Source organism: Drosophila albomicans, chromosome 4 (assembly GCF_009650485.2).
Source record: "Drosophila albomicans strain 15112-1751.03 chromosome 4, ASM965048v2, whole genome shotgun sequence".
Taxonomy (NCBI): Eukaryota; Metazoa; Arthropoda; class Insecta; order Diptera; family Drosophilidae; genus Drosophila; species Drosophila albomicans.
In genome coordinates, this window is record NC_047630.2 from 1,642,776 (window position 1) to 1,779,283 (window position 136,508).

Sequence of the window (136,508 nt, forward strand, 5' to 3'; positions counted from 1 at the left end):
GTTAGTGCGTCTTCCGGGTATAACGACGTAAAATTGTCGGTCCCTTGAAAGTCGCTATAACCGGAATCTACTGTATTTGGTTTTAATATTTGTATAAGGTCTTGTTTGCAACTGGTGTTTCTTGTTTTATTATATTTGCAATGCATTCATTTCATTTCTTTGAAATAGTATTTGAAACAAAGTTATTAAAAAATGTCCCTTCAATATTTTCACTAATCTGTCATTTCCGTCTGCATATAGAATTATTTGGAAAGTTTTAACTTCGAGATTGCTAAGTGGTATATGAGACATCAGAAAATTTTCATTTGTAATTGGATTGAACCATGCTGAAGTTTTTATATCAATTAATTTTTCATGATTGAAATGAGCTATTTGATCATGTTTAAATAGTTTCGGATTAAAGATACCTAAGCGGGTTAATTGTAGTATTTGCTTTTGTTAATTGCTTTCTTCTGTTAAAATTTTGATTTATAATGGGTGACTTTTCTTCCTTTGTTTGTTTCTTCAAAATGTTTATCATGTTTTATGCTTTCTTTTATGATTAAAGGTGTATAAAATTGTTTCAAATTTTGTTAATTTGTTTTCTACATCATCGTGTTTTATGGAACCTTTCTATGTCGGATATTCCAGATTTGCTTGTGGTAATGTTAATTTTTATATTTTCTTCTTGTTACCAAATTTGCAAAGCTGCACTTATAAATGCTGAATCATTATCTCCTTTTATATCTAAGGGTTTTCAAATTTCATTGAAGTAAAGCTCTTTTGGCTTCTAACCAATCTCTGCTTTGAACGTCTATTAATGTTACGAATTTCGTATATATGTTACATCTATACAAGAAATAAATTGTATTTTATCGATCATATAGAAATCTATTACATATTTATCTCTAACGTTAAGAACTTCAGGTGTTATTTCGAAAGTGAGTTTTGTGAGTCTATGTTCATTTTTAGCTATATCACAAACTTCATTTCTGATAATCAGGGTAATAGTATTTTACTTTGAACCAATTAATTGTTTTTCAATTCCTGGATGTAAAAGTTTTTTATGTGTTTTCAATATCAATTCTTCCACTTCCGCCCCCGCAAATCAAAAAAATCGAATAACAAGCGTACCTTTAAAGCTAGAGTTGCGAATTTCAGTATATACAATAATAACTGTAGTAGTTATGATTCCTGATTTGGTTGCGATCAGATAAAAATTGTCGAAGTTATTAAATAAATACTTTTGTATGGGCAAAAACGCCTACTTACTAGGGGTCTTAGTATCTTGGCTGACAATCTGGTATATTGTGCCGTCAATGATATATTTTGAATGCGGTACTATATCGATATATCAAATATACCATTTGGTATATTTTCAGGATTTTTGCAGTATTATCGGTATATTTTGTGAAAAATACCGAAAAATATATTTCTTTTATTCAAAATGGGTAGCGGGTATCTCACTTTCGAGTACACTCGACTGTAGCTTTCTTTCTTGTTTCAATTTAATTTGCGGTAAAATCCGCATAAACCTAGAAATGACTTGATTTTTTTGACGTTTACGGTATTGGAAAATGAACAATAGCTTTGATTTTGATTGGGTTTGGTGCCTTCCGTGGTAATTAATTCATTTATTCATTAATTCATAAATTCATATTTGTCCAGTTATAGTTTCAAGTTGACTTCTCGAAGCTTTGAGAAGACTTTAGAAAGGGATGATATGTATATGTTTCTCCAATAAAGTGGAGTAGATAATGATTTCATCTAGATATACAAGACAATCTTTGAAGATCAAGTCTTCAAGAAAGTTATTCATACAGCGTTGAAAAGTCGCTGGACCATTTTTGAGCCCAAAGGGCATACGAGTGAATCCCTTAGCAAGATCGATTCTAGTAAAATGTTGTCTTTGCCAAATAATTAATTAATTTATCTAGAATCTCCATGTTAGGTATGGGAAATTTATCATCAAGGGTTATTTCGTTGTAGTCAATGACTAACCGGAATTTTTGTTTGCCTGAAACGTCTATTTTTTTAGGAACAATCCAGAGTGGAGAACAATAAGGGGATTTAAGCTTTCTAATAATACCCTGTTCCATCATCTCATTGACAAAGTGACAAAGTCTACTACAAAGACCGAAAAATATACATATGTATTTTCCGATAGTTCGGTGATGCCATTTATTGTTTGGACTTTTATTGAATTTTTATTTACTTTAAAACCGAAAAAATTTTTTTAATGAGATTTATGGAAGAACCTGTATCAATGATACACTTTAGGTTTTCCGAATTCATTTTTATTTTTATCTAAGGAGTATTCTGCATTTGGGTCCGAGGCACTTTGATGAACATTTTCACCTGCCTCTATTTTAAATTGACCACTTTGGCTCTTTCTTTGTCTTTTTACAGGTAGGTTAGACCCAAGACTATTTGAAGTGTTTCCTGGATAATTATTAGGATTCTGGCTTTGAGCTTCTTTTAGCTTCTGTTCGAATTCCTGATGAAGGTTTTGATTACTTGAGCTTTGATTCAAATAATTATTTTGAGGTTTAGAATTTGACTGATCATTCGAATAAGAATTGTTGGGTGTATAGTTTGCATAAGATCTGTTATTATTTCTTTTATTATTGTTTTCACTTTTCATAAGATTCATAAACTCCCTCTTGTTGCGCAATTAATTTACTTATTGTAGTAATGTCAAAAGGTGGACTTGGGCTGTCCTCAGAGCCTCTCCCTCCAGCTTTCTCTCAATGGCTCCGAATATTACGATATTCTGTATAACGCATCTCGTTGGGTACAATGATCGAATGAAATCTATCCTTTTGATGAATGCTGATAGGTTCTCAGCTCAATTATTCAAGTGCGCTTCGGAAAGTTTAACGGTTTATAATTATGTTTTTTGCTTGCACACGTGGGTTTTAGTACGGGTTTTTTTTTGGTTACTTTCTACGCGTTAACCTTTGGGCAATGTTAGAAGCCTTTAACGGTCACGAAAGTTTGTTGATTCAGTACTTTTGAAACATATCCTACCGGTTTTTCGCGTTACACCAATGGTAAAAAAATAAAACAAACGATTTTATTTTAATTTACTTATAGATGAACTTTATTGGGGTCTCAAGAAAGCGGGCTTCGCGTCTTGTTTGAGAAAAGTGTCCTTAAAAACTGACTTTACAATATGTTGAGTTTGAACAAGAAACTTCTTATTACGACTTAGAGCTAACATATGTGTAATATTTTGTGTAAGTGTTCGTGTTTTAATGCTGAGTCCTCAAATTGCAATGGAAATTTTTAATTGATCTTTGGGCTTCGAAAGTGGCGTTAAATGGATCTTTTTGTTTGTGACGATTGGTCTTTGTCGCGACAGGTTTATGTTTAGAATATGATCTAGATAGGAATCTTTTGGAAGATAGGGGAATAATTACGAAAATTTGTCACGTACGAGAAATGAGATGTGGTAGTGGATATGTCACTATATATGTATATGTAAAAAGAATATTAAAATTGAATATAAATGTTACGTTTTTAGATATCGTTTGTGCCAGCAATGTTGGGGGTTATCGAAATATCGCGAGGCGATAATATCGGGTAAGAAATGGTAAATCCAGGGGAGGGAAGTTTAAAAACTGCTCCTCCTGTTAAAGATGAGAGTAAAGGAGAAAGCCAACTTTTTTCACGGGAGGTTAGCATGTGGACTTTTCTGAGTCGAGGAGTGGAATTTCGAGCGAGGTTGGAGACTATCGGCCTGAATATCGTACTAGACGATCTTGACTGGGTTTTTTGTGTTCCGTCATCGAGAAGAGTTGAATCGAGTTCGAGTTGTACCGTTTACCGCCGTAAATAGAAATCAAATTTCAATTTAAATAAACCAACGCGCGCAACCAACGACAACAATCCCCACTGAACAGAAGTCCAAGCGAAGATAACCATAACGGCGAAAAGACACACGGCGCATTGACGACAAGCCACGAGGGACAAAAAAATGTAGAAATAAATATTTTATATCTATATGAAATACGACAACACACAACACTGAAGATAAAAGAATCGTATTTAAGTGTAAAAAAAATAATATAGAAAAGAGAACAAAATTTGAAAACTCACTTAAAAACTAAACTTTAAAGACTAGAGTAAAATTTAATTTAAATAAAAATAAAGTCTTTAAAAAATTATATCAAATTAACAAATTAAAATTAATTTTTTGTAAAAATGACAGAGTAGGGACGACAAAACACCTTCATACATACATACCTAGAAATTTACTTGCGGCGGGATTCATATATTTATATTTACTAATTTATACATATGCATATATTTGCCATCACCTCACCCGTATCGCCCCTTCACCGACCACCAAGAGCTCTTAGGTAGGTTCAGGTTGACAATGAAAAGTTGTCCTTTACGTCGTTGTGGCCGTTGTTGTTTCGCTCCGTTCCTATTTCGTTATTTGGTATTTTGTTTGTTATCTGTAAATAAATTAAATGTTAGTTAAAAAAGAAAATTCTTGAATAACATATTTGTAATTACGATGAACACGGTTGTGTGAGTTTTCTCATCATGGAGGGGAGGGGAATTCCACAGCGCTACGCCGGATGAGGAGCAACCACTGATGTAGTGGCCAACGCAAGGGAGATGGCGCCGATGTGGCCATCTCAGGCAGGATGGGTACGCCGGGGTCCAACTGGGCCCTATTCAAACATAAAAATGGATCAGTAAGTGTATTTATTGTTTTTTTCTTTGTACTCACCGTCGTCAATAGTTTGTTTTTACATTTCCTTTTGTTTTAGCTATTTTGTTTTGTTAGTGATGCGTTTCTTCTGTTTTAAAGCAGCTGTTTCGTATGCGGGCCAGGGATGGAACTCCACCTGAGTACCGATGAGCCAGCCGGCGCGGCCCCAGGGAGGACAAACAGTCCGTAACATAAATTAAAAATAAATAGCTTACTTGTTTCATTTGGTTATTTTCTGCAAGTACTTAGAGTCCCGCCAAAATCTAAAGTGTGTTATTTAACACTATTGTGTTCCGTCGTGAGTCGACTGATGCCCGATTGGTTTCGCACTGGTTCCAGCTACTCCAAGCACCTACGCAATGAACGTATTTTGGTGGGTTGACGAAAGGTTAATTTTCTTAAAATCCGCGACTAGGGCTTCCACAAAATTGCTCCTCCTTATATACATATGTACATATGTATCTAAAAACGAATAATGCGCGTCTTGGCTAACATGACGTGACGTTTTGAAAACGAAAAAGTTGGTGCTCCCGTTTTCACTTTCACAAGATTCTTTCGAATTGTAAAACGAGAAATTTTTGTCTTGCCGAAATGAAAAGTAAATGCATTTTTCTATATTAAATCGGATCTTATTTGCAAAAGGAAAAAAAAAAACAAGTAAGAAAGCTACAGTCGAGTGTGCTCGACTGTGAGATACCCTCTACCCATTTTGAATAAAAACAATATATTTTGCGGTATTATTTAGGGTTGTCGAAAATTTTAAAAAATATCGTATCGATGATATTGTTTTTATCAAATAATATGATAATAATATTTCTAAATATCACCGAAAAATATTGATATATTTGATTTTTTTTAATAAAAATGTTTTTTCCTGGATAATGAAAAGAAAATAAGTTTTATAAACTTACATTTTTTAATTATATTTTTAATCAATATATATATATATATATACATGTCTTATGTCTTATATGTATCTAAATGTAACATCAAGCCCAATTGGCAGAATTTAAAGATTTTAAAAACACTCTTTACTTTACGTGTATGTCCGTCAAAAATTGCAAAAATTTCGCTATGCTTATTGCGCAAGTGCGACGACAGATTCGATGAATTACCGCTGGTTTTAATTGTTTTCTCACAATGAATGTACTTCGCGGTGCCGCCTGTTATGTTTGTGTAATTTGATTTAACATTCATTGTTCCCTTTATTCTTCTGTCAAATTTCAAATTTAATTTAAGTTTAAATTGAAAGTTTCAATCGACGCTTTGAATTTAGAGTGACCAAGGAAAAAATTTCAAAAAATATCAAAAAAAATATCGTGATTTCGATATTTGGGCAAAAAAAATACCACGATATAAATATATCATTTTTAGAAAAAAATATCGATATATTGATATTTTGACATATTATCAACAACCCTAGTATTATTCTCAAAACATACCAAAAATACTACAAAAATACTAAAAATATATATTTTGGGGTATTATTCTTAAAATATACCAAATATACTAAAATACTAAAAATATACCATAGGCGGCTCAATATACCAGATCGTCGGCCAAAGTAAATTAGACCCCTAGTAAGTAGGCGTTTTTGCCTATACAAAAGTATTTCTTTAATAACTTCGACAATTTTTATCTGACGCAGCCAAATTTTCATAAATACTATATGTAGTTATTATTGTATATACCAAAATTCGCAATTCTAGCTTTACAATTACGCTTGTTAATCAATTTTGATTTGCGGGGCGGAAGTGGGCTTGCCAAAAATTTGAAACAAACTTGCTCTGCGTGCAAACATAACAAATGCTGTCGAAAAACAATTATAGCTCTATCTCTTATAGTCTCTGAGATCTATGTGTTCATAAGGACAGACACACAGACGGACAGACGACAGAAGAATATATATACTTTATGTGGTCGGAGATGCTTCCTTCTACCTGTTACATACATTTTCTGCCGGCACAAAGTTATAATACCCTTCTACCCTATGGGTAGACCACCAGAAGATCAATTAGGCTTGTATATATTTTTAAAACGACTAATTTCTGACCCCACCTCAAATTTGCAAATAAAATTTTGCCGCGGGCAAGAACAATTTTCGTTTTGGTGAGCGTCCGATAAGTCCGACACCATGATTTATCGCCTAAGCTCCATAATTTTGGTGGAATGAAAAAGCAAGTTAAAAATACTTGTATAATGAAACGGATGACATTAAATTTGTTGAAGTTGGGTAAAAAAAAAAAAAACGTTGAAATCACCGGAATGAAATCCATTAAAAAGGTGGCATCCCCTTTTTTTGTGGGAAACAGCTGAGTCCCGTTCAACTGATTTCTTTTAAAGAAAGTTTCAAATTTTTCTTTGCAAAAAAGACAAAAGGAAAATATATTTCATTCACGGGAAGCATAAATCAACTATGCAGGATAAAAATATTCTTATGTGAGTTCTATCAACGCACGATATACGGAAGGCATTTTTTCGCGTTATTTACTTTTGACCAAAACACAAGTCAGCTGTTTCAGCAGTCAAAAATGAAACGTTCCGATATCAAAACGATGACCCAAAAACGAATGTCTCGGTTTTGGTCCCAAAACGAAAACGAAAAGTGAATACCGGAGCATGCCTGATAGTCATTAATCGGCAACTTTGATATATTGGGCACATTTTGGATGGGGCTGGAACTGAGGTTATTGATCCTTTCCCCAAATACCTCTAAAACGCCACTAAAGAAATTTATGATTTTTTGAGGATATATTCTCACTCAGTTTTTTTACGTTTCGAACCGAATTTTTTTCTTATGGGTTTTTACATTGGGCGAACGTAAAATTCGACCTGATCGGAAAAAAACCGAGGTTTTTTGATGGAGTGGGAATAGGCTATAATTAGTTAATATCTATCGATGTTGCGTTTTTTCGATAAACAACCAAAATATTAGCCAAAATAAGAATATGTTTTTGTACATATACATACATATTACAAACATATGTTTTTTTTTTAACTTTAGATGGTGTCGCGACATTTTTGTTTATGTTCATATATTGCTATGTTCTTTAATTGATTTACCACATATTTGTGTTTTGCATCATATTAACGAACTCGTTTTGAAACAATAAGATTCCTATAAAAGGTGGTAAATTTGATTAACAATATTCTTCATGCTTTTTGTGTTGTTGTATTAATTTTTTGGTTTCATTTTTTTTTTTGATATTTAATTTTTATATATTTTTTTTTTCATTAACCAAAATTTAACTCCAAAATTATATATATGTATAATAAATACATAATTATTTTTTTTGTGTATATCTACATATTCATCTGCATAAAAACATATATAATAATGATTTTATTTTGCCTATTAAATCTCTTACACGGAATTCCCCAGAAAAACATTAGACCCATGCATGTGTGTATTTCCCCGAAATTGTGAACCCTTGGCACAATTTCGACGAAATACACACATGTCACTTTTTATGATTTAATTACCTTTGTACACTTTAGATATGCGTCCCGATGCCTGTTTTTAAGGTGAGACAGCAAGTTCGACGAGTTGCCGTTCGTTTTTAGAATTTTACTGCAAATGTTGCAGGTTGCAGAATGATTTTTAACTTCCCGAAAAAAAACTATTTGCCGCGACCAATTAGGAAATATCAAAAATATATAAAAAAAAATCGCGATATTCGATATATCAGGGGAAAAAATATCATGATATAAATATTTATTTTTATAAAAAAAAATATCGATATATTATCAACAACACTAATTGCCATAGACAGATCCAAAGAATGAACAACGGTAAATTTCATAGTGTGATCGCTCCAGCTGTTCAAGTGTAAATAACATTTGGAGACCATTTAAAAAACTGTACGAAAATTTGTAAAATGGAAAACTTTTTAAATTTCAATACTTTGACGAAGATTAGGACAAAGTGGAGGAATTTCTCATATAAGATAGACCATTGCCAATAGCATTGAAATCGCCATCAGTTTGGGCCTTTGTATGAAGAATTGCTGACGACAATGTAATAAATAAATTACATATGTAAATACTTTTGCTTGTTGCTACTCGCACCTCAATGTCGTCAAATTTTCCTTCCACAACTCAAACAACATTTCTTCGTGAATGTCACTCGTTGAAATTGCTGGAATACGTATTTTTGGCTCACCTAAAAACTAAAAAATTTGTTTAAAAAAGCAAAATGAGTTTGTTCGACATTCATACATATGTACATACATACATACGTACATACTGATTTGCATGCTGTTACAGCGCGCACAAGTACTTCTGCGAGTGAAGTAATAGATTGGCAGGGCAGCGGTAGTCGCACTCAACATACCCTATCCTTTTCATTTTTTTCAAAGTGATATATTCTGTGTGTGCACTATAAGAGCAACTCTCAGCTCGATTGTCTGTGTATGGGTTTTACTCTAGCCAGTATTCAAACATACACAGACATACACACACACATACATACATACACACATAATATTCTTATATTATTTTTTTTCTGATCCAACAGCAATTAAAAAACAATTGAAACTATTGTCTTTTCTTTCAAATACCAATATATATATTTTTCTTTTTTCATCTTTGTGCTCTCTGGTATTTTTTGTACGATTGTTTTTTTTGTTGTTTTTTCAACGAACGTTTTTTTCCTATTTTTCTTTGTGACGGGAAATTTCCCCCACCCCCTTCCTTTTGTGTTCTTCGTCTGTGTCCACTACTCCCGTTCCCACTTGGGCGTAAAATACCACAGCGCTGCGTTTAGTATTTTTTCTAGTATTTTTGGTATTGTTATTTTTTGTTTGCTACGCTCTTTCCGTATCGTTTTTACTATCTGGGTCGATTTCAGGAAAAAAAAAAAACAATTTCCAATTGGAATTTTTTGGTATATGTAATAACCCGTGAATAACACTGAATATTGTTTTTATTTTATGTATATTATTTATTATTACTTTTAGTAAATGACACAAGTATTATATGCACTCTCGTCGATAGCTTGCGAACTTCTGCCCTGCATTTGAGCGCGAACCATCGTCCCTCTCTGCAGGGTCATCGTTGGCGCTCTCCGTTTCTACTCGCACCGGTTCCCACATCCCTCCTTTGTTTAACAGTTTGAGTTTTAAACCAGATCCAGATGATGTGTCGTATTGTTCGAGAGTATCCACCGACGATTGTTGGCGTGTCATCCCTAAATCCACCGCAGTCGATGCTAAATCCGTAAAGTCCTTTCTTGTACTCGAAACTGGAATTTTCTTTAGGTGACTAGCATCCCCTATAAGTGTTTTCCCTTCCCCTGTCAATTTAACAATGTCACCTTCACGCTCTAAGACTTCATATGTTGTGGTATCAAAATTTGGTGTCAACTTATTAGGGAACACTACATTCTTCATCAGCACCTGAATACTAATCTCTTTCGCTCCTCTCTTCTTATCTGCATATACTTTTCCTTTATGTTTTTGTATATAATCATTGTCTTTTTCTTCCGAGTCATGAGCTTCACCCAATGCGTCTTGTATGTTTGGAATTTTGTCCCTAAAAATTCTATTAATCATGAGTTCTGAAGAAGAGGTTGTACTGTGCGGGGTAACATTATGCATTAAAATGAACTGCTGAATGTCCTCTAGAAAGTTGGGTTTGTTGAGATGAGCTATTTTTAGCTTTTCACTAAAGATCGATTCATGTTTTCGACCTCGCCATTCGTCTAAGGCCAATATGGTGGGGTCCTTATTAGTTCGATGCCATTTGTGCTGCAGTATTGTTCGAGCAACGAACTAATATATTGTCTACCGTTATCCGTTCGCAGATATCTCGGAAACCCAATCGACAAAATATTTCTTTCATGGCTTCTATAATTGATTCCGATGATATAGATTGTAAAAATTTTAGTTCCATATTCCTGGAAATATAGTCGATAAATACGAGGACGTATTTACCGTTTGGAAGTGGGCCTAGTAAATCACTAGCTATAGAGTTCCATGGGCTTGTTGGTAAAGCAGTTTTTTGCATAGGAGCCGGTCTTGATGGCTGAGATACTAACATGCAATCTTTGCATGATTTCACAAAATTTTCCACATCTCGATCGATGCGTGGCCACCATACCTTTACTCTTAATCGACGCTTTATGGCTGATTCACCAGGGTGTCCTTCATGAGCTAGTTCTAGAACTCTTTCCCGCAGACTTTTTGGGATAATTAGTCGTGTTCCCCTCAATAGGATCTTTCCTAGCATCAAAATTTCGAAACGAAATGGGTAATAACTGTTTGATGTACTGCTTTCCCACGAGTTGGCATCCAAACAGGTCATCGCGCCAACAATTTCCTCATCAGAACTACTCTTTAGTGCTATTTCCGAAATGTCCAATGATGTAGGGACAGTGCATTCAACAACTCGAAATATGTTGTGTTTCGTTTTACGCCAATCCGAATTTGTTGATGGCAATTCACATAATCGAGATAGGCTATCTGAAATGTTTTCTTTACCAGCTTTATATATCACATTGAACTTAAAAGCTTGCAAGCGTAAAAGCCATCGCTCAATTCGTGCCGGCGGTTTTGAGGTTGGCTTAAAAATGGTTTCCAACGGCCTGTGGTCTGTCACCAATTCGAATTCCAAGCCTGTTAAATAAAAGTAGAACTTTTCAACAGCCCATACTAGAGCGAGACTTTCTTTTTCAGTCTGAGAGTAACGTTTTTCTACGTCGGATAGACTGCGACTTGCAAATGAAATAATTTTAGTATCTCCAGATGTGTCAAATTGAACTAGTACTGCTCTCAGAGCAACTGGGCTGGCATCCGCTATTAGACGTTTTTTTTTGTTTGGGTCAAAATATGTTAAGCTTGGTATTTTTGCTAAATGGAACTTTAGGTCTTCAAAGACTATTTTTCTATTTCGCCCCAATTGAATTTGCTTTCCTTTTTCGTCTTAAAGGCTCTGTGCAATTTGCCAGGTTGGGGATAAATTTACCAACGTAAGTAACAAGTCCTAAAAAACTTCGAGTCTCCTCCTTGTTTTTGGGATCTCTAAAAGAAAGGATTGTTTGGACTTTTTCACGATCCACGTCAATACCTTTACTCGACAGGATATGTCCCAGAAATTTCACTTCTTGCGTTTTCCAAACCCATTTTCCTCATTCAACACAACGTTATTTCCCTTCAAAACATCTTTGACTTTCTGAATTGCATCGTCATGGTCCTTCTCGCTGATTCCGAAAATAATTATATCGTCGATGTAGTTCATCACGTTCTTGCTAAAAGATAAGATAAAGTTCTTCGAGTCTTCTCTGGAAAATCTCTGGAGCAGAGTTAACGCCAAACATAAGCCTTTTATACCTAAATAGCCTACGTGGGGTAATAAATGAGGTTATGCTCCGGCTGGACTCATCTAACTTCAGCTGATGATATGCACTTTTTAGATCCAGTCGTGTGAAATATTTTGCGCCCTTTAACTTAGTCATAAAAGTGTCGAATATTGGTAATGGATAATTCTCTCTCAAGATTGCCTTATTTGCCAGCCTCATGTCGATGCATATTCTGATGTCACCGTTTTCTTTAAATGCTATGACCATGGGCGATATCCAGGGAGAATGGCCTACTACTGGTTCGATGATATCAAGGGCAAGTGCTTGTTCCCATTTTGCAGTTATTTTGTCTTCCAGGACAATTGGTTGTTGAACCGGCTTAATGACTGACTTTATTGATAACTTTACTGGTGCCCCCTTCCACTTTGGGAACGGTGTTAATTTTTCTATTTTCTTGACACAGAGCCCGAGACATAAGACATTTAGTTTGAGTGCTGTGTCCTTTCCGAGTAGTGATTGTGTTCCGATTTTTATTACGAAAAACGTAGCAAACACATCAGGATTCTGGCCAATAGATATAGGAGCTTCGAAAACGCAAATTACTTGCAGCAATTCGCGCGAAACATATCCTCTGAACTGATTCGTTGAATTCGGTCTAACGTTAAATACAGTTGATTTATCTATCTGCAGACAGGCCCAGTCCTTTGGGCTTATTAGATTATAACGGAATCCAGAGTCAATCATCAGCGAGAGTTTGCGACTCCCAACTCGACATTTAATTACCTCATCCTCATCATCGCTTTGGATCTTAAAACAATTTGATTTGGCCTTTCAGTCATCCTCTTCTTCCACCAAACGGACGTTGCTGCGTTGACGTTTAGCGGTGTCATGATAGTCATGGGATCGCTGTCGTTTCAGATTTGTTTTACATTTAACTGCAAAATGGCCAATCCGTGCGCATTTATTACACTTCTGGTTTATGGCTGTACATGACGGGCTGTTGCTATTGTGAAATTCAAATTCAAATGGTTTATTTAGGTTAACGTGTCCTCCTGAAATTTTTTTAACGTCTCAGGTTCTGGCTTTGAACGCATCATTTCCGATTGTTTATTAATCTCTTCATCGACTTGGCAGGCATCAATTACCTGAGACAATGTGTACTCTTTTTCTAAAAGTTTCTTTTTTAAATTAACACCGGCCCAGCTGTCGATTATCTTGTCCTTTAGGGAAATCTACTCAACTTCTGCTTTAGTGGCCCCAAAGTCACATTTCTGAATCTGATTTCGCAATCTCAGCACAAATTTGCCAAAACACTCTCCTTCCGTGGGACAAATATTTCTGAATAGGTGCCTCTCAAAACTTGAATTCTGCTTTGGTGAGAAATATGCGTTTAGCTTGTCGACCAGAACCTTGTATATGTCTATATCTTTATCTACAACATTTTCTACAATAGCATCAGGTAAAGAGAATGCTACAGTTTGAAGCTGTGGTCCCCCAAAATGCAGCCATTTGCTGCTCTTACGAACAGAGGTATCAATTTCTTCCGCTAAAAGGTAAATTTCGAAGGCTCGCAGCCATTTCTCCCACTCAGCCATAGCATGTTATCGTGCAAACCCGATAAAAGTAAAGATCGACTATCCGTGCCCGCTACTAGAGTCGCTAGAACCTCTATCAGCCCCCCTTTACCTAAATCCAGGAAGGAGTCGGCTCTTCGTGCATCCAGCACTTCGCCGATTCATTCGCAATCGAAAAGGGAAGTCCCCGCATGGTCAGCTAGCGTTTCGCCCGCTTCTGGCACCAGGCTTGCAGTCAAATCCAAGCCGCTGATCTTGGTCACACAGCCTCCGTCCGATCCTAAGACCAAGGTTCCTTCCGTCCCGATCCCTCGCCTCCCAATTATCCCTCGCTCTCAGGGAATGATAGCACAAAACATAGTAGACACAGCGTTGAAATTCATCGCCGCGACTGATCGTATCAGTTACTTTGCGACGAAAGTCAATAATCCTTCGGCTGATAGCCCGTCCCTATACACGTGCCAAGTTTGAAGGGACCAGATGCGTGCCTTATGGGAAAAGGTCGAGAAGGAGTATGAGGCTTGCTCTTGCGTCATGGTTGGGATGACGACAGAAGAGGTCCCTACTATTCAGGCCAAGTATGACTACTGTTATGCTGCCTAAGAGCAGTGTGCAGCTCAGTTAGGTGAGCAAATAGCAAACGCATCCCAGGCGCTCACCCCCCGTACACCCGTACAACCACAAGCCGTGCAATTCATGCCCATAGGGTGTCGATTACCTCCGTGCGACACAGAAGTTTTCGGAGGCGATTGCACTCGCTGGCCCACCTTCCGGGATTTATTCAGGGCTATCTACATCCAGAACCTGTGACTGTCGGAAGTTGAGAAATTATTCCATCTCACCTCAAAGACCAACGGTGAAGTCCATGCAATTATTTCAAAGTCTCCTTTGAGCGTTTCGAGAACAAACGGTTGCTCATAAACAGTCAGCTGAGAATTATGTTTAATTTGCCCGCCATTGGGCAAGTGTCGGGTTCCGCTATTCAGGAGCTGCAGAGCACTATTCAAAGGTGTTTGACAGCCTTAGTGCACTCGAAGATCAACATAGAGAATTGAGATTGCATACTGGTTTTCTTGTGTTCTTCGAGGCTCCCCAAGTTGACCCTTTCTCTCTGTGAACAATGGATCCAAAACAAGACCGATATTCCAACGTGGGTTGACATTAACGCTTTTCTTTTAGAGCGACATCGCACCTTATAACCGATAGCGGAAGTGTCATCCAGCACGAACGCTCCGACGGTTTCACGAGCCTCACGCAAGGAGGCCCCGTCTCCAGGCAGGTCAACTCTTTTGAGAGTAGGGTGACCATTAAGACCCAGTCCTGCAAATTCTGTTCCCTGGAGAATCATCCGATTCGATTGTGCCCTCGCTTTCTTCAGATGGGTGTCAATGAAAGGGTCAACCATATCAAGCAGCAGAAGCTGTGCTTAAATTGTTTCGAACGAGGCCATGTACTGGCCGAGTGCGCACAGCTGTTTTACGTGCAAGGGTCGTCATCATACTCTCTTGCATCGAGTCAACCCAACCCCGACAGTCAGCCAGGGGCCGAAGCGAGCACCCGGGACCCTACCGAGAAGAACCACCAAGGACGTCCCATGTCAACTTTTCCCAGGCCGGGGTGGTTCCACCCTGGGGTGGTTTCCGTCGGGCACTTGCACCTGATATTCTTTGCAATCCCAATATTGCAAGGGGGGATAATGTTGATGCGAGCGCATTGTAGGTGAGTGGCACACTTTCCGTTCCGCCGACCAAAAAGCACTCGATGTTTTTTGCTCACCCGTAATGCGCTCACGCGTAAGAAAGCACTCAAGATCCAGTGCTCTCAACTTCTCTCTCTCTCCCACAACTCTCCACCGCAGAGCTTTGCAAGGGCTCGGCGCTTGATCTGCAAAATGCCGTCGGCATTTTGCATCTCCAGTGTCGACTTAAACTTATTCCAAAGCGGTCACCCCCAATAACACCCTCTTTGTGAGTTTTTGTAACTAACAACCCGAAATTTCAAATATATATGTATAGAAAAGAAAACGCGAGTGTTTTTAATTATTTTACGGGAAAAGGGAAACATCTTGGAATTATCTGCGCCACCACAACAATTTCTATTTTCATACCTTGGCGCACTTAATTATTAGCTGTTTTTTGAGGGGTGAGCTCTTTTTCGGTTTCACTTCGATAAAATATCGCGCGACTACCCAAAAAGTGTGTTTGATATTTCTATGTTCGTTTTCGATATTTTCATGGAGCTGACGAACGTACAAAACGCCAAAACGGGACTTGGAACTGAGTGGCAGTGGAAACGGGGCATAAGATATAGAGGTTGATGTAACGTGCAACGAAGTTGGTTCGCAGAATGAAGCTGGTCTTAATTTTTGTAAGATCGCAGGAATTGGCCTCTCGCTTGTAGCACACGGCTGTCAGCTGATCCGCTGAAGCTTTCGAAGTGGTCGTGCAAAAGCTTTCAAAGCTTTATTGCACACTTTTTGTTTGGTGCCGGGTGACGATGCGGAGTGGATGTAATTCGTTTGGCGGCTTAACTTCGTATGAAGCGCCTACACCAACAACATCCAAAAGAAAAATTTATCACTGCGTGCCGTCTGACTGAGCGTCTGATGACCAGAGCTTCTTCGGCTCATTTCGAAATTCTAACGCTGCCCGCGCAGCGTACGTCACACACTCAGTTCAGTCGCAGATCAAATGCGGAGAGATGAGCACGAGCGTATTTCGTTGCGCTGTGCTTTCGTTTGTATGTATGCGTGTATGTGTCTACATGCCCGCCTATATTAGTATGTGTATGCATAAGAAGTTTTGTAACAAGCAGTTGCCTCGCTAACAAGTAGCTAGCGCTCGTCAATTTTGTTTTGTCACGACGGAAGTCTCGAAGAAGAAGACAACAACAATTGCTCGTGTCTTAGTTGTTTTCAGGAATGCGTTGGCTCTGCTGATGGTTTGCAAGCCCAACATGTTGTGGGTCCGGGTTCAACTCCCGATCGAGATTATATGTATATTTTGTTTTTTTTTCCTTTCAAGCTTACTGACAGAAGTAAGAACTAATCGCGCACTGATTTTTGATGACTTACAATTTTGTACTATTTAAAGCTGTTTTGAATTATGTCTTACAGACGAGACTACCTTCTATAATTGTATCATGGCTCGGCTCTTCTGGGGTCGCAATAATAATGTTCTTAAAGATAGGTTTTGCTTGTATGAATTGACGTATCTATGTATTGTATGGTTAGTGCTACAAGTTTATACTAACATACATCTAACATTTAATTAACAAAAATTGTATTTCTAACATATATAAACATAACTTTAATAAATATATTACATTCAGGCATGCTCCGGTTTTCACTTTCGGTTTTCGTTTTGGGACCAAAACCGAGATTTTCGTTTTTAGGTGCTCCGGTTTTCACACGTTTTTGGTCATCGTTTTGCTATCGGAACGTTTCATTTTTTACTGCTAAAACAGCTGACTTGTGTTTTGGTTAAACGTAAACAACGCGAAAAAATTTCTTTTGTATGTATAATTTCGTGCGTGGATTGAACTCACATAAGGATATTTTTATCCTGCATTGTATATTTAGGTTTCCCCTGAATAAAATATATATGCCTTTTGTCTTTTTTGCAAAGAAAGATTTGATACTTTCTTTAAAAAAATCAGTTTTACGGCAATCAGCTGTTTCCCACAAAAAAATGGGGATGCCACCTTTTTAATGCATTTCATTCCGGTTATTCCAACAATTTTTTTTATAAAATTTAAACACATAAGTAATTAAATTAATTAATTGTTTTAATTCATTTAATTAGTTATGTGCTAAAAGTGTATAAAAAAAATTGTTGAAAACACCGGAATGAAATACATTGAAAAGGTGGCATCCCCATTTTTTGTGGGAAACAGCTGATTGCCGTTCAACTGATTTTTTTAAAGAAAGTTTCAAATCTTTCTTTGCAAAAAAGACAACAAGCAAATATATTTCATTCAGGGGAAGCATAAATAAACAATGCAGGATCAAAATATCCTTATGTGAGTTCAATCCACGCACGAAATTGGACATGCAAAAGACATTTTTTCGCGTTGTTTACTTTTAACCAAAACACAAGTCAGCTGTTTTAGCAGTAAAAAATGAAACGTTCCGATAGCAAAACGATGACCAAAAACGTGTGAAAACCGGAGCACCTAAAAACGAAAATCTCGGTTTTGGTCCCAAAACGAAAACGAAAACCGAAAGTGAAAACCGGAGCATGCCTGATAATTTAATTTTTAATAGTTTGGAATTGGATAGTAATCGTTGTTTTTGTTTTTGATTACTAATTATTTAGTTCAGGTTCTTAATTCTATCATAAAGTTCATATATATATATAATATAATTGCAATCTGACATTTTTGTCTTGCACAAGGGTTAATATTTAGGGAAAAAATCGTCCGCACTTGATACAATTATACAAGGTAGTGCCGTCGGAAAAAAACTTTCGTCAGTGTACATTCGTATTTCGACGCAAAAGGTTGTCTGCGGACGAATTTTTTCTGCAATTAATCCTTGTGCAAAATGACATTTTGCAATGTATGCCGTAGATACGGATAGAATTAAAACATTTCGAGAATTAGAGAATTCTCATATATATTATTAATATTGTTCATAAACAACTTAGATTTTAGAAATATGTCAAAGAGACATTAATTTTAGCTTCAAAATATGTAAATATTAATATCATCGTCTAAGGGTTAACGCGCATTTCATTGCCGTCTCGTTCACACTACCACGCTGTGCCTCTTTCACTCGCACTCATTGCTAACATAGACAGGGTACCAGCTTTTTTCCGACGGCACTACCTTGTATAATTGTATCATGCTACCTTGTATAATTGTATCATGTTCGGTACAATCATTTCCGATCATCAAACCGGCATGCAACAATCAGTTTGAATCAGTAAGCAGAGCAATCAAATCAATTGTACGAACTGTTCGTTTTGTGCACGAAGATCGATCGAACAATTTTGTTGCGATCAACTTTTTGAGTTGTGACGGGTTTTGAGCGAGGCTGATCGAACCGATTCGATCATACTCAATGCAGGTCTCTGCTGCATATGTTATATATTCTGCGACCACAAATAGTAGAGTGTTACCTACCCTGTGTCCCTACGCTGTGGAGCATGATCGACCATCTACTTCGCATGCAGTGCATGTGACCGTGCTCTATAAAGAATACTGGTCGTTTTATAGTATGACTGTTGTTTAAATCAGATCTTTACCAGCTTTTTGTAGCTCTTTTGGAGTTGTCAAACTTCGGTTTTTGTCGTTTGAAAAATGCCTAACTCGAAAAAACTCATACCTTTGAGCGAAGAGAGACCTGTTCAAAGGGACCTGGGAACCACGGTCCTCATTTGAAAATGTCCCACAAAAATAACATAAAGTGATCTTTTCGGAACCCTCTGCTTCTTTTTTTTTAGCCACCAGGCATACTTTAATCAATTCGTAAAAGTCTCCTTTTATTCATATTTTAACCACTGGACATAATTTGTTATAAGACCATTTAATTAATTGGTTATCATTTTGCGAGCATAAAATAGTTGAACAACAAAATTCAGTAGACAGGTTTGGATTCACGCTTTTGTCTGTCTGCCTGTCTGTTGTTGTTTTGGTACATAAACAAATAACTAAAGTTCTTATGATTTCTGAAAATTTGTTACAAGTTATTTAATAAATTATTTTGTATAGAGAAAACGCCTACTTACTACGGGTCGTAAATGCTTTGGCTGACAATCTGATATATTTTGTGGTAAATTCTCTCAGTTCCCTATAAATATGCAAATTGCAGTCTTTGGTATATTTGTAGTATTTTGTGGTACTGCATTGCCTATTTTTTATTCAGAATGAGTATCGGGTATCTCACAGCTGAGCACACTTGACTGTAGCTTTCTTACTTGCTTACTGTTTACTTTGCGCGAATTATATTAGAATGAATTGCTAACAGTAGAATAATGCTTATTTTTGCGTTTTGTCTCGCTTGGGGCACGCGAATGTGCATATTATTGTACATCAGCGTCCAAGAATAATCCTCATCGACTTTTCGACAAATTGCCAATAAATGAATGGATCATTTGCAACAATTTCAATGAACGTTCATAGCTGTTGTATGACACGTGACTCATACTATTTTTAATGACCAATTAAAAATGCAGTACACCTTTACTTCTATGCCTTTTTATATACTTATATGTCTATACAACTGAATTACCTACCCCCAAATATTAAAAAAAGCGATAAGAAAAGAATTTTCGGTAAATGTGCATCAGCATACCACCTATTAAATCTTTCTCACGTATCCAAATGTCTTATCAAAGAACTTACTAAACAGAAAATTTTCAATTTTTCTTTATTTATTTTGCGAATTCAGTTGTGATAACATTCTTCATAAAATAATTGATTTTTTTTAATGTGTTGTGGAATAGTAAAATTATTCTCATTAAAATAAATAGTTCTTCCCGCTAGCCATAAAGTAGGATATTAGAACTTTGTAACAATAATAATAATATGTAAGTACACATATGGAAATGAGTAACATGCAGGAGGAGGCATATCTTCCGCAAAACATAGATGTCTTCTAGGTCCCACGAAAATAAAAACAAGTAAGAAAGTTACAGTCGAGTGTGCTCGACTGTGAGATACCCGCTACCCATTTTGAATAAAAGCAAAATATTGCGGAATTTTTTAAAAAAATTTACCAAAAAAAAATTAAAAATACCAAATTGTATTTTTGTTATACCGATATATAAAATATACCAGATTGTCGGCCAAAGCAACTAAAACCCCTAGTAAGTAGGCGTTTTTGCCCATGCAAAAGTATTTCTTTAATAGCTTTCACAATTTTTATCTGATCGCAACCAAATTTTCACAATTACTATAAATATTATTGTACATACCAAAATTCGCAGCTCTAGCTCTAAAGTCACGCTTGTTATTCGATTTTTTTGATTTGCGGGCGGAAGTGGGCATGGCAAATATTTGAAAAAACTTGATCTGCGTGCAAGCATAACAAATGCAGTCGAAAAAAATTATAGCTCTATCTCTTATAGTCTCTGAGATCCAGTGTTTCACACGGACAGACGGAGAGACGGACATACGGACTTAGCTAGATGGTCTAACGATGATGCTAATCAAGAATATATATACTTTATAGGGTTGGAGATGCCTCCTTCTACCTGTTACATACATTTCTTGCATGACAAAAACTGTCTTCACCTGTCGGGCTGAATTGCTTTGGTTGGTATATGGCAATTTCCAGACAAAGGCCAAACCAAAACAAATTGAATCACATATTTTTACTTGTTTGACTTTTTACACTCGCTACCCATAGGGTGTATTATAACTTTGTGCCGGCAGGAAATGTATGTAACAGCAGAAGGAGTTTCGATCCTATAATATATTTATAAATATGTATATGTACATATACTCGTGATAATGGTCAACAGGCGAGACGATATAGTTCAAGTTTGTTTTAATTTTTGCGGCGCGCAGTTCTGCCCTCGCAAATCCAAAAAAATTATAAATATTATATAGGGCGTAGTTTTGAAGTCTGAGATTGAAGCTGCAATTTTATTTTGCCTAAAATAAGAACTACAGTATTTAAGAAATTTTTGTATTTAACAAAAACCGCCTACTGCAATCGGGACTTTCTTTGCCTGACAATATTTTGTATTTTTTCAATTTAGTACAATACAATTGTATATATATGTATATATTGTACATATGTATGTATGTATGTAAGTATATTGTATATTACTACTATTGAAAACAGGCAATAAAAGCAGCCTTTCAGAAGCTTTAAAAAAATGCATATTGTTATGTTTTCAAAAATCTAAAGAATGTAGAAACATATACTGAAATTTATAATGGCAAGATGAAAAATTTCCATTATCAAAAAAATTGTAATTTGTTTTGGCCATATTAATGTAACATCCAATTCAAGACTTTTGGTTTACGTATATACATGCCCAGTAGAGGTGGAGAACTATCGATAGTCTGCGCCATCGATAGTGATTGATAGTTTTCATAAACTATCGACGATATCAAGGAAAATCGATCGTCGATAGTGCAGTAAAAGGAAAAAAATTTAATTAGTTTTTATAATAATCCATATTTGTTGAAAGTATGAGAGTGTGAAATTGGTTTTCCAATCTCTATCTGAAAATAATAAATAATTTTATTCAAATAATATGAATTTTTATTTTTTAGGTTTACGTTAACTGCTATTTATATATTTATTTCAACCAATAATTTTGTACGCCTATTTGAAATGATTTGTCCTGCTTTGCTGATGACCTTCTCCGACTCTACGGAGGATGCGGGTATACAAAGAAATTTGAAAAAATATCGACCACTATCGACGATAGCGATTGACCACGATTGACAGAGAAGGAGATCGAACTCGAGAACTCCCCTCTGTAGTTTTCTTACTTCATTGAATAAAAAAAAAAACTCATATACTAAATCGATTGTTTATAAATTTATTTAGTTAATAAATTCCCATAATTTCGAATGTTTTCTGCTTGGTAGTATTTTAGCTTATGTTTTTTTCAGAATATAGCTTTTTCGGGCTCTCATCGCTAACGTTGGTGCCCTGTTAAAATTGTAATAGCCCTTTTGGGCGTGTCTAAAAATTTGCTTACTAAGATGGTAATATTTATACATATGTATATTATGAAGTCAACGTGCTTCTTCATATTACTCATTTTTAGAGTAGGGATTACAAAAATTTTGCTGAACTGACAATGTAAATTACGTATCACACATCAATCAAATTATGTATTGAGCTGCAGCTATGCGATCTGCTATAATATTAATAAGTTTATTTATGTTGGTGAATCGAAAGTTTATTATATGCAATCATAATAAAACTTTCCAAAAATATTCGGAAGAATTCGAAATTTTTAAGGTTATACGAAAATGGCTTTTCTAATAATTTAAATAATTCAAAATATTCAATCGTCAACATATTTTTTTCAGCGACTTTATAACAAAAGTTATAAACGCATATATGATGAATTTCGAAGTTATGAAGCGTATAAAATCAATAAAAAAATAATCGCTGAACACAATAAGGATTACGAAAATGGAAAAACTAGTTTTCGATTAGCGACAAATACAATGGCAGATATGGTATTTGATATCAGTATAACTGAAAGAATCTAATTATGAAATAAACTATTTTATTTACAGAATACTAAATTATATCTGAAAAGCTACTTGCGATTATTGCGCAATCATCCGAATGAGACGCTAGATATTATGGCTGATGTAGTCGGATTGACATTAATGAGCAATGTTCCAGATTCTTATGATTGGCGAAAGCATGGATTTGTCACATCGTCAAGCAATCAAGAAACATGTGGATCTTGCTATGCCTTCAGCATTGCTCAAAGTATTGAAGGACAGATCTTCAAGCGTACAGGCAGATTGCTAAGTTTAAGTGAACAGCAAATAATCGATTGCAGTATACCCTATGGCAATCGAGGATGTATTGGCGGATCACTTCGAAATACCTTAAAATATCTACAAGCAACCGGTGGTATTATGAGATCTCTAGATTATAGATATACGGCGAAGGTAAAATTAAACAGCAATCAAATATGTTACATATGTAACATAAGAAAACCATATCTTTTGATCCTGTAATCTCAACATAAAACACATTAAATTAAATAATATTCGACTTCTTACAGAAAAAAAATTGTCAATTTGCATCAGAGCTGTCTATTGTTAATATAACCTCTTGGGCCATTTTGCCTGCTAATGACGAAAATGCAATTCAAGCTGCTGTTGCACATATTGGCCCAATTGCAGTATCCATAAATGCAACTCCCAAAACCTTTCAATTATATAGGTAAGAAAAAACATAATATATACAGGCTTTTTCCCGAAAATATTTTGATTCGGAATAATGGGCAATGGTGTTAGACCGGCAAAAAAAATTAATAAAATTCCTGCCCAGCGTGCCTATAATATAATAGTACAAAATGTAGCTACATATGTATGTACGTACATATGTGTCTATAATGTCTGATACCCTATTTAGACGAAGGGCATTTGCTTCAATGATGCAGTTCTATAATACAAGTGCTTACATCAAAACTGCAGGCAGAAATAAAAAGAATACAAAGTCAAACAAATCTTCCGAAAATTAGAAATTTAATAAATTATGCTACACTGAGAACATTCTAAAAGTATTAGTATATATAAATTGAATTTATTATTCAACAAATGACTTGGTTATTTAAGTTTTACATCTTAATAAGCAACTTGTTCACTAACTATCCTCAAGTGAATTTTAAGTTGTAAAATCTACTATGTCACAACTCAGTGCAGTGTGCATGAGATACAGTTTTCGGTATTCGAAATTATCTCATCGCGCAGTGTGCGTGGAATACATTTTTAGGATGTTATCTTTCTTGTCCAATGTTATTATGAAATATAAATCGACCTATATTTATTTAGTCTTATGCTAGCTCGGTGCATTTATTAGTAATTTAGAGGCATAAAGAATGTGTGGAAAAAATGTAAAACAAACTGTTCCCAGATGAGCAAAATTTTGAACGTGCGGTAAAGCAATATATTTTGCAAGTTCTTCAAATTTTAGAGTCACCTTTATGACCCTAAATTTGTCACGGATTTATGGCAACACCACTTAAATATTTGTCTATTAAATAAATGCAATTATTAAAAAAAAAAAAAAAACAGATGAAATTAGATTCATTGCCTATCTCTATAGCGATAATATCTCAAGTACAAATTATTGCAACTTGGTTGCGACACCACAACATTAAGTAATGCTATTTCACTTCACGGGAAGCTTCTCACACTGGGGAATTCTGATTTGACATCCACATTCATTCCGGTATCGGAGTATCGATACGCGTAAAAACTGTTTCTGCTGGGAACTGCGGAACGAAAAGAAACCGAAAAAATTTTGCACGGCCTTTTTTTTATATAGAGTTGCGCGGTAAAAACACGATTTTGCGCTTCTGGGTACAGCGCTTAAATATAAAACAAGAAAGCTAAAGCTCCATTTGCGATTACTAAAATATACTGAAGTCTATATTTGGTTATCGATATCCCATTCAAAATATTCCAAGAGCACAAGTATGCCAAATTGTCAACCAAATCATCTAGACCCGACGGTAGTTGCCGCTTGTTCCCATATACAATGTTTTCTTTTAAATAACTCCTAAAACTTCAGTGGTTTTGACTGTATGTACCAAACCGTCGCTGTAGTTTACAAATTACTCCTGCTATTCGAATTATTTTCAATTTGCGAGGGTGAATGAATGTTTGGAACTGATCTGTCGGAAATGACTCGTTCTGCCTATGGGGTATAATGAACCACTGATTTTTATTCCTGATTGATAGAATACAAGTTAGTTAAAATATGATGGTATATGACAATGCGCGGCTGATCTTCAGTTGTGGACCTGCGGAGATTCTCCAAGAGGCGGTGATCAACGCTTGAATTGAATCCTCTGCACCCTGAAATATAGTCACTTGTAATCTGATTAGATCTACATATGCGCACCAACATGTAAAACATTCAATTAAAATGGCTTTATTACTTTGGCTAACAATCTGGTAAAATTTGTTTCCTATAATAATTTATTTTGGATTAGAGATAATGCAGCGATTGCACTGTTTCTTACCAAGAGGAAAATAGCGAATCTCAAGTCCATCCCTTTAAAGCAATCAATAAATCAACAAGGAATTTAAGATCTCTTCTGAAAAATGCCGCTTTGAAAAGTGTGTGTGTGTCGAGGCAACAAGTTCACCTAATTACTTTGAAAATGCTGCTCAAGCAAAGTTTGGGATAATAGGCTGTTTAGACTGAACTGCATCATTGACATTTTTGTTAAATAGAACCTTGTACCAAATCATTTTAAGAGGGGGACAGCTAATGGAGCTGCATCATTGATCAATGATTCTGAAAATGTGGCCAACATGGCTAATATTTTTGTATATGTATTTATCAAAAAATAGGAATAAGAAAGTGTTTAAAGAAATATGATCGTTGCAAAACAAGTTGCTCATGTTAAGATGTGAAACGGAAATAAGTCAAGTAAATTGCTAAATAATAAATAAAACTTATGTATACTTATATTTTTTGAATGCGCTCAGTATCGCATAATTTATTAAATTGCCAATTTTCGGTTGATTTGTTTCTATTGCCTTTGTCATTCTTCTACCTGCCTGAGTTTGTTCGAGTGATGCAGTTTTGGTGTAACCATTTGCATCATAGAACTGCATCATTGAAGCAAATGCACTTGGTTTAAATAGAATATAAGCTGGTATTTGATATAAAAGGTTCTCAGATTTGTTGTCTTACTAATTCATAAACGTTTGCTTTTTTACATTCAGCAATGGTATTTACAATGATGTGTCCTGTTTGTCAACTTCCGTAAATCACGCCATGTTAGTGATTGGTTATGAAAAAGACTATTGGATACTCAAGAACTGGTGGGGCGAACAATGGGGAGAAGCTGGATATATGAGAATGCGGAAAGGTGTTAACTTATGCGGTATTGCAAATTATGCTGCATATGCTATAGTTTAAACTAATTTTAATAAATATATCAAATAAAATAAAATCGATTTTGTTCTCAATATTATTTGAAAGAAAAAGCACGATATATAAAAACAAGTAAGAAGAATATAGAGCTACAATTTTTATTAGACAACACTTGTTATTTTTGCACGCAGATCAAGTTTGTTTTAGATTTTACCCTCGCCCAATTCGCCCCGCAAATAGGAAAATTCGATCAACAAGCGTAATTTTGATTTTTGCTACCTACAATAAAAATACAGTATTTCTGATTCTGGGAAATCTTGTTGCGATCAGAATCAAAATTGAATAAGTAATTTCAGAATTGTGGCAAAAACGGAAAAACTGCAAACCTAATGGCTCTAGCTGATAATCGATATATTTAGTACTCTATAAAAATAAAAAATAGTAAAAATCAAACCAAATTTGAAAACATCAACAGCAATTTGTTTTTGTTGTTGTTGTCCATCTTGTAAAAGCTCAAGTTATATACATATATAGATGTTTTACAGACAAATATGTTTTATGAAAGTTATTTATGTATGTATGTATTTAAGCCTGATTCCTATGCACGTACGAACACAACATTTTTTATTCCAATCTTACAAATTCAATAATTCACTTAACTTTTTATGTAGATATTCTATTAAGACAAGTTAATTAAATTAAAAGCAATATTCACAGTTCGTTGATTTCCAAATACCAAAATACGTGTTATGTGCAAATTATGTCCATAATTGGAGAATGAGAAATTAAGGGTGGGTGAATTCGGCAAAAAAGTATCGTGGGTGAATTAAGCTAAAGAAGCGCATGCGCATACATAGATAGAATCACGCCCCAATTGCGTCGCGCTATTCTCATTGGCGTGCCAGTGATGTACTCTAAGATAACTTGTTTCATTGGTTGGATTTGAACATTTGCTGTTTACTTATTGGGCATTCCAGTAGTGTCAATTAGGATGGTAACTTTCAGGACTAGCGGATATTAAATCGATGTTCTTATTTAGTCTTAGTGGATATTCCGTGACGCGAGATTTCGTCAATACACAGCGCTTACTTATCAAAATGTTCTGATAATTAATTTCTTTGTTTAAAAAAATGCAATAATACGGTGTAAAAGTGTGAATCTACGAACACTTACAATGATATGTATGATTAATAAACTTTCAATTAATGATAATCAAGGTGAACTATAAATATATTCATATAGAATATTTTGGTTTAAATATGACAAACGATTTAGGTACGTCTGTCTGACCGCCTGTCTATGAAAGTAAGTCTAAAGTTTTAAATATTAATATTGGTATTAACACGTTCCATAATTTGGGAATGCTAAACCAGCACGACCATTTAATGTCGAAGTATAGACCTTGTGAAATCTGTAGCATTCAAAATAGACAATTCTTGTGAAAGCTGATTTTAGCGCTGCTTTATGTGCACGCCATATGCAGTAAATGTTGCGCATCGCCTTGGCGGTTTCAATAAAGTGGAAAAATTTGATAAAAATTAATTTAAAAAAAAAAATGATTTGCATTGCATGTACTCCAAGTAATGTATTGTAAATATAGAACAACGTATTCTGAAATAATTCTAGATATATACGAAAGATATCTAAAAGATCCCTCCACCCTTTTTCAGTTTCCATAAATGCAATGGGGAATGCAGTAGATACCTGAAATGTTCACCCAAGAATTTAACCTATTAAAAATTGATCTTAATTAAGCTGGCGTTACGTTACGTTCGCACTATAAAATATTAAACAAAAATTAAAATTAGTTTTGAGGTTTTCTCAAAAATCATACTACTCTAAAAAATTGATCAATACTTTTTATACTCGCTAAGCTATAGGATAAAACGGTATTATTACTTTGTGCTTTCGTCAAATGTATATAACTGGCTGAAAGAGTCATCTCCGAACCCATAAAGTATAAATATTCTTCATCAGCGCCAACAGCCGAGACTCTACGGCCATGTTCCTTTTTATATCTGTCCGTCAGGCTTTTTAAACATCTACATAGATCTCAAAGTCTATTTCATATGGAGCAATATTTTTTTTTGACAACATGCAAATCAAGTTTTTCACTTAGATTAGATTAATATTTATAATTAAAAAAACCACAAAGCAAGCGTAGTGTCAATGCTATAGTCGATTCTTGAAACATACAATCATAATTATAGTATTTATGATTCCTGAAAACGGTACCATGTTTGCAATTGGATATAAATTTTAAAATTTATTTAAAAAATAATTGTATATGGCAAAAAACGGCAAATGCAATTGTTGTGTTCATTGCTTGAGTTGACAATCTGACTTATTTTGTACTCTAGGTATATTTTGAATGTTATAATACATATATTGATATTCCAAAAATTTATTTTTGTATTTATTCAGGGTATCAAGCTGGTATATTTTAAAAATATATTTTATATGAAAAGCCCTAAATGCAACAAGTAAGAAAGTTACAGTCGAGTGTGCTCGACTGTGAGATACCCGCTGCCCACTTTGAATAAAAGCAAAATGTTGCGGTATTTTTCTCAAAATATACCAAAAACAAAAATACACCAAATGGTATATTTGGTATGTCGATATAGTACCACGTTCAAAATATGCCATAGAGGGTACAATTTACCAGATTGTCAGCCAAGACTATTAAGAACCCCAGTAAGTAGGCGTTTTTGCTCATACAGAAATATTTCTTTAATAACTTACTCAATTTTTATCTTATCGCAACCAAATTTTCAGGAATCATAAATACTATTGTTATTATTGTACACACGAACAATCTCTAGCTTTAAAATTACGCTTGCTATTCGATTTTATTCATTTGCGGAGGCGCAAGTGGGCGCTATAAAAATTTGAAATAAACTTGATCTGCGTAGAAACGTAACCAATGCTGACAAAAAAAAATTATAGCTCTATCTCTTATAGTCTCTGAGATCCAGTGTTTCATAGTTATAATACCCTTCTACTTTATGGGTAGCGGGTATAAAAATTGGCATTGGCAAGCCCAAAACTTGTTGCTGCTGTTTGCAATTGTTGCATAAAAAATTATATTAATAGTAAGTTTCAAAAAATTTGTCATTCGACATTCGCAACAATATAAAATAAAATAAATAAATAAAATCTATAAATTAAATACAACCTTTGTTCTGTTAAATTCAGTATCCTAACTGAAGCACAACATCGCCAGCATTTCATTTGGATACAACTGAATATTTTTTAATTTTATGTTTTTATACCCGCTACCCACAGGGTAGAAGGGTAGTATAACTTTGTGCCGGCAGGAAATGTATGTAACAGGTAGAAGGAGGCATCTCCGACCCTATAAAGTATATATATTCTTGATCAGCGTCAACAGCCGAGACGATCTAGCCATGTCCGTCTGACCGTCTGTGTGTCTGTCCGTCCATCCGTATGAAACACTGGATCTCAGAGACTATAAGAGATAGAGCTCTAATTTTGTTCGACAACATTTATTATGTTTGCACGCAGATCAAGTTTGTTTCAAATTTTTGCCACGCCCCCTTAGGCCCCCGCAAATTAAAAACCGAATAACAAGCGTAATATTAAAGCTACAGCGAATTTTGGAGTATACAATAATAACAATAGTAGTTGTAATTTCTGAAAATTTGGTTGCGATCAAATAAAAACTGTGGAAGTTATTAAAGAAATACTTTTGCGTGGGCAAAAACGCCTTCTTACTAGTTGCTTTGGCCGACAATCTGGTATATTATGCCGTCTATGGTATATTTTGAATCTGGTACTATATCGACATAACAAATATACCATTTGGTATATTTTTAGTATTTTCGGTATATTTAAAAAAAATACCGCAATATTTTGCTTTTATTCAAAATGGGTAGCGGGTATCTCACAGTCGAGCACTCGACTGTAACTTTCTTACTTGTTTAACTGTTTGTATTGTATTGTATTAATACTGCATACTTTGTGTTAATATTTTTGTTGTGGCTGACAATGCTGGTAAAGCGCTGTTCCCAGATGAGCAAAATTTTGAATATGCTGAAAAGCAATATATTTCACAAGTTATACAAATTTGAGAGAAACCCTTTTTGGCAACCTTAATAAGCCAAAATTTTGGCACGAAAATGGTAAAAAAAAAAATTATAGCCACTCCGCTCAAATTTAGCCTTTTAAATAAATGTACAATATAAAAAAACAGATGATGACGACAATATCCCAAGCACATATTATTTCAATTTGGTTGCAGCAATTTTTTTTATTTTAAATTTCATATATAGTCTTGCGACTCGCATTATTAATCAATGCTATTTCTCTTCATGAGAAAATGCCTCAGAAGCTTACTTTTTTTTTTTAATTATCCATCTTGATGCTTCCTTTTCTTTGCCGATATGAGTGTTAGCCCTCTACACTTAATAGACGGTATTAATAGCCAAATTAGCGCCCCTTAGTGCTCCTCCTCATTTAAGACATCATTAGTCGAGCATCTGACTGCTTAAATCATTTTTTAGCGATCTGCGACTCTTTTCAACAAGATGGGGGATCTTAAAAACTCGGCGAAAATTGTTAAGGAACTGATTGGAAAGCAAAATTTTAAATTCATGGAGTAGCCAGCACAAAGTCCCGACCTCAATCCGATTGAAAATCTTTGGTCAATCGTGAATTTATTAAGAATTAAATAATCAAAATAAAACAAAAAAATTTGGATTTTCTGGTGTGACTATGATTTTGTGGGTGACGAAAGTCTGTGTCGTGAACATACACTCAATTTTGGCCGCCACTGTATGTACACAAATCGCTCAAATGATCAATTGGTGCAATGGCAGCAAGCTGTACAACGAACATAGCCAAAGCAAGCTTTTTATACCAGCTACCCAAAGGGTAGAAGGGTATTATAACTTTATGCCGGCAGGAAATGTATTATGTAACAGGTAGAACGAGGCATCTCCAACCCTATAAAGTATATATATTCTTGATCAGCGTCAACAGCCGAGACGATCTAGCCATGTCCGTCTGTCTGCCTGTGTGTCTGTCCGTATGAAACACTGGATCTCAGAGGCTATAAGAGATAGAGCTATAATTTTTTTCGACAGCATTTGTTATATTTGCACGCAGATGAAATTTGATTTAAATTTTTGCCACGCCTTCTTCCGCCTCCGCAAATCAATTAAATAGAATAACAAGCGTAATTTTCAAGCTACATCTTGTGTATACAATAATAACTATAGTATTTATGATTTCTGAATTAATTGCGATTAGATATAAATTGTTTAAGTTATTAAAGAAATAGTTTTGTATGAGCAAAAACGCCTTCTATGTATGTGTTGTATGTATGCGTATACGCATATATGTACATATATGCTCGCCTCTATATTTGTATCTGTATGCAAGAGGCACTGCGATAGTTCTGGTGTTAGAGTGCAAGCCGAACATGTTGTGGTGCTCGGGTTCGAAGCCCGCTCAGGGTTCAAACTTTTATTTTTTAATGGTATATACAATAATTACTATAGTAATTGTGGTGTGCGAGTTCGAATCGCGGTCTGTGGTGCTCGAGTTTAAATCCCGATCGAGAATATTTGCATATTTTTTTTTAATATTTTGAGATTACTACCGCAATATTTTGCTTTTATTCAAAATGGGTAGCGGGTATCTCACAGTCGACTGTAGCTTTCTCACTTGTTTTTTTTTTAATCTTTTACTATTATCTTTTCTGTATCGACTGGTGTAGCTTTTGAAAAAGTCTTCTCATTAGACAAAGTAAACTCAATTATCCGCGCATTTCATTTCATTTCAAAATGTTAATCGCCAAGCAATTTAACCCAATTAAATATTCATGGTGTTTTACATGTAAACAAAAGACCATCGAAGGTCTCTGTTCACAATGTAATAACATCGTTCCGCCCTCAAATAGTCACACATACTCTGATAGAATTATTTGCCTGTTGGCAGTAACCACTCAACCGAATTATTGCCAACTCATCAGTGGGTATTTTAGTACATTTATCTGTCCTCAACCTATCGCTATCGTGTTCCGGTTTTCGTTTCTCTCTTTGTTTGTATTTATATTTGAATTGGTATTCGTCAAAAGGCATATGTTTTCAAATTTCAACAACCCTCCGTGGAGTTATTTTGAAATTCAATAGCCCATATTACACAAACAATATATTCACCTTTCATACCCTGTATTTATCCAATGTAGTTAAATATAGAATAAATACAGCTACATTTATTTGGTTATTATTTATGCATTCTAAAGACACATTTTAATATTAACTTTAAGATAGCGACGATTTCTTTGAAAACTGTTTTTTAATTAGATAATTTACAAATTTCTAAGGTATCATATGGGCCATTATTGCTTAAGTGCCATTTTTTGTTTGCTGTTGAAGGGAAACTTGAGAGTAATCAACATGGTGTGAACACAGTGCCCACCATACACTGGCACTGGCAAGTATATATAAACAAAACACTTAAACTAATTGAAGTTAATTGACGTGATATATGAATTGTTACATAATCGTATGCACATATTAGGCTCCCACCTACATAGGTACCACATACAATCGTCACCACCGTTTATAAACTCATAATTATTTAAGCTTATTTTATATATTAATTATTTTACAACAAGTTGGCCACGGTTGCAAACTTGAAAATTATTTGATTAAAAAAAATCGTTATCCAAAGGATAAAATAATACCATATATGTATTGATTAGAATCAGATAGGGACGATATAGCCATGTCTGTCAGTATGAGCATTAAACCTCTAATGCTAAAAAAATCAAAACAGTGCTGTATTATTATTATAATATACCAAATCAATATGCCAAAAAATACAAAAATACACAATATTTGGTATATTGAAAAATTAAAAAATCCATACAAAATTTGTTGCGATCGGATAAAAATTGCATAAGAAATAATTGTATATGACAAAAAAGGCCGCTGCAGTCAGCTAGGAGCTGTGTTATTTGACAATCTGTCATCTTTTTAAGTCTTTGGTTTATTTTTAATGTAATAATATATAGATATACCAAATATTACGTTCGGCATATTTGAAAATTCCTCAGTATATTAATTTCCCATATCTTTAGAGTATTCCTGAACAGTTTTCATTTCACTAAAAATGGGTAACGGGTAATATTACAGTCAAGCTCCCTCGACTGGTAGCTTTCTTACTTTTTTTGTTTTGCGTGCAACAATAACAAAAGCGGGTTCAAAAATTATAGCTTTACGCATATAGTCTCTGGGATCTAATATTTATACGAACACGTATATATCTTTCCTGTAGTCACACACAAAGCTCTTTCGTCTGCTCTTTGGGTACCGATTATAAAAACTATTCGAATACCTAACGTTTGGTGAAAACACTTGCCAGCTCAGTGCTTAACATTACGAAAACGGTTTCAACGCATAGTCGGTTGAAATAAATACATATTTTAATATATGTAAGTATATAATAGGTAAATACATTGTAAAAATTCATTTATAGTGATGAAAAAACCGATTTTTGATTTTGAATACTCTCTGATCTATCTTCTGAGATCGCTCCTTTTTCAGGTTTTAAACATTTCTCTTTGGTAGAATGATATAATACCAATTTACCACTGAAAAATCAGGTTTTCATAATTCCATCATCAATTACTTTTAATGTAAATGAAATGTCGCACATACTTGCTCTGTTTAATCCCCAGCAACATTGATATGGGTGTTGTTATCAACACGGCAACAGCTACCCATAGGGTAGAAGGGTATTATAACTTTGTGCCGGCAAGAAATGTATGTAACGTGTAGAAGAAGGCATCTCCGACCCTATGAAGTATATATATTCTTGATCAGCATCAACAGCCGAGACGATCTAGCCATGTCCGTCTGTCCGTACGTCCGTATGAAACACTGGATCTCAGAGACTATAAGAGGTTGAGCTATAATTTTTTTCAACAGCATTTGTTATGTTTGCGCGCAGATCAAGTTTGTTTCAAATTTTAGCCACGCCCACTTCCGCCCCCGCAAATCAAAAAATGGAATAACAAGCGTAATTTTAAAGCTAGAGTTGCGAATTTTGGTATATACAATAAATACTAGTATTTATGAGTCCTGAAAATTTGATTGCCTTCAGATAAAAATTGTGAAAGTTATTTAAGAAATACTTTTGTATGGGCAAAAACGCCTACTTACTAGGGGTCTGAGTTGCTTTGGCCGACAATCTGCTACATTGTGCCGTCTATGGTTTATTTTGAATGGTGAACTATATCGATATACCAAACATACCATTTGGTATATTTTTAGTATTTTTAGTATTTTCGGTATATTTTGAAAATGATAACGCAATATTTTGCTTTCATTAAAAATGGGTAGCGGGTATCTCACAGTCGAGCACACTCGACGTAACTTTCTTACTTTTTTATTTTAATTTGAGTTTAAAGATCTAATCAGCATTGTTAGTAGTTTTTAAATTTTAAAAAAATGTTTTATTTTTTTAAGAAAATCTAATAAATTTTCTATCAGTGTATAGTTCTCTCTATTGTCATATTAAACTCACAAATAGTTTTAAGAACTAATTTTAATGAAACTTGTTCTCAAAACTATTTTAATGAAATTTCTTTTGAAAGGAGGACACTCACAATTTTTGTCGATCGAAATGGAGTGCCCTTCCCAAGAGAGTAAATAAATATATAATAATATAAAGAAAATAAACAATTGAATTGCTATTTAAAATGTTCTACACTTCTAGTTTATAAAACATAGAAATATACACATTGCCGTTTTGTTGAACCACCCTTGATACTAACCTCAGACAATCATCCCCGAATATTTTGATTATTTTTACCGACTAAATAAGTACATCTGTCAGACTTGTTAACAATCTGCTATTTTTATAAATACCAAGCAAAATTTTGTCATTATTTACCTCACTGGTTTGTAATTCGTTCAACCCTCTGTCTTCCTCCCTTTTACACAAGTTAGGAAATCCCATAATCATTTGTTTCACTTTTGGATTTGGATTGCGAGTAAGCTCAGTAATTTGTACAACAACATTTACCAAAAAAATGTACGTAACCTTATTATCTCTATCGAATTGTCTCTAGGGACAATCTCCTTTTCAATTATGCTATTCACACGCGTAATATAATTGAATGTGGGTGGCATCTCATATATAGGGGCGGATACCAACTCTGATTTTGAAACCGATAAATTTTGAATACATTTGTTATACACAAAAAAACTGAGGGCGTAAAATATTTCTTAAAATATGTTCAAATTTATGTAAACTAGTTTGGTAGCCTTCGGTACCTAATTAGATGTCTAACCTATTAAATTTCTTTGTCGTACTATATAACATAATTCGTATTTGGAATAATAATAACGTTTATTTCTTAGTTTTCTTTGATTATTACCGCAGCTCATAACTTTGTACCTGCAGAAAAATATATATTCTTGAATAGTGTTAACAGCCTAGACGTCACCCATGTAACCCAAATCAAGTTTGTTTCAAGCTTTTCCGCCCACGTAAATAAAAAAGTAGAGTAACAAGTGCGATTTTGAAGCTAGTAAGTATGAGACACTTGCTACTCATTTTCAAAAAGCAAAACAGCGCGGTTTTATTCTTAATATATTCCAAATCAATATTAAAAAAATCGAAGGCTTATAATACTTTAAAAATATATGGTATACGCAACCAAACAATTATTATGACATAAGTAACTTTGATTTATATAAGATTAAACCAAATTTTCTGGACGCATTAATAATTATAACTTTAGCGGGTATAAAAATCTTTTATGCACCCCTACTTACCAATATCTCTTTTGCAAATGTAATATTGCCCTTTTTAACGATGTTGCAATGCTCCCCGCGAAGCCGGTCTAGCCCAATCTAACCTTTTCATATAATAATTTTATATTATTCATCTGCACGTGTTAATAAGGTATTAAAACAACATAAAACATGCTAATAGATCGAAAAATAATTAGTAATACCAAATGCTGGAATGCAATAATAAAATTATATTTTTTAATATTTCAGAACTATCGTAAATGGCGTTTCCTGAGCCCATTGGGAGATCTCCACGATCTCCACGATCTCCAACTCACTTAAATGGAATGGAAAATAACCCAATAGCCGTAAACCAAAAATTAAATAACGTGCGTCGGTTAAAAAAAATCATTTCTCGAAGAATCGAACTTTTTTATCTTTTAAGTTCTTAATTTTATAATAATATCACATTTTGGGTGATTTCGGTATTTTCCTTTATATACATACATATACATATAACAAAACCACATATTAATTAAAAGAGCTTATTCTTGACTCTATATATTTACAATTCAATCTTTTCACTTTGTACAAAACCACCCACAACGAATATTTCAAGAAGGAACTAAAGAGTAAAAATAAAATAGACTTACCATACATTGATAAAAAAAATTTTAACAAAAAACAGTTAAGCAATTGCACTAAACGGATATTACATTTAATCCATACTTATCCAAAAGGCCCAATCAGTAAACATTACTATGCTTTCTGAAATAATTTATATTTTTTAAACATTTAAACGCGAACAATATTTTTATATAAAATAATCTAAATTGATTGTCATAATTACATATCTATATTACATATTTAAATTGTGCATGTACATGTACATGTACATGTGTAGCCTTATTAAATATATCCGACATCCCTTAACTGAACAACTCTTTGTGCAGATAGAATTTTTTAGAGTTAATAGAGAGAAATACATGAATCAATCCATAAAAAGTAAAAACAATCGTTTGAGCGTTTGACTCCAACCCAACCCATGAGACAAGACAAATGTTTCCCTTGAGCGTTTACACTTTACGTGATCTGATTATTTATTTCAAAGACAGACAATTGGCAATGCCGTTACCATTAAATTAGTTATCTCACAAAAGAGTCGTAAATATTGTTTTATCCTGTGCACATTAAAAAAGAGTAGCGAAGTTTATTTTAGCTTTAGCCAAATAAAAAATCATAGTATTCAATAATTATATGATTTTAAATGCAATAAAAGATACAATAATAGTTCAAAACTCAAAATTTGATGTACATACATATGTATTATGTATACACAAGAGTTGAGCTTAAACACTATAGAAAATACATGTGTTGGAAAAAAAACTAATATAAACATTTATTATACCAGCTACTCATAGGGTAGAAGGGTATTATAACTTTATATTATAACTAAGGAGGCATCTCCGACCCTATAAAGTATATATATTCTTGATCAGCATCAACAGCCGAGACGATCTAGCCATGTTCGTCTGTCCGTTTGTCTGCTGTGTGTCTCTCCGTCTGTCAGTATGAAACACTGAATCTCAGAGACTATAAGACGCAGATCAAGTTTGTTTCAAATTTTTGCCACGCCCACTTCCGCCGCCGCAAATCAATAAAATCGATAAGAACAATAGTAATTATGATTCCTGAAAATTTGGCTGCCGATCAGATAAAAATTGTGGAAGTTATTAAAGAAATACTTTTGTATGAGCAAAAACGCCTACTTGCTGGGGGCCTTAGTTGCTTTGACTGACAATCTGGTATATTGTGCCGTCTTTGGTATATTTTTAATGTGGTATTATACCAAATATACCATTTGGTATATTTTTAGTATGTTGTAATATTTTGAAAAAATACCGCAATATTTTGCTTTTATTCAAAATGGGAAGCGGCTATCTCACAGTCGAGCACACTCGACTGTAGCTTTCTTACTTGTTTTATTTGTATAAGAATCTTTCAAACAATTCAATTATTTTTAAGATTCTATTCCCTGAATATATTTTTTTTTCTGCTTAAGTTCATTTATTTTGCACACCTGTTGGAATAGGAGTCTTTTAAGATAGCTCAAACGATGTGATAAAAAAAACTTGTAAATACCGTATTACATTGTTTTGTTTTATTTTTTTACGGAATGTATATATAATAATAACTTTTTTTTTTTTTCTTCTTAATAGGTAAGTTCAGTATTACTTTATGGCATACCTATTGTATCACTATACATTGAGGGTCAAGAACGATTGTGTTTGGCGCAAATCTCAAATACTCTCCTAAAGCAATTCAGTTACAATGAAATCCACAATCGCCGCGTAGCTCTGGGTATAACGTGTGTGCAGTGCACTCCCGTTCAATTGGAGATTCTGCGAAGAGCAGGCGCAATGCCAGTGAGTTCGCGCCGATGTGGAATGATAACACGCCGCGAGGCTGAACGCTTATGTAAAAGTTTCTTGGGCGATAATACGCCACCACGGCTTCCCGACGATTTTGCGTTCAACGTGCAGCACAAATGCGCCTGGGGATGTCGAGGATCTTTTTTGCCATCACGCTACAACTCATCACGTGCCAAATGCATCAAGTGTACCTTCTGTGGCATGTTTTTTTCACCAAACAAATTCATATTTCACTCCCATCGGCTAACCAGTAACGATCGATATATCCAGCCAGATGCGGCGAACTTCAATTCTTGGCGTCGACACATGACACTTTGTGGACATGGGCAGGATGAAAAAATTGTGCATGCGTGGGAGGACGTGAAAGCCATGTTTAATGGTGGCACAAGAAAACGACTTGTAGGCTGCAGCAACAGTAGCCGAAATTCACCAAATTCCCAAGAAGGGTCGGCTCTAAAGTTACGAGCATCAGCAGCAACCACCAGACTGGAGGCTACAACTGAATGTGAGATGGATGCTAAAAGAGAAGAAATAGAATATGCAAAAAAATCAATAGACCATCAATACAATTATAATACTGTAGCTGCCGCTGCTGCTGCCGCCGTTGTTGGGGTGACAGCAACAGTAGCCACCACAGTTGGGGTGCCGTTCAATCTACACCATCGATCACTGCGCAACGAGCACGATCTATCGATAATGCCACTGTCACGAAATTTCGTTGTCGATTACACAATGTGGCAACAGCACCAGCAACAGCACCATGGAAAACGCAACGAGTCTTGCCCAATGCCTTGGATAAGGCCGGAAATTAACTTCGTTGCCCCTTTAAATGCAACCATTGTGAAAAATGAATCACAGCATGCCACTCATTGCAACAACGCTATAGATAAGAATGTAAATAATAATAGCACGGAATATTTGGATTTCAATGTACCATCGATATTAAACTCATCCGCCTTTAAGCCTGTTGTGGCTTCCACTGCAATTGTATCGGCGTCTTTATATGCAACGCGCTCAAATGATTCGAACAGTACCATTTATAAAGGATCTGCTCAATCGCCAAAAACATCAACCGTTTTTTCTCATAATATTAGTACTACTGTTGCGAATGGCCGCGAATTCCACAAACCTATATCTAGCGCTTTTTCGCCAATTTTAGATTCCATTAACATGTGCACTGAAATCGATCGACAAGACTCTAATAACACAATTTCCACCGCATCCAATGATCTAAATAATCAATGTTTAAGCCCAACATACGATAGAAATATGACAAGCAATGCGGCCGACAATGAGGACGATGAAGTAGTCGATATTGAAACAACAGAAGATGAAAATCAAATAGTATCTGTGTCTTTAAAGGATGATGGTGCTTTCAATGTTGTTTGCTCTTCTCATTCATTAGACTATGTATCATCATCACTCAGTGCCGACCATTCGCCTTCTGGGAGTCCAACCGTCGATATCGATGTCGATGGATCCACTACTGATCCTGAAGACCAAATTGAGTTCAAATCAAATACTATACACTCACAAGACATAAACACGTCATTAAGTCGATCAAATATTAAAATGAATTACCATCATAATCACGAAAACGATAAAATTATTGTAAATGATGTTGAAGAAATTCGCCCAAGTTATATTAAATATAGTAATGAGGTAAGAATTGCAATTAATAAATTACAAAGAAATATTTTTGCAAAGTTTCATACATATATAATAGTCTGATTTTTCATAGCCCATAATTACATATATTCAAATAAATACAGTTTTGTATTTTTAATACAACTCGAAGAATATTATAAGGTCATTTGAACAAATACTATTATGGGGAAAAAATTAAAGTGAATTTGTTTGTTAAATGAAAAATGTTTATTTATTCTTCTAAATCAAATTCATCCCCTTCAAACGCCAACGTAAATAGTAAATTTTTGGTATAACCATCAGCGCCTTTTTCGGTTTAGGTTTTTCTCTTTAATAGACTCGAAACGTACCCAGGGTGGTCTGTTGAGTTTTGGGTATAGCCAGAAGTCACACGGAGCTAAATCAGGTGAATGCGATGCTTGCAGTGTGTTTTCGATATCAAACGTCCGGAACTCTCATCAACACGTTCTCGACCTTCTTTGACGTCGTTGTACCACTTATAAATATTTTTCTGCGACATGGCAATATCCAAAAGACCTTCCGCAACATTATCAACGTTTTCGCAGCCTAAATTTCACTGCGCAAACAAAATTTAATAGCACTTCTCTGCTCAATTAAATTAGACATTGAAAAAAAAATGCAATTTTGTTCGTTTGGTAAACACAAGCATTAATATATTATCATAATGTTAAGGTTGTGTAGTTTAAATTGTACTTTACTCTTTACTAGGTTTCAAAATATATATTTCTACATACACATAGATCGCAGAAACTATAAGAGCATTTAAAAAGCAGATTAATGCATATTCCAAAGCATTAATAATGATTTATTTGGACGTTGACGTACTAACTGCAGTACCATCATCAAAATAAATTTGTGAACAGCATGCATTAATCAAAAACTTCGAATAAATATTAAAAAGACGCTGGACAGCTTATTAAATACACTAGTAAACTATACTAGGAAAGCAAAATATGTTAGGATATATGTATAAGAAGATAAAAAACAATTAAAAAACTCGATAAATATGCTAATAATAAGGTTTTACGCAGAGGAATAGATTTACTGGAGCAAACTACGTTATTGAGATTCTTATAAATCACACACAGAATACAGATGAAATTATGGCAAGCAAAGCTAGTAGTTCTACGTCGAATGAGAAGGGGAAGAAAATTCCGAGTGATCCTGACCGGAACCGCAAAACTAATTTGACTTAACAACTCCAAAGAGTCTATTTCACAATTAATTAGTCTCTGAATGAAAAAAGCAGATTGCATGATTCAGTAAGAGATGGAAATTCCAGACAAGAGATCCATACTCAAGGATAGGGCGAACCAGTGAGACGCACAAAGCTTTAGTTATGTAGGGATCGTTGAATTCTTTCGACCACCGTTTTATGAATCCCAGTTTACCCATGGCCCTAGTTACAATAGGCAGAATGTGTTTACCAAAATATAGTTTTGCATCAAGCAAAACCCCTTAGTCATTCACAGACTCTATTCGCTCTATAGGAGTATCATATAAAACAAGTTATTTACTTGGAGAGAACCCCTATAGAAGGTCATAAGCTTATATATATATAAACTTATATAATAATTTGTTATGATCGTATAATAACTATGATAATTAACATACAATAGTAGAGTCCGGTTATAACGACTCCGCTTATAGTGTCCGACCGGTTATTGCGAGGAAAACTCGATGGCTTAGTTGGTCCCCATACAAACTTATATGAAAGGGCCTCGCTTAGAAAGTCTCCGCTTTTAGCGACAAACCGCTTATACCGACGACATTTTTCACAATTCAACCGGATATTGCGACGAAAAAAAAAAACAGAAAAATAATGCCAACAAAATTAAGCATCAAACGACGCTGTTAGAAATATATGCAGTTATCAGTGATCGGCACTCTTGCTTGTGTGACCAGCAGCGACACGAAGGTTCTTACATTCTCACTACTCTCGGTTAATTTTAGCTATGCTAAGGAACATGCAGGTATACATAACAAGTTCTGTCAAAAATTATAACTAAGATCTGTGTGTTATATGGCTATGTATATCGTCTTTGACTCCTCTGCAAATATTTCCTGCAGGTTGTGCAGGGTAGAAAAGTATTACATCACAAAGTTATAATATTTTTCTACCCCATGGGTAGTGGTCTGATAGGTATAAAAACAACTGATAGTGAGCTTGCAAAGAAACGGATTAACGATAAACCAAAGAAAGAAAACGGATTCGGTTACTATCAATTTTTTAGGGTTCTCAGATTCTTGGTTGTTTTGTTATTTGTTGTGTGTTTTGCGAGCTGTGATTTCATATACTATACTAAATGTTAGTACTTATTAATGTGTATTATTATTTGTGAATGATTTTAGGATACAAAAGGAGTTAACGGAATGTCGAAAACATTATCTCGGAAAAAATGCGTAAATCCTCAAAAAAAAAATGGAAAACTATTGTCGAAACTAGATGCGGACACCATTTTTGGTAATCAGTCCAGTTTACATATTCCCTTTCCAGTACTTTTTAAGTCGCATTTAAATTGTATTCGCCAACGTCACCAATTCCACGGACAATCCAGTCCCAACACGCCAGGTCTATTATATTGTTGTGATACCACTGGCAACGCGAATGATAGTAACTCGGATATACTAAATGCGTAATCTTCGAAACAAAATATAATAATTTTTAAATTTCATTTGTAAATTGATTATAACTAATATGTATGTATATTGCTTAAGACTCGACTGTAATAAATAAAGATAAAGAAACGATTTTTAAATTATTTCTTATCATATCCCATACAGGATAAATTATACAAATGAAATTGAGGAAATTGGAAAAAGTAAAAATAAGGGCAGTGTTACTTAGTCGTGTTTATTATATTTTGAAAATATTGAATAAATACGAAATGGGTTAAAGACAAGTGATGCAACCGTAGTTTGACATAAATGATATACATATGTATGTATGTACATACATACATATATAACGCGCTGCTCACAGATGACCAAAATCGTGTTTATTCCTGCGGCGCCATTTTGTTCCACAGTAATAGGTAAGTTCAGTATTACTTTATGGCATACCTATTGTATCACTATACATTGAGGGTCAAGAACGATTGTGTTTGGCGCAAATCTCAAATACTCTCCTAAAGCAATTCAGTTACAATGAAATCCACAATCGCCGCGTAGCTCTGGGTATAACGTGTGTGCAGTGCACTCCCGTTCAATTGGAGATTCTGCGAAAAGAGCAGGCGCAATGCCAGTGAGTTCGCGCCGATGTGGAATGATAACACGCCGCGAGGCTGAACGCTTATGTAAAAGTTTCTTGGGCGATAATACGCCACCACGGCTTCCCGACGATTTTGCGTTCAACGTGCAGCACAAATGCGCCTGGGGATGTCGAGGATCTTTTTTGCCATCACGCTACAACTCATCACGTGCCAAATGCATCAAGTGTACCTTCTGTGGCATGTTTTTTTCACCAAACAAATTCATATTTCACTCCCATCGGCTAACCAGTAACGATCGATATATCCAGCCAGATGCGGCGAACTTCAATTCTTGGCGTCGACACATGACACTTTGTGGACATGGGCAGGATGAAAAAATTGTGCATGCGTGGGAGGACGTGAAAGCCATGTTTAATGGTGGCACAAGAAAACGACTTGTAGGCTGCAGCAACAGTAGCCGAAATTCACCAAATTCCCAAGAAGGGTCGGCTCTAAAGTTACGAGCATCAGCAGCAACCACCAGACTGGAGGCTACAACTGAATGTGAGATGGATGCTAAAAGAGAAGAAATAGAATATGCAAAAAAATCAATAGACCATCAATACAATTATAATACTGTAGCTGCCGCTGCTGCCGCCGTTGTTGGGGTGACAGCAACAGTAGCCACCACAGTTGGGGTGCCGTTCAATCTACACCATCGATCACTGCGCAACGAGCACGATCTATCGATAATGCCACTGTCACGAAATTTCGTTGTCGATTACACAATGTGGCAACAGCACCAGCAACAGCACCATGGAAAACGCAACGAGTCTTGCCCAATGCCTTGGATAAGGCCGGAAATTAACTTCGTTGCCCCTTTAAATGCAACCATTGTGAAAAATGAATCACAGCATGCCACTCATTGCAACAACGCTATAGATAAGAATGTAAATAATAATAGCACGGAATATTTGGATTTCAATGTACCATCGATATTAAACTCATCCGCCTTTAAGCCTGTTGTGGCTTCCACTGCAATTGTATCGGCGTCTTTATATGCAACGCGCTCAAATGATTCGAACAGTACCATTTATAAAGGATCTGCTCAATCGCCAAAAACATCAACCGTTTTTTCTCATAATATTAGTACTACTGTTGCGAATGGCCGCGAATTCCACAAACCTATATCTAGCGCTTTTTCGCCAATTTTAGATTCCATTAACATGTGCACTGAAATCGATCGACAAGACTCTAATAACACAATTTCCACCGCATCCAATGATCTAAATAATCAATGTTTAAGCCCAACATACGATAGAAATATGACAAGCAATGCGGCCGACAATGAGGACGATGAAGTAGTCGATATTGAAACAACAGAAGATGAAAATCAAATAGTATCTGTGTCTTTAAAGGATGATGGTGCTTTCAATGTTGTTTGCTCTTCTCATTCATTAGACTATGTATCATCATCACTCAGTGCCGACCATTCGCCTTCTGGGAGTCCAACCGTCGATATCGATGTCGATGGATCCACTACTGATCCTGAAGACCAAATTGAGTTCAAATCAAAATACTATACACTCACAAGACATAAACACGTCATTAAGTCGATCAAATATTAAAATGAATTACCATCATAATCACGAAAACGATAAAATTATTGTAAATGATGTTGAAGAAATTCGCCCAAGTTATATTAAATATAGTAATGAGGTAAGAATTGCAATTAATAAATTACAAAGAAATATTTTTGCAAAGTTTCATACATATATAATAGTCTGATTTTTCATAGCCCATAATTACATATATTCAAATAAATACAGTTTTGTATTTTTAATACAACTCGAAGAATATTATAAGGTCATTTGAACAAATACTATTATGGGGAAAAAATTAAAGTGAATTTGTTTGTTAAATGAAAAATGTTTATTTATTCTTCTAAATCAATTTCATCCCCTTCAAACGCCAACGTAAATAGTAAATTTTTGGTATAACCATCAGCGCCTTTTTCGGTTTAGGTTTTTCTCTTTAATAGACTCGAAACGTACCCAGGGTGGTCTGTTGAGTTTTGGGTATAGCCAGAAGTCACACGGAGCTAAATCAGGTGAATGCGATGCTTGCAGTGTGTTTTCGATATCAAACGTCCGGAACTCTCATCAACACGTTCTCGACCTTCTTTGACGTCGTTGTACCACTTATAAATATTTTTCTGCGACATGGCAATATCCAAAAGACCTTCCGCAACATTATCAACGTTTTCGCAGCCTAAATTTCACTGCGCAAACAAAATTTAATAGCACTTCTCTGCTCAATTAAATTAGACATTGAAAAAAAAATGCAATTTTGTTCGTTTGGTAAACACAAGCATTAATATATTATCATAATGTTAAGGTTGTGTAGTTTAAATTGTACTTTACTCTTTACTAGGTTTCAAAATATATATTTCTACATACACATAGATCGCAGAAACTATAAGAGCATTTAAAAAGCAGATTAATGCATATTCCAAAGCATTAATAATGATTTATTTGGACGTTGACGTACTAACTGCAGTACCATCATCAAAATAAATTTGTGAACAGCATGCATTAATCAAAAACTTCGAATAAATATTAAAAAGACGCTGGACAGCTTATTAAATACACTAGTAAACTATACTAGGAAAGCAAAATATGTTAGGATATATGTATAAGAAGATAAAAAACAATTAAAAACTCGATAAATATGCTAATAATAAGGTTTTACGCAGAGGAATAGATTTACTGGAGCAAACTACGTTATTGAGATTCTTATAAATCACACACAGAATACAGATGAGATTATGGCAAGCAAAGCTAGTAGTTCTACGTCGAATGAGAAGGGGAAGAAAATTCCGAGTGATCCTGACCGGAACCGCAAAACTAATTTGACTTAACAACTCCAAAGAGTCTATTTCACAATTAATTAGTCTCTGAATGAAAAAAGCAGATTGCATGATTCAGTAAGAGATGGAAGGTTTAGTAATAAAAGTATACTGTAGTAAGGTGGCAATCTAATATTAGGGTTCAAATTTAAACTAAATATCAAAAATTGTTTCTGCACCGACTCAATCCTATCCTGATAAACCCTATACTGGAAATTCCAGACAAGAGATCCATACTCAAGGATAGGGCGAACCAGTGAGACGCACAAAGCTTTAGTTATGTAGGGATCGTTGAATTCTTTCGACCACCGTTTTATGAATCCCAGTTTACCCATGGCCCTAGTTACAATAGGCAGAATGTGTTTACCAAAATATAGTTTTGCATCAAGCAAAACCCCTTAGTCATTCACAGACTCTATTCGCTCTATAGGAGTATCATATAAAACAAGTTATTTACTTGGAGAGAACCCCTATAGAAGGTCATAAGCTTATATATATAAACTTATATAATAATTTGTTATGATCGTATAATAACTATGATAATTAACATACAATAGTAGAGTCCGGTTATAACGACTCCGCTTATAGTGTCCGACCGGTTATTGCGAGGAAAACTCGATGGCTTAGTTGGTCCCCATACAAACTTATATGAAAGGGCCTCCGCTTAGAAAGTCTCCGCTTTTAGCGACAAACCGCTTATACCGACGACATTTTTCACAATTCAACCGGATATTGCGACGAAAAAAAAAACAGAAAAATAATGCCAACAAAATTAAGCATCAAACGACGCTGTTAGAAATATATGCAGTTATCAGTGATCGGCACTCTTGCTTGTGTGACCAGCAGCGACACGAAGGTTCTTACATTCTCACTACTCTCGGTTAATTTTAGCTGACGCCTTATTTTATGCTAAGGAACATGCAGGTATACATAACAAGTTCTGTCAAAAATTATAACTAAAATCTGGGTGTTATATGGCTATGTATATCGTCTTTGACTCCTCTGCAAATATTTCCTGCAGGTTGTGCAGGGTAGAAAAGTATTACATCACAAAGTTATAATATTTTTCTACCCCATGGGTAGTGGTCTGATAGGTATAAAAACAACTGATAGTGAGCTTGCAAAGAAACGGATTAACGATAAACCAAAGAAAGAAAACGGATTCGGTTACTATCAATTTTTTAGGGTTCTCAGATTCTTGGTTGTTTTGTTATTTGTTGTGTTTTGCGAGCTGTGATTTCATATACTATACTAAATGTTAGTACTTATTAATGTGTATTATTATTTGTGAATGATTTTAGGATACAAAAGGAGTTAACGGAATGTCGAAAACATTATCTCGGAAAAAATGCGTAAATCCTCAAAAAAAAAATGGAAAACTATTGTCGAAACTAGATGCGGACACCATTTTTGGTAATCAGTCCAGTTTACATATTCCCTTTCCAGTACTTTTTAAGTCGCATTTAAATTGTATTCGCCAACGTCACCAATTCCACGGACAATCCAGTCCCAACACGCCAGGTCTATTATATTGTTGTGATACCACTGGCAACGCGAATGATAGTAACTCGGATATACTAAATGCGTAATCTTCGAAACAAAATATAATAATTTTTAAATTTCATTTGTAAATTGATTATAACTAATATGTATGTATATTGCTTAAGACTCGACTGTAATAAATAAAGATAAAGAAACGATTTTTAAATTATTTCTTATCATATCCCATACAGGATAAATTATACAAATGAAATTGAGGAAATTGGAAAAAGTAAAAATAAGGGCAGTGTTACTTAGTCGTGTTTATTATATTTTGAAAATATTGAATAAATACGAAATGGGTTAAAGACAAGTGATGCAACCGTAGTTTGACATAAATGATATACATATGTATGTATGTACATACATACATACATATATAACGCGCTGCTCACAGATGACCAAAATCGTGTTTATTCCTGCGGCGCCATTTTGTTCCACAGTTCCCAGCGCAAAAAAAAAATTTAAAGGGAATTGACACTCCGGTACTGGAATGTATGTGGATGTCAAATTAGCTATTCCACAGACGAAAAAGTAGACCAGCTATTATTCCGCACTCATAATAAAAAATAAAAAGAAAGCGTGTGAGGCCTCTCCACAAGAGAAATGGCAATAATTAAAATTATGCAGTCTCAAGACTGCATATGAAATTTAAAATAAAACAAGAAAGTTACAGTCGAGTGTGCTCGACTGTGAGATACCCGCTACCCATTATGAATAAAAGCAAAATATTGCGGTATTATTTTCAAAATATACCAAATGGTATATTTGGTATATCGATATAGTACACCATTCAAAATATCCCATAGGCGGCACAATGAACCAGATTGTCGGCCAAAACAACTAAAACCCCTAGTAATTAGGCTTTTTGCCCATACAAAAGTATTTCTTTAATAACTTGCACAATTTTTATCTGATCTGATCGCAGTTATTCAGGAATCATAACTACTATAGTAATTATTGTATATACCAAAATTCGCAACTCTTGCTTTAAAATTACGCTTGTTATTCGATTTTTTTTATTTGCGAGGGCGGGAGTGGGTGTGGCTAAAATCTGAAACAAACTTGATCTGCGTGTAAACAAAAAATGCTGTTGAAAAAAAATTATATCTTTCTCTTACAGTCTCTGAGATCCAGTGTTTCATACGGACAGACGGACATTGCTAGATCGTCTCAGCTGTTGACGCTGATCAAGAATATATATACTTTATAGGGTCGGAGATACCTCGTTCTACCTGTTACATACATTTCCTGCCGGCACAAAGTTATACCCTATGGGTAGCGGGTATAAAATATTGCAACCAAGTTTCTATAATACATATAATATAATAATATACATATATGTATGTGCTTGGGATATTGACATCATATTATATAAATAGGGAATGAATCTGTTTAAAATAATTCCACATATTTATTAAGCAAATGTTTTAGTTGTGTGGCCATTAATTTTTATTTTTACCATTTCCGGATGACTAAAATTTGTGGAATTTGCGAAAAATATTGCTTTTCCGCACGTCAAAAATTTTAATCATATCGGAACAGCGCTTTACATAAATTAAATTATTGAAAGAAGCAGATGATCTCACATTTATTACATATTTCAATTGCGACAATATCCCAACCAAATTTTTCATTGACTTTAAATATCATATGTACTCCTGCGAGTCCGCACTTTTAAATAATGCTATTTCACTTCAAAGAAAATGGCTCCAAACGCTTTCTTTTCACTGATTATAAACTTGACATATTTTCGCATGTGATCGCATTGTCGACACCAGTGTGTAAAAATAAGTTGTCTCTTTTTTTTCAACTGTGAAACAGTGGGCTTGACATCTATATACGTTACAGTGTCGGAGTATCGATACCTTTTATTTTTTATTTTGTGCTGGGAATTGCGGGACGAAATGCAGTAAACATTTTTGTCAGGCGTAAATTTTATATGAAGTTGCCCGGAAAAAATCCATTTCGCTCATCTGAGAAAACCGTTTTAGTCACAACAAAAAAAGTAGACTATCATCATTTAATTAAACAAATAAAATGTTTCTTGATTAACACGATAAATTGTTAGCATAACTATATGCTGACAGTGAAAACAGTCGATGTACAAAATGTTTTGTAAACAAAAGAAGAAATTTTCATTTAGAAATAAAAAAATGTATTCTACGTTCTCTTAAATAAATTTGTAACTTATTGCATAGTTGTTTATATTAACATTTCAAATTTCAATTAAAGCGCTTCTCCCAGAAATTTTTTTGACGTGCGGTAAGGCAATATTTTTTGCAAGTTCCACGGAAATAGTAAAAAAAAATCGTTTTTTTTCGCATGCGGAACAGCTGATTTGATATCAGTATCGGAGTGTCGATACGCTTTAAAAATGTAGTGAGCTGGGAACTGCAAATCGAAAGGACGCCGCAAAAATTTTGCTCAGCCGTTTTTTTTTATAGGGAGTTGCGCAGAAACAACGCGATATCGCTCATCTGGAAACAGCAATTAAAAATAATGAATGTTATAGACTATTTCCACCTCACTCAGTTTTTCTACGTTTTTTAAAGTCCCGTTTCGGGGTTTCCATTTGCACGAACCGAGATATATGGGCAACGGTAAAATTCTCAATATGGCCGCTCTGAAATGTCAGCTGTTCAAATGTAAACACGAGTTGGCAAACAATTCAAAAAACAGCACGCGCATTTTAAAATGGAAAATTTTTATTAAATTGCAGGATTTTTATGAGGATTTTGACGAAGTGGAGGGAAAATTAGCGGAGTATAGAGTATAGGCCATTGCCAATAGTAAAGAAATCGCCATCAGTTTGGGGCTATGTACATAAGTAGATTTGCTGGCAGCAATGTAATATTTACATAAATACATTTACTTTTTAGCAACAGCATGGGTGTTTTTGGGAGCGCGATGTTCCTGGAAACAACGAATCATTTTTTGAAGATAATTTTCGAATTAATAGGGAGAAGTTTGGCACCCTTGTGGAGCGCCTTTGTGGATTGGCCAAAAAAGGCACATTTCTCCTCCCATAACTCGAACAACATAGCCTCGTGGATGCCACTCCACGATATTGACGGCTTTCGAGTTAATTGGCTCATCTAAAATATAAAAAATTTGATTTAAAAAGCAAAATAAAATTTTAATTTTTCTATTTTCATACCTTGGCGCACTTAAATGTCAGCTGTTTGTTTAGTGGTGACCTCTTTTTCGTTGTCATATCGATCAAAATATCGCGTAATTACCCAAAAAGTGCGTTCGCTATTTCTACGTAGCTCGCGAACGTAGAAAACCGACTTTTTTTCTTATGGGTTTTTACACGGGGCGAACGTAACATTCGGCCTGAACGTGAAAAAACCAAAGAAAACCGAGGTTTTGGGTGCGGTGGAAATAGGCTATTATTAAGTGAACGACAAAGTTATCTGAAAGTTGAACTAGTTCATTGAGTGTTATCGAATTTGTATTTCGAATGATTCGATAGCATAATATAATAAAGTGGCAATTTTATGAAAATCTCAATGCTGGCACAAATGTAAAATACATACATACAAATGGTTACTATTATATAAAGTATAGATATTAGAGTTCAGCAAGTAAAATCTAAAAATACCTAATAGAATCAAAATTGCTTAAGTTTTTTATTTATATGCAGAAATATATGTACATACATATGTTAATACTAGTTTTTAGAGTAAATATGTATTTGTATGTATATTGTGTGTGTATGCATTTAGTTCTGTTGAAGAGAACAGTATCAAATGTAAATTTACACAAAAAATATCAAACCTCTTATCCCAACTAAATAAAATTCGGTAAACATTGTTTCTGTGTAATTTACTCCAATAATTAAAAGTTTTTAATATTTTATACATATGGATATTTAGATATCAGAGTTTAAAAAAAAGTACGACTCGTATTTGTGAAGCGCAAAATGGAATATGTTAAAAATAAAGCCAGGTAAGATATTTTATGAATATATACAAATATTTCTTCAGAGAATACCAATTTTTTTTTACATTAATTACATCGTTCTTAAATTTTATACTTTTACAAATAAAATGTCTCATGCAGGTATTCACGGGCTGATCTTTTAGCACTGCGATATGAAGCAAGTGCACAACAGCGCCCAAATTGTGCAAATAAATTGGAGCTGCAAACATTAAATTTTTGGAAAATAATTGGACTTCCCACATCGGCGAATGTAAATAGCAGCAGTAACAATACCTGCTACGTGAATAAATCTGGAATTTCGCCGGATAGGGATAGAGAAAGTATCAATCTAACCAGTTCCACAAATGTCCTGAGTTCCAGACGAGCGCTGCGTAATAGAGAACGAGCTCACAACTACTATCAACGTTTTAGCTCGAGCGAACAACAAATTGAAGACAGTCAGGGTCAGTCTCAGATATCATTAATCCCGGGTAGTGTCAGTAGTAATATATCATCGTATAAAACAACGGCGCATATAGATCAACGTAGCATTTCCTCTTCGCATTTAATGCCAGCTTTTGCTAAGCGACGATTCGTAACTGTATCTGGAGGAGGAGCCTGTAACGAGGCGTCAAATGAATCCCAGCAGGTCAAAGTAAATGCATCATTAATGATCTATACTGATCGATCACTAAATCCTAAAGATGCCAATGCTGATATAAAAGCTCAGCTGCGCCATCATAATAATTCATTAGGATCAGGTTCACCGGTTGAATGGGAACGTACTGAAAAGCAGTCGAACAGTCAACGATGTCATGATAAATCGTTAACGCTGTCACCGACATTTCAATCGCTACGTCAACAGGGAACGGGTATAAGTACTCAGGAAAGGCGTATTGGAAGTGGGAGACTTTTGCCACGAAATGATAATTGGGAATTTAAAAACCAGGAGACTGATGCGTCTAAAAGTAATCTTGATAATGACCAAGTTCAGAATGGAAGTATTTCGAGTCAACATCGCGCATTTAGCTGCAAAGCTAATGATAAATCAAACGATAATATCTCCGATCGTGATCGACGTCGAGAGGATAGCAAAAAGAATGCAGTTAGTACACGGCGCGTCTTTAACAAAGATAAATTTAACTTCATGGAGTCAGCAAATCAATCCATCAATCGAGGCAGGAGAGGCACTAATAACTTGTACCATCAAAGCCATGATGCCTATGAACCTGAATGGTTTAGTGCTGGTCCAACTTCACAACATGAAACAATTGATTTGCATGGATTTGAGGATATCGAAAGTGAGGAACGACCGTCAAAAACGGATGCAGCTCTGAAGGATCCTAATGAAACATCAAATAAGCAAATTGTTATTGAAACAACTGCAACAATCGGATCAAGAAGCAGTAGCGTTGGCAGCTTAATTCAAATTGAATCGAGTAATTATGACATAATGGATTCGAATGCAACGGCTGTATTAGGCGATCCACAGAATAAGCACCACAATCAAATTTGTAAAGCGGATGTTGAGTTCAATTTCGATGCCTTTCTTAGCATGGATCCCATGGATCATTCTCTTATGGTTTGTATTTTTAATTTTTAATGGTTTTTATTCTAATAGCTATTGGCTAATCGAGCATATGCATAGTGTTCATGTCTGTCCTTCTGGTTAATGGAACACCTTGATTACGAATAATAAAAGCAGTCACTTTTCGAATTAAAAACCGTAAACTGTCGATGTGCCAACATTTTTTGCGGGCAATAACATTTATATATACATTAAACAGCTAATTTGCTGTGTGTTGTAACTTTGTTGTTAAACTGTGTGTAGCTCTCGTAAAGATATTTTTCAGAAAACCTCTGTAATTAAATCTTTTAGCCCCACTCGAAGCAACTTAAATGGCGCTGGAAAAATTAAGTATCACGAAAAAAATGTTCGCCTTTAAGTGAAATGGTTTATATTTCAAAAACCGGCAATTCTATCTTGCATTTCATGTTTTATTATTTCAGAGAAAGGAAGGAGAAGTACATAGGCAAATTACAGAAACTTCACGATTTAGCCGATGGTTTTCACCCAATGAACCAGCAAGTAATAATGAAATTACACTTTCTTCAACATTAGAAACACAAGGTAAGATAATGTTTTATAAAAGCGACTGGAAAGTGTGACTTGTTGTTTTTTTTTTAAATTATTTGCAAATATTAACATTTTCCGATTTGTATTATAGAAATACCCAGTGTTAAGGATTTGGAAGCGCAAATGAAAAAAGTAGATTTACGTGCTGAGTATTTGAACGTAAACTCCTTAACAAACAGCTTGAAGCCAATACACACCACAGAGCATTCTGATGATAAATCTTTACCAAGAGATACTGAAGCCTTTAAAAGACTATTGCAACAACTAGGATCCCAAACTAGTGGTCATCCAGTGGCAGATTCCTACCTGATAAATGTAGCAGCTGTACGCGGCGGTCCTATTGCTAATGCTCAAGATCTGTATAAGCCCATTGCTCAAATTAAAAAAGACGAAATACTGTCATATCAACAACAGCGTATTGTTAAAAATGACTCAAATTCACCACATGGACATAATAATGACTCAATGCAGTTGCCACAAAATCTTCTGCAAACTCAAGTTATGCCGAGTCCTCTTGATGCTATCTTACCTGGACCTGAACATGGTTCTTTACCCTTGCAAACGCAAAAACGCGTCGATGTTCAACACCTTCTTCAAAGTAAGTTGTTACATACTTTTGCCGGTGCTCATAGAATCTGGGTCCAGTGAATTGAGATGTTAAACAAAAAATTTATACCCACCGTTTGAAATCGTTTGCCTTGGAAACAATTTTTTTTTTAAATTATACAAAAAAAATTGTATAAAAAATTAAAAAATTTTTGTCAAGATTTTTTTTATGAAAATCGCTTTAAAATCGTTTGCTCTTACTTAAGTTTTTCAAAAAAATTCGATACAAATGATTTAAAATCTATCACAAAGGGTCTCCTACATCACAGAAAAGTAAAACTACATTGATAGTCTCGAATTTTTCACGTCTACCCATATTTCAGAATTTTAAAAAATATGAAGATTTTCAAGTTTTTTTTATTGCTCATAGTTTTTTTATCGTTTAAATCTCAGCCTTTGCAATTTTGCCAAATTCCAAAAGCGGTTTCAAGCGGTTCCCGTAAAAAAATATGTCACTTTTGGGAAAAAGTGTTTTTATAATTTTGAATATAAGAGTGGGCAAATAAAATGTTTCCTGGGCGAACGATTTCAAATGGAAACCAATTTTTTATAATAACATATCAATTCACTGGACTTAGCTTTATTGAGCTGGTGCTACAGCGTTACTCTTTATTTGTACAAAAACACAGAAATTACTAGTGATTTGGGAAACCACCAAACGTCACTGAAAAATTTTCGCTCTGCCACAGAATGCCAAGATAAGATATCTTCTTTACTTGCAAACTTTTTTCATTTATTGTGTTGCCACATAATCTAAGCAACACATGCTGAAAATGTTTTTGACAATTGCATAATAAATACAGAAGAAGTAGAAAATGTAGAAAATCTATTATAACTAAATTACATTTTTCTTTACTTATTTTAAACAAGGTTTAACTTCGTTGAATGCATTTTTTTAAAACAAAAAAGAGAATTCGGATACAAAAAAGTGAGTGGTATCACTGTATATCAAATATCAGCACCAAACACTGAAGTGTTTTGCTAACTCAAGTGATTTGACTGGAGATTTACAAAATGTTAATTTTCATAATTTACTCCACAGAATATATTATTATTTTACCACAGTTTAATAACGAATTGAACACTCGGTAAATCAATGACATTTTTACATAAAAGTTAAGTTTTATTCCTGTTTTAGCATAAGCACTGGCAAATATTCAGTGTTTTTGAAAACACTGTAAAAAGAACTTTGTGTCACCACAAGAAAAATTAAAGTAAATTTCGAGTGGAAGTGTTTTCTGTGGCACCCCTGATAGTAATTTCACAAAATATACTCTTTCACTCGAAAAAGTTAAATAACTTTACTTTAATTACAATATGAGAATCAATTTTCTAAAAACTGATCACGTGCGGGCACTTTTTTGAACAGAATAAGAGAAGAGACACACAAGCTAAACAAATTTTGTCGGTTTCCTTTAAATTTTTAAAAAGGGTTTTTTTTTTTCATGAGAACATTTTTTTTATAGTTTTATCATTTTATATATATAATTTAAGCATATTTAATTGGTATACAGAAAAAAGCGGTTGTCATTTACATGTCCCATATTCCACGACATTAAATACCTTTTTTAATTTGGCAAACAAATCTAAAAGAGCTCGTCAAAATTAACAATTCTATCTTAATCATAAAAAAACTAAATATAATTTAAATTTAACCAGTTATATGTGCACCAAACTAAAAACCAATTTATTAACTTAATTTATCTGTTCGGAAAATTTCACGGTACAAGTTGTTGAATACATTTATTAATACACCGTCTTTGGAATTAAATTTACCTTTGTTTAATATTGTAGGTTAGGTAGGACTGGCTGCCCCTGTTAGGGGCGAAGCCTAGATCAGTGGAGGTTTGTAGCTGTTCCGGTGGAGGGTATCTTCGTCTCAGAAGTCGCACAGTGTGGATGCATTTTTGGCAAAAGCCAGCAGCATCCTAGGTGGTAGCGGTGAAACGTCACGAAGATCGTTGTGGCACGGCGAGCCGGAGTCGGGATAACGCTGGGCATCTGCAGAGAAGATGCTCAAGTGTTTCCTTAACTCCGGACTCGTTGCATTTCCTGCACTGATCACTGTTCGTGATCAGCATGGGCAGCCGACAAACTGTGACCAGTTAAGATGCCGAGCAATAGCCTGTAGTCTTTTCTTGAAAGCTGCATGACGTATTTGGTTAAATTATAGTTTATTGAAGCACACATCAGCCTTGCAGTTGTGCACGAGATGGTATTACGCCAACTCGCGTCCCACTGAAGCCTACAGAGATATAGGCACATTGCACATGTTGCCGACATTAAGCCCTACCCCCTCTTTGGCAAGAGTGTCTGCGATCTCGGATCTCGGAACGCAGATGCGTTGAACGACTCAATTGCTCTTCTGCTTTCCAGGACAACTTTGGACTTGACCACATCAGAGTACATTGATCTTATTGCAGCCTGGTTGTCAACAAAGATGTTAATCGAGTTGTAATTGTGCTTTATAAGCCTAGCCACTTCTGTGGCCTTGCCAATGGCAAAGACTGGAAGATGCTGCAAGTATACTCCCGCACCGACTCCTTCGTCCATATTCGACCCGTCGGTGAAGAGGTTGAGGGTTTCGGGAATGCGTAACCCTTCCCGCCAGCAGCCCGGTTCGACGTATACCGTTTTGATATGGTCAGTACAGGTGATGGATAGGTACGTTCTTTTTTCTGTGGCCTGCCACCACACTAGAATACCGTAGGTGAGGAAAGGGGGAAAAACAAAGATTTATAGCCACCGCATAAGATGAGAAAAGTGGCCCCAAGTGTAGCTAAGCATCTTTAGCTTCCATGTCAGTTTGCTATCCAGGACCACACCTAGGTATTTTACTGCTTGGCTCGGTTTTAGCGTAGTGCAGCCTATTTTGGGGGACCACATAGATACCTTATACCTCTTAGTGAAGAGGATAAGGTTCGTTTTGTCCGCGTTAATGATAAGCTCGGCTGCTTCGACCCATTCCTTAACTTCCCGCAAAGTAAGTTCCATGACGGAACTGTAACAGGCTATTCACTAAGGTAAGGCCCTTCCTGATAGTGTCAGTAGTGATATTATTGAAGGCGCTGGAAATGTCAAGAAAAGCCACCAAGACATATTCTTGAAGTGATGTACTTTTTCAATGGAGGTTAGGGAGGCCCATCAAGCCCGGGCGACCCTAACCTTCACAAAGAAGTCGATAGCGCAAATTGTTTTGTTGGCAGTAATAAGACCGGCAAGGGTCTCATAACTGGGAGACTAGGAAAGAGCTGCCAGTCACTATTCTCTGTTCCAATACATCCCGGGAAATGAGCTGAGAGCAGCTCCTAAAGAGTTTCAGCACTGCTCTCCGTCCACACTCCATCGCCCGACTTGAGTAGACTGGGACTAGAAGCGTGTATCTTTCTCAATCTGGAGGTGTCTTTGAGGTTGTTCAGGTTTGAGTAAAGGGCTACCCATGAGGACCTTTTAGATGAGCGGATCATCTTCTTGTAGGACTTCAGGAGAAACTTATACTCGTCCCAGACATAGACATTGTCCGCCTTCTTAGGAAGTTGAAACAGGCTTGTAGGCTCACCACGAAGTGATGAGAGCTCTGGATTCCTGTCTCGAGAGCCTGTAGGATTGGCGAAATTCTGTACCGAGTTGATTGTTCTCTGCAGACTTAGAGAATTAGTGAAGAGAATGGATAATTTCACACAGTTCGTGTTACGGGGATTTCTGAACGGCTCAGCCGTAGAGATCCTATTTAATGGAATATTAAACTAAATGTACTTATGATCAGAGGAAGGTCTGTTCAGGACTCTCCACTATCCTACATGGGTGCATTCAGTCGCAATGGTTAGGTCTAGTACGTTTCGAGAGGTGGAACACATATATCCTACATCCAGCCCGTGCCTTAAAAAGTAGCCATCGCAATGCCCCAATGCATTGGGGCGTGTCCATCCTAACAAACAGTGCGTCGACCTGCTTACTATGGGTCAACCGCCACCGCTCTGCAGACATTTTCCCTTTAGGGTCCCCCTGTCGATGGGAGCAACAGCGAAATGCCGCTTGGCAGTTTCAGCAACCGTTGCTCTCTGTCATTGTCCTCCATTTGGCATGAAGTTATACAGAGGTGTCATAGAAAATAGTTCTAATGCAATCTCGCTTTAACATCACTAGTGTGCTTCCTCGACTTTTTTAAGTGTTTTCAAAAGCACCGACTATTTTGTAAATGTTTTCGACTGATCCTTTTAAAACTGTGCAATTTGTGATAAAGCTGTGATTGACATGACTATTCTATAGATGGAAGAATTAGGGTTTGTTTTAAAGGTTATGCGGAAACACAAAAAGTGAATAAAAATGGTAGTACATAAACAATTGAAGAAGAAGACCACAACCAACAGGCAAACAACTTTTGTGGAAATTAAAAAAAAAATAAACGGTGTTTTTGAAATCAATGAAAATAGAGGTTGCACCTTAAACTGGAAGTACTGTCTCTGGCACCCCTAATAAATATAATTATACGGCAATCAACGCCTACTTCGATGAGATCTTAGCTGATTTTGTTGACAATCTGATATATAGTATTTTGTACTGTATGGTGCATTTTATTTCTTTTTAAATATTGATTAGTTCTTAATATTTTAAATTTACTCAATGCCGTCAGTAAGCACTTTTTATAATTAAATAATTGTGTTCGTTTTTTTTTATTTTACAGGTGTCATTCGAGGCGATGTATCTTTCGAGTTTTTAGAAAAAGAATTGAATAACCCCAATACAACAGCTCAGTCCAGGGAGATGATTGCAACGGTTCTGTTTGAATATACTAATTCCGGACGGTTTGTTGCTCAACAAAAATCTTTAAATTTGCATAATGATGCAAGTCCTACGAATGTTGTCAAAAATTATCCGTTGTTGAATAGAAATCATGGTTCCCTCGTTTCCGAAGGTTTGCTTAATGATGGTTTTATTTAAATTTTTTTTTAATTCAGTGTTCTTTTAGATTTATTTGCCAATATATCAAATCAAGTTACTAATCAACATCAACAACCCCTGAGACATAGCAGTTCGCCGACCCCATTGGCGTTTACACCAACCTCGGTCTTGAGGAAAATGACAGCAGATAAGGAAACAACATCGTTATATAGCAACAACAATAACGCTATCAACTATCAGCAACAACAATATCATCAGAATTATCATCAATTACCTACGTCGTTTACAAAATGTTCAAATGTACACAATATGATGAATGATTCATCAGTCATTACAGCAGGTATTAATTTGCAGCCTAGAATGATTTTGGGCGGCAATTACGCAATCCAAAATCAGAATCAGTTGAATAACCCACAAGTGTCGCCGAAAATACTGCCGCAACAGATGTCACAGTCTCGAGGTCAACAAACCTCGAAATGGCCACCAGCAAGTAAATCATATGGTATGATTAAATGTGTAATCATTATAACAAATCTACAAATCTCCCAATGTAATAAATGCTTTCAATTCATTTAATTCAGGACGCCCAATTCTTAAAGGAAATATGAATTCTGCATTGACAGTGTCTTCATTTAACAATATGCAACAACAAATTAATCAACAAAGACTTAAGTCCATGCAACAAACAGATGCAATAAACTCTGAAAGTGTTCAAGGCAGTGGACCATCGCCACAACAAAATATACATAATGACGGAATCTCTCAGCAAATACAGCATCAACATTATTTACAACAGCAACAGCAGCAACAATCTAGACTTAGATTAATGCATGGAGATCTACATTGTCCAACTAATATACCAATTAAGCCATCGGCATCCATTATAGGTACTTTTAATTATGTGGGTTTGCTTATGTATTAATTAATATTTAACATATACCATTCATAATCATATAGGAGGTGGCACCGATGATAAAAGTTTGATGAACAACCGGCTCAGCCCATTGAACTACCACAGAGATGACCACTTATCGCCAACAGCAAATCAATTGTCACAATGGTTTTCCCCCGAATTGCTAGCCAGAGCATCTGCTGGTAAATTACCACTTTTAAATATGAACCAAGCTCTTAGTCTGGAAGAATTTGAGCGAAATATACAACATTCCTCAGCTACAGTGCTGAATTGAAGAAGCCTAAGATACAAGTCCAGCTAAAAATAAAATCATTAAATTAATCAATTAGCCGAAATGAATAGTAAATTATGTAAACAGCAATTTCTTTGTTTCATAAGTTTTTCCGTTCATATATTGCATTAGTTACCAGCAAAAATGATGTGTATGAGTACATTTTTCAATACATTAATAATTTGATAATACATTTTATATATTTGAACTCGATTTTTCTATTAAATATATTAATATTATAAATATATAATTAACTATAATATTTAAAAAATAAAACGTGAAAAAAATTTTTTCTGTACATAATAAATCATAAAATAACAACTATGTAAGTCGAAAATAAATTCGCTTATTGTAAAAACATAGAACAGTTGTTTCCAATTTGTAATATTGAAATTTGTTGACAGCCTTTTGAGGGAACTATTAACGTTATGTTTAAATTTGTAAGAGTACCCGCAACAGTTCAGATCAAGATCTAGTGGATTCCCATAAACTAAATGTATTCATTATAGTCAACAGCCAAGATATTGAGATATACAGTTCGACGAGACAGTGTCGCACGCATGTCATTCCAAAGTGGGAATCCATTGAGATAGTTCTGTGTAAACACTAATAAGAATAATATAATTAATCTCTGAAAATTAAACAACAATCGGAAGTTATATATGAAAATATTTAGGTTTAATTTTAAGCTGCACTGCTGGCTCTGGTTTTTAACATTCGACAAATATATAAGCTTTTGATTTTTAAAATTGGATGCCCGTTAAATTTTCGAATACTCATAACAGTTTTACGCATTCTTTAGATATCCCAAAAATTAGAAAACAAAATTATATTTTTTTATTTTTATCTAAATTTACACTTTCGTATAATGTTATATGTAAACATATTTTTATGGATACATAATTTTATGACCATTAGATTATTGCTGACCACTCAGCTACGTAGTTTCGAAACTACTCTTCTTTGTATTTGCATTTACTTGCACCTTTAAGAGCAATTACAGGATGAGGATTAAAAAAGTCAAATAAAATTTTTAAACCGATACGTATATGAAAGAATTGAAAGAAAAATCGTTTTAGAATAATAAAGAAATGTAATTGTTAATTTATTAACATTTAAATTTATTATGTTTTTTCTTGAAATTTGTAACATCAAGTGACGAACGTAATATTTTCGCTCAGTTTGCTAAACATTATTTTAATTATATTCGGTCTTTTGTAGTAAGGATTTGTGAAAACACGATAAAAGAATATCATACACGGAACTAAAGAAAACAATGCGGATGAAGATTGCCTTGCAATGTTTCCACTACAATTATTTTTTTTTAATGTGCAGTACTTTATCATTGAAAGTATTTAAATAAAATAAAATAACATTAATTTAATTGTTGGGATCGGACCTTCTTCTGGGGATGTCTATATACCTATATAACATAATGTCAGCGCATATTTTATATTGCCCTTTCTTTCAAACTTGCGTGCCTAAACTATTAAAAATATAAATAAAATTTAATTAACATAATTTAGAGTGATAAAGAATTTTACTAAAAATAACTTTGCTTAGTGATTGCCCGGCATTGTAGCTGGCGCAAGGTGGGTTCCTTTTTACCAAAAAATTTATTATTATTAATTAAATAAATTTATTATTGTTTAAAATGATTCATAAAGCACGAGGGTTATGTAGGCATTCAATTTGTTTGTAGTTTTTGTGGTTTCTTTTATACAAAACCCTCGGGTTAGGTAAGCATCAAATTTGTCGAGTCGACTGTAAGATACGCGCTACCCATACCGTAGTACAAGATATACCGGAATGTCACTACTAAGACCCGAAAGCATTTTTTTGCCATACAAAAGTATTTCTTCAATTCAATTCCGTTTACAATTTTGATTCAATCGGAAACAAATTTTCATGAATCATAAATATTGTGGTTGTTATTGTACATATGCACCAAATCGTAACTATTTTCAAAATTACTATTGCTGGTCGATTTATTCCGATTTGCGTAGGCTAAAGTGAGCACAGCAAAAATATAAGACAAACTTGATCTGCATGCAAAAATAACAAGTAAGAAAGCTACAGTCGAGTGAGATACCCGCTACCCATTTTGAATAAAAGCAAAATATTGCGGTATTATGTTAAAAACATACCGAAAATACTACAAAAATACAAAAAATTTACCAAATGTATTTGTTTTATCGATATAGTACCGCATTCAAAATATACCATAGACGGCACAATATACCAGATTGTCGGCCAAAGCAACTCAGACCCCCAGTAAGTAGGCGTTTTTGCCCATACAAAAGTATTTCTTTAATAACTTCCACAATTTTTATCTGATCGCAATCAAATTTCCAGGATTCACAAATACTATAGTTATTATTGTATACACCAGCTCTATCTTTAAAATTACGCTTACTCGATTATTTTCGATAATCACGCCACTATTTAAATTCCACCTAAAACATTCTGTAGCAATTTGATAACACAGCATAAAAACACTATCACACGCCATACATACATGGTAGTTTTAAGTCGTTATAAGAAGTTTCTTGTTCTAACACAACAAATTGTTGGAAAATAATTATATTATATTCTTGATTAGCCTCATCAATCAAGATGATATAGCTATACCCATCTGCCTGTCCGTATGAAACATTGGATATCACAGACCATAAGAGATAACACTATATTCTTTTTCGAAAGCATTTATGTTTGAACGTAGATCGAGTTTGTTTCAAGTTTTTGTCACGCCTACTTGCTCCCCCGCAAAGGTCAAAAATCGAATAACAAGTGTTAAGATAGAGACGATATTTGGTACATATCATAATAACTATAGTTATTAAGATTCCTGAAAATTTGGTTGTGATCAGATTAAAATTGTAAAAGTTATTTAGGAAATACTTTTGTACATGGAAAAACTCATATTGTAATGAGGTTTTACTTTTATTCACAATGGGTAGCGGGTATCTCACAGTCAAGCACAATCGACTGTAGCTTTCTTACTTGTTTTGAACAGGATATATTTTATTGGAATACCGGAACTGCATAGTATGTAAATATGTATATTTATATATTGAATTTTTCATACGTGATTTATTAATTCTTTATTTTGTTAAACGCCTGGAATTGTTTAAGTCAAATTAACAAGGTATTTGTAAAATAAAATTGGTAAATTTAAAATTAATAAATTATTAATAACATTTTTGGAAACTGGCCCCTTAAAACCGGAAGTATTGAAAAAATATTTCTTATAAATAGAAAACGATATTTTAAAATTATAATTTTTAATAGTACTTTTATAAATACCAATACAGGAATATGTGAAATTCGCTACAAGTTTTCGGAAACTGAGTCACTGTGTAGTACACCAAAAAAGCTGTATTAAACTAATCTTAAAGCCCTAAATTGTAGTGCCTGGCAAGACCAATAATAAATTTCCATAGTCAATTTCTTTAAAATCTTCGGCAGACCGTTCCACTTATAAATATAGCAAATTGATTTTTTGTGGTCACCGATCTTGTAATATTTATATAAATATTGACCATAATTGATAAGCCTACATTTAAAATGACTGAATTAATTTCATAGCTTTAAGGAAGATTTTTTTTTCTGCATAAATCCAACTTTTATCACTCAGCATAATTATGTGTATCTGATTGAAAATTTCTAATGATTCAAACAATTGTCATAAAAAATCTGAGCAATAGATATATGGTTGTAGATGGTTTAATGCTATGAAAAAAATGTATGATTTACTTTTTCGATTATGTTGCTTAAAAGTGCTTTATATTTTCGAAATTTCATTCACATTTTGGAGTTGCTTGTGAATCAATCCATGCTTCCTCATTATTTTGAATAATTGTTTGCTTATGTGTTATGTCGGGACTTGGGCTGTTTTGACTACCACTTTGTGAAGCTCGTCCTGACGACGCAGCTATTGTAGCAGCGTTAGCGCTTGCAGATATACCAACTCCAGTTCCGAGGGGCGTGCGGCTATATCCCGAACTTGTTGGCATTGCTTGACCCCCTGCAGTTGTAGCAGATCGTCGATATACTGTGCTATTCATTGTTAGTTTTCGCACATTTTTATCCGGATGAAAGACCAGTATGTATACTTTAGGCGAGTAAAGGCAGATCAACGCCACTGAAGCACTTAAGCTAATTGAGATGCATAATGTTGTAATTTGAATCTGAAGGTAGAACAATGCCAAATATTAAGTTAATAAATATTTAACGTGTTACTTAAACTTAAAATTAATTTTAAATAAGTGTTTTATGATTCATTTATTATTATAAAGTTGCTTTCGATAATATTAACTTAACGAAATGATAAATTTGCAATTTCAATTAGAAGCCAACAAAATTTGTAAGTATGTATATTAAAATTACAATTTCTAAAAAATAAACATACCATGTATACGATGTTAAAATATATAAAACATATGTGTAAATCAAAAATTGATGTTTGGAAAACCCCTGTAAAATTAGAAATTGTAAGTTAAGAATACCAATTATTCAGATTTAATATATGTCTTTTTCGTTGACATGCTATTCTCGACTTCTCTTATTTTATACCCACTACCCAAAAGTGAAGAGAATATTATATTTAAAACAAAATAAGTCGGCAACTCTGATACAGAATCAATATCAACTATAATGAAACTCCTCTCCGAATTCTCTATACTCAGGATTATTTAAACACTCATATTTCCATTTCATTTCTTGAAAAAAACATTTTTTTCTGTATTCTTTTAATGTGGATACCATAGTCACTAGTTTCAATGATTTAATTATTAGTTTTAATACTCTACCTAATGGGTAGTGGGTACATAATTTTTATTTGAAATTTGATTAATTTTGTACGAACTCACTTCATACGAGTTCCCGGTACCAAAGTAAATTGGCACAAACGCTAGCCATATGATACATGTGGTATACATGGTGAAGCCAATGAATTTCGATTCGTTGAAATTTTCGGGTATTTTTCGCGTCTTAATAGCATATACTGTGCAAATCGTAATTAATATCATATTGTACAACTGCGAGAAGAGGAAGGACATATCCTGGATGTTGCACTTAAGAATCACTTCCGTTCGATCTGGGTAATAAAATCGCGTTCCTGGCGGTTCCACAATCATCCATATCATAGTGATTAAGACTTGTATTGCTATTTAAGCAGCAAGAAAGTGTATTGTTAACATAGCAATAAAAAAAACATAAATTAAACATTAGAGACAATACCGATCAATGATGAGGTTATCACAACTTGAGATTGGGGTGAGATATATTTAAGTCGTTGGGCCGACTTTGATGCAGAGTGAAAGATCCGCGATATGCGATTAGTTTTTGTAAGGAGCGCGCTGTAAATAATTGAAAACCCGACTCCGATACCGAATCTTTGCAATACGCATGATCCAATTGTTGGCTTTGCAATCAGAGCCAGCGTATTGCAGTAACACACCAAAATTCCAAACAATAGAGTGTAGCTTAGTTCACGGCCAGACGCTCGCACAAGGGGTGTATCGTGGTTTTTGGCGAAGAGCACAATAACGAATATAGTCATCGTAATACCAATAAGTGCAACTATCATAGGAACGATTGCAAACAATGAATTCCAGCTCATGTACTGTATGCTTAGGGCAAAGCATGATAATTTATCGGGGTAGGGCCATAGGCCCGGACCACAATCACGGCAAGTGAACTCATCATAAACATACTCGTATGGCTCACAACTGTCACAGATCCAACAGCATGTATCCCCCTAAGATTATATAAAAATTATATATTTTTAAAACATATTCCGGATATGACAGATAAATCGATTCGAACTAACCTGTTGTTTTTTAATCATTCCCGCTTTACAAGGTAATGAGCATGCTGATGTTGGCATTTCCTGTTCCTTATTCCAGACCACGGTCTCCAAATTCAGCTCAAGGTTGTTAAACCATTTCCCAATTACCTTCAAATATGTTACATAACATGTTACATTATATACTAATACATATATGCATAGGCGACGAAATTAATTTTAAGTGTTATTTTTATTTAAGTATTTATTATTATTTTGTCCACGCCTTAATTACGTTCTGTTATAAAATTTAACAATCTTACATTTGTGAATATGTCACTACTAAGATGTGTAAACTGTAAGCTTCTAAAAGTAAGGTAGGTACTCCGTAGGGCCTACACTAGCTTCGGACAATCTAAAAGGAGGAAGTATGGAGACCTCCACTAGAAGTGTATAAACCCAAAGTACACCTTCCATTACAAAGTTGATGAGGTCTTACACAACAACAGTGATTGAAATCGATCATAAGCAATTACATAGGATCATTGATATTACTGATCTAACTATTTATAATTTACTTTTACAATTATTATAAAGAAACTCAACTTTTATTACCTAATGCTCAAGTCTGCTGTGTGCAATTTTCACATTAAAATAGAGGCTTTTCGAAGGCAAACCAAATTCATTACGACTTATTTGTTTTTAATGTTTTAAGTATTTATCAATGGAAAAAAATCTACAGCGATTCAGTACGTCATAACATAATAAACATATTTACATATACATAACTGCATATTAATAATAAAAAGAATAGGTTTATGTTCATCTCACAATTTGTGACGTTTTAATAAGTTAATACTGTTTACCTTGTATTGATACCCAGTAGAATTATCCAGTCGTTGATAATTTAATATATCATACCTAGCCAAGCCATCTCCTTGACGATCAAATTTTACTTCACTGCCAGCCAGATCTGCAGCATTTAAGAAATATTTTCAAGGTTTGATTAAATATGTGGTGCTTGTATAATAGAGAGCGAAACAGTACCAACAAATGAGACGTTTAACAAGTAATTATTGTAAAAGTCTTTGCCATCATAGCTGGCCATATCAGGACACGCCTGTGAATGGATGTCGACTACTGGCTTGCGATACCATACGGACTCGCTATGTGCATGATGACTTTGTTGACCTCCTTCATTTTCATTATTCTGCGTGCACAGATCAGTGTGTAAGTGATGAAGCGCATGGGCAAAGGCGTAGACGGCATCAACAACGAACTGTGTTTTTGATTCTTGTTCATATCTAAAGCAAAACACATACAAAAAAACATATATTTTTATTTTCTATATACCTAATCGCTAAAAAATATATGATATTTTGCTAACACGGCATATGTGTTATATCCACTGAACCATCCTTGAACGTACCGAAAAAAATAGAGACACATTCTCGCTAAATTATCGTATATTATATTTTGTTAACATGGAATGTGTGTTACACCGCCAACAGTCGAGACGATGTATATCCGCACGTCTTTCTGTCTTTCCGTACGAACACCTACATTTTATATCAATTTTCTTTTAAATTTGTTCTATGCTAACTTCCGATAACAAAAATACAAGAAAAAAACAAGTAAGAAAGTTACAGTCGAGTGTGCTCGACTGTGAGATACCCGCTACCCATTTTTAATAAAGGCAAAGAATTGCGGTATTATTTTTAAAATATACAGAAAATACTAAAAGTATACCAAATGGTATTTTTGGTATATCGATATAGTACACCATTCAAAATATACCATAGACGGCACAATATACCAGATTGTCAACCAAAGCAACTAAGACCCCTAGTAAGTAGGCGTTTTTGCCCATACAAAAGTATTTCTTTAATAACTTTCACAATTTTTATCTGATCGCATCCAAATTTTCAGGATTTGCGAGGTCGGAAGTGGGCGTGGCAAAAATTTGAAACAAACTTGATCTGCGTCAAACATAATAAATAATAAAAATTATAGCTATCTCTTATAGTCTCCGAGATCCAGTGTTTCATACGGACGGACAGACGGACATGGCTAGATCGTCTCGGCTGTTGACGCCGATCAAGAATATATATACTTTATAGGGTCGGAGATGCCTCCTTCTACCTGTTACATACATTTCCTGCCGGCACAAAGTTATAATACGCTTCTACCCTATGGGTAGCGGGTATAAAAATAAATAAATAATATGCATGAAATTGAACCTAGATTCGTGGGTCTTGGAAATAAGGGTTTGGGGGAAAAAATTGTTTAAATAAACATTTATAAAATAGAAATTGCCATGCACTTTTATTTAAATAATTTCCATTATTCAGTAAAAAGGGCCAATTAGTAAACCTATATTATTTCATTCATTATTAATGCCGATTTTTATATTTTTTCAATTTCCAAAAATTTGGCGGTTTTTACAATTTTTTCAATTTTAAAAAATTTGCCGACTTTAAAATTGTTTTCTACTTCCAAAATTTTACCGATTTTAAAATTTTTATGATTTTCAATCTTTTTCGATTTCCGGAATTTTTGCCGATTTTTCCATTTTTTTTCATTTGCCAAAATTTTTCCGATTTTTTAAATTGTGCCGATTTCGCAATTTTTCCGCTAAAATTGCTCGCTCACTCAACCATTAATTTTTTATTTTATTTATTTATTTTTATTTTATTTTTTTTCGATCGTCTTGCTCGCGGCATTGCTGACTGTAAAATAAATGAAAAATGTATAAATACATAATCTCGTGTATGATACGTTACGCTCACAGCCTACTTACTGTTATTCATTACTATAAATGCAGCTATGTCGGTGGAGTAAAATTCGCGATGTCGAACGGGATAAAAAGTATCCTATAGCAATCTCCTGGCTTTAAGCTACCTCCGTACCAATTTTCACTCAAATCTGTTCTGCCGTTCTTGATTTATAAGTGGTCAAACATTATAGACTTTCATTTATATATAATATTACATACGGATGGCGGATATGTTCCCGAGCGAGATGTAAGCGGTAGTCCTGATTTTTCTTGTTAATAAATTATTTTTTTCGAACTACTCGACCATTAAAGTTGTGTTCGTGCAGGACCCGGCGCACTGTATCCGGGTTACATTTCTTGTCCATTTCATCCTCTATCTCCACAGCCAATTTTGGAGGATAGCTTCAGATTTTGTTTAACTTTTCTTACTATGCGACGCTCCTCTTGTTCGCAAAAAATTTTATTTGGTGCATTTTGACCTTTATTTTCTACCCGATTTTCACGAATAAAGCGCTAAATTATATATTGTACAGTGCTAAAGCTTAGTGAAACCTTCTCCGCAATAGCACGCTGGCTGTTCCCATCTTTAAAATATTTGAGGACTGATTCTCGTTGTTTAATAGTTGTTCGAGGTGCCATGTTTGTAATTCCCCAAAATTTTCGTATTTCAATGTCTCAAAGTCAAAATACTCATTAAATCTTTTAGTTTAACTACCAAAAATACCAAATCTGGCGTTAAAATCTAATATTCTAGTCAAATAAGTTAGAATTTCGTCTATATAAAATGTCTGCACGAAATAAGCTGCGGCATAAAAAATGCCCAAAATTTATTTTTTTTATCTCATTCTTTTACTTTTGTAATTAAAAACATTTTTCTTATTAATTTCAAATCTACAAACTCTGTTGTACCAACCTTCATTTAAATTTTTGAAATATCTTTGATGGTTTAGAAACAGTGGAGGTTCAAACTTTAAGTTTGCGACTGCACGAAATAAGCTGCGATCCACTGTATATAGATTCCAAAAGCATGTCGAACGAATGTTTTAGATCGTTTGGCCGGTGTGACCGCCAGTATGCCGGTACAAGCCTTTTGAATGGCTTCTACGTTTACGCAACGTAGATACATTACGTCTTGAAGCAGAAACGTATTATTCGCAACAGCATTATTGCGACCCTAGAAGAGCCGAGCGCTGCAATTAGAACCCCAGAGCCTCTTCGACTCATTTTGAAATTCAAAATTTCGTTTGTATGTATGCGTCTATGTATCTATTAAAATGCGTATGCATGTGTAGAGTTGTAATTTGCAGTTGCTACGCAAACTAGCGATAGAGCACGTCAATTTTATTTTGCCGCGACGCAAGTCTCGAAAATGAAGATGACATCAATTGCTCATGTCTTAGATGTTTGCATTTAAATGGCGCCTGCATAAAGACTGCATTGGCTTTGCTGATAGTTTGCAAGCAAAAATACACACATATTTTGTATTTCTTAAAAATGGGGTTTACAAATTTTCATTCCTTTTTTAGCTTACTTACAGAAGTATTAACTAATTTTGATTTTTGATGATTGAAAATTTGTACATTTAAATATTAAAATAAAACCGTAATTATTTTGGGTAAACTTTATTTAAAACTCTATTTAAAAAAAATTTGAACTTTAAAAAAATAAATACATTCAAATCGGGTAATGATACAATTACAGAAATATATTAAAAACATAATTACAATCATAAATTAAATATATTAGCCAACATAAGTTTCTAATATTAATATTTAAATGATTTTTTTATCAGTATTAATTTTTGTTTTCTCAAATTTTCTGAAATGTTATTGTTATCTGAAGAATATAAAAATAATTTTGTTTATAGTATTTAAATATCAAACTATCAGCAGAGTCAATGCATTACCTATGTGTTTTCATCAGTTGTCTTTGTCATTTTCGATACTTTCGTCGAGGCTAAAAAAAAACTTGACGTGCGCTAGTGATAGTTTGCGCGGCAACTGCACGTTGCAAAACTTCATATGCAAACACATACTAATATAGGCAATAATGTATATACATACATATGTTACATAGCCGCATACATTCATCTCATGCTCATCGTTCCGCATTCGATCTGCGACTGAACCGAGTGTGTGACGTACGCTGCGCGCTGTCTTCGCACTTCGAGCCGAAGAGGTTCCATTATCACTATTTTTCTGGTACATTTATTTACAAAGCTTACACGATAATACCGTATCATTTATTATATTATATATATATTACACACTTATTTTCAGTCTGGTTTAATTGAAATATAATATTTCTCATAAAATGGCACAAACGATAATTGCGAAAAAATGGCACAATACTAATCGAAATTTAACAATTTGTTTTTAGATACTCACCCAACTTTTTCTGATAACCTTAAGTTATCATCACAAATAACTTTTCGTTCATGGTTTGTTGAATTATCTTCAGAGCTGTTTTTTATAGCACAGTTAAAAGTATCTTCCCAGTATTCTGCGAACCAAGGATTACGCTGATTGGAAAGTGGCGTCAATTGCATCATATAACGATCAAAATCTTCAATAATCTCCGATTGCAACTCAACCGTTATTGCACCCTCCGCTATGTCCTCCAATCCTTCAAGGAGCTTTTGCTGTTTGCCCCACCCGTCACTTGCTATCCAATGCAGCGGATGCGTTAAATTTGCGCGTTTCGCCGCGTGTAGAATGCGTCGAGCGTCCTCAGCACGAGTGAAAAGAACAACACCTCTAGCACTTGGTTTTTTTAGTAGTTTGCTAATAATTGCATCAAAGACCTTATCATCTGCTGCACTGGGTACTTTCTCAGCAGCAGCAATGCACACATGTCGTTCGCTTGCTTCCTTATGGAACGCTTCAATACCATATTCGCCATAAGAGCCTTCCGAGTGAATTGTGGATACATAAGACCAGTTAAAGTTCTTTATAATATCGACCAACGCGACGGACTGAAATGTATCTGGCGGCACCGTTCTGGCAAACAGATCGAAGCGTGATTTGTCGGAAAGTGTTTTGGCTGTGGAAGCTGGTGATATTTGTGGTATGTGGAAGAGTCGAAAAAGATTTGCCACTTGCAGAGACACAGAACTGTAAGAGCCTCCGATGACTCCAAACACTGGTCCGGAAGACGCGTTTTTCTTCAACAATGGACTGGAAGCATCGGAGCATTCAAAAATTGAGGTATCCAAGTTGTTAAGCGATGCGCGCACGAACTGTAGAGATTGATTTAAAGCATAAGTGTCGCGCGAACATGTGTCTAAAATATGTACGCCTATCGTGATACCAGGGAGCAAATTTGAATCATTATTAACTCGGTCAATGGCGTAGAGCATAGCCTCCAATCGTTGCACTCCTCTATTGTAGACCTTGGGCCCGCATGGCGATGCACCCTCGCCTTTCTCATGCACGGGAAACAAACCACCCAGAATTATATCGCCTGGTAGCGATACTGATACTGTATCCTGTGGTTGGGACTTTCCGCCAATTACCACATCTGTCCTCCATATCAGCACTAAAACTAAAATTACTTTTCCATAAGATTTCATTTTAGTCGCTTCTCCGCTTATGATGGTTTTATTCGTTAATCAATTAATCCACCATAATTCATACAATTATTCATAATTTATGTTTTTTTATTTGCAAATTTCAGAAACATTTATCATCTATAAGAGACAAGTTGAAATATTTTTCAAAATAATAAATTAAACATTTTATTTTATATGAATTACTAAGCACAAATCAAAACATATTAAGACACCCATGTAAAACATTATATTACATATTTATGGTATATTCCATTCTTTCTGAACTTGAACATAACTATGAACAACGATGTATGTATATGAAAATTTTTTTGGAGATTTTGATTTTTTTAGAAAACTAACCGCAAATATGACCAGAATGAGATTATGGTGTTGGGGAAATGTTCCTTAGAAGTATGGTTATGGAATAAAATTGACTACATTGATTTAATTTATTTAGAATGCTCACAATATGGTCATTCAATATACTTTTTACCTTACGCTATTGCCAACTTTTAGGCAAAGTAGTATATAATAATAATATATATTATAACAACTTGATCAGAGCGTACAAAGCAATGTTGCTCGCTTCACGCGCAGTCTGACATCAGTCCTTGCTCAAGTCATTAACTACTTAATTTGACATTTTAAGTAGTGGTCGGCACCAATACATATTTATATTAATATTGGATTTGTGTTTATATTTACTTCTTTAAACAATAATAATTAATAAGATCAGAAGTTATACGATGTGCCAAAAAAAAGCATGCCTTCGGCACATGAATATTTATGGTGTGTGTGTCTGTTTAGAGGCCCGGCAGAGAAATCTGCAAAGACGCGAGATAGACGATATTGTGCATTGGATCAATAGTCTTGTATAATTATATACCTATAAATATTATATGCACCACCATAAAGCAAATGTTTGCAATAATGTTTTTATTTTCATCTCTTGCCTACGAACAAATGGGGAAAAATTCACAAAGAAATGTGTATCAATAAATACATATTTCATTTATTAATATTTACTTTATTAATTTTATTTGAAGTCGAATAAATCTATAAGGTAAAAATATTGAAGTATAAAAAATAAGTAAGAAAGCTATAGTTCAATGAAAGCAGAAAAGAAAATATATCAAATTAATATATCACAAAAATATTAAATGTATTCCAGATATGCTAATTTGGTATATTGACAAAATACTGCATTCAAAATATACTATATAAAATATACCGGAATGTCAGGCAAAACAACTAAGACCTTTAGTAAGTAGGCGCTTTGGCTTACAAAGGTATTTCTTAAATAAATTATATAGTTTTTGTCTGATCGCAAACAAATTTTTGAGAATCGTAAAATCTATAGTTCGTCTTTAAAATTCTAAAATCACGCTTGTTATTCGATTGTAGTCGATTTTCCGGACGGGAGTGGGCGTGGAAAACATTTGAAACAAAGGCTCGGAGATGCCTCCTTCTGTGTGTTACATACTTTTCATGGAATCATTATACCGATTGTGAGCATTCTAAATAAATTAAATCAATGTAGTCAATTTTATTCCATAACCATACTTCTTTGAACGTTGACGTACTAACGGCAGTACAAAATAAATTTGTGAACAGCATGCATTAATCCACAACCGCGAATAAATATTAAAAGACGCTGGACAGCTAATTAAGTTAACTTAAAATATGTTAGGATATATGTATAAGAAGATGAAAAACAATTAAATACTCGATAAATATGCTAATAATTAGGTTTTGAGCAGAGGAATAGATTCACTAGAGCAAACTACGTTATTAATATTATTATAATTCACACATAGAATACGGAAGGGATTATGGCAAGCAAAATTAGTAGTTCTACGAGAAATGAGAAGAGGAAGAAAATTCCTAGTGATCCTGACCGGAACTGCAAAACTAATTTGACTTAACTGCTCCAAAGTGTCTATTTCACCATTAATTAGTCTCTGTATGAAAACAGCACCTTGCATAGTTCTACGGTCAGAAAGAGAAGGAAGGTTTAGTAATAAAAGTCTACTGCGATAAGGTGGCAATCTAATATTAGGATTCCAATTTAAACTACGAAGAGTAAATAAGAAGAATTGTTTCTGCACCGACTCAATCCTATCTTGATAAACCCTATACTGGGGATTCCAGACAAGAAATCAGTACTCAATGATAGGACGAACCAGTGAGACGTACAAAGTTTTGGTAATAAAGGGATCGTTGAACTCCTTCGACCAGCGTTTTATAAATCCCAGAACACCCATGGCCCTATTGACAGCAGACAAAATATGGTTATCAAATTTTAGTTTAGCATCAGGCAGAACTCCCAAGTCATTCACAACTTCAATTCGCTCAATAGGAGTGTTATATAAAACATAGTTATTTACCTGGGAAGAACCCCTACAGAAGGTCATAAACTTACATTTATTGCTATTGAGATGTAACATATTTACTCTCCACCAAGATTCTAGACGATTGAGGTCACATTGCAACAGTGACATTGCAAGACTATCATTAAATGTCAGGCAAAGCTTTACGTCAACAGCGTACATAAGTACATGGGAATGCTCAATAACAGAAGGAAGATCATTTATAAACAAAGTAAACAATTGAGGACCCAAATGGCTACCCTGGGGCACACCAGAAGTAACTTGGACACATTTAGCTACAAATCCGATATAATAAACATTCTGAATTCTGTTGTAAAGGTATAAGGAGATCCACTCAATTAGGCTATGAGGGAACCCTAAAAGATTAAGTTTAAGAGGTGATGACTTACTGAGTCAAAAGCCTTACTAAAATCGGTGTAAATGGCATCTGTTTGCATTTTATTCTCGAATCCTTTAATTACAATAGAAGAGAACTCCAAAAAGTTAGTAGAAGTGGACCTAGATTTCACAAACCCATGTTGCTAAGGTTAAATTATAGATTTTCATAGATGTTGCAGTTGAGAAGTTATGATTTTTTCAAATGCTTTCGGAATCGCAGACAATTTAGATATACCGCGATAATTTGAACTTTAGATTTGTTCTCTTTTTTTAGAATAGGTAGAATGTATGATTTTTCCAGATTTATGGAAAAGAGCATGAGTTTACGGACAATTGAAACAATTTAAAAAGCTGCTTACAGATACTACTAGCACAATACCTCAGCACACAACTAGGCACTCCATACGGACCTGCCGAAAAAATTGTTTTATAGCCTATAGTTCCGTTAAAATAGAGCTTTTAGAAATTAAAGGACCAAAAATACAATTAGATGAATTTAACTGATAAGGATAAGAAAAGGAGTTTTGAAAACTAGGAACAGAATATGTTGTTTGAAAAAAAGACGGCTAATAAATCGCCAATACCAGGACCATTAGATACTGTCATATTCTCCAAAGACATAAATGAAGGCGATGACGCGGATCTACGCTTCGAGTTAACAAAGTCGTAAAATCGTTTAGGATCACGCTGAAATCTTATTCTGCACCTACTCAAATAATTATTATAACACTCATTGTTATGAGCTTGAGCAACACAATAGCGGAGAAAATCAAGAGAAGAACCATTTTCCTTGAATTTTTTGTAAAGTCTCGTCTTAAGATTTTTTAAATTCGATAATTTCTTAGTAAACCATAACGGGTTATCAGACAAATGTGGAATTCTTGATGGAGCACAAGCATCAAAAAGCGATTTCAAAGTAGAATAAAAAAATTCAACCGCAATATCAAAGTACGTAGGCAAAGAAAGTTTCGACCAGTCAGTTTTCTAAAGTGGGATGGTAAGGGTCTTCGGGCGAAGATATAGGAGATGTTCTCGATAGAGAACAGGAATCTGGGTCTAAAACAAAACTAAGGTCTAAAGACTTGTTTAAACAATTTAGAATTCCATTAATCTGACACAATGATACTCCGAAAAGACTATCACTAGCTCAATATCAGAAGTGTGATCAATCAATTCTGAAGCAAAATGAGCATCTACTGCAATTAAAACCCCACTACCACGACGATCCTTGCGATCACGTCTGTATAAGGAAAATCTACTAGAAAAAATTTCCGTATCAGAATGTCATTCTTTAACCATGTTTCAGTAAAGGTAATGACATTGAAAGGGAAAGATGTACTATTTAATTTCAGGTCAGTAAGTTTACTTCAAATGCCTCTTACATTCTGATAGCCAAGAAGTAAAGAGGATGTTAGTTTTTAGAACTGACAGACATTGAAGAAGGCTTTGAAGTAGAATTCTTGCTACTATTAGGAAGAGAAATCTATTTTTCTCTTTAGCAACAAATTCTTTGACTAAAAGGTGTTCCGGCCAAATCTCTTTACTGCACATCATGCTAAATTGTTCAGCGGGAACACTTATTTTAAAAGATGAATGATTTGGACTTAATATAAGCCCGAACCTCATCAGATGTCGTTTCAGGGGCAAGCCTTGGGATAAAAATCTGCTTAAGCGGTGGCACCGCAACTAACGTGTTGCGGACAGTTAATGCAGGAGCTGGAGGCGATTCTTCAATCGTTACAGCACTGATGATATCGACTGAGAATTGTGGTGGTGGAATTTCTTCAACCGTCTCCATCTCAGCCGAGACCAAAATCGAAGTAGTAGCAGGAGATTCCATGCTTAATGACGTAATGTCATGGTGTGGAACTTCCAGAGCTACCGAGGGTTGAGGGGACGGAGAACTAAATGACATTAATTCGCCAGCAGGTGGTACGGATAAACTTGGTACAGAAAGCTCAATTGGGGCAATCGACAGACGCGTATTGACCTTTAAACGCTTCGGAGACTCGGTCAAGAGCTTCATATTCTTAACCCGAGAATCCAAAGCGAGAAGCTATTGGAGAGTTTTTTAAAGCCCGCCAATACATCTTTAAAACCAGTTCGCGTCTGCCGTATAAACCCAGCAATATCGCGTTCAGAGTCCCTACAGTGTTCACAAGTCCATATCAATCCTGACTTGGCTGAAATTAAATCCACAATACTGCCGTTAAAGCCAGCTCACGTTGTCGCATAACCAGCAACAAACAAAACCCATTTTGGCACCAACCGGCACACGACCTTCTTGTTATAGCAGACTAACAAATTGCAGACAAAAAAAAAAATAAAAAATATAATCAAAAATAGGTAAAATAATTGCAAGCTAATATGATCTGTACTTACAAAGAGCACAAAACACAATGAGTAAGCACAGGGTGTAGTATAATTACTACAGAAAAACACACAGCGATTTAACAATCACTAATTAAACACAAGTAAGTAGTTTAGCACAAGTAATATAGAGATGAAATTGTATGTAAATCACAAAGTTTAAGAATGAAGAAAAAAAACACGTCTGACTGCGACTGCGAGAGCGAGCGAAAAAATAGAATGAACGTGAACTTGGGTAGGACCGGCTGCCCCTATTCGGGGCAAAGCATAGACCAGTGGAGGTCCGTAGCTGTACCGGTGGAGCGTATCTTCGTCTCAGAAGTCGCATAGTATGGATGCATTTTTGGCAAAAACCAGCAGCATCCTAGATGATAGCCGTGAAACGCCACGAAGATCGTTGTGGCACGGCGAATTGAGGTATTTTAGCCGGAGTCGGGATAACGATGTTATTGTTTATTATTTATTAAAGCACACATCAGCCTTGCAGTTTTGCACGATTTGGTATTGCGCCAGCCCGCGTCCCACTGAAGTCTAGAACGCACTTCAATTTCTCTGCCCAGTGCTCGCAAGGATATCGGAACATTGCACATGTGTCGGTAACATCGAGCCCAACCACCTCTTTAGCGGGTGTCCGCGATCTCGTGGCCATCAATGCCCTGGTGATACGCACGACCGCAAATGCGTTCAGCGACTCAATTGCTCTTCTGCTATCCAGGACAACTTTGGACTTGACCACATCAGACTGCATTGATCTTATTGCAACCTGGCTGTCAACAAAGATATTATTCGAATTGTGATTGTGATGTAAAAACCTTGAGCCACTTCTGCAGCCTTGCCAATTGCAAAGACTTCCGACTGGAAGTAGCTGCAATGGTCAGGGAGTTTATAAGAGGTGTTTGAAAAGTCTGTACTAGTCTCCCTACGAATGGTGCTGTAGCCATAGCCTAATAGACCCAGATTACCTGTTGCAGCAATCCTAAGGGCCGATTTTGCGACTTTGGATTGCGCGTATAGACTTAGCGGTACGTCCTTTTTTCCCGTGGCCTACCACCACACTAGAATAAAATAGGTGAGGATAGGGCGAACAACAGAGATGAGAAGAGAGGCCCCAAGTGCAGCTAAGCATCTTTTTCACCATGTACTCCGGTGGCCTTCTTCATCATTTCTAACACGTTGAGCTTCCATGTCAGTTTGCTATCCAGGACCACACCTAGGTATTTTACTGCTAGGCTCGGCTTTAGCATAGTGCAGCCTATTTTTGGGGGGAGCCCGGCTGCTGCAGCCCATGCCTTAATTTCCCGCAAAGTAAGTTCCATTACGAAACTGAGGGTGGTTGTGTATTTCCCAGCTTGCCCTTTGTGTAAGCAAGCTGGTTTGGGGCCATCAGATGCAATGAATTGCTCCGGATGTGCATATCAAGTAGCTTCTCCAGTTTTAAGCAGAAAAGAGGTTAGGATGAGTGGCCGAAAGCCATTTTGGACCACGTGACTGCATTTGCTTGCCTTAGGCAGGAAGATGACTTTAGAGGTCCTCCAAAAAGTGGGGATATGACACCATGCGAGGCACGCCGTGTAAATCTCCGATAACCATGGAACAATCGCAGATTTGCTGGCTTGCAGCATCGCTGGTGAAAGTCAATCGAGACCGGGCGACCTTACCTTTGCAAAGGAGTCGATAGCCCAAGTAATTTTGTTTGTATTGCTTAGACCGGCAGGAGGTCTCATAACTGGGAGACTAGGAAAGAGCTGCCAGTCATTATTCTCTGTTCCAATACATCCCTGCTCTCCGTCCACATTCCATCGCCCGACTTAAGTAGACTGGGACTGGAAGCCTGCTTGGACAACAGCTTCCTCAGTCTGGAGGTGTCTTTAATGTTGCCTAGGACTCAGCAGAAGCCTCTCCTCGTCTTGTAGGACTTCAGGAGAGACTTGTACTCTTTGGAACATGCTAGAGAGTTCGCCACGAAGCGATGAGAGATCTGGGTTCCACCAAGGTGGCTTCGATCGTCTCGTTGGTTTGGAGATCAATCACCAAAAAATCAATGTTGCCGATTAATAAGCATAACTTTCTTTGGCTTTATTGTGGGCCGTAGCATTATGCACGAAAGATATGTAGCAATTTTGGTTGAATTCCTTAGAGCAGTTTTTAAGAAATTTGACCTTTTGTTAACCCGCCAAAACAAGTTAATTTCGCACGTGCATTGAGTAACTGGACCCACGGCGGAGTCAGTCAGGCCAGAGACGACTCAGGACTGACCACTCTAGTGTAAGTAAGATGCTTAATCTCGTAATAAATAATAATAAATAAATAAATAAATAAATTAGAAGCGCCCTAATTATGAACTGAGCGATAAAAATAAAGAATGGACTTGCTATTCTGAATAACCTAATGTGAACATTTTAAAGGTTTCATTTTAGTTTTAAGCGCTGTTTTCGGTAACCTTTATGACTCTAAATTTAACACGGAAATGGTTAAAAACAGAAATTTATGGCCACACCACTCAAACATTTGCCTTTTAAATAAATGCACAATATAAAAAACAGATGAAATCACATTCATTGCCTATTTGTATGGCATATATTATTGCAACTTGGCTGCAATATTTTTTTGATTTTAAATGTCATATTAAGTCTTGCGACTCGAAATATTAATTAATGCTGTTTCTCTTCATGAGAAAATGCGTCAGAAATATTATTTTAATTTTTTTTTTTTAATTATCGATCTTAATGCTTTTCTTCATTTTCCTGATATGGTTGCGGAATAATGAGTTGTCTATTTTTTCGCATGTGGAACAGTTGATTTGACATCCACATACATTTCAGTACCGGAGTATCGATACGCTGTACAATTTTCTTGTGTTGGGATACGCGGGACGAAATGACGTCGCAACAAATTTGCAATGCCGTTTTTTTTTTAAATGGAGTTGCGCGGAAAAACACGATTTCGCGCATCTGGGAACAGGGCCTTAGATGTAAAAACTCGAATTAACCATCGGTATTAATGATATTAATAAGACAACAATTCACTTCAAGTAAATAAAAAAATTTACTTGATGATAGAAAACAGTTATTCATAAGATTGTATACCCACTATTCATAGGGTAGAAAGAAATGTATGTAAGAGGAATCATTTCTGATATGCATATTTATAAATATTCTTGATCAGCGTTAACAGCGGAGTCGATACAGCTGACCATTTGTACGCATGAACACCCAGATCTCAGAGACTATAAAATATAGAGATATCATTTTTATTAACAGCACTTGTTTGCACGCACATTAACTCGAAAAAAAAAATTGAAAAGCATGCGTCATTTGTAAGCAACAGATTTTTTTTTATATATATTACACATGTTTCTTGAAATTTTTTCTTGCGATCATATACAAATTGTAGAGGTTATTTAAGAAATACTCTTATGTGACAAAGAAACGCCAACTGTAATCGGGTCTTAGTTGCTTTAGCTGACAATCTGGAATATTTTTAACTCGAAGGTATAGTATTTTATAAATTGTTACGGTATATGTAAATAATATTGTTTTATTAAAAATGGTATGTTACAGTCGAGCACACTCGATATTTCGTTCAGCAGTTCCCAGCACAAAATAAAGGGTATCGATACTTCGATACTGATATGTTTGTGAGTGTGCAATTGGCTGTTCCACAAATTTTTCGCAGACTTTGGCAAAGGGATTTCATGCAAAAACATAATAAAATATTATACAATAAAAACAATGAAAGAAAACGTGTGTAGGCATTTTCTCGTGAAAAGAATAAAGCACAATTTTTGACGCACGGAAAAGCCATTGTTTTGGAAGTTCCACAAATTTTAGAGACCGTTTTTGGCAACTAAATTTGGCAGAAAAATTTGGTCCGTGTGTATAAACTATTAGATATAGAAATATCATTTTTTTTCAACAGCATCGCAGATCAATATTGTTTCACATTTTTTCAAGTCCACTTTCACTATCGCAAATTGACATAACTCGAATGACAACCGTAATTTTGAAGCTAGAGTTGCGAATACCGCACGAGTAAACTCGACTGTAGCTTTTTTGCTTATTATCCTATTTTTTCTCAGAATCTAGCTTTTACAGCATTATCTTATAGTGTCAAATCTCGAGATGAGCAAAATTCGATTTGTGTTTCTTTGAATTCTGTACAGACATAAAGACAACTGTTATTTGTTGTAATTAAAGTTTCGGGCTCCATTTCTGATCATGCTCGGCAATAAAATGCTATCAAGATGCGCTAAAAAATCATTATACAGTTGAAAAATAACCTTACACAAAAAATCTTACGTTATAGCCGTGTTCTGGACTTTACGAGACCCGCTACCTAACGTAAACAAAATTAATATAACGACAAAATACTAAATTAATCCAAAGGCTATAAACATATGGGTAATTCTCTGGCAAATGTCGCGTGAGAACAGTTTTACAGTGACAAAAAAGAACATAAACTAAAACAATTTCAAAATTAAGTGAAGGTTTTTCTTAAAGCTTTGGATTAGCACTATTTTTAGAGCTAAGATTGATTTTAGTAACTTATTCTGTTTTACGATAAAATATATATATTCGTTCATTTTTTGGTTTTGCGTACAAATTTGTTAATTTTTGCAATTATCAGAACAGAAAACAAAACAGAATAAAAATTCCAAAACCATTCTTAGCTCTAATTAAAGCACTAATCTAGAGCTATAAAAATAACCTTTACTTATTTTTAAAATTGTTTCAGAATATGTTTTTTTTTTGTAACTGAAAAGCTGGTCGCACGCGACATCCCTCAGAGAATTACCCATATGTAGATATGTAGACTATTCCGTTTAAAGTATGTGTTCTCTACAATACAATATGTACCAGATTGTCGACCAAAGCAACTATGTTTTAATACATATGTACATATGTACATATGTAAATATATTTGTAGTTACATGCATACATATATGGTATATGCACTAGAAATACACAAATAAAATATTTTTAATACATCAATACATTTATGTATGTATATACATACATACTTACGTACATATTTGCAACTAATACAAAAGACTTGTTCAATTCTCGCTACACTCATCCATACAGAGATACCTACACATACATACATATTTACCTAAATAAACTATTATAATAGTATATAATGCTGAAATAATAGCCCTGAATACATAGTACATACATAGAGAAATAAATATCTTAATTATGTACACTTGTATATATGTAATCACATGCGTACATATGTATGTACATACTTATGTATTAAACGATTCATATGTGCGCATATGCATTATAGGGTGTCCTATGTTACAGGATTCTTCACCTATGCTGGTTTCTGTAAATGTGTGGGTGTTAAGACAAACACTGATATGTCTTCCAAGTACACACACATACATCCAGGTCCCCTTAAAGGGCACCAGCGCGTAATTTTATAATTTACAGTTGTTACACTTACAAATATATGTATAAATATACATAGTTATGTGTGAGTTACCACTGGATGTACTTACCGCAATTGTAATTGTTTAGTATAATATTTTCTACATTTATTAACAAAGTTCTTGCTCAATATAAATTTCAGTTATAAGTGCACACACATCTGTGCATACCATTAACCGTAGATAAACTGATTTCCTCATGATAAGCCCAAGCAGTTCTTGTACAAGCAGCAGAAGCTAAAACCATCGGAGTAATACAACAACAAGCGGAGGAGCCAAACATTAGAGAGGTTGCCATCATGAAAAAGAACAACAACACAGCAGAAACAGAAACAACAACAGAATCCATCTAACTGTCCATCTCTCCCTGGATGGCCTTTTTCAGGAGCGCAAGCACTACTGCAGCAGCCGCAATGGACCTTAAAGAGAAACGTCGCAGCATTCAAAGCAGCAGCAGCAAATACACACTCGTAGGTCAAATTTGCAGCATAGGCCGCTCTTAAAAAAAACCCTACAACAGTAAAGAGCAAAAGTAAAGAGATGATGGCTAAAGCTCCATTCCCAAAAAGCTTTCATTTTGTACTCTATGGCTCTTGTTGCTCCTCGTTTAACAGCAAACGCCTTCCTTATGCATACGATTTAACTAAGAATAAAAATAATAATCAGAATATTTACTTTAAAAAAAAGTAAGAAAGCTACAGTCGAGTGTACTGTGAGATACCCGCTACATATTTTGAATAAAAGAAATATATTTTGCGGTATTTTTCTCAAAATATACCGAATATACTGCAACAATATTAAAAATATACCAAATTGTATATTTGGTAGATCGATTTAGTACCGCATTTAATATATACCATAGACGGCACAATATACCAGATTGTCAGCCAAAGCAACTAATACCCCCAGTAAGTAGGCGTTTTTGCCCATACAAAAGTATTTCTTTATAACTTCCACAATTTTTATCTGATCGCAACCAAATTTTCAGGAATCATAACTACTATAGTAATATACCAAAATTCGCAACTCTAGCTTTAAAATTACGCTTGTTATTAGATTTTTTGATTTGCGGGGGCGGAATTGGGGGTGGCTAAAATTTGAAACACTTGATCTGAGTGCTAACATAACAAATGCTTTCGAATAAAAATTAGCTTTATCTCTTATAGTCTCTGAGATCTAGGTGTTGATACGGACAGACGGACTTGGCTATATCGTCTCGGCTGTTGACGCTGATCAAGAATATATATACTGTATACGGTCGGCAATGCTTCCTTCTACCTATTACATACATTTCCTGCCGGCACAAAGTTATAATACCCTTCTACCCTATGGGTAGCGGGTATAATAATAATAAAAAGTATTTTAAGAGTACATCTTCAAAGACAGAACGGTGAAAATATGTATATTGACGAAGAAGAAAATCCTCGTTATCCGCTTCGATTTGACTCGATTCCAATAACAGCTCGAACAGTGAGATCACGGTAGATCGATTAATTATTAATCGAAAATAAAAACAAAGAAAATGTACAATTACTTCTTTTTTAATTTTTGTATTTAGTCAATCTCCGTCAAATTTGATCTTTTTTGGAATCGGAACCCAGCACATTCAGAATATTAGGCAATGTGGATGGCACACATTAAATAATTAATAGTAACAATTAAATTCAAAATATACATGCATATGTAAATTAATTATTTATCAAAATAAAAACCAAGAAAATGTACAATTACTTCTTTTTTAATATTTGTATTTAGTCAATCTCCGTCAAATTTGATATTTTTGGAATCGGAACCCAGCACATTCATAATTTTTGTCGTTGCCTTAAAGTGGTCCATAAAAAATACAGTCGAAACTTATTTAACATATATGCATGTATTAGGAATCGTTTTAAATTTAAAATGCAAACATGAAAACTAAGTTGATTTTTTACAATTTTTTTGTAATATTTCGATAACGAATAATATTTTTAATTTCTTCGTGCTATCGGTAATATCGGTAATTTGCGACTATTTAATAATCAACAATGTGGAAACAGTATATCGAAATCGTAAAATCAACTTTGGATTTTCAATACGATTTCGATATCGCTAATATCGATGCGATGTCACCATTCCCACACAGCACATTGCATGTGGAATGAAATTGTAGAAATAAATTGTTTTTTAAAATTAACATATTAAAAGCGAATATACCTTAACTAACTAATATACCACATTTACTGTTTGGAGCAGACGTTGTTGTCTTCAGTACATATACAATTGCTTGTCAATCTAGCGTCGAATGCTGCAGGTAACAAATGTTGCAGAGTCGAATGTAAAAAAAGTAAAATTACATGATGACATATAAAAGTACACATAGTGCAAATCGTTGACGTTGATCACCTGCAATATATTTTCAAGTTCTAAAGTATTCAAAAACGCATCACCACGCTGCATATTTGCATTGGTTGTTGTTTTCCTAAATTTTTCTTCATGTCTTCCACATTTAATTTGAAAGTTGCGTTTGCACGCATGTACGACAACGTCGGCAAATGTGAAGAGTTAAGCATGATTGTGAAGTGTTTTGTCAGGACTTTTTGACATGTGCTGGAAAAGTTGCAACAAATGAGTCGAAACCTCAGCAGCATTTATTGTGTATGCATGTATGTGCGTCACATATATTTATGTGTAGCGTGCACATCATAATAACAGTGTTTATTAATCTCAACTACATACATACATAGATAAATATTTCATATTTTTGCTTAATTTCAGGTCCAGTCTTTGGCATATTATCAAACTGCTAAATTCTTTTAGGTGAGCTTGCAATAACCAATCATAGAGTCTACTAACTTGTCATCTCTTGAAGTAGTATTCAAATGGTTGTTTGACGCATTGTCAGCGGGTAATAATTCGCCCCCGATCGCTACGTATGTAAAACGGACCGAGCCGTTTTAACAACATTGTGAGATTTTCGTTATGCGACCTTCACCAACAAATTTATCAACACAAACGGAAATTTCAAGAAACATGCAGCCCCAAAATATGGTAAGTGAATTCTTAATAATGCTTGGCAATGTATCAAAAGTAAGTTATACCTATCGTAAGCCCGCAACCCAGTGGGGTAAATGTATGTAGTACAAATGTATATTACAATTCAGCGTTTTCATTCGAGACGATACACCATATATGTCTGTATGAGGATTAAAACCAATAAAACATAAGATCAAGAGCTACCATTTGTCTTATATCCTTGCTGACATTGCAGTAAGACCAAGTTTGTTTCAAATTGTTAACACGCACAAAAAACCCATCATAATCTTAAAATATATTATTTAGTAATATAAATTACACTTAGCTTCTAGACTTAAATGGGTGCTGGGTATCTTACAGTCGGACACAATCGACTTTTTTTATGAACTTACAATTTTTTTTTTTTTTTTTTTTTTTGAAATTTCAACTTTGTTTTTATTATTGGTACAACTTTGATGTTAAGAGTTGTATTTAAAATTCATTGATTTTGATACTGTAATAGACGTTATTTATGAAAATACAGGTTTCTGTATTACTAAAAGAATTTTACTTTTAGAATAGTTGAGTCATACTATTTGATTATAAGTATTTGCTTTGAAAAATTTCAATATTATGTTGATTTTGATTCGAACTAAACTTCTTTTCTGAGATTTTATACTTGTTTTTAATTTCCTTTCGTTCAATTTCAAATCTTAATAAAGAAACATCTGACTTCTAAATGCAATAAGTAAACAAAAATCAGTAGTTCTTTAGCAATCACGAATAGTTAGAAAATTAATTGTTAAATTATTTACTTTAAGGGCTTTGAAAACTCGGTTTAAAAAAATTCCCTACTTTGTACTTACTACGCCCCTATAGAAAATAGGCAAAATAATTTAAAATTAAAATTAAATTTGATATGCAGATTAAATAAAGAGATATTTTTCAAAGGTCTTCCATATTGTGATATATGTTATCTTATTCTAATCCACTTCAAATTGTTGAAGTTCTATGTTCCAGTGAGTTGGAAACATGTTTGTTATCGAAAAAGTTGGCTTTTCGCGGTCTTCAAATGAAGAAAATGTTATTATTTCTTTTTGTTTAAGTTTTAAACTAAATAAATTCGAAGTTTTAATCTTCAGAAATAATTTCTGTCTATTTACCAGCCTTTTGATAATCGCAAAGATTTGAATTAGAGAATGAAGAATTCGAAGAAGAGAAAGAAATCTATAAAAGAGGTTTTACAAGATGATTAACTTCAATGGTTCACTCATTTTCGATTCGTAGATGCCTTTTATTCCCAAATTTCTCAATTTTGTTGCTTATTTTTGTTTATGTCGCTGGTTTTATTTATTTTTGGTTTGTATTTCAATTTGAATTACGTTATATTTATTGTTGTATTTGCTATATGTTTTTCATGTAGCGACGACAATATGAAATATTTTCAATCTGTTGTAGATTTTGCCGATAAATAAAAAAACCAACAAAAAATATGCCTCAACAATGCAACCGGTTGCTGCAGGTTCAAAGCAGCCATCTCTACCGCAACACAGTACAACACAGCCGCAATTTCAGATAAACAAGGCATACAATGTTGTATCAATATTAAAAACAACAACAACCACAAATGCTCAACAGAGTTCTCATATGCCTTCATCACATCAGGCACAATCACATCAACAAAATCAGTCACAGTCCCAGCAAAGCTACGCAAATGTGCTAAACCATCGACCGTCGATGGCTCCAACACTCACAGTTGGATCTCAACAATCGCCGTCGTCAGTGATCTGTAGTGGCGGCAACATAATGAGTGTTAACAGTTGTCAAATCAACACCAGCGAGATGAGTTCAACTGCAATCTACAATCTTGCCGGTCCGCATAGGGCATCACAATTGACTGGCGCCAGCAGCGGAATCATCGACTCGAAATGTCGCTTTGTGGGAAGCGTTACAGCGTTATCTGTATCAGATATGACGAAAAGCTGCGCCGGTAACAATACCACAAGCAACAATGCTATAGTCTCCAATTGTACTACGCACTGTGTCAACTCTAACGGTACTGCTAACGGGAGTAATCACAATCAAAGCATTATAACATTGGCCAATTCGCATGGGCTCGCTGTTGGCACTTCTAGTGCCCCACCTTATGCTTTACATGACAAGGGTCTTCTAGGCGTTGTAAATGGTGTTAACGTCAGTTGTATCGATAATAGGAAATTCGACTATAAAAACAGTAATCTACTATCAAATAGTAGTTTCCAACCAACCCAAGAGGTAAAATACATGACTTAAACAAATCAGCGAAAATTTGTACAGCATTATCTGTTTTATTTCACAAGTGTATTTGTATGATATTATTATGTCTCCACATAACTGGTACAATTTAATTACAATTACAATTTTTATGTGAATTAATTCCTTTTGTGGGAGCAATCGATTTGACCACGAACTCTTATTCATATTAAGATCCATTATATACTTGTTCACTTTTTAAAATAACCTTGAAGGGTTTATTGCGATGTCAGTCTATTCATCCGTCACCTACCTTTTAGGAACTATGTAAGCTCCAGACAACGGGCTACAAACGTCCTTCTTGGGGTGTATTTTTGATATCTTTAACACAAAGTAGTAATGTTTTTACTTGTTCTTTCTTAGTATGTTTTTACGTTCAAGTTAATGTCCGCTCATTCCGACTAGCAACAATGGAGTGAAAAGATTTGTTAATTTTGTCGAATCTCCATAGTTTATTTGATTGGTAGGTCCATATGGTATAAAGAAGTTTCTTATAGTAAATTATGCTTTTCAACTGAAAATAAGAGTAAAAAAAACCTACCATCAAAATTTTTTTTTATATAAGCTCCTTTGATTTTATAACTTTGTGTCGGCAGAAAATGTATGTAACAGTCAGAAGTGGGCATCTCCGACCCGATTAACTATAGATCAGCATCAACAGCCGAGACGACAGAGCCATGTCTTTCTGTCCGTAAGAACACCTAAATCTCAGAGACTATTTTTTGATTTTGATTTTTGGTACATATAATGATACCTATGTATATCACTAACCATGGAATACATATGTAGAGCTTTAACTCTTGAAAGAGTCGAGCGCTGCGATTAGAATCCAGTGCGCAGAGTACGTCACACACTCAATTCATTCACGGATCGAATTCGTAACGATGGGCACGAGCGTATGCGTCTATGAAACTACATGCTCGCCTATATTTATATGATTGGTGGGTCCATATGGAATGCATTTGAAGTTTTGCAACGTGCAGTTGCCTTGCAGACAAGCAGCTAGCGCTAAAATATGTACACGTATTCTCGATCGGGAATCAAACTCGAACACCACAATATGTTAGGCTTGCAAACTATCAGCATAGCCAACGCAGTCCTTATGCAGTCGCCATTTAACTGCAAACATCCAAGACACGAGCAATTGTTATCGTCTTCATCTTTGAGATTTTCGTAGCGGCAAAACAAAATTGACGTGCTGCTTATCTGCGAGGCCAATGAACATTTGAAAACTTCACATGCATACACATCCCAATATAGGCGAGCATGTAGTTACATAGACGCATATAGACAAACGAAAGCACAGCGCAACGAAATACGCTCGTGCTCATCGTTCCGAATTCGATCTACGACTGAACTGAGCGTGTGAATTTCGAAATGAGCCAAAGTCGCTCTGTGGTTCTAATCGCAGCGCTCGGCTCTTCTGGGGTCGCAATAATACTGATATGTTTTGCTTCAAGAGTTAAGGCATCTGTGTATTATATGGTTTGTGCCTATGTTCTTTAAAATTCCTGAAAATTTTGTTGCAATCAGACAAAAATCACTAAAGAAATAGTTTTGCATGGGGAAAAACGCCTACTTACGACAGTTGCCTTGGCCGACAATACTATATTAAGCCTCTTACCTCTTAAAGTTAATGCCGCACTGATTTGCTTTAATTCCAAATGGGTATTGGGTATCTCACAGTCGAGCACACTCGACTTTAACTTTCTTGTTTAAATTACATTTTGTTGAATCTCAAAATACTTCAAGTAAAGTTTACCGAGGGTTTGAGGCTGAATCGCATAATTGCTCGTAATACTGTCAGATACAATATACCTCCACAAAAGCTATAACATTGATGATAAACATATTTGTATTTATTTGCGTAATCATTTTATATTAGCGTTTTGTAAATTTTATTCTTAATGTTTTTCCGATTTTTTGAAAATTTATTTTAAATGCAACGTTAAAACATCTTTTAAATATAGTTTTAAAAATATATATGTAATGGAGTTCAATTTGTTTACAATTAAAGTTCTATCGTCGTTATTACAGTTTGTGTCATCGGGTAACAACAGTTCTGGGAACACCCGTTCAAATCCACAAACTGGTGGAATATTTCGTGGACCTCCACCCACATCGAATGCTCCAAGAGGTCCCGGCGGTGGCAGCGGAAGTGCTCGACATGTGCATATGTCAGCAATGTATCCAAATGTAGTGCTACAGCAGTTCCCTCCATTTAGTCAACGCCAACCCACATTTCCAGCACCACATATACAATATGCTCCGGGACCCATTTCCTACTATCCCTATTCATATCTATCAACATTACCGCAACAACCACCACATTCACGAAGTGGGGTAGCAGTTAACACAAACGTAAACATTAACAATTCGATGCAGCCCGTGCAGCCCGGAGGTCCCAATGGACCATTGGTCCAGGCTGGTCCAGGGGCGTCATCGCCACAAATGCAACTACTGACTGGAGCAGTACAGTCGGGTACAAATACTGTACTCGGTGTCGGTGTCGGTGGCACTGGTACCGGTCAAGTAGGTGTTCCTCCAATGGTAGGTGTTGGTGTCCTCACACCGAACGTAACACCATCGGTACAAGCGCCGCCTTCAAGTAGACGACGTCATCAACATCGATTGCAGATTATTGATCCAGCAACACGAAAGAATATTCTCGACGATCTGGATAAAGTAAGTGCTACCCAAATATAATTAAGGACTGAACTCATAATTTTCATTGAATAATTTTATACATATTTTCAGAATAATTCGACTGCGGACGAATACCAGGATCAAATATCTGTTTCACATCAAGTGCCTGCGGCGACATTAGCCGCCGTTGTTCAACCAGATATGTCTTTATGCGCTCCACAGTCCGAATCAATTGTTACTGGTGTGGTCCTTCAAGGCAGTTTAGAAACAAGGGCCAATGTTCCGTGTAAAATAGGTATAACATCGATGTCATAATTTCAATTTGATTTCTTCTTATTAACAATACCTTTTATTTAGATCAAATCTCCGCTCATCGCCAAGATGGGGGTCAAACCCCAGTAGTATCAGCCATGTCCGATGCACCTTCTGTCGAAATATTACCAACTCCACAAAAGACCAAGAGCAAAAAGTAAGCCAATTAAAAGTAATTTCTCATCCTTGAACTTAAAGCCACGGCAATTTAATTGAATTGCAATCATTTACTTGCAGAATTCCTATAGTCGCTTCAAAAGATGAAAGTGAATTGTCTACTACATTTGCAAATGGTAAGTCCTGCATAATTCTCAAGTCTTATCACATATCAATCTATATACAATCCTACAATCCATGTAATTCTAAAGCTGCCTTATTTTTAAAGCTACTCAAAAATATCTACCGTCTTAATGATTCGTGAATATTTTATACAAAAAACTAAGTTATTAATGAAATAATTTGATAAGTCAAATTTTTTGTGCAGTTGCCGGGTGCTAATTGCTTTGGCTTACATTCGTATATTTTGTATTTCATAGTATATTTTTAATACACTGCTATTTTGATATATTAAAATCAAGTGAGAAGACTACAATCGGGTTCGATTGAAAACCTGGAAATAGCGTATTTTGTGTAAAAGAATAAAACACATGTTAAAAACAATTTAATAGAGTAAAAATGTTGTACTTCTCTGACCAGCATAATCTTGGCAAACAGCGTGCGCATTCTGTAGGTAATAATTATTAATAATCATTAATACTTCTTAATTAGTAAGCAGGGATTCTTTTATTTAAATGCGACATTTTAATATGTTGTTCGTCGCTAACGAAGTCAAGATTGAAGGGGTACACCATTTCAAGAGTATCTGAAAATTATATTAAACGCATTTTTATACCCGCTACCCATGGGGTATTATAACTTTGTGCCTCAAATGTATGTAACACGCAGAAGGAGGCATCTCCGATACTGTAAAGTACAAATATTCTTGATGGGTCAACAGCCGAGACAATATAGCCATGTCCGTCTGTCAGTATGAACTCTGATAAATGTAGGTAGACACAATCAATATTAATATTGATGATAAATATCAAAATTAAAGAGTTCTCTCCTGGGTACCGACAAGTTGAATCATGACCAATTGTGTCCCTGGTTACATGATTTGACTACAAAGTACGACAATGACTAAGTAGCGGTACTCAATACTTGTAAACTAACAGGCGAGCTTAGGGAAATTATAGGCGCGCATTATTATTGAGGAAACTATGCCTTCGAATTAATGACTACCGCATTGATGTGTCTCCGTTCACGGTCTCTCAATAATTAAAGACGATCATAGTTTCGCGACCTTACCGTTGAGGATCTGCACAACGTCTGTCAACATCACAACAATACAATTTAATGACTTCAAAAATAATTTTACTTTTATTTGTATAAGATTCCTAATGGTATATAATAAAATGATCTATCAAGAAATTGCTTAATTTATATTATTGATCAGCGTGAACAAAGAAGGCGTTATAGTCATGCCCGCCTTTCCTATCAATCAGTCCGAGTAAGAACTATGCGTATAATAATATGCCAAACAATACTAAAATCTACCGAAGTTTATATATGTTATACTGATATAAAATAAGTAAGAAAGCTACTGTCGAGTGTGCTCGACTGTGAGATACCCGCTACCCATTTTGAATAAAAGCAAAATATTGCTGTAATAATCTCAAAATATTACAAAGAAATATGCATGTAAGCACCACCGGGTGGTTAAAAAAAAAAAAAGGTTATACCCCGAGCGGGCTCGAATTAGAGCACCACAACTTGCTCGGCTTGCACTCTACCACCAGAGCTATCGCATTACTTATGAACCCTTTATGCATACAGATACTAATATAGGCGAGCACGTATATACGTATACGCATACATAGCAGGCGTTTTATCCCATACAAAAAACATGCACATGCTTTGCACTCTACCAATACAATATTGAGGAACATGTACATACATATACGTATACATACAATACAAATATAGAAGGCGTTTTTGCCCATACAAAACTATTTCTTTAATAACTTAAACAATTTTTATCTGATCGCAACCAAATTTTCAGGAATCACAAATACCATTGTTATTATTGTATATACCAAAATTCGCAGTGTGGAAAGAAACTTGATCTGCTTGCAAACATAACAAATGCATTCGAAAAAAATGTATAGCTTTATCTCTTATAGTCTCTGAGATCTAGGTGTTCACACGGACATACGGACAGACAGACATGGCTAGATCGTCTCGGCTGTTGACGCTGATCAAGAATATATATACTTTAATAGGGTCGGAGATGCCTCCTTCTACCTGTTACATACATTTCCTGCCGGCAAAAAGTTATAATACCCTTCTACCCTATCGGTAGCGGGTATAAATATACCATGAAGTACAAAATACCAGTACCAGAATGTCAGCCAAAACAACTTAGATGCAGCAGTGGTCTTTTTATCCATATTCCCAATTAATCCCAATATGTGCAATTTTTATCTGATCGCAACCAAATCATATTGTAGCTATAATAAAATATAAAAATATATATCTTTTATTGGGTTGGAGATTTCTCCTTCTGCCTAAAATAATAATGTTAAAATATAAAATTCAATTTTTTAAAGATGATAAACTATCAAAATCTCATATACGCTATAGAATCGGCATAACAAAATACAATAAATCATAAACCAAAGAAATGTAAGTGTTCTACAATTAGGAAACCAAATTTGCACACCAATAACTCCATTACTTAAGCATTCGAAGCACTATTGGAATACAATGAGCAACAGAGAAAACACGCAGAAATGATTTCGCTATAGATACTGAAAGAAATAAATGTTACTCAATAAATGTTTGAGTTGTAATATTCTCAAAATTTATCAACACAATATACCACAAAATATTTAAAAATAGTAAAAGCATGTCAGATTGTATATTTGGTATATTGAGGTGGTACTACATTCAAAATATACTATCGACTGCAAAATATACCAGATTGTCACCCAAAGCATATAAGAAGTGGGCGGTATTGTCCATACAAAAAAAGTATTTCTTTAATAACTCCCATAATTTTTATCTGATCGCAATCAACTTTTCAGAAATCATAAATTCTTTACTTATCATAGTATACACAAAAGCTCTAGATTTAAATTTACGCTTGTTATTCGATTTTCGTTGATTTGCGGGGGTGGAGGTGGGCGTGGTAAAAATTTAAAACAAACTTGATCTGCGTGCCGGCAGGAAATGTAAGTAACAGGTAGAAATAGACATCTCCGACCCTGTAAAGTATGTATATTCTTGATCAGCGTCAACAGCCGAGACGATCTAGCCATGTCCGTCTGTCCGTATGAAACACTGGATCTCAGAGACTATAAGAGATAGAGCTATAATTTTTTTTCGACAGCATTTGTTATGCTTGCACGCAGATCAAGTTTGTTCCAAATTTTTGCCATGCCCAACTTCCGCCCCCTCAAATCAAAACAAGTAAGAAAGTTACAGTCGAGTGTGCTCGACTGTGAGATACCCGCTACCCATTTTTAATAAAGGCAAAATATTGCGGTATCATTTTCAAAATATACCGAAAATACTAAAAAATACTAAAAATATACCAAATGATTTGTTTGGTATATCGATATAATACACCATTCAAAATATACCATAAACGGCACAATGTACCAGATTGTCGGCCAAAGCAACTCAGACCCCTAGTAAGTAGGCGTTTTTGCCCATACAAAAGTATTTCTTTAATAACTTCCACAATTTTTATCTGATCGCAACAAAATTTTCAGGAATCATAACTACTATAGTAATTGTTATATATACCATAATTCGCAGCTTTAGCTTTAAAATTAGGCTTGTTATTCGATTTTTTTGATTTGCGGGGGCGGAAGTGGGCGTGGCAAAAATTTGAAACAAACTTGATCTGCGTGCAAACATAACAAATGCTGTCGAAAAAAAATTATAGCTCTATCTCTTATAGTCTCTGAGATCTAGGTGTTCATACGGACGGACGGACAGACACACAGACGGACAGACACACAGACGGACAGACACACAGACGGACAGACACACAGACGGACAGACGGACATGGCTATATCGTCTCGGCTGTTGACGCTGATCAAGAATATATATACTTTATAGGGTCGGAGATGCCTCCTTCTACCTGTTACATACATTTCCTGCCGGCACAAAGTTATAATACCCTTCTACCCTATGGGTAGCGGGTATAAAAATCGAGTAACAAGCGTGGTTTTAAAGCTAGAATTTTGGTGTATACAATAACATCAATAGTATGTATGATTTCTGAAAATTTGGTTGCGATCAGATAAATATTGTGGAGTTATTAAAGAAATACTTTTGTATGGGCAAAAACGACTACTTACTGGGGGTCTTAGCTGCTTTGGCTAAATATCTGGTATATTGTGCCGTCTATGGTATATTTTGAATGTGGTACTATATCGATATACCAAATATATCATTTGATACATTCTTAGTATTTTTGCAGTATTTTCGGTATGTTTTGAATACCGGAATATTTTGGGCTTTTATTCAAAATGGGTAGCGGGTATCTCACAGTCGAGCACACTCAACTGTAGCTTTCTTACTTATTTTGATCAGCGTTTACGAGTGATTTGATAACGCCGTTTCCGTTAGAGAAACAATTCTTTACGGAGATCAGTGTTCGCTCATTTACTTACATATTATTACGTTTAAAAATTATGCAAACTGATCTAAATAATCCCCATCGGATTAAAAATGATTGTTATTTCGGAAACTATTTTATCACGTTGGGTGCAACTAAAATTCTTTGATTAATATTGTGGCTAATTACTTAAATTCTGTTTAAAATCTTCATCAAAATAATAAAACAAAAACAATAGGACTTACGTTACGGGAAAGCTGACTGACTGACTCACAAAACTGTGCTTTTTGGAATTAGCAAACGTTTACAAGGCTTTGTCCATCATTTGTCCATCAGACCAAAAGAAGATTTCAACCCAGTTTTGGCTTTAAGATTAAACATTACAAATAGAATATTTAAGTCATGTTCGCATCAATTATGTCACAGATACTCGTAATACGCCATGTCAGCGGTATATAGATATTCATCTGATTTATTCTTACTTTCTACAAATGGCATACAAAGAAAATTATATCAATACTGATTATTATTTGCTCTGTAGTACCACTTTTCTCAACCAATCTAATTTAAGTTGTCTGGAACTGTTTGTTATGCTCTCGAAGAGGTGTCATTCCTCTTTCTATGCTAATTTCATTGATATGTTTAGCTATTTCAATATAAGCATGCATACTAACACGTATGTAAATAACAGAGAGATAAGATGAAATGGCTAGGGTTGTTCTCATATCGTTTTATTCTAGTATAACCGCATGCGTAGGAGCTTATCTAAGAAAGAATAAAATTGAATGCTCTTCTCTCTCTTTATCTCTCTTACTTATATGCGCAGAGTTGTTTTGGTTCATTCATTTGCTTCCGCACACGATCACCACGTGTTTTTGGGTGTAGTTGCGAGAGTGATACAATTGTGTGTGATTGTGTTGGTATTCACGTTTGCTTTAGCCCTGAGATATTAAGGCTAACTTGCTGTTATAGTAGCTTGTTTATGGCGCTTTCTCCTCTTACTGTTTGTTTTGCACAGAAACGATTTTAGTTTTGCTTGCTCCCTGCTCCCTACTCAAACCGCGGTCGGTCCGTCGTTCGTTGATCGCGATCATTCTGATTTCCATTTAAAAGTACTGCTGCGATTTAATATCAGCTGTCTATGTATAGAACTTTGAAATAGATTGACGGGAGGGACATGTTTTCGACTTTATTGAGAAAAGAAATATTGAGTATTCTAGAAGTAGAGAAGAACAGATTTCTATAGACTTCATGTTGATATTATTTATGTATATATTTTTGCGAGCACATCAGACACATTTAATGAATTCACCTACACAATTGGGTTAATTTACTTTTAATGGGAACCATTCCATCAATTAACGAATGACCTTTATATATATATATATATGTAAATCCTTTTTTATTATTGCCAAAATTGCTGCGAAATCTATAATGGACAGAATTATCTATAGTTGATCTACCTATGGGTATGTTTCATATTGGGTAAACTCTCGTAAGTCATTTTTGCGAAAAAAAACGTGATCGAAATTTTTTCCGGAAATTTTTTTGTGTAAATAACTTTTTTAAATGGCAAAAGGAACGATACTGAAAATATTGCAATTTTTATTAATCAGGCCACATATGACAAATTAACAAATTTCAATGAAGTAAATCGTAGACTCCCTTGTACTATTTTTTTGTTCTTTTTGTGCTTATCTTATTTTCACAAATAAAAAATGGTTTTAGTAAAACCTTGGTAACCTTGATTAACAGAATAATAATAATAAAACAAAGATGTTAATACAAGCTCAAAGTAATACATACAAGCGTATACACGTACCCAAATGACAATTGCTCACAATAAAAAAGTTAAAAAATAATGATGTCAATAAATTTACAACAAAATTCAAGTGTCACTATTAAGAGTTTTATATTGGTTGTGGATTTTTTGGGAGCACATCTGCTGTGATATAGAAAATATAAAAAAGAAATAAACTAAAAATACAACATTTGAGGCGTCTGTCTCTTCGGATCGCTAAGATGTACCTATTTGAGTAGTCGGTGCATATGCAACCAAACAAGGCTAAGCTAACTCGAATACAGATCAAAAATACGTTTATCTATAGACATGTATTAGAAATTTTGCAAATTTTGATGTATATATTTCACGGACAGTATTATTGCCCCATTTATGTGACAAAAAATTTCGAATAAATTTTTTTAGCAGCTTGAAAATAGGGTGAAAAGTTTGGAGATAAATCTTCCCAATTTTATTGAGAAATGTACTTACTCGGAAAACGAATTTATTTTTCAACAATATGGGGATCCGAAGCATACAGAAAAATCTCAAAAGAATGGAAAGAGACAACATTTTAAATTGATAAAGTAGTTAGCACAAAGTCCCGATTTCAATCCAATTAAAAATCTTTGGTCAATCGTGTAAAAATGGGTCCATGACGCATGGACAACCTTTGGAAGCGGGTTCAACCCAAATGGAGTGAAATTATAAAACCCTATTATTAAAAAATTGGTAGACAGCATGCCACACCACTCAAGAAATGTTGTTTCCAATAAAGGTCTTTTAATATTACTTTAGTTATTAAAACTTGTCAAACGTGAAAAATTGGGTTTATGCGGCTATTTTTACTTTTGAACTCTTCGAATTCTTCTCTATCCTCATTTTTTGCCTATAAAGAATAATATAATAAAAATAAAACAAAAGAAAATGTTGAATCGTGAACATACACTCAATTTGGTTCGCCACTGTATGTATAAATGTCTATTGGTACGGGATCTGACTATTAATGTCTAAAATTAAAGATTTGGTATAATGCCATTCTAACGATCATCGGATTCATCTTAACGCGTGAAGTTCGCGTTCCGCTGTTTTTGAAGTAAAACCGAGCAATTTATCATCGGACCTAAATTTGGCCAAACACAAATAGTATAGGCGAAATTGCGTTTTAAAAAAGAATTTCTCCAATTCTTAAAAATGTTCAATAATTTTTTAATTTTAATTTTTGAATTACTTGCTTGATGTTGCAAATATAAATGTTTATAAGTAATGCTGTTTTATTACTAAGCAAAATTTTGCTATAATTATGATGTATTCTTATATTATATATAATCTCACCTGCTAAGCTAAAAAACTGGAAAACTACGATTTTCATTTTTATTTTATTTCTCTCATATTATATTTATATATTTATTTTATTATTATGGTGATTACATTGCATTCGACCTATGTAATAAATTGTTTACAATAATTTCGATTCAAATAATTTAATGTTCTGATTCCAAAACAATCATTAGGTATAAGTAAATGAAAAATCATCAATATTAATTACTAAGAAAATTCGCATATTTAACTACATGTATATTCTCTTTTGGATTTAGTCAAAGTGGATAATGCTGCGGCAGAAGAAAACACAGCTATTGATACGACGACGAATGAGAGTAGTATACAGCCCAAGAAACAGCCAACAGAATCTGTTGCACTTCAAAGTCATCAACAGCATAATTATTCGCAACTGCAGGAGCAATCGCATCTCGAAAACCAACAAGAACAACAGCAAACACAATCAAAGTTCATGTCGCCTGAGCAGATTGATATTGTTGAGGTCGATCCCAAAAACGATTCCGCTAAAAATAGAAATGAAGTATCATCGTTAAAACAACAACTAACATCTGAGAATCTAGTAGCTGAAATTTCCGACCATGTCTCCAACATGCCCAATATGATAGAACAAAATGTTTCACAAGTAGTGGATGGATTTGTTGGGCAGACGACTAATGATTCGACGATGCCTTTATCGCTACCCCATCAAATCACCTCTCACGAAAGTTACCCTGATGAAACTGATCGTGCTCAAAATTTGTTACAGACTGAAGGAGAATCAAATATTGTTGAATCAGTTAAAGAACAATCTGCTGAGAGTGTGGATAATATTGTTGCAGCAGAGCTTGCACCAACAACTGAAGCAACACAAGTAATACAACCAAGTATTGCATTGAAAGATAAAGAGCGAAATGAGGAAGAGGAAGGAATATTGATCGGCACATCCGCCTCCAGCGCAGAATCGTCTTCATCCTCATTTGCTACATCGTTGATTAATTATAACAAAGATCAATGGTCTCCCAGTAATCCGGGTGGCAAAAAACAATATGATCGTGAGCAACTGATGCTGTTGCGTGAAGCGAAAGCGTCACGTGTCCAACCCGAAGTCAAAAATGTTTCAATACTACCGCATCCAAATCTCATGCCACTATTTATGCGCAACAACAATAACAACAGCAATAAGCGTGTACAATCAATGGTGGGTGTAGTTGGAGGAGGTGGTAATCGTAACAACGAGTCTATGGGTGGCAATTTCGTAGGCAAACAATCGCATGTTTCCATGTCCGGTGTGCAAGCGGGGGGCAGAAGTAGCATGAAGGGCATGATCCATGTGAATCTGTCGCTTAACCAAGACGTCAAACTCAATGAAACTGAAAATGCTTGGCGTCCGCGAACCCACAATAAACAAGATTACACTGACATTGGTGAGGGTTCCAACAATAAGAACAGTCATGAGAAAGATGAACTTGTGCGCCGCGTCCGTGGTATTCTTAATAAACTAACGCCAGAGCGATTTGATACTTTGGTCGAAGAGATAATCAAGCTGAAAATCGATACACCCGATAAAATGGATGAGGTGATTGTACTCGTGTTTGAGAAAGCTATTGACGAGCCTAATTTTTCTGTTTCTTATGCTCGACTGTGCCATCGGCTAATTAGCGAGGTGAAGGCGCGCGACGAGCGAATGGAAAGTGGCACTAAAACAAATTTGCAGCATTTTCGAAATGCTTTATTGGATAAAACAGAGCGCGAGTTTACACAGAATGTGTCGCAAAGCACGGCCAAAGAGAAGAAACTTCAACCGATTGTAGATAAAATCAAAAAATGTCAAGATCCAAATGAGAAGGCGGAGCTGGAAGCTCTGCTCGAAGAAGAAGAGCGTAAAATTCGACGTCGTTCTGGTGGCACTGTTCGCTTCATTGGGGAGCTCTTTAAAATATCTATGCTAACGGGCAAAATTATTTACTCATGCATCGACACACTGCTTAATCCGCATTCAGAGGATATGCTCGAATGCCTATGTAAACTGTTGACGACTGTTGGCGCGAAATTTGAGCAAACACCGGTGAATTCTAAGGTTTCCAGTCGTTGCTATTCACTTGAGAAATCCATATCACAAATGCAGTCGATTGCATCCAAAACCGAAAAAGATGGGGCCAAAGTCAGTTCGCGAGTGCGTTTTATGCTGCAGGATGTTATTGATTTGCGCAAAAACAAATGGCAATCGACCCGAAATGAGGCACCCAAAACCATGGGACAAATTGAGAAGGAAGCGAAGAATGAACAGCTATCGGCACAATATATGAACTATAGTGGCTCATTATCATCATCGTCCTCAAGTGCCAATGGACCCCAGGCTGGTGGTCCAGGTGGTAAACGTGACGATCGTGGTAATGGTCGATTTGATGGACGATCCACTGGTGGAGGGTATGGTGGCAGTCATAGTCAACGCATTGACGTAGGTAGCAATCTACGACATCAACAATTAGGCGGCAACAGCAACAATGGAAATAGCAATTCGAATAGTGGTGGTGGAGGAGGAGCTAACAGTGCTCACTCCAATGGTAACAATGACGACAACACGTGGCATGTGCAGACTAGCAAAGGTAGTCGCTCTCAAGCAGTTGATAGCAACAAACTGGAAGGTCTGGTAAGTCTTTTTATGAAATTGAGAAGGTGATACGCAAAATTAAGAAATAAATGTATTTTTCGATCGTTTTATTATCCGATAGTTTAATAAGTAAAAGTGTTTACTAATATAAAACTTGCTATGCTTCTAGACATTACAACTTAATCAGAATTTGGATACTAAAAAAATGGGAGGAGTATCTCAATTTATTTGGAATAATGCTAGCAGACAATCTTCAACACCAACCACAACACCGTCAAATTCATTTGCTGCACTTTCTTCTCTCATTGACAAAAACATGTCCGACCGTGATCGTGATCGCAGTGGACCCAGAAATAAGGGATCTTATAACAAGGGGTCCATGGAGAGAGATCGTTATAACGACCGAGGTAAGTGATTATAATTACTAATTGTTTAGCACAAAATAAAAAATTTCATTTCATAGGCATCCACTCTAGAACTGGTTCGTCACAGGGATCGCGGGAGAATTCTTCGTCACGGGTTGCACAGCAGCACTCTCAAAACCGCGGTGGAATGCTTAACTCGACTTCATTACAAAAATCAGCTAGTCACTCCAAGTACACACAACAGGTGCCACCTGCTAGACTTTCTAACAAGGTATGTTTTTTTTTTATTTATTTTTTCTATGTGTTAACTAACTTACGAGTATAGATTGCGTAATAAGTCAATTTTTGAACCACAAGTCAAAATTAATATAAGTGTTTTTACCAGCGAACTGCAGTTTATGTTATAATAGAAAACTTTTAACTCAGCGTGTTAACTAATACGAAACAAAAACAAATATAGTGAACTTTTTAAAACGTGTTTAGATTTGAAACTATTTCAATTGGTTTTTTATCATAAAGATTATTAGTTTGCGATTATGTTTTAACATACTTTTGTGTAGCTTCCCTTATTTCTTACCCAGACAATCATCTTTGAAAACAAACAAGAAGATGAAAAATATAGAAGAAAAATTTAATAAATTATTATTAAATACGGAAATTGATGCGGCACTAGGTAAAATTAAGTATTTATTTGTATGTACATATGTATTAAAATTAAATTAAATTAAATAATTGACTATCCTTTTGAACTTATTTAAATGTAATTTAAAAATCGATCTATTGTGTTAAAGCAAGTTAATTTATAAAAAAAATAAGCGCACAACATGAAACGCAATATCATTTGTTGAATAAAAGCGATACAGGACTAGACTGGGCTGCATCATTGAAAATTTCGGAAAATTACAACCTTCCGCCGCATAATTCCATAAGTGGGTGCGGAGATTCAATGAATTAACGATACAGTATCGCATAATTCATCGTCTTCATGCCTAAGTTTGTTTACTTTTGCACCCCTATCATTCAAACGGACGCTTGGTCTAAATAGGGTATTACTTTTTGAATCCTAGTATAAATAAAAAAGATGACTTTTGGAGAGTAAGTTTCACATTACAGATCTAGATCAAGATGAATTGTATAAATCAAAATAATTTTTACATTTATTTTCGACATTTTTTGAAATACTTAAAACAATATGATTAAAATTTGTCATAAATCTATGTAGTGGATTTTAAAACAAAAAAACATGTTATACAGGAATGTTAGAAATGTTAGAAAAACCAAAGATTATGCGTGCAGGTCAAATGACAATGACACTGTGACCTAAGGGAAGTAAGTTGGTACTTTACCATTAATTTTTGATACACACAATAATATCAATATTCTTCATAAAATTTGTTTGCGATCAGATAATAATTGTAAAAATTCTGTATGTGTGGGAAAAAACACGAACTTAATACGGGTTAGTTTGTTTTTGATGACAAACTAGTATGATTTGAGCTCCATGGCATATTCTTAACATTTTTAATGGTATATTAATTTGACGTTATTTAAAATGAATACCGCACTGTTTAGCTTTTACTTATTTACAATGGCGAGCGGGTATGTAGCAATTGAGCACAAGCTACGGTTGAGTTGTGCAGGCGGCATAAAGAAAAAATAATTGTTACACATGATTCTAAGCTCGTTTTTTTTATGCATTAAATATAGATCTAGAGACAAACAAAAAACTGAACAAAAACAACATTGTTTGAAAAATTCAAAATTATAAAGTTTAAAATTACAATTGTTGAAAATACCGAATTGCTTTTATATGATTAAAAATTTATATCCAGCTGAGATTTATTGCACAATCTATCTTATATTAATATTTTAGTGAGTTAGTGACAGTCAATCAAGAAAAGTTTTTAACAGTACGTAGTATATAGCCTACTAATGCTTACATATTCCAACAGGCTATGGGAACCGCTCTTAGCAACAATAACGCCGGAAACGTTGGCGGCATCTACAGAGGCAGCGATCATCAGTTGCCTTCATCAATTGCTTCATCATCTATATCTAATTCTGCATCGCAATCGAGAAATGTTGCGCCACAAGCGGTGTTTGTTGAACCACGCCCAACTGACCTGAAGCTTTTTAAATCAGTCGTCTCCGATCTTATCGATCTGGCGACGACATCTAAGAAAACGGACACTTTAACGGTAGTCGAATGTTTCAAACGGATATCGGAACAACAACGCTGTGGCTTTTTGTTCTATATTCTTACCGATTATTTGCATTTAGCGAATGTTGATAAACAGTACAGGCGATATTTAGCTAATATGATTGCGACGCTTATCCAGGAAAATTATATTTCCGTCGAGCACTTTCAGCTTGCATACAAAGAATTTACCGAGTATGCAAACGATTTAATTGTTGATATTCCAGATTTATGGTTATATGTTCTTCAATTTGCTGGTATGTATCTACGCTATTTATCCGAAACAGAACAGGGTGGCTAGAAACTAATTCTAGTCATTTTACTTGCCAATTTGACATCATCTGGTACATGAATGCACTTCAACAACGCAATCATTTTGTCTATAATTGTAGGTCCTCTCGTAGTAAAGAAAGTTTTGACACTCTCTGATTTGTGGACTAAAAATCTACGAGATAATCCATCTTGCGAGGGTAAACATTTCCTTAAAACTTACTTAACATATTGTACACGGGAAGTTGGACCTAACTTTACTCGAAACATGTGGAAGAAGTTTAACATACGTTGGGTTGACTTTATGCCTGACAGCGAAGTGAAAAATTTCATTGAATCCAATGTAAGTTGTCTCTTCCTTTCTTTAAATTTTCTTTGTAATACATTATACGTTTGTATGTGAAGAGGTTTGAATACGTCGAGAGTGAATTGAAAAAACCAGTGATTGAAGAACGCATGTCCTTGGAGAAGCACATCGAAAATGTGATAGAACATATTGAACACTTAATAAAGGAAGGTTCAACTGCAGATTGCGTCATTGATTACAGTAATGTAAGTTGTGTCTCTATTTTAATTTATTGATCATAAAATCTTAAATATTTTTCTATATCTATTATTCTAGGGCAATATAGTTGTTCCCGATAAAATTTTTATTAGAGGCTTGACTAAAACTCTTTGTAACTTTGCAATTGTCTATAAAGAACATAGTTATAAGCTTGAACCTGAAATTTTTCAAAAAGTTTGTATACCAGTTTTGCAACGTTATATTGATTCCAACGATGACCTACAACTTGAATGCTTATATGCAGTGCAGCTCCTTGTCCATAGCTTGGAGCATCCTAGAGGTTTGGTAAATCCGATTTCTTATAAAATCTTGTGTCAAGTATAGTTCTCTTTTTAGGATTATTAAGTGAATTATTTGGTGAGCTTTACGATGGTTATGTAATACAGAAGGAATCGCTGTGTATTTGGCGCGACTCAAAAGAGCAATCCGCTGGCAAGGGTAAGAGTTTAATATATATAAAAAGAAGTAACTTAATACAATATAATTGCTTGTAGGTGTGGCTGTGAAAAGTCTTAATCCATTTTTCAACTCTATATTCAATGATGAAACCAATTAATGCATAATTGTGTACTCGAAGATAACAAATAACGCGAGATAGGGCAAAAAAACTAAACACATAAAAATATCAAATTGCAAGAAAAAAAAATGAATTTATATATGAATGTATATATAAATATATATAGAAAGATCATGGAATAAGGCCCAGAGAAATTCGTTTGTTCTGCCACAATACACGATGTTATTGTATAGTATAGTATGTTTATGCAATCCAATAAAAACATATAAATTGTATAACTGTGTAAGCATGTGTACTATAAATAAAGCAAACCTAAAGAAATTTCAAAGTTGTAATTGGTTGCTACAAAAGTAATAATGCTTACTACCATATGAGAGCGTTTGCAGAGAGCTAGAAAGCTGATAGGTTTTATAAAAAAAATATGATCTGCGCATTCACTTTCATTATTAACAATGCCGAAAGTGGAAGAATACATATATAACAAGAGTGCGATTTAAAACAAAAAGTTTGATTCGAAAAATTATAGAAATAATGGTCAGCCTAATCGTTTATATTTTTATCTCTAAGAGATTAACAATCTATTTGTAATTTGATGAATGATAAAACCAATTTAAATATAATGTTTTTAAAGGTGAATCAACGCCCAATTCGTATTTGTACTTAATTTGGTAATATTTAAAATGGTATACAAATCAGAAATAGAGTTATAATTTTCGACAGCACTTGTTATGTTTGGACGCGGATCCAGTTTGCTTCCAATTTTTGCCACGGTCACTTCCGCCCCCGCAAATCGATAAAAAACCAATAGCAAGCTTAATTTTAAAGCTAGTATTTTTTCAGATAATAATTAAGAAATACTTAAGTATGGAAAACTATGTGTACTGTATATGTTGTACTCCAAGGTATATTTTGAATGTATTACAATGTCAATATCCTAAATATTGTCTTAGGTGTACTTTAGTATTTTTACGGTATATTTGTAGAATAAAGTTTTATCGAAAATGGGTAGCGGGCGATTACAATAATATTTTATTAAGATAAACACAAGAATTTATGAATATTTGGAGATTTTAGAGATGCATAAAACCCATAATGTCAAGCATGTCTCCACTGTTGCTCGCTAGTATACGAGCACATCAGAAACTAACAAGGTTATGCCGTTCTTGATGGCTACGGATGCAAATTAATCAATTCAGTTGTACTGAATAAAAAAATATATTTTTGTTTGTTGGGAGCTGTAAGCTTCCGCTTTATTCGGATATTAAATTAAAACTAAAAAGTAGAAAAGTGGACTTATGCTGCAAGTCAGCTAAGATGGGACAAAACTTTTTTATGTTTATACAAAACGGATGATGAAATCAAAGATCGAAGTGTGAAATGCAATTGTGTTTACAATTGTGCTTTGACATGTCAGCATTCGCTGTACATTTTAGGTTTCCGCATTATGATCTGGGCTTTACGTTAATTGTGTTTATGCTAAAGCATAATTGTTTACATCAAAAATGACTGCGAAATTGGAATTGGACTAATTGGAGATATGCTGAAGTGAGTAATCGAAAGTGTTTATATTTCCAATACGATTTGTTATGTGAGCTGGGTGATAACTTGCACGAGTTTTTCATGCATACTCCGCGACATAAAAATGGCGCGCCGTGAAGTTTTATGAATTCTTCATTTATATGTGAGCAATTTTAATCCATTTTACTTTTTTTGTGTTTTGGAATTCTCTGGGATATATTTTAGATTGTTTATTAATTTGTAGATTCCTGCCTGCTTGTATAACGTTTTATGATATTTGTTTGTTTTGACAAATCTTTGTGTGTTTAAGGGTATACTTGACACGAGTCAAGAGGAAGTGAAAATTTTAGAAGTAGCCAAACAAGAAGTAATCACAAAACAGGTCAATTCAAAGAAGCGCGTTCTATCGTGAGAATTCACATTTGATTTAAAAATTCAGTTTGTAGCATCTAGGATTTGGCTTAAGTTCTTCTAGAAGCCCAAGAGTATTATTAATAATGATCCTGCATTTAACGTTGATCATGCACCTTTCATGATGATAAGGGGTTTATAAAACGGAATCAATGCTAATTCTTAAAGTTATGATCTAGGTATTCATACGGACGGCTAAGCGTCTAAATGCCTAAAAATAAATTTAGATTCTGTCTATCCAACTTTCGCGTGTTGCTAGCGCCGCATTGCGAAAAACTCTCCACACGTTTAAACATTCTGCTTTTCAACGTTATAGAATTTTGATGCCAGTCGTAAATACGATACATTGCGAGCTGGTAATTCTCGTGTTCTTGTTAAATAAAGTGGTAAAATTTTTTCTGACGACTATATTTAGTTATCACAAACAAAACAGAATAAATGGCAATAGTAACGATCATACAAAACAGAGCTTATTAAGAATTTCATGAAAATATTAAATAGATTCTGCGTGACTATTCCTTCTCCAACATCATTATGTCATCTGTCTGTCATCAGAAATTGTTGTTAATTGTATAGAAACTAATTGTTGGTGAAATACCCATCGCCACTTACACTAGAGGACATTTGCACGTAGTCTTATTTTTAATAGATCACAAATACTGTCTAACGTTAAATAAGAAAACAACATTTTTCTCTTTTACATAAATGAAGTTATTTAACTTACATTTGCAAAAAGCAGTTCAACGGCAATCAGCTGTTTTTCACAAAAAAAGGGGCTACATGTCCTTCAAACCAATTTTATTCCGTTGATTTCATTGACTTTTTTATGCACTTTTACCACTTAAGTTATTAAATTAAAAATATTTATTCATAAAAAACATATTTAACCCAACTTTAGCTAAATTAATGTTATCCTTTTCATTATTAAAGTATTTTTAACAAGTTTATACACGCTACCCATAGGATAGAAGGGTATTATAACTCTGTGCCGGCAGGAAATGCATGTAACAGGTAGAAGGAGGCATCTCCGACTCTATAAAGTATATATATTCTTCATCAGCGTCAACAGCCCAGACGAGCCATGTCCGTCTGTCTGTCTGTGTGTCTGTCCGTATGAAACACTGGATCTCAGAGACTATAAGAGATAGAGCTATAATTATTTTTAACAGCATTTGTTATGTTTGCACGCAGATCAAGTTTATTTCAACTTTTTGCCACGCCCACTTCCGCCTCCTCAAATCAAAAAAATCGAATAACAAGCGTAAAACTAGAGCTGCGAGTTTTGGTGTATACTATAATAAGTATAGTTTTTATGATTTCTGAAAAGTAGATTGCGATCAGATAAAAATTATGGGAGTTATTAAAGGAATACTTTTTTTGTATGGACAATACCGCCCACTTCTTATATGCTTTGGCTGACAATTTTGCACTCTATAGTATATTTTGAATGTAGTACCACCTCAATATACCAAATATACAATCTGACATGTTTTTACTATTTTTTAATATTTTGTGGTATATTGTGTTGATAAATTTTGAGAATATTACCGCTATGTTTTGATACCACTCAAAATGGGTAGCGGGTATCGAGCACACTCGACTGTAGCTTTCCTACTTGTTATTTTTTTGAGGGTGCGTGAGTGTTGGTAACATTTATTTCTTTCAGTATCTATAGCGAAATCATTTCTGCGTGTTTTCTCTGTTGCTCATTGTATTCCAATAGTGCTTCGAATGCTTAAGTAATGGAGTTATTGGTGTGCAAATTTGGTTTCATAATTGTAGAATACTTACATTTCTTTGGTGTATGATTTATTGTATTTGGTTATGCCGATTCTATAGCGTATATGAGATTTTGATAGTTTATCATCTTTAAAAATTTGAATTTTATATTTTAATATTATTATTTTAGGCAGAAGGAGAAATCTCCAAGCCAATAAAAGATATATATTTTTTTATTTTATTATAGCTACAATATGATTTGGTACTGCTGCATCTAAGTTGTTTTGGCTGACAATCTGGTAATGGTATTTTGTACTGTATGGTATATTTTTTATATCAGTTTAACAGATATAAACTTCGGTAGATTTTAGTATTGTTTGGCATATTATTATACGCATAGTTCTTACTCGGACTGATTGATAGAAAGGCGGGCATGGCTATAATGCCTTCTTTGTTCACGCTGATCAATAATATAAATTAAGCAATTTCTTGATAGAACATTTTATTATATACCATTAGGAATCTTATACGAATAAAAGTAAAAATATTTTTGAAGTCATTAAATTCCATTGTTCTGATGTTGACAGAATGCAGACGTTGCACCTTGTGCAGATCCTCAATTATTGAGCGACCGTGAACGGAGACAGCAATGCGTTAGTCATTAATTCGAAGGTATAGTTAGATAGGTATAGTATATAATAATGCGCGCCTTGAATTTTCCTAAACTCGCCTGTAAGTTTACAAGTATTGAGCATCGCTACTTGGTCATTGCCGTACTTTGTACCCAAATCATGTAACCAAGGACACAATTGGTCATGATTCAATTTGTCGGTACCCAGGAGCGAACTCTTTAATTTTGCTATTTACCATCAATATTAATATTAATTGTGTCTATTTGTCTATTTAGACCAAGGGCATCTGCTTCAATGATGCGGTTCTATGATACAAGTCTTACACCTGAACTGCATCACGCGAAAAGCTGTTTTGGGATAAAAAAGTAAACAAAGTCAGGCAGGAAGAAGAATATAAAAACCAATAAAAACAAACCAAACAAAAATAGCAATTTAATAAATTATGCGGCACTGAGGGAATTCAAATATTAAAAAAATATATCAATTTTATTTAATTTTCATCAAATGCCTCTACTTGTTTTTTGGTTTTTACTTTTTTAAAAAATGAAAAACAATTTGAAATTATTTTAAGACTCCAAAATTTGCAAGTGATATACATACATACATCGATATCGCGCTTTTTTCGATACATTTACCAAAATCTCTTATAGCCTATTCCCACTGCACCAAAAAACCTCGATTTTTTCCGTTCAGGTCGAATGTTACGTTCGCCCAATGTAAAAACAAGAAAACAGGTAAGAAAGCTACAGTCGACTGTGCTCGACTGTGAGATACCCGGTACCCGCTAAGCAAAATATTCCGGTATTATTTTCAATATATACCGAAAATATTAAAAAAATGGAGATAACGCTATGAATCCTCTTACCAACTAACTTATTAGAAACACTTTCTTAATTAATGAGCACTCAGCTCCCAATTCAAATGTAAATGTAAATTTCTCACCATTGACCATACTCGGTTGAGGCTCCGCTCTAGCGCACAGCTCCACTCTTTTTTCCCAATGTGTACTTTCAATCCGGAAATCTGCACTTTTTTTGGACAATTAGTGGCTGACATCTGAAGTAAGTTAAATTTGGCTTTCCATTACGAGGCTGCCGTGAACGCCACGCCTTTCCAGGTGCTGCAACCTGCACTATTATTCCAGATCTACAGTCTTGCTTTTTATAACCTACAACAACCTCAACATTGATAAAATTTGAGTTCCACAATTTTAGCACGCTTGGTATCTGGATCCCAGTTTGATGTAAAAGGACGCTCTTTCATCGCTGAGAATACTTACAGCTCCGCTTGCAGTTCAGGTCAAATTGTATACATAGAGTGCAAACTATACCAGATTGTCAGCCAAAGCATATAAGACCCCCAAATAGTTGCCCATACAAAAAAAGTATTTCTTTAATAACTTCTACATTTTTATCAATCAAATTTTTAGAAATCATAAATACTATAGTTATTATTGTATACACCAAAATTCGCAGCGGGGTGGAAATGGGCGTGGCAAAAATTTGAAGCAAACTTGATCTGCGTGCAAACATAACAAATGCTGTCGAAAATTATAGCTCTATCTCTTATAGTCTCTGAGATCTAGGTGTTCATACGGACAGACACACAGAGGGACAGACGGACATGGCTAGATCGTCTCGGCTGTTGATGCTGATCAAGAATATATGTACCTTATAGGGTCGGAGATGCCTCCTTCTACCTGTTACATACATTTTCTGGCGGCACAAAGTTTTAATACCCTACCCTATGGGTAACGGGTATAGCATAGCATTTGCCATTAACTGAGGAAAGTAAGAATTCACTCGACTTCTCTTTGGTCAGAAAACCTGACCTGAAAACCTGGCTCTAGACGACATTCTTGATGATAACATTTGACCTATTCACTACGAGCATACTCAAAAAACACATTAAAAGATGCTAACATGAAAGTTCAAATGGACAATTGCGAGTTTTCAGAAAAGAAGTAACTTCCGTGGGATTTTAAATCTCTGATAATAGATCTCTGACAATAGACAATTTCCCTACATCTCTCAAAGTGCTTAAATATCAAGTTTTAAAAAAAAGAATGGCAATAACTTAATGCAATTAGTTGGGATAAAATAAGCACTGTAAATTAAATTGTATCAGAAACTATAGTAAGAAGAATATTAAAAATCTTAATTGATGAATGTTTATTAATATAGAAGAGTTCCTGAAACTCAAAATTAACAAATAGCGACAGCATGCTCTACTGATACCTTTATTCGGTAAAGAACCTTGTAATGATAAGAAAATCAGTTAAAAATAATAATGAAATAATTAAAATAAAATACGCGAATATAATGACTCGAAACAAAACTTTATATGGCGTAATTCAAGAATGCGAAACATATAGCAATAAGACAATTTGTAATAGAAATAATATTCTTAACCTGAGAAACGATTCCTGCGTAGCACCACTACTACAGAACTAGAAACCACACTATCTATCAACCTTCAACACATCCCAGACCATTAAGAAGTAGTGACTGGTGACATCCTACTCAATAATTTCAAAGGAAAAATTCAAATCGACAAGAAAATGGAGCTAAAAGGAACTAATACAGTTCCAGAAAGTTACGATCAAACAGCATACCCTTTAGCAAATTATATTATATACATTATATTATACGATGTCGTTGTCTGTGCATATCCACTTACTCTGGCCACTGTACAAACATACACAGACAAAGTTTGGTCGTTATCGATCTTTGTTTCGCCTTCAGTGCTGTCACATATTCTGGCGTTGCCATCAATACACAAGCATACATACATACATACAGCTATTTAACTATTAATATACATACGTTGATTTACAAGTTCCGTTTGGCCGCCTAACGGTTAGTGATTTGTGTGATCAGCTAATTTTCTTTTTCTAGAACAGAGTAACCGTGGAAGTAAATTACGGCAGTAACATATGTACGTACATACATAAGAATTACTTTTCTCGTAACTCACTTAAGCCATTTCCGTGCATATATTTTCACAGTGACTAAAGTAAAACAGACAATAGCAAATAAAAAATGGAAACTATGTTATTGTCGTATTACTTTAGATTGAATTTTTAATAATAATAATTGTATTTATATTTTTTCTAATTTTCTGAGATGTTATTGTTATCTAAATAATGTAAAAATAAAATGAAAGTTCAAACATTTCTTAAATAGTGATTGCAAAAAGAATTACTGCTTCACAGTAATATTTAAAATTAAAAAATTGTAATGCGCAATTAGTTCTTACTTCTGCCAGTAAGCTTATAATTGCATTGCGTTTTATGAACGTATGCACACCAAAGCGGAGCGAATTCGGTTTGACGGCGAATTTGCAGTTTTTTTTTCTCACCCGCGCATGCAGCGTTTTTTTCGCTTGCCGCCCAGAATGATAAAATTAGATTGCGCAGAAATGTGATGCATGTGTTCAATTTTTTGATATAATGTAATTATAATAATATAATACGAGAAGCAGTTTTTAACCTATAGTCATTCACTCCTATTAAAAAAATATTTATGAAATATCATCACATGTGACGTTTATGCGTTTAGCTGTTTATGCGCAATGTCTCTTTTCATGGCTGTCGTCTTCTTCATCTGACGAAGACATTTTTGCGAATAAAAAAACCGCTAATAAATTCGCCGCGTTGTAAACACACTTGCGATTTTGGCGCCGCTGCCGCTGCGATTTATTCGGTCCGGCTTAAGAGATGCCTTATACTTCGCTAAACGCGGCAAAACCAAATTGACGTGCGCTAGCTGCTTGTCTGCCATGCATACACATACCAATATAGGCGAGCATTTAGATACATACACGCATACATAGAAAAACCAAAGCAGAGCGCAACGAAATACGCTCGTGCTCATCGCTCCGCATTTGATCTGCGACAGAACTGAGTGTGTGACGTACGATGCGCGCGCAGTGTAGAACTTCGAATTTCGAAATGAGCCGAAGAGACTCTGGGGCATGATACAATTATACAAGGTCGGCAAAAAGCTGGTACCCTGTCTATGTTAGCAATAAGTGCGAGTGAAAGAGGCACAGCGTGGTAGTGTGAACGAGACGACAATGAAATGCGCATTAACCCTTAGACGATGATATTAATATTTACATATTTTGAAGCTAATATTAATGTCTAATTGACATATTTTTTAAATATGAGTTGTTTATGAACAATATTAATAATATATATGAGAATTCTCTAATTCTCTAAATGTTTTAATTCTATCCGTGTCTACGTCATACATTACAAAATGTCATTTTGCATAAGGGTTAATTGCGCTACAAATTCGTCCGCAGACAACCTCTTACGTCGAAATACGAATGCGCACTGACGAAAGTTTTTTTCCGACGAGACTACCTTGTGTTATTGTATCATGCTCTGGGGCTCTAACGCAGCGCTCGGCTCTTCTGGGGTCGCAATAATACTGTCTTAAATGCTACGCTTTGTTTCAAGCTTGGAGCTTGGAGTATCTATGTATTTTTATATGGTGCCACCTAATAATAATAATACAGTGGTAGAACCTTCCACCGCATCATTCCATAAGCGGCTGTGTTTAATAGCCTATTTCCACTGCCACTCAGTTTTTTTACGTTTCGAACCGGCTTTTTATACCCGCTACCCAAGTTTGATTTAAATGTTTGCCATGCCCACTTCCACCCCGCAAATTGACAAAACCCGAATAACAAGTGTAATTTATATAGTAATTGTGATTCCTGAAAATTTGATTGCGATCAGAAAAAAATGGTCGAAGTTATTAAAGAAATACTTTTTTTGTATGGGCAACTATTTAGGGGTCTTATATGCTTTGGCTGGCAATCTGGTATATTTTGCACTCTATAGTAGAGGTGGGCGCGGGCCTGTATTTTGAGGCCCGGGCACGCACGAAAACAAACTCTTTTTTGAGAGGCCCGGCCCGGCCGAACACGAAACATTTTCATCAAGGCCCGGGCCCGGCCCGGCACGAAACTTATTTACACATATAAGAAAACATTATTGCCATTATAATTAACGCAATCGAAAAGCTTCCACACTTCACTCCTGCCCTTTTCATTTTGTATAAATTTTACACATTCACTTTTTTTTATTTACAGCGTCCTGAATTGTTTGTCGCGACATTTTTATTTTTCACAGATTTGCTACTTTCACAATAAGCCGCCAATTTTTAATTAGTGGAGTGCAAACAAATAAAATATTGTATAAGCAAATTAATAGTAGCATCGATAAGCAATTAAAATGCGACAAATGGCGGTTCTAATTCGATCAAATCAAAATTTTTTTCGGGCCTATTTCGTGTTTTTACGGGCCGGGCCTTTTTGCTGAGGCCCGGGCCCGCACGAAGCCCGTACGAATCTTATTTTAAGGCCCGGGCCCCGCCCGAACCCGCTCCGGGCCTGTGTAAGCCCGCGGGCCACAAAAAAAAGCCCGGCCCGTGCCCACCTCTACTCTATAGTATATTTTGAATGTAGTACTACATCAATATACCAAATATACAATTTGACAAGTTTTTACTGTTTTTTTAATATTTTCTGGTATATTGTTTTGATAAATTTTGAGAATATTACCCTAATATTTAGATTTTACTCAAAATGGGTAGCGGGTATCTCACAGTCGTACACATTCGACTGTAGCTTTCTTATTTGTTGATTATACATTTTTTTTTAAATTGTTGACGGACTGAGCTGGTAGTTGTTTTTTCTGAGATACTTAATGCTTTATCGTATCATTTTCCGGATACCTTGAAAATTTTTTAAAGTCGGCATAAGGAAAAGTCGGATTAGAATGTTGTTAAGACTCAATAGGTTCAACAAATGATGATGCGTAATTGCTATTTGACATGCAACGAAGTTCTCTAAAAAAGTTACTCATTTGGAGTAACTATTTAAATTAAATAGTTTATGTCTGATATATCTATCGCTTCTATCTTTTGGGCGTTATATTCTAGCTGATCAATGTTAATATGGAAATGTCTTTGAATTTTTAGAAGTAATTGCGATGTGCGAGGTGGACGTTTGTTCATATAAATGACTCCAGCAGATCGAATGGAACCATCGACTTTAATTGGGACTGATCTTGGTTCTGGGTTTGGGGCTGAAGGGCCTACATGTCTATGTTGAAAAGCTTGTTGCGGTCGAAACTAGTGTTGTGATGTCTGCGATAAATACAGATATAATTGACTGTATTACTTTTGGTCAGATGGTAGTTCGGTCTCATGAAAATTACATAAATAGAAGCGTTACATCTGGTACTTTTTCCGTTTTAGAATCATTTGCCAGCTGGTCAGATTATTTGACCTCCTTGGAGAGTGATACTTAACTTTCCTAAGTTGAGGTGCGTTTGTTGGGTTGTAGTACTTGTTCTGAGTTCATTTTTCGGACGACTAGATCCTGTTGCATTAAAAATGACTAAACTAGATTATCATGCATTTTGTGTTTAACCACAGAAATAGTGATTGTCAAGAAGAAAAGTAATACACTTGTCGGAGAGAAAGTAAAGCATCTCGATAGGTATGTGACATTAAGGTGTGATCATGGGGTGTGCTAGTATATAATAGTTCTTGTAAAATGGGGACTCAGTTCGTGAACTGAGGCTGTGTGCGACTTCGTATGCGTTGCTAGATCTGGTCTATCTCTCTTTCTTCTTCTAGTTTTGGCGTAACTTGCTGTATCTGCCAGAACTGAGTACGGAACACCATAATGAATGATCAAGTGAGCAACAATGATGACTCTCAAGGAGATGACTTTAATTCTCCGACATCAGAAATGAGATTCGGCCCTAACCAAACTTCTTCAAGGGATGTCTTCGCGTAGTTAAAGCAACAAAACCGGAATTTTCTATAACTCGTTAAGACGCTACAAATACCGGTGAGCGCGTTACAACAGAACAGCGAGATCTGCTTGCGGAAATAGAGGTGCGCTACGGTTGAAATAATTTTACGAGCTATTAACGAAACCATTAAGGGACAGCGCTCTAATATTAGCATTGAGTAAAGTATTGGAAGGTTCAGCGGCCTAGTGGTTATCACAAAAATGCTAACAAGGCCGTCATTTTAAAGCTTCTTAACAGTCGTCCAAACAATAGTGAAATCTTGGCTGTTTTTGCAAGTTGCAGCGTATCGTCACTGTTACAAAATTGAGTAATTTGAATTTCGAACAAATTGCCATAGCGCTACAGCGCGCTGGTTCTTGGGCAAATGGCTAATTTTGACCGGCGTTTGCATCGAATGGTACACACAACGCATGTAAACAATCGGCCTGAACTGCAAGCGGAGCTGTAAGTATTCTCAGCGCTGAAAGAGTGTCCTTTTACATCAAACTGAGATCCAGATACCAAGCGTGATAAGACTGTAGAACTCAAATTTTATCAATGTTGAAAACTAGGTTATAAAAAGCAAGACTGTAGATCTGGAATAATAGTGCAGGTTGCGGCAACTGGAAAGGCAGCCTCGTAATGGAAAGCCAAATTTAACTTCAGATGTCAGCCATTAATTGTCCAAAAAAAGTGCAGATTTCCGGATTGAAAGTACGTTCGGAAAAAAGAGTGGAGCTGTGCGCTAATAAGTTAGTTGGTAAGGGGATTCATAGCGTTATCTTTTTAAAAGGAATATCCAATGCCAATACATACAGTACCGCATAAGTTGAATAATGTTTTGGTTGTTTTCTTTTATATAGTACTCGTACCAGACAAATGTATGAAAAATAACATTGTAATTGCAGAGAAATATAGGCTCATGGGTTTTTAGTGGAAGTTTCTTACGATAATTTTCAGATTGTTCAAACTAAGGTTGTGAACGTTTATGAAACCTACTGAAATTGTCGAAAATGAAAAAATAATAAAATAATATAATTTCAAAAGCAACACTCGAAATCTTTTGTCGAAAGCACTTGGCAGTCTTGTTCATTCGTTTGTAATCGTTAATAGGGATGATAAATTAATTGTTTCAGTAACGAAGGAAGAAGCGTATGATCGGTTGCAGCTTAGTTATAGTGAAGGCAGGATTCTCCCGGGGTTGTCACAACTAATGAAGCCTCTATATTTTCCCAAATTTGAAAAGAATAGTTTTGATTAGCAAACACAGCATGAAAAAATTCATAGTAAAAGAATCCGTGATTATTTTTGATCCTCAGTTTTCGCTGAACTGCACACCGACGGCAGGTTTATTGGGTATGGTGCTATTCTTTTCCACAGCATAAGCTCTAAGTAGAGCAACTAGCTCCCTTGCATATCCTATGAATTGGAAAGGCCGGCTGTCGTGAAAGCGGTAAAACATTTTCGTCACTATCTGCATGGGAGAAAATTCGTGATTTTTATTAACTAATTCAATCAAATCTTCTCGAAATAAAGTCGATTTGTCACCTAGGGTTTATCGTTTGTTGGAGTTTCTTTAAATTCGAAATTTTAATACAGAGAGGGTACGCATGGAAACACGTGGACTTTCTATCTAAGAATCAAAAGAATAAGTCAATACCAAGTAAAATAGAAGAGAAGAAGAGAGACTGAAACAAGAAAAGGATCCAAAAATATCAGAAATTGTAACTAAGAATGACGATTTACCATTGGCATTAGTTACCACTTATGAAATTAGATCAAATGTTTTCCAGAGGAATTCAATAACTCGTTTTTTACCTCGTACGTTCCGCTAGTCGGTTATAAATCAAATACAAAACGGTCGCAAGGTGTAGGTCATTACTAGGTTTCTGGTATAGCAAAATATGTCCGAATATTTTGGAGAACTGCATTACTTGAATAGTTCTAAGGGTACATCAGGAAAACCTAAAATGGATTTATAACCAATTCAACAAAATTGGCATTCCTTTTCACACCGTCCACTTAGATCTATCGGGAAAATTGAGTGGAAAAAGTGATTGTAAGGAAGGACCACACCTATTCTTTGGATGCTAAGACTTGGTTGAACACAATGAAATCATCGATTGACATTTTTGCCGTGCCAATACGTTTAATTGCCGATCAGGGCTGCAGCTTCACGGGCAGAAAGTTTGTACGTTTTTGTTTTAACCAAAAGATAGAATTACATCCACTGTGGTTGCTTCCTTTTAGTGAGACCGAAACTAAAATTGGCAAAATTAAATTAAGGAAATTGGCCGCCAAGTGTTGGGCGATGGATGCGAATTGTGGTTAATGATTTTTTGAAACCATGTGAAGTCAAAGTTTTTGGCGGTGGAAAATTTTAAATTGTTTAAACATGAGTGAAGCCAATGTGTTTGGCATTAGATTTAAAAGTTGGATAATAAAAGTCTAGTTATGCATCTTGAATTAAGAATTGATGATTTGAACTGATTAATGTATAATTCGAAAATATTTACATGATCTTTTGCTTGGAAATCTAAATGAAAGAAATGGTTTAGAAGAGAATATAATCTGAGATATGTTATAATAACCTACATGTTGAAAATAGTAAAGTTATGTTAAAAAACATTATATAAATTTGAGATTATTTTGCTAAGTTTTTCTAAAGTATTTAATAAAAATTATAAAGTTGGAATGAAACAGATATTTATTGCAGACACGAGGTCGTGTATACATATGTCAGACTGGAAATGTCAGAGAGGAAGTTATGCAGCATCTCGACAGACTATAAGGTGTGACCATGGGGTGTGCTGGTAGATACTAGTTCTTGTAAAATGTTCAGTTCGTGAACTGAGGCTGTGTTGCTAGATCTGGTCTCTCTCTTCCTTCTTCTGGTTTTTAGCGTGACGTGAGGTGTTCACGCGTGTAAGTTTAAGAGACAATAATGGGCAACAATGGCAACGAAGACTCGCTGCATCTGCCAAAACTGAGTACCGAACACTAGAAGTCGAATAATTAAGCGATGATGATTGTTTCCTACAACCGATATATACACATTTCTGGTTGCTTTCTGCTACTTCGTCTGGAATAACTGATGCACTTTAACGAGACAGCGACATAGGGGCCAAATACGACCACTGCACTATGGGCAAAAAGTCCCAAATTGCGACATTTTTGAAGATAGAAACATGAAACTTTGTACCTAAAAAATAAAGATAGAATTTTTGATTTTTTTGTTTTTTAATTGGACCACGCCTTCCTTCCCGCCCACCTTAGCATGTGGTTATAATTTTCTATTTTTTGTCCAAAAATTAGTCTTAAAATATTTTAATGTAATATAATTAAATAATAAAATTGCACTTAATTTATTCAATTAATATATTTTTAGCAAATTCGCATTTTAAATTTGATTTGGATCCCTGCAAAATTAAATCAAAAATTAATTAGAGCCCAATATTATCTTTTGTGACTCAATACCTTGGTGCCCAGTTAATACTTTATTCTTCACAAAGCTCATCTTCTAACTCCAGGGAACTCTGCCTTCTATCTATCTCCGCCTTCTTCTACTTGATAATTATTATTGTCTACAATAATGCCCTGTTATTGGAAGCTCAATATCAGGAGATTCCAAAAGAGCTTGGTAGGTTTTTTTTATTGTTTAATCTTTGGCGTTCCTTTAGATTTATAGTTGAAAGCAGTGGGTCAGAGAAATCTAATGTTCTATTAAACACATCTGATATAGTATTCAGGCGGCTGTTTTTCCTGTCATGAGAAAACATATGGCGTTTGTACAATTTTTTGCGCTCTTCTGCCGCATTTTCACTGTGAGCTCCTAGAAGAAGTACGGATGTTTCCATAATTTGGTGCCAATGTACCAGTACTTTATGCAAAATTGGAGACATTCGATACCACTCGTAATTATTAACGTATAAGTACATCAAATACTTTCTTTAAGTTTTGATGGCAACGTTAAATAACAAAACGTAAATACAACTGCACCATTGAGTTTTGCCGTAAATCGGGCAAAAATGTAAACCACTATTTGATTGTTAATAGATTAGTTAATAACATTCAGCTTAGAAATGGCTTCGACTGGCCTAGACTCAAAATGCCGCAATTCGAAACTTTTTGCCCATAGTGCACTGTTATGCGACACTGAAGTTTTCTAAGGAGATTTCACCGCCATTTATGTCAACAACCCGAGGTTGGAAAAACTGTGCCATCTCAATTCCAAGACTGCAGATGAGATAATGTCTTGCCCAAAATTTCACAAGAGTCAGGGGCAGCGATTAAGGAGTTGCAGAGCACTCTCGAGCATTTTGACATATATGTCCCCAGTCCATGCGCAGATTGCATTCTTGTATTAATGAGTTTGTCAAAGCAATTTAAGCTCACACTCTCGCTATGGGAGCAATCATTAGCGGACAATTCCAAAGGTCCAGCATGGCGGGACTTGATTACGTTCCTCCAAGAGCGTTATTGGACCCTTGAAGAGATTGAGGACGTGAAGCCAACTCACAGAATTCGACCGCTGCAACATCTCGTCTACAGCAAAGTTAAAAGCGAGTTAATTCTTTCGAGGCCCGTGTCTCTCAAAATGGCGTCTTACGACTTATACTCAAAAGGGAATCACTTTGTCCGGGTGTATCCTTGATTTTTCCAAATGTTGGTCAACGATCGGATGAAAAGCCTCTGTTTGAACTGTTCTGCGAGGTCACCAACTCCGAGTGCAAGGGGCGGCACAACACTTTGCTTCATTGGGCCAATAATGCCCACAATTGTTCCTTCTTTCACTTCAGTTTCGAATATACAGTCCACTCCAATGCAATCGGCAACAAAAGTACCAAATTACTTTGCCGTTAACGCTCAGCATGTCCTACTCGGCATGTCGGTTATTAATGTACGCCATTTAGGTGTTACATACACCGAACGTGCATTAATCGACTCAGGGTCTGAAGAGTCTTTCATCTCTGGGCGTTTACTCCAACGCATAAAGTTGCCATTCCAGTGCATGCAGGCCCAAATATCGGAACTTAATCAAGCAATTGCGACCCAAGCGCCGAAGTTATGCCACTTCAGCATTTTCCAATGAAGGCTTTATATCGAAGCCTCTGCTTTGGTCATCCCACAGTTGGCATGCAAGCTGCTTTCTTTCCATGTGCCGCAAGACTTCTTACGTGATCTACCAGCGATCAAACTGGCAGATCCATACTCCTACCAGAGTGCCTAGATTGATATTTTAATCGGAGCGGATATACTTTCGTCTGTCAGTGGCTCCCGGCCAAACATTTTATGGGTCGTTCCCTGAATGTTCGGACATCTGTCTCTGCATTTTTGATGAGAGTCGCCATTCAAGCAGACGACAAGGTCGACAATCTTATTTCCAAATTTTGGGAGGTGGAAGATATTCCAGCGAAGCTGGTTAAAGAGTCTGACTTCATTTACGATGAAAATAATTTCGTGAATACAATTTCGCGTAGTGAATGTTGCAGATATTGGGTGACTCTTCCAGAATTTCTCAAGAATGAGAATCGTTTGTCCAGTATCGATACTCTAAAGGAGCAGTACAATGCCGTCTTGCAGGAGTATGTCACATGACATACATCTCATCGCAGGCTGTTGCCATGATTCCTAATTTCTACCTGTCTCATGCCGGGATATAATGGAACAGAAAATATTGACTGCGATTGCACCAAGGTTACCGGAGATTTATTTGGCGTGCCTCGCATGGTGTCATATATCCACTTTTTGGAGGACTTCTAAAGTCATTTTTATACCCGCTACCCATATGGTAGAAGGGTATTATAACTTTGTGCCGACAGGAAATGTATGTAACAGGTAGAACGAGGCATCTCCGACCCTATAAAGTATATATATTCTTGATCAGCGGCAACAGCCGAGACGATATAGCCATGTCCGTCTGTCCGTCTGTGTATCTGTCCGTCTGTCCGTATGAACACCTAGATTTCAGAGACTATAAGAGATAGAGCTATAATTTTTTTTCGACAGCATTTGTTATGTTTGCACACAGATCAAGTTTGTTTGTTTGTTGCCACGCCCCCTTCCGCCCCTGCAAATCAAAAAAATCGAATAACAAGCGTAATTTTAAAGCTAGATTTACGAATTTTGGTATATACAGTAATAACTGTAGTAGTTATGATTCCTGAAAATTTGGTTATCAGATCAGATAATAATTGTCGAAGTTATTAAAGAAATACTTTTGTATGGGCAAAAACGCCTACTTACTAGGGGTCTTTGGCTGACAATCTGGTATATTGTGACGTCTATGGTATATTTTGAATGCGGTACTATATCGATATACCAAATATACCATTTGGTGTATTTTTAGCATTTTTGTAGTATATTCGGTATATTTTGAGAAAAATACCGCAAAATATATTTCTTTTATTCAAAATGGGTAGCGGGTATCTCACAGTCGAGTATACTCGACTGTAGCTTTCTTACTTGTTCTACCCAAGACGGACAAATGGAGTCACGGTGTCCCAAATGAATTTCGGCCAACCAGCCTAACTTCTTTCCTTCTAAAAACTTTGGGGAAGCTATTTGATATGCACATCAGGAGCAATTCATTGCATCTGATGGCCCCAAACCTGCATGCATACACGAAGGGCAAGTCTTTCGAGATGGTTCTCCATACTCTTGTAGCCTCCATTGAAAAAGCAGCCCATTTCTGGACTTATCAGGCGCCTTCAATAATATTACTACTGACGCTATCATGAAGGGTCTTACTTCAGTGAACACGGCTTCACCGAACGATAGATGGATCAACCGCCTTTTTAGCGACAGGCGGGTGGTGGCCACGACCATTACAAAGGAAGTGAGAGGTGGCACATCCCAGGTTGGGGTTCTCTCGCCTTTCCTTTGGAACCTGGTTGTGAATATCCTATTACAAAAATTCACTAGACGGCCTCCCAAATTAATTGTCTATGCCGATGACATAAGAATTCTGATAACTGGGGAATGCTTAACATTCCTCAGTTCCGTAATGGAACTTACTTTGTGGGAAGTTGAGGCATCGGCCGAAGCAGCCGGGATCAGTATTATCGCGGACAAAACGGACCTTATCCTCTTCACGAAGATGTATAAGGTACCTATGTGCACCCCCCGAAAATGGGCTGCACTACGCTAAAACCGAGCCAAGCAGTAAAATACCTGGATGGCAAACTGACATGGAAGCTTAACGTGTTAGAAAGGGTGAAGAAGGCCACAGGAGCCTTGTATATTTCGAAAAAGATGCTTAGCTGCACTCTTCATCTTATGTGGTCTCTCTGTTGTTCGCTCTATCCTCACCTATGGTATTCTAGTATAGTGGCAGGCCACGGAAAAAAGGACGTACCTATCCATCATTGAAAGGACACAGCGTCAAGCGCTACTGTGTATCACAGGCCCCATCGGTTCGAAACGCCTACGAAAGCCCTCGCGGTAACAGCTGACGTCGAACCACTAAACCTATACGCGCAGTCCATAGCCGCAAAACCGGCCTTTAGGATTACTGCTACAGGCAATCTGGGACTATTAGGCTATGGCCACAGCGCCATTGGTAGGGACCCAATTGTGTTTCGTGACATGCCTTACCCGCCCAGTAGATCGCTGGATGGCTTGTCATGCCAGAAACTGTCCCCCAACGTGACTAGTGTACGCCCTCTTAGCGCAACGCGTAATTTCCCTAACGCCTACTTTTCTCACAAAACTCTGCAAATTTACGTAAACATGACCAATTCCTGCTAGAATTCTGATCCTCGGGATTTTTACAGATTTTGTTTTTCCTCGTGTCTGTCCGTAGGACATTTTTCCTCGAACACGTGCCATTTTGTGTGTCATGCGTCATTTGTTCTGTGAGTGTTGTACGAAAAAGTTGATTTTTTTCTGCGCATCTTTTATAAAACAATCAGAGGTAAGTTGTTAATATTTTCAAACTACTATTCTAATCTGATTTAAATTAAGAAATATATTTGCGTTTATTTTTTCAGTTTTAAGGACCACGAAAGAGCTGTGTGAGATGCCTTTTCAAGAATTAAACATCGAAACTACAAGACATTGTCCAGGCGAAAAAAATAGAAAACGGCGAAATAAATAAACTTTTTCTTGTACCTATTGGCTTATTTAGTTATAAGTGAAACTGTTTAGATAATATATAAATTTGAGTACTCATTGGATTAGTTTAAATAAATTTAATTAAACTTACAATAAACATTTTATTTACTGCATATATTTATGAACGTATTTTAATTTTGCTTATTCCGAACTACGCACTATAATCTAAGCACAGTATTTTCTGCATGACCTGGACACCAGACTGTCTGGTAGACACGTCAAGTACAAATTCCCCGGGCTGCTGGTCGGAAGCCCTCAACCTCTTTACCGACGGGTCGAAAATGGACGCAGGAGTCGGTGCGTCCGTATAGTGCCCCAACCCGGTTTCCAAACACTGCTATAAACTCCCAGACCATTGCAGCATCTTCCAGACGGAAGTCTTTGCATCTTTGTATACATTCAAATTATAACTACAGGCTGCAATAAGATCAATGCACTGTGATGTGGTCAAGTATAAAGTTGTCCTGGATAGCAGAAGAGCAATAGAGTCGTTGAACGTATCTGCGGTCATGCGCATCTTTTAGATCCCAAGCCACAAGGCATCGATGGCAACGAGATCGCACACACTCTTTCCAAAGAGGGGATAGGACTTGATTACGGCAACATGTGCAATGTGGCGATATTTTTATTTTTTATTTATGTGTTGACGTACTAACGGCAGTACCATCAAGTGGCCCAGCGATACCAAGCACGGGCTTGTTGACGCGCGGACAAAACAAAATAAATTTGTGAACAGCATGCATTAATCGAAAACTGCGAATAAATATTAAAAGACGCTGGACAGCTCATTAAGTTAACTTAAAATATGTTAGGATATTTGTATAAGAACATGAAAAACAATTAAATACTAGAGCAAACTACGTTATTAAGATTATTATAACTCACACATAGAATACGGAAGGGATTATGGCAAGCAATGTTAGTAGTTCTACGAGAAATGAGAAGAGGAGGAAAATTCCTAGTGATCCTGACCGGAACTGCAAAACTAATTTGACTTAACTGCTCCAAAGTGTCTATTTCACCATTAATTAGTCTCTGTATGAAAACAGCACCTTGCATAGTTCTACGATCAAAAAGAGAAGGAAGGTTTAGTAATAAAAGTCTACTGCGATAAGGTGGCAATCTAATATTAGGATTCCAATTTAAACTACGAAGAGTAAATAAGAAGAATTGTTTCTGCACCGACTCAATCCTATCTTGATAAACCTTATACTGGGGATTCCAGACAAGAGATCCGTACTCAATGATAGGACGAACCAGTGAGACGTACAAAGTTTTGGTAATGAAGGGATCGTTGAACTCCTTCGACCAGCGTTTTATAAATCCCAGAACACCCATGGCCCTATTGACAGCACACAGAATATGCTTATCAAATTTTAGTTTTGCATCAAGCAGAACCCCTAAGTCATTCACACCATCAATTCGCTCAAGAGGAGTATCATATAACACATAGTTATTTAACTGAGAAGAACCCCTACAAAAGGTCATAAACTTACACTTATTGCAGTTGAGATGTAACATATTTACTCTGCACTAAGATTCTAGACGATTAAGGTCACATTGTAACAGTGAGCTCGCAAGACTATCATTAAATGTCAGGCAAAGCTTAACGTCATCGGCGTACACGGGAATGCACAATAACAGAAGGAAGATCATTTATGAACAAAGTGAACAATAGAGGACCCAAATGACTGCCCTGGGGCACACCAGAAGTGAGAAGAAGAAGGTTGAAGAAGGCTTTGAAGTAGAATTCTTGCTACTATTAGGAATAGAGATCGGAGACCGATTTTTCTTTTTAGCAACAAATTCTTTGACTAATAGGTGCTCCGACCAAAACTTTTTACTGCACATCACGCCAAATTGTTCAGCGGGAACACTTATTTTAAAAGATAAAATCTCCCGTTCGTACGAGAAATTATATTTGTCCACCTTAATACTGGCTTGAGATTTGGACTTAATATAAGCCGAACATCATCAGATGTCGTTTCAGGGGCAAGCCTTGGGACAAAAATCTGTTTAAGCGGTGGCACCGCAAATAACGTTTTGTGGACAGCAAAAGCAGGAGCTGGAGGCGATTCTTCATTCGATACAGCACTGATGATATCGACTGAGGATTGTGGTGGTGGAGTTTCTTCAACCGTCTCCATCTCAGCCGACACCAAAATCGAAGTAGTAGCAGGAGATTCCATGCTTAATGACGTAATGTCATGGTGTGGAACTTCCAGAGCTACCGAGGGTTGAGGGGACGGAGAACTAAATGACATTAATTCGCCAGCAGGTGGTACGGATAAACTTGGGACATCAACAGGGACAGAAAGCTCAATCGGGGCAATCGACAGACGCGTATTGACCTTTTTACGCTACACATGCCCATGTTATTGGAGGCTTAATATCAGGAGATTCCAAAAGAGCTATAACATCTCTTGGTAGGCTTTTTATAGTTTAATCTTTGGCGTTCCTTTAGATTTATAGTTTGAAAGCAGTGGGTCAGAGGAATTCAATGCTCTATTAAACACATCTGATATAGTATTCAGGCGGCTGTTTTTTGCTTGCATGAGAAAACATATCGAGTTTGTACCATTTTTTTGCGCTCTTCTGACGCATTTTCACGGAGAGCCCCTAGAAGAAGTACGGAGGTTTCCATAATTTGGTGCCAATGTACCAGTACTTTATGCAAAATTTGAGACATTGGATACCACTTATAAGTATTAACGTATAAGTACATCAAGTACCTGCTTTAACTTTTGATGGGCATACCTCAAACTCACATTATGTAGCAAGTAAAATTATATAAACACTTTTCAAAACGGCATGCAACAATAGCTTTGAATTTTCTGTTTCATAGACTAGTTCAAATGCTAATTTTCACTTTAACCTTGGTCCTGCCTCAGTATACGTCAAGCGTTTACGACCAGGATTTTCGGGTGGAACATCATCTTAAGAAACTCAATTATGAACGAGGATGCAAGCCATTGCGCAGGCTTTTCTGTTGCATTTTCGTAAATTAGTGTTATTCAATCTGAAAAACTGAATAAGCTTATCTTTTATTAAGATGTGCTGAACATCACTTAATTCATTTTCATCGATATTTTGCAAACTGCTTCACAGCAGTTTGTTGGCGGTTGTTGTTGCCCCAAAAATCAAGCAACGTTGCAAAACAAGACGTAAATACAACTGCAACTTTGAGTTTTGCCGTAAATCGGGCAAAAACGGGCAAAAATGTTAACCACTATTTGATTGTTAACAGTTTGGTTAATAACATTCAGCTTTAATATTGCCTCGACCGTCCTAGACGCACTAGTTACACTCCACAGAAACACAAATACATTTGTTACTTTTTTAGAGGCCATAGTCTTGAAATATGGGCGAATAACAAATTACCAACGAAGTCTAAAATTTTTTAAAAATATGTTTCAGTATTCTTGAAATATTCTAATTAAAAAAATAATATCAATTTAATGATACCGAACACAAAAAAAAATGTAAATGTGTAAAATGTGCAGTGTTCACAAGTCCATCTCAATCCTGACTTGGCTGAAATTAAATCAACAATACGGCCGTTAAAGCCAGCACATTTCTCATGTGCAACGTTGTCGCATAACCAGCAACAAACAAAACCCATTTTGGCACCAACCGGCACCCGGCATTTCTTGTTATAGCAGACTAACATATTGCTAAAACAAGGTTTATTATACCAATCAAAAAAATAAAAATAAGAAATATAATCAAAATAGGTAAATTTATTGCAAACTAAAATGATCTGAAAGTATGCACAGGTCGAGCGAGACGCAAGATAGAACGATAGCCAAACAACAACACCAAGAGAGGGAGAGTTAACTATTGTAACAGCGTTGAGCGCAAAGAATATCAAATAAAAACAAAAGGGCGAAAGTAACTAAAAATACAAAAACAAAGTGCAGCGGCAACGAAAAAAGAATTGTTTTGCTAACAAAGCAAAGCTAAGCTTGACCACACAGTTTGTTGTTATATTTTCGGAAAAATTCAAATTATATAGTTAGTACAGGAGAACACAGCGATTTAACAATCAGTAGTTAAACACAAGTAAGTGGTTAAACACAAGTAATATATGTAGATATGAAATTGAATAAAAATCACTATGTTTAAGAGGGAATTTCTTCACGTCCGACTGCGACTGCGAGAGCGAGCGAATTTTGAGATCCATGAGATCTCTTGGCATGGAAATTCCAGTTCGCTCTAGACTTCAGTGGGACGCGAGCTGGCGTAATAGCATGAAATGCAACGAGTCGGAGCATCTTCTCTGTAGATTCATAGCTTTATCCCGACTCCGGATGGAATACGTTGACGTTTCACGGCTATCATCCAGAATACTGCTGGCTTTTGCCAAAAATGCATTCATACCGGTACAGCTACGGACCTCCACTGGTCTATGCTTTGCCCCTAGCAGGGGCAGCTGGTCCTACCTAATCCTAAACCTATTTGCCTCATCATGCAGTTTTTAAACCGGATAGCACCACCGGTCGCTTCGAGTTAAATACCATTACGTTCGTTTTTAATTGCTCGCCGACACACACCAAAGAAGAGGCTATCAGGATCATTACGGAGGTGTATGCAGCTGAGGAAGTGAATGATAAAAGCGTGCAGGATAACATTTCAAAGGACCACCTACTCCGAGAAGATTTCCTGGGGCTCGAGGACTCAAGTATTGCGAAAACTCTGGGTGCCAAGTGGCAGGCTCATAACGATGATTTGTTCTTTATGCCACCAGAAGTTTCCCATCAGGACTCCTACACGAAGAGGGAAGTCCTATCCCAAACTTTTCGACTCTGCTGGGTGGCCGGCCTTTGTATACATAGTAAAGAAAGTGGCTACATCGGAAGACTATATACTATGGAACTCATACTCCCATGTAGAGGAAAAAAATTAAATTAAAAAATTGACTTGTTATAAAAAGATTTCTCATAGCTTGGCAATATATTTCATAAATCTTCACTATTTATGTATTCACGAATAAGCAAGTATTGGTGTTTCGTGATTCAAAGTTTTATCATATCAACTTCGTAGCCTTTATTTTTAATGTTTTCTAGGCACTCTTCGAGTTTTTTCTGCATTCGTGCCCTCTTCTGTGCACCAAAGATCAAAGATGTATATGTAAGAAAATTCACAGTTACAAGAAATGCCTATAGAAAATAGGATTCCGAAGTTAAAGGTCCTCGTGAAATCTATTATCAATTCATGCAAAATATATGTGATACACAAGAAGAGGTTGCAGACTCAAATGATGGGGAACCTGTCCACAGAATGGGCACCCTTCTCGAGACACCTTACACACAACACGAAGGCGATCAACTTAGGTCTCTCTGTTGTTCGCTCTATCCTCACCTATGGTATTCTAGTATAGTGGCAGGCCACGGAAAAAAGGACGTACCTATCCATCATTGAAAGGACACAGCGTCAAGCGCTACTGTGTATCACAGGCCCCATCGGTTCGACGCCTACGAAAGCCCTCGCGGTAACAGCTGACGTCGAACCACTAAACCTATACGCGCAGTCCATAGCCGCAAAACCGGCCTTTAGGATTACTGCTACAGGCAATCTGGGACTATTAGGCTATGGCCACAGCGCCATTGGTAGGGACCCAATTGTGTTTCGTGACATGCCTTACCCGCCCAGTAGATCGCTGGATGGCTTGTCATGCCAGAAACTGTCCCCCAACGTGACTAGTGTACGCCCTCTTAGCGCAACGCGTAATTTCCCTAACGCCTACTTTTCTCACAAACTCTGCAAATTTACGTAAACATGACCAATTCCTGCTAGAATTCTGATCCTCGGGATTTTTACAGATTTTGTTTTTCCTCGTGTCTGTCCGTAGGACATTTTTCCTCGAACACGTGCCATTTTGTGTGTCATGCGTCATTTGTTCTGTGAGTGTTGTACGAAATAGTTGATTTTTTTCTGCGCATCTTTTATAAAACAATCAGAGGTAAGTTGTTAATATTTTCAAACTACTATTCTAATCTGATTTAAATTAAGAAATATATTTGCATTTATTTTTTCAGTTTTAAGGACCACGAAAGAGCTGTGTGAGATGCCTTTTCAAGAATAAAAACATCGAAACTACAAGACATTGTCCAGGCGAAAAAAATAGAAAACGGCGAAATAAATAAACTTTTTCTTGTACCTATTGGCTTATTTAGTTATAAGTAAAACTGTTTAGATAATATATAAATTTGAGTACTCATTGGATTAGTTTAAATAAATTTAATTAAACTTACAATAAACATTTTATTTACTGCATATATTTATGAACGTATTTTAATTTTGCTTATTCCGAACTACGCACTAGAATCTAAGCACAGTATTTTCTGCATGACCTGGACACCAGACTGTCTGGTAGACACGTCAAGTACAAATTCCCCGGGCTGCTGGTCCGAAGCCCTCAACCTCTTTACCGACGGGTCGAAGATGGACGCAGGAGTCGGTGCGTCCGTATAGTGCCCAACCCGGTTTCCAAACACTGCTATAAACTCCCAGACCATTGCAGCATCTTCCAGGCGGAAGTCTTTGCATCTTTGTATACATTCAAATTATAACTACAGGCTGCAATAAGATCAATGCACTGTGATGTGGTCAAGTATAAAGTTGTCCTGGATAGCAGAAGAGCAATAGAGTCGTTGAACGTATCTGCGGTCATGCGCATCTTTTAGATCCCAAGCCACAAGGCATCGATGGCAACGAGATCGCACACACTCTTTCCAAAGAGGGGATAGGACTTGATTACGGCAACATGTGCAATGTGGCGATATTTTTATTTTTTATTTATGTGTTGACGTACTAACGGCAGTACCATCAAGTGGCCCAGCGATACCAAGCACGGGCTTGTTGACGCGCGGACAAAACAAAATAAATTTGTGAACAGCATGCATTAATCGAAAACCGCGAATAAATATTGAAAGACGCTGGACAGCTCATTAAGTTAACTTAAAATATGTTAGGATATTTGTATAAGAACATGAAAAACAATTAAATACTAGAGCAAACTACGTTATTAAGATTATTATAACTCACACATAGAATACGGAAGGGATTATGGCAAGCAATGTTAGTAGTTCTACGAGAAATGAGAAGAGGAAGAAAATTCCTAGTGATCCTGACCGGAACTGCAAAACTAATTTGACTTAACTGCTCCAAAGTGTCTATTTCACCATTAATTAGTCTCTGTATGAAAACAGCACCTTGCATAGTTCTACGATCAAAAAGAGAAGGAAGGTTTAGTAATAAAAGTCTACTGCGATAAGGTGGCAATCTAATATTAGGATTCCAATTTAAACTACGAAGAGTAAATAAGAAGAATTGTTTCTGCACCGACTCAATCCTATCTTGATAAACCCTATACTGGGGATTCCAGACAAGAGATCCGTACTCAATGATAGGACGAACCAGTGAGACGTACAAAGTTTTGGTAATGAAGGGATCGTTGAACTCCTTCGACCAGCGTTTTATAAATCCCAGAACACCCATGGCCCTATTGACAGCACACAGAATATGCTTATCAAATTTTAGTTTTGCATCAAGCAGAACCCCTAAGTCATTCACACCATCAATTCGCTCAAGAGGAGTATCATATAACACATAGTTATTTAACTGAGAAGAACCCCTACAAAAGGTCATAAACTTACACTTATTGCAGTTGAGATGTAACATATTTACTCTGCACTAAGATTCTAGACGATTAAGGTCACATTGTAACAGTGAGCTCGCAAGACTATCATTAAATGTCAGGCAAAGCTTAACGTCATCGGCGTACACGGGAATGCACAATAACAGAAGGAAGATCATTTATGAACAAAGTGAACAATAGAGGACCCAAATGACTGCCCTGGGGCACACCAGAAGTGAGAAGAAGAAGGTTGAAGAAGGCTTTGAAGTAGAATTCTTGCTACTATTAGGAATAGAGATCGGAGACCGATTTTTCTTTTTAGCAACAAATTCTTTGACTAATAGGTGCTCCGACCAAAACTTTTTACTGCACATCACGCCAAATTGTTCAGCGGGAACACTTATTTTAAAAGATAAAATCTCCCGTTCGTACGAGAAATTATATTTGTCCACCTTAATACTGGCTTGAGATTTGGACTTAATATAAGCCCGAACATCATCAGATGTCGTTTCAGGGGCAAGCCTTGGGACAAAAATCTGTTTAAGCGGTGGCACCGCAAATAACGTTTTGTGGACAGCTAAAGCAGGAGCTGGAGGCGATTCTTCATTCGATACAGCACTGATGATATCGACTGAGGATTGTGGTGGTGGAGTTTCTTCAACCGTCTCCATCTCAGCCGACACCAAAATCGAAGTAGTAGTAGCAGGAGATTCCATGCTTAATGACGTAATGTCATGGTGTGGAACTTCCAGAGCTACCGAGGGTTGAGGGGACGGAGAACTAAATGACATTAATTCGCCAGCAGGTGGTACGGATAAACTTGGGACATCAACAGGGACAGAAAGCTCAATCGGGGCAATCGACAGACGCGTATTGACCTTTTTACGCTACACATGCCCATGTTATTGGAGGCTTAATATCAGGAGATTCCAAAAGAGCTATAACATCTCTTGGTAGGCTTTTTTATAGTTTAATCTTTGGCGTTCCTTTAGATTTATAGTTGAAAGCAGTGGGTCAGAGGAATTCAATGCTCTATTAAACACATCTGATATAGTATTCAGGCGGCTGTTTTTTGCTTGCATGAGAAAACATATCGAGTTTGTACCATTTTTTGCGCTCTTCTGACGCATTTTCACGGAGAGCCCCTAGAAGAAGTACGGAGGTTTCCATAATTTGGTGCCAATGTACCAGTACTTTATGCAAAATTTGAGACATTGGATACCACTTATAAGTATTAACGTATAAGTACATCAAGTACCTGCTTTAACTTTTGATGGGCATACCTCAAACTCACATTATGTAGCAAGTAAAATTATATAAACACTTTTCAAAACGGCATGCAACAATAGCTTTGAATTTTCTGTTTCATAGACTAGTTCAAATGCTAATTTTCACTTTAACCTTGGTCCTGCCTCAGTATACGTCAAGCGTTTACGACCAGGATTTTCGGGTGGAACATCATCTTAAGAAACTCAATTATGAACGAGGATGCAAGCCATTGCGCAGGCTTTTCTGTTGCATTTTCGTAAATTAGTGTTATTCAATCTGAAAAACTGAATAAGCTTATCTTTTATTAAGATGTGCTGAACATCACTTAATTCATTTTCATCGATATTTTGCAAACTGCTTCACAGCAGTTTGTGTTTGCGGTTGTTGTTGCCCCAAAAATCAAGCAACGTTGCAAAACAAGACGTAAATACAACTGCAACTTTGAGTTTTGCCGTAAATCGGGCAAAAACGGGCAAAAATGTTAACCACTATTTGATTGTTAACAGTTTGGTTAATAACATTCAGCTTTAATATTGCCTCGACCGTCCTAGACGCACTAGTTACACTCCACAGAAACACAAATACATTTGTTACTTTTTTAGAGGCCATAGTCTTGAAATATGGGCGAATAACAAATTACCAACGAAGTCTAAAATTTTTTAAAACATGTTTCAGTATTCTTGAAATATTCTAATTAAAAAAATAATATCAATTTAATGATACCGAACACAAAAAAAATGTAAATGTAAATGTGTAAAATGTGCAGTGTTCACAAGTCCATCTCAATCCTGACTTGGCTGAAATTAAATCAACAATACGGCCGTTAAAGCCAGCACATTTCTCATGTGCAACGTTGTCGCATAACCAGCAACAAACAAAACCCATTTTGGCACCAACCGGCACCCGGCATTTCTTGTTATAGCAGACTAACATATTGCTAAAACAAGGTTTATTATACCAATCAAAAAAATAAAAATAAGAAATATAATCAAAATAGGTAAATTTATTGCAAACTAAAATGATCTGAAAGTATGCACAGGTCGAGCGAGACGCAAGATAGAACGATAGCCAACAACAACACCAAGAGAGGGAGAGTTAACTATTGTAACAGCGTTGAGCGCAAAGAATATCAAATAAAAACAAAAGGGCGAAAGTAACTAAAAATACAAAAACAAAGTGCAGCGGCAACGAAAAAAGAATTGTTTTGCTAACAAAGCAAAGCTAAGCTTGACCACACAGTTTGTTGTTATATTTTCGGAAAAATTCAAATTATATAGTTAGTACAGGAGAACACAGCGATTTAACAATCAGTAGTTAAACACAAGTAAGTGGTTAAACACAAGTAATATATGTAGATATGAAATTGAATAAAAATCACTATGTTTAAGAGGGAATTTCTTCACGTCCGACTGCGACTGCGAGAGCGAGCGAATTTTGAGATCCATGAGATCTCTTGGCATGGAAATTCCAGTTCTCTCTAGACTTCAGTGGGACGCGAGCTGGCGTAATAGCATGAAATGCAACGAGTCGGAGCATCTTCTCTGTAGATTCATAGCTTTATCCCGACTCCGGATGGAATACGTTGACGTTTCACGGCTATCATCCAGAATACTGCTGGCTTTTGCCAAAAATGCATTCATACCGGTACAGCTACGGACCTCCACTGGTCTATGCTTTGCCCCTAGCAGGGGCAGCCGGTCCTACCTAATCCTAAACCTATTTGCCTCATCATGCAGTTTTTAAACCGGATAGCACCACCGGTCGCTTCGAGTTAAATACCATTACGTTCGTTTTTAATTGCTCGCCGACACACACCAAAGAAGAGGCTATCAGGATCATTACGGAGGTGTATGCAGCTGAGGAAGTGAATGATAAAAGCGTGCAGGATAACATTTCAAAGGACCACCTACTCCGAGAAGATTTCCTGGGGCTCGAGGACTCAAGTATTGCGAAAACTCTGGGTGCCAAGTGGCAGGCTCATAACGATGATTTGTTCTTTATGCCACCAGAAGTTTCCCATCAGGACTCCTACACGAAGAGGGAAGTCCTATCCCAAACTTTTCGACTCTGCTGGGTGGCCGGCCTTTTTCTTGATCCGAGCCAAGGTCAGCATACAAGTGATCTAATTGAAAACGCTCGAATGGGATAACCCTCAACCAGCAGATCTTTTGCTCCAATGCACAGTGGTTGGGCTTGTATGGAGCCGCGGCCATAAATATTTCCCGTTGATCGTTATGAAATTTTCCCCAAAAAATATAAAAAATATTTTGTATACATAGTAAAAAAAGTGGCTACATCGGAAGACTATATACTATGGAACTCATACTCCCATGTAGAGGAAAAAAATTAAATTAAAAAATTGACTTGTTATAAAAAGATTTCTCATAGCTTGGCAATATATTTCATAAATCTTCACTATTTATGTATTCACGAATAAGCAAGTATTGGTGTTTCGTGATTCAAAGTTTTATCATATCAACTTCGTAGCCTTTATTTTTAATGTTTTCTAGGCACTCTTCGAGTTTTTTCTGCATTCGTGCCCTCTTCTGTGCACCAAAGATCAAAGATGTATATGTAAGAAAATTCACAGTTACAAGAAATGCCTATAGAAAATAGGATTCCGAAGTTAAAGGTCCTCGTGAAATCTATTATCAATTCATGCAAAATATATGTGATACACAAGAAGAGGTTGCAGACTCAAATGATGGGGAACCTGTCCACAGAATGGGCACCCTTCTCGAGACACCTTACACACAACACGAAGGCGATCCACTTAGGGGCG

General features: G+C 35.5%; 5 protein-coding genes and 3 long non-coding RNA genes across 17 annotated transcripts; 5 read left to right on the forward strand and 3 right to left on the reverse strand.

Moving 5' to 3' along the window:
• Positions 1 to 4,125: 4,125 nt before the first annotated feature.
• LOC117573237 (uncharacterized) lies at positions 4,126 to 5,012 on the reverse strand. The gene is made up of 3 exons (XR_004572684.2): positions 4,724 to 5,012; positions 4,504 to 4,664; positions 4,126 to 4,442 (listed from the first exon to the last, which is right to left on the reverse strand). It is a non-coding gene; the product is annotated as an uncharacterized LOC117573237 (long non-coding RNA).
• Positions 5,013 to 22,354: 17,342 nt separating this feature from the next.
• Positions 22,355 to 26,209, forward strand: LOC117573230 (procathepsin L). Its single transcript, XM_052006246.1, has 5 exons — positions 22,355 to 22,505; positions 22,577 to 22,729; positions 22,790 to 23,176; positions 23,293 to 23,453; positions 25,973 to 26,209. The coding sequence occupies exons 1-5, from the start codon at positions 22,392 to 22,394 to the stop codon at positions 26,166 to 26,168; spliced, it is 1,011 nt and encodes a 336-aa protein (XP_051862206.1). The 5' UTR covers positions 22,355 to 22,391; the 3' UTR covers positions 26,169 to 26,209.
• A 974-nt stretch (positions 26,210 to 27,183) lies between these two features.
• On the forward strand, positions 27,184 to 47,786 carry LOC117573222 (uncharacterized). The gene is made up of 4 exons (XM_052006249.1): positions 27,184 to 27,428; positions 36,164 to 36,282; positions 38,113 to 39,987; positions 47,394 to 47,786. The coding sequence occupies exons 2-4, from the start codon at positions 36,175 to 36,177 to the stop codon at positions 47,679 to 47,681; spliced, it is 2,271 nt and encodes a 756-aa protein (XP_051862209.1). The 5' UTR covers positions 27,184 to 27,428; positions 36,164 to 36,174; the 3' UTR covers positions 47,682 to 47,786.
• A 3,349-nt stretch (positions 47,787 to 51,135) lies between these two features.
• LOC117573116 (eukaryotic translation initiation factor 4E transporter) lies at positions 51,136 to 60,580 on the forward strand. The gene is made up of 8 exons (XM_034256041.2): positions 51,136 to 51,585; positions 51,700 to 53,140; positions 53,569 to 53,689; positions 53,787 to 54,293; positions 58,986 to 59,216; positions 59,271 to 59,705; positions 59,785 to 60,090; positions 60,161 to 60,580. The coding sequence occupies exons 1-8, from the start codon at positions 51,560 to 51,562 to the stop codon at positions 60,388 to 60,390; spliced, it is 3,297 nt and encodes a 1,098-aa protein (XP_034111932.1). The 5' UTR covers positions 51,136 to 51,559; the 3' UTR covers positions 60,391 to 60,580.
• A 223-nt stretch (positions 60,581 to 60,803) lies between these two features.
• LOC117573129 (metabotropic glutamate receptor) lies at positions 60,804 to 83,345 on the reverse strand. Of its 7 annotated transcripts, none has more exons than XM_034256054.2 (9): positions 83,143 to 83,344; positions 71,339 to 72,639; positions 67,223 to 67,479; positions 67,042 to 67,148; positions 66,221 to 66,346; positions 65,629 to 66,148; positions 65,259 to 65,554; positions 64,144 to 64,577; positions 60,804 to 60,993 (listed from the first exon to the last, which is right to left on the reverse strand). In XM_034256054.2, the coding sequence occupies exons 2-8, from the start codon at positions 72,520 to 72,522 to the stop codon at positions 64,188 to 64,190; spliced, it is 2,880 nt and encodes a 959-aa protein (XP_034111945.1). In that variant the 5' UTR covers positions 72,523 to 72,639; positions 83,143 to 83,344; the 3' UTR covers positions 60,804 to 60,993; positions 64,144 to 64,187. The 7 variants fall into 7 exon arrangements, with proteins under 7 accessions (XP_034111945.1, XP_034111944.1, XP_051862194.1 ...); XM_034256055.2 differs by lacking the exon at positions 60,804 to 60,993 and adding an exon at positions 64,799 to 64,863 and having other exon boundaries at positions 64,454 to 64,577; positions 83,143 to 83,345; XM_034256053.2 differs by having other exon boundaries at positions 60,804 to 64,577.
• Positions 83,346 to 85,165: 1,820 nt separating this feature from the next.
• On the forward strand, positions 85,166 to 106,242 carry LOC117573140 (eukaryotic translation initiation factor 4 gamma 3). 4 transcript variants are annotated; one of them, XM_034256070.2, is made up of 17 exons: positions 85,166 to 85,360; positions 85,825 to 85,866; positions 85,919 to 86,097; positions 87,520 to 88,335; positions 90,391 to 91,038; positions 91,111 to 91,294; positions 91,357 to 91,468; positions 91,549 to 91,604; positions 99,360 to 101,731; positions 101,862 to 102,099; positions 102,156 to 102,328; positions 104,010 to 104,511; positions 104,647 to 104,867; positions 104,930 to 105,076; positions 105,147 to 105,369; positions 105,426 to 105,527; positions 105,584 to 106,242. In XM_034256070.2, the coding sequence occupies exons 3-17, from the start codon at positions 86,029 to 86,031 to the stop codon at positions 105,643 to 105,645; spliced, it is 5,925 nt and encodes a 1,974-aa protein (XP_034111961.1). In that variant the 5' UTR covers positions 85,166 to 85,360; positions 85,825 to 85,866; positions 85,919 to 86,028; the 3' UTR covers positions 105,646 to 106,242. The 4 variants fall into 4 exon arrangements, with proteins under 4 accessions (XP_034111961.1, XP_034111960.1, XP_034111962.1 ...); XM_034256069.2 differs by having other exon boundaries at positions 85,922 to 86,097; XM_034256071.2 differs by lacking the exon at positions 87,520 to 88,335 and having other exon boundaries at positions 85,168 to 85,360; positions 85,922 to 86,097.
• A 508-nt stretch (positions 106,243 to 106,750) lies between these two features.
• On the forward strand, positions 106,751 to 111,067 carry LOC127565781 (uncharacterized). Its single transcript, XR_007955171.1, has 3 exons — positions 106,751 to 107,151; positions 109,842 to 109,926; positions 110,168 to 111,067. It is a non-coding gene; the product is annotated as an uncharacterized LOC127565781 (long non-coding RNA).
• A 7,004-nt stretch (positions 111,068 to 118,071) lies between these two features.
• LOC127565782 (uncharacterized) lies at positions 118,072 to 119,426 on the reverse strand. Its single transcript, XR_007955172.1, has 4 exons — positions 119,299 to 119,426; positions 119,220 to 119,239; positions 118,252 to 118,336; positions 118,072 to 118,177 (listed from the first exon to the last, which is right to left on the reverse strand). It is a non-coding gene; the product is annotated as an uncharacterized LOC127565782 (long non-coding RNA).
• Positions 119,427 to 136,508: the final 17,082 nt, after the last annotated feature.

Bases quoted from the DNA above. Each gene is read 5' to 3' on its own strand.
- LOC117573230 (XM_052006246.1), top strand. From the start codon at position 22,392: ATGCGATCTGCTATAATATTAATAAGTTTATTTATGTTGGTGAATCGA. The intron at 22,506-22,576 runs GTTATACGAAAA...TATTTTTTTCAG, and splicing joins AAGAATTCGAAATTTTTAAG to CGACTTTATAACAAAAGTTA. The intron at 23,454-25,972 runs GTAAGAAAAAAC...TTTTACATTCAG, and splicing joins AAAACCTTTCAATTATATAG to CAATGGTATTTACAATGATG.
- LOC117573222 (XM_052006249.1), top strand. From the start codon at position 36,175: ATGGCGTTTCCTGAGCCCATTGGGAGATCTCCACGATCTCCACGATCT. The intron at 36,283-38,112 runs GTGCGTCGGTTA...TCTTCTTAATAG, and splicing joins TAAACCAAAAATTAAATAAC to GTAAGTTCAGTATTACTTTA. The intron at 39,988-47,393 runs GTAAGAATTGCA...GAATGATTTTAG, and splicing joins ATATTAAATATAGTAATGAG to GATACAAAAGGAGTTAACGG.
- LOC117573116 (XM_034256041.2), top strand. From the start codon at position 51,560: ATGGAATATGTTAAAAATAAAGCCAG. The intron at 54,294-58,985 runs GTAAGTTGTTAC...TTTATTTTACAG, and splicing joins TGTTCAACACCTTCTTCAAA to GTGTCATTCGAGGCGATGTA. The intron at 59,217-59,270 runs GTTTGCTTAATG...GTGTTCTTTTAG, and splicing joins TGGTTCCCTCGTTTCCGAAG to ATTTATTTGCCAATATATCA.
- LOC117573129 (XM_034256054.2), bottom strand. From the start codon at position 72,522: ATGAAATCTTATGGAAAAGTAATTTTAGTTTTAGTGCTGATATGGAGG. The intron at 67,149-67,222 runs GTACTGTTTCGC...TAAATGCTGCAG, and splicing joins GTTAAACGTCTCATTTGTTG to ATCTGGCTGGCAGTGAAGTA. The intron at 64,578-65,258 runs GTGAGTTCGTAC...TTCTACCTTCAG, and splicing joins GTACCGGGAACTCGTATGAA to ATTCAAATTACAACATTATG.
- LOC117573140 (XM_034256070.2), top strand. From the start codon at position 86,029: ATGCGACCTTCACCAACAAATTTATCAACACAAACGGAAATTTCAAGA. The intron at 86,098-87,519 runs GTAAGTGAATTC...AATCTGTTGTAG, and splicing joins ACATGCAGCCCCAAAATATG to ATTTTGCCGATAAATAAAAA. The intron at 91,295-91,356 runs GTATAACATCGA...CCTTTTATTTAG, and splicing joins CAATGTTCCGTGTAAAATAG to ATCAAATCTCCGCTCATCGC.